This window comes from Mustela nivalis (assembly GCF_964662115.1).
Source record: "Mustela nivalis genome assembly, chromosome: 8".
Classification (NCBI taxonomy): Eukaryota; Metazoa; Chordata; class Mammalia; order Carnivora; family Mustelidae; genus Mustela; species Mustela nivalis.
The window spans coordinates 71,705,493-71,816,444 of NC_139027.1; the positions used below are offsets into that span (position 1 = coordinate 71,705,493).

General features: G+C 41.4%; 1 protein-coding gene across 4 annotated transcripts; it reads left to right on the plus strand.

Annotated features, from left to right (window-relative positions):
* The first annotated feature begins 56,123 nt into the window (after positions 1 to 56,123).
* LHCGR (luteinizing hormone/choriogonadotropin receptor) lies at positions 56,124 to 108,684 on the plus strand. Of its 4 annotated transcripts, none has more exons than XM_082746864.1 (11): positions 56,124 to 56,319; positions 73,840 to 73,911; positions 76,095 to 76,169; positions 79,068 to 79,142; positions 81,200 to 81,274; positions 81,363 to 81,440; positions 90,493 to 90,561; positions 95,522 to 95,596; positions 98,231 to 98,416; positions 102,093 to 102,173; positions 107,523 to 108,684. In XM_082746864.1, exons 1-11 carry the CDS (start codon positions 56,168 to 56,170, stop codon positions 108,661 to 108,663), a joined length of 2,079 nt encoding a protein of 692 aa, XP_082602990.1. In that variant the 5' UTR covers positions 56,124 to 56,167; the 3' UTR covers positions 108,664 to 108,684. The 4 variants fall into 4 exon arrangements, with proteins under 4 accessions (XP_082602990.1, XP_082602993.1, XP_082602992.1 ...); XM_082746867.1 differs by having other exon boundaries at positions 107,951 to 108,297; XM_082746866.1 differs by lacking the exon at positions 98,231 to 98,416.
* Positions 108,685 to 110,952: the final 2,268 nt, after the last annotated feature.

Below are 110,952 nucleotides of genomic sequence, written 5' to 3' on the forward strand. Positions count from 1 at the left end.
TGGAAACCATTCCAGTAACTCACTCAGATATCAAGATGCCATCAAGAGTCATCAGATTCTAAGTGACTCACTGGACCTCAGAGATCTCTTTAGAATATGCTCCACAGCAACCAGCAGGACCAATCAAAGCAACATACACATACAATTCTAAGACATGTGTCAGGATCTTACCTTCAAAGAGCTTCAGTTTATGTGGGGAAATAGAGCATGTGCATAGAAAAAAAAATACACAATGGTCTTTAGTAAGTACCAAATGAATGGAAGAGACACCAATGTCAGTAGCATTCAGGTAAGAAAAGAAGGAGTAGAGAGGCATTATCATAAGCCAGAGTGACTTACTACGGCTTGATGGAGGATTGGGGATTTCAGCTTGACCTTAAGCAATGATTCTTAATCTAAGATTGATGTTCTCTTAAGGGCTACATGAATGGAGCTTCAGAGGCCAATGAACTCTTTGGCTATGCACTTTTCTGGTATAAAGGATGGCCTTCAACAGATTCTCAAAGAGATGACTGAAAAGTTACAAGCCATTACCTTGCAAGAAATAGTTTAAGTAGTGAAAAGCAGCATTCTAAATAGGGGAACGAGTAAGCAAAGGCATGGCGAAGGCACGAACAAGCCACTTTCAAGTGGAATACGAGGAAGGCTAGTCAAGTGGTAGTACTGGTCCCATGTCCATCTAAAGCAATGTCAAGAGATGGAACTGGGAAAGGGCCTGACTATCAAGATTATGCTGTGGGCAGTGCTCAGGTGAATGACACAGTGACATTGGGTTTAGGATGATTAATTGACCCTCTGGGGCAGGATGAGGCAAAAGTTGGTGATCCTAAAGTCGGAGAGAGGAGGGATGAAGAGCGAGGAAATGAGTTGAACTGGTGATTGTAGCCGTGGAACAGATGAAAGGCGTTCTGGAGGCACTGAGATAAGAACTTATAAAATTTAATAAGTTTGGGATATGGGAGTAGAGAGGAGAGAACCAAGGATGACTCAAATCCCCAGGCCTGGATGCCTGGAAGAATAAAGGCTCATTTGTAGAAATAAGGAACAATGGATAGAAAGCTGGTCCAAGAGAATTATAAAGACTTTGATTTATGACAGGTCGGAATTTGAGGTGATGTCCTAAGAACAGTCAAAGAGACCCTTTATCAATGGCACTAGATATTTACATACCCAAAGGTAAGATTGGAACTGTCTTCCAGCCCAGTGTCCTCTATCCTAGATAACTGATATGGTCTGACTCCTTGGGGGGACTCTGCAATGTTAACCTGAGGCTGTATCATTTCTGCTTTTTATTTGCAATCTTTCCTAAAGCATTTTCTCCAGATGACGTTACCACTCTGTGATTAGGAGACAGGCAAGGACGTAAACATTCCAATAAGATAAAAGCAGCCCTGCTTTCCCAGTACTCTCACAGCACTCCAACTTCATTAGGCTCATGTTGTTTCATTAAACTCAATGCCATTTAAATTTTTATGTTCATTTCAAGGCTATTTGTTTTGACAAAGGATTTTAAGAAAACGCAGTAGGAATTTTCTAGGTTTTATTTAACTTTATAACCATCTAATTTACTCCCCAATAAAGGGATAACTAAGCATTCCTGTTATGCTGCTAAAAACCTCTTTGCATAATTTTGAAATACAAGATTCTGCAAGGAAGAAATTCACACCAGGGAAATGCTGACATGAGCTATCCAATGTTTGGTGCGGGGTTTAGGGACTCAACACTTCCTCTCTTCATTAGCACATACACATACTCTATAGGATCCAAAGACACTTCTTCTATTTATATATTGTTACTTTCCTATACAAGTAGGTCTCTGACCCTGCTACATACAGGATAGATGAAGCCCAGCAGGGAGTTTTCTGAAGCCCAGGGGTGCCAACAGACAGGACATAACAATGACTAATAAGGAACAGGGTGATTTATAGGGAGAGAAGAGGAATGTATGCATGTTATAGAATCATTCCTCATTTTCCCCAAGATGACTCTCTCTAATTGATTCAGATAGATCTCACTTTCCCCCTATGAATCAAGTCACTCCTCACCTCTTCATTTTGTATAAGGTTCCCCCTTGGTAGTAAGGACGTCCCTCTTATCTATTTAAATGCCTTTGGGCATATGAATATTTGGTGACTTAAATCCTGCCTCCTCCCTGAGTCTCTTCCTGTCTATTTCAGGCCTCTGGAACATTGTCTTCCCGAAATTAGACAACCAACAAACACTTTTGAGTACCTGCTAATTGCAGGCATGGGTGCCTATTGTATTTATTCCTTGCTTTCCCCTCTTGTTGGAGTGTCACTCTAATACAGGTGACTATTTCACTTCTTTACTATTTCTTACAGTGCCAAACCAATTCCTAGACACAGTATCAATCAGTGCCCATATGTTAAAACATGCCTGGTGTGTTTTAAAAAAATAAGACACAAAAACCCTTAGGAAAATCTAGAACTAGTTGTTGTTTCAGCACAATTAGAAAGAAATCTTAGAACAATGAAAATGTATATTTTTTAAAGATTTATTTATTTATTTGAGAAAGAGAGAGAGAAGGCAGCAGGGACAGAGGGAGAGGGAGAGAGAATCTCAAGCAGACTCTGAGCTGATAATGGAGTCTGATGCCCAGGACCCTGATCATAACCTAAGCTGAAGCCAAGAGTCAGACACTTAACTGACTGTACCACCCAGGTGCCCCAAATATATACATATGTATATGTATACGGGTATTCATATACAATGTATACATATATATATGTATATGTATACCCGTATACATATACATCTGTATAGGTATATATGTCTATATGTGTGTATATATACATATATATCTGTATACATATATATATACACTTACACATATATATACATATATATATATATATATATATATATTTTTTTTTTTTTTTTTTAAGGAGGAGAGAAAGAAAGAAAGAAAGGAAGGGAGGGAGGGAGGGAGGAATAAAGAGAAAAAAAGAAAATGAGCCCTACAAAAAAATGAGCCGCTGAAAGTGCTTCTAATACGATAAGATAAAGAATGTGTTGGATGGCTTTGTGAAGTATGAGAAGGGAGCAAAACTAATTTCCACTTGGATCTCACAGAGTTCCTAGTCCTGAGGCAGCTGTGTGGCTTAAACTGAGCTTGGCTGTACGTGGCCAACTCGTTCAGCTCATTTGTGGTTACAGCCAGTACGTGCCTCCAGAAATGGGCCTGAAATTCACATACTTTAAAGTTCTTGTCCAGTAAATGTCCCCAGAGGTCACCCTCTAAACACAAAGTTTGAACTCCCTGGGGGGGGGGGGGAATAGCATCATAAGCAAAAGAAAAAAGTCATTATCCTTAGAATAAAAAGCTATTTTGAAACAGGAGAGCTGCAGGTTGGTGTAGCCTCACATTTCGTTCTTTCCCTAATTATGTAGTCAGTGCCACTATGCTCTCTTCCCAGCACAGACAAGGGTCTCTTTTTTTACTTCATGGCTCCCCAGCAGCTTGTATTACCCTATAGGAAGCAATAAATACTTACCCATCTGAGCTGCTAGCTTCTCACACAAACATCTGGCAAGTTTTGTGAGCCTCTTAACTATTGAATTTCCATATCAAGCACATTTTCTATTTGAATGTTTTATTTATAATACTTTTGTGTAAATCCAAACCAACAGAATATACTCTGAAACAGAGATTTTAGCAAATAATAAAATTTTTAACATTTATAACTTTCATAGCATGGCTTTTATAACTCAGGGGAAAAGAAACAGGACAATTAAAAATATTGTCTATGGACTCAGAAGCAAGGGAAAAAAGAGCTTTTATTAAAGTAGCCACTGAAGAAACATGTCCTCAAACACATAATTTATCCTTCTCCCAAAACAGGGAGAAAAAGACATGAGTCTGTTCTTTAAATTAGAGGAATCTCTGTGATGTACTTGTAGAAAAGATTATCTTTGGTTTCAGTCCTAAGAAGCTACAGAAATTTACAGGATTGGTTGAAGACACTGAGGAAAATATTAATAACATATACTCATGTGGGCTTTAAAATTATATAGACCTGAAGTCAAATATCAGCTTCGTCAGGTGTTATAGGAAATAGTCCCATTTAATCCTAGCTGAATGACATATATGACAACTGGAAAGTTTCATAGCTTCTCCTGAGCTTCATCTGGACAATGAAGATAAAAATACCAACATCTCAATACTAGTTGGAGGATAAGACAACATCATATGTGACCCCTACTACAGTCTCTGGCTTTCTGGCCAGAGAGGAGAAGCTTAATTAATGTTGGGTTTTCCTCCCTAAACCTTTATACCCTTCCTTCCATCTTATAAATTCAAAGTGCTCAGAAATTAGAGGCTTCATTCATATTCATCCTAAAATAGCACTTATTAAAAGTATCCTTGAATGTAACTCTTCATGTCATAGTTTTTCCACCAATAAAGTAGAAATATTAACTACCCTACCTACTCAATAAGAGTGCTGTGACACCTTAGAAAAACACACAGGACTGAAAAGTGAGAAAGTGGAAAGCTCTGGGTTGACCTTCAGAAGACTAAATATTGAGCTATATGACCTTGGACAAGCCTCTTAGCACCACAGCCCTATGTTTAACATACAGATAATGATACCTGCTTTATTTATGTCATGAGGTTTTAATAAACCCTTTTTCTCCATTACTGATCTTGATTCTTATACCTGTGAAGCCAGAAAATGTTCGGCTCATTCTCACCCAGCTATTATTCAAACCTAGATTTTTCACATATCAGGAGTCAAAGTCTTGCCTTCCCCAATGCCAGGACACTGACATTGTGAAGTAGCATTATTTCAGAGGTAAATTCTTTGAAAGCAGAGACTACGCCTTTTTTCTTAAGGGCTGTAGTCTTACCTCAGCAAGGATCTATATTATACTTTATACAATCAAATGCCAATGTGCTTTTCAAATTAATTATAAATTTTTTTTCCAAAAGAGTACATGAACCTGCATAGTGGGGGAAGGGTCAGAGGGAGAGAATCTTCAAGCAGACTCCCCATAGAGCCTGACATGGGGCTTGACTGCACCACCCATGACATCATGACTTGAGCAAAAACTAAGAGTTGGACACTTAACCAACTGAGACATCCAGGCACCCCTCAAATTAATTTTAATGCATCCTCATTATATACAAAATTTTTCATCCAGAATTAAGAATGAATATTCATGCAATTTAATACACTGAGGCAGTACAATGTATTGGTTAAAGTATGACTTTTACACATTCAGAGAAACTTCTCTAGTAACAAACTATAGAAATGATCCCTGAAAGTATAGTCAAATGAAACAGCTAAATTCAAATCATAGTTCTTGCTACATGTATAACTTGGGGAAAGAGACCGCATCTCTCGAAGTATTGGTTTCTTCACATAGGAAAAACAAGACCTGCCTTCTAAAGTGGTCTAGAAATTAGATGAGATACCAAAATGCATGTAAAGAAGGAGACATTTCGTATCTTCGAATCTGTACAAGAAAGGGGTAGCAGCAGAGAGCACCACATGGAACATAAAAGCAAACAAGAAATTTGGGCAACCAGAGAGCTCTAGGGAAGTCCAAAATAACTGAGTGAAGAAGAGAGAGATTTAAAAGGTGCTGGGGAGGAAACCAAAGTTAAGTCTCGCATTTGGCATGCTCTCAGGGTTTCTAGTTTAGAGACAACCCGATGGGCAGGTCAAGAATAGGAAGGAACTACTCCACTGAGGTAGACTATTACTCCAAAACTTGTGGGTCTGCCTCCTTCCTCTTCCCTGTCTTTCTCCCTATACTCCCAATTCCTCACACTCTCCACTCCAGGCCCATTTAGTTCCTTAGCTAACATACTTATTTTCACTTTAACCAACACACACATATGATGTAGGAAATGGAGGCAGAATAAAAATTATTAAATTTCCTTACCCACTGACAAGCCCTTAAAACAGGCAGAGTGACATTCATCTAGGGACTCAACTGCCTCTACCTTAAGGCTTTGCTAAGGGCAAAGGGCAATCCTAGCCTGACGACCCCTACCCCCAACCAGGATCCTGTAAGTCTACTTTAACAATTCCTTTGGAAACTTTATCTCTAACCCTTCCAAGATAGTGTTGACAATCATTCCCAAGCATATGACCCACTGATATACATCTAAAGAGTCTCATGACAAAAGTTTTATTACTGGTAATGAACAACCTTTTCCCCAACAATAGCTAGCCCATCAAGGTCCTGGAAATCTTGCTTCCAAAATTCCTTAGAGACTTATGCCATCCCTGACCCTCTCCCAATTTACAAGTATATAATGGACCATTCCTCACATCCTCCCCCCACAGCAGCTCTTTCTGACCACAGGTCCTGTGCTCATGCTTTAATAAACCATCATTTTGTACCAAAGACGTCTCAAGAATTCTTTCTTGCCATCGGCTCTGAACTCTACGTCATTGAACTTTATCTATATTCTAAGACTTCACCACATACACACACACACACACAGACACACACTGTCTCATACATAGCATTGCACATACACAGAGACATAAACAGGCACACATACCCATACATCCTTTATTCCTCACCCCTTGCCCCCAAACAGTTCAAAGTCCCCACACCTGAGTTGTAAGAACTGATGATGTTAATGTTGGTAAAGTACAACTGATAGGGCTTCTGGTTAAACATGACAGATTGTACATGTGCATTTTTCTTCACTTTTCAATCCCTTTAAGTTGATGACAATACTTAAATGTGGATGCTGGAAAAAGTAGATGGGCAGTGGCAAATGATTTAGCAGACCAGAAAAGCTGAAACCTAAACTAATAGGCAAGCTAGTTGGTATGCAGACCTCAGAAAAACAGATGGAGTCACCCCGGCCCTCTAAGGACTCCTCCCCCACAGCAGAAAAAGAGAAAGCCTTGCCCAGCAGAGGATGGGGTAGGCAAGTGCACTAAATGCCAGGGGCTATATTCACTACACCTCAGTAAATGTGCTAAGTGGAAAAAGTAAAAAACAACAACAACAAAAAACCCTCTACCCCAAAAAAGGGGATTAAGTGGAAATTGGCATCCCCAAATGGTCAAGACACAACCCTACCCCTTCTAGAACTTTGACAGCCAATTGTATACATACCTCCTGGCAGAAAACACAGAGGATTACTCTGCAGAAACTGACCTGCCCAAGAATAAAGAACTACAGATGGTGACACTTGGGGGTCATCCAGTGAAATAGCTAAATTCCCATGGGATTACCCATCACTTGGTACAACTTCCCTTTCCTCATGCACATCTTCCAATCATCTCTTTAGCACTTTCCTCTTAAATAAAATGGAAAGCCATCATAGAGAAACCTCCACCATAAAAGAGAGATCAAAACAAACAAAAGAGGGGTGACTCTGCAAAAATCCCAGTGCATTCTTTCTCTCCCCTGCCTTGTCTTACCTTTTATTTTCCCTTCTCTCTCTCACTCACTCATTTTCTCTCTCCCTTTGCACTGAGGGAATCAATTGCCATGTTATGAGTAGGAGTCCTCCGGAAGGGTCCACAGGCAAGGAAATGACATATCCAGCAACAACCTGGAGAAGACCCACGGCCTGCCAACAGCCATGTGAATGCACTGAGAAGCAGACCCTCTCCCTGTCGAGCCCTGAGATGACTGACCCCAGCTGACACCTTGACTGCATTCTTGAAAAAGATTCTGAACCAGAAACACCTAGCTAAACATTGAGTTTGTTGTTCTAAGATGCTTGAGTTTGGAGTAATTTGTTACACAGCAATAGGTACCTAATATACCAATTTTTTAACAAATATCAGAACTTTTCTCTGTAAAACAAATTAAAATTAACGTAGGCCTCCTCCTTCCTCCTGCCAGATGGGCAGGAAATTGTCTCATTCACTAATATAACTATACCCACTTCTACTCCTCAAGGGTCTTGGCAAAGTCACAGGGTGTTCAGGACAGAATACTTGGGGAAGGACCTCTGATCCATGGCTCACAATGGTCACCATTGATGGATGCACTCATCGCTCAACTATGCATCGTCCTTAGAGAATAAGGAAACTCCGTATCTTTTCTGCTAAACTTCAGGTTGGACAATGGGATTTTTGCAGAGGCTGGAGCTGTGTACCCAGCACTTTAAGACCTGGCCTCCCTTCTGCAATCTTGTCAGCTCCCAACCAGGCCCCTCCTTGACCCCCATCCCTTCCCAGACTTCTGGGAATCTCCCTTCTCTTGACACTTCCACTCTTCTCCACAGCCCTCCACTCCCACATATATACACATATACTCAGCATAATTCCAGAGTTTAGGGGTTTTTTAAAAGCCTAGAAAATAGATGATCATCAACCTGCCACTGTAAAGAGGTCACACCATATCCTTCTGCAAATTCAGAAAAACATACAAAGAGTTCTCATTCCTTCAATGCTTCAACTGCCTCAAAAACAAAATATAAATTAATGTTTCAATAGGCACTTCCATGACAATTATTTTCCCCCAAATATTCATGAACATATTTTTGCCCCAAGAACTGTCATGCTCATTCTGGGGCTCTGAATACCTCCTCACAAACGACAGCCCACCCCCCCGGCTACTGTTCCCCCTGCCACATGCTATAAGAAGCTCGATACTGGGGGAACATGAAGCTTCAAAGCAGGAATGTTCTTCTAATCCTCTTCTCACTGTCACAGAACAGCCCAAGCAACCAGCCAAGCATCATGAGACAGGCATCATGAAGGCGTAACTGAAAAAAGCTGTTACTTCTCTTTGGAATTAAAGGAGAACAGAGAGGTCTTTCTTGACCCAAAATATCTTCTCAGTGCAACAATGACAGAAGTCCACCTTTAGAGCTTGGCTCATTTGGGTTGAAAGCACTATTCCTCGAAAGTTGAATTACCCATTGAGCTGCTTTCAGCCAGGAGCAGCTTCTGATGATTCATCTTATCAATTCTTTCCTAATGGGCAGTATTGAAGAAAGCATCTGGGTTCATATATGAGTGGAGAAGAACAAGAAAGAGATTTTTAACAGCGGCAGTGCAGGCATCTTGAACGTAAAACTCAAGGCAACCAAGGGAGAAAGATGAATGGGATAAAAGCCTCCCTTTCCCATCAATGTGATATGACTACTGGGGTTATAACAATATGTTCTCTTATGGTTATTCTATAAAGACCAACAAGAATAAAGACCACACCTGGAACTAGACATGGTCTCATGAAAGATCATTGTTGGTTTCCAGTACTAGGGGTACAGGCTAGTCCTCTAAGAAGAAAAAACAAGAGCTGAAAACATTATACATAAGGGTCTAGATACCTGGATAGGCATCACTGGGTAGTATGTATAAAGATGGTTCCCTCCCTATGAAGGGACACCAGGGACTGGGAATGAAAGATGCCAGGCTGGGTCTTTTCCTAAACATCCTGCAAGATAGGGGAATGGGAGAAGAATAGCTTGAGCTTAGAGAGATATATTATCTAGTTTCACACTGCTCTCTCTACAGTAGTTCTTGACCCTCAGCATGTGGTAGAGATCAAGTCAGTTGGGTGACTGCCAGAAATGCCCCTCTAGAAGGAGCTAAAATGCAACAAAGAGGAGACTATATTTTCTCAAGTTCCTCTCAATGAGAAAGCATATTGATTGATAAATTGCTTGGGATGGAAGGATGGGGAGATATCACTGAGGATGAGATCTTCCAAGGATAGTGAAACCAGTTAATTATCAAACTTTTGATCTGTTGAATGAATATCTGCATTAGTGGCTGAATTACTCAGGGATCAAAGAAAGGCTATGCTCTACTATCACAAGGCTTTCTGCTTTCAAACACAACACTTGAAAAGGATATCAGATTGAAAGAGCACTGTGCTACTACCCTGCACATAGAGTTAGCTGTGCTCCAGTTATGCTCATAAGATCTGCTTGAATATCTTGTCTTGTCTTGGCTCCACTACTAAGAAAACAGTAAAAGGACACTTGTAACTTTTTTTTTTTTAATTTTTTATTTACTCATTTGACAGTGAGAGAGAGAGATCCACAAGTAGGCAGAGCAGCAGACAGAGAGGCGGGGGTGGGGGGGCAGAGAGCCCAATGCGGGCTCGATCCCAGGACCCTGAGATCACAACCTGAGCCGAAAGCAGAGGCTTAACCCACTGAGCTACCCAGACACGCCTCTCTTTTGAGTGCAAGAGGAGATAAGAGAACACTGAAGATAGATAAAGATTATCTTGTTCCCAGATTTTTAGAGGACCCACCTTGGACATGGAATTACTGGCTAGAAATTGCTGTCATAATAAGCACTCTTAAAAATAATAAAGAACAAAAATCCCAATCTTCTCACCCTTTAACAGGTGAAATCATCTGTGTAGCAGCAATAGAATGAGGAGGAAACCTGAGGACTGGCTCAAGGTGTTTTTTGCCCCTCACCAATTGCTTGCACTCTCACTTTCTGCCTCCTCTACAGGCTTCATTACCAAAAGACATGAGATCTGAGATTCTGGGATAAAGCTCCTCTCCTTGTGTCCCCAAAGCAGAAAGTCTCCAAATAAAATGTCCAGGTCACAATAGCATACTTATGCTTCCAAAGTAGCCTGAGCCCATGCAAATCTTTCATTCTTTGGCTGCCATCTCTCTTATTCCTAACCTCATCCCTAGGCTAAAAATTACAACATTGTTAGAATGTAAAGGGTCTTTAAAGAACATAAAATTCAACATCCTTTTTCTATCCAAAAATCAAGTGAAACCTAGAGAAGAGAAGTGATTTGCTTAAGATTCCACAGTTGTTTACAGCAAATCACAGACCCTTCCGTGTGTTCACTTAAGAGAAACTGCTGCTCAAAACCTGGTTTCCATCTGTCCTGCCCTGATTTCACTCACTCTTAATTTAGATAGCTGTGGCCTCCAGCCACCTTCCCTTGAATATCTTGTCTTGTCTTGGCTCCTTCCCTGAAGAACCTGAAGGCTATCTTCCCTGAAGAACTTACTCAAGGTCACACTCTCTAAGACCACCTCGAAATTGTGCTGGTAAGAACCAAGGTAAACCTAGGTAATTCATCAACCACTTACTAACTTCCTAAATTTAAGCTTCTGAGGAGTTTTCATGTGACACCCTCATACAACTAGCAAAAGTACTTTTCCTTTGAAAGGTTAACACAAAGGGGAATAACAGCTCTCCTTCCTCAACCTGAGGGCATCACTGAAAGGCAGTATCAGAGTGAGTGGCCTGGATGTCTGCTTGGATAGGAAACTTCTACAGAGCAAGTTCATAGGCCTCTGAATCTATAACTTAAGGTCAACCAAGATATGAAATTCTACCCTCCATGCTTGATCTCTAGGTTTAAGACTTGTCCCTGTGAACATGCAAATATCCCTGTCAATGGTTCCACCCTGACAGAGCATCAGCAAATGGAGAATTAGAGTGCTTGGATGATGAAAAGGTAAGGAGGAGCAAAGAGTTAGGAAGCCTATCTCCAGGAAGGACAAGAAGAATAGGAGGAGGAAGAGGTCATCCAAAAGCTGACAGGGCAGAGACAAAGCAGACAACTCCAAGAAATAGGTTTGCCCTACTCATCTCTCACCACCCCACTTCTCTTTTAATGACCAGTTTTCCCTTTCTCCTTGGGTATTCCCAGTTCCCTTAAAGAGGCCAATCCTGTGATGCCTACAGTATTTCCAGTATTTCTCTTGCAAAAAAAGAAAAGCTGGATTGGCTCCACTGTGAGAAGAGATGTGGATTTGCTTCATTATCACCCCACTTTCACTCACTGAAGGACATCCGTGTCTCTGACTCACCTAGAGGGTGGGGGCTACTTCCCTTTCCTAGAAAAATAAGGGCACTCTTTTAAAACTTGTAGGCTTTAACATGCAACAGAGAAACCAAGAACAATAACTTTCTGTCTTCCCCCAACTTTGTTTTAAAAGAAATAGGATTCAAAAAAGCCTTTTTTTTTTTTCAATCACCTGGGTTTCATTTTTGACATAAATATTTTTGTTTTCTATTGTTCTTCCTGTTACACTTTTATTTTCTGTTTCTTGATAGACTACTATGAGTGAAATAAACCACGTAGTCTAAGGATAGAGTCCTCATAAGACTGCTCTCATTTCAGACTATAGTCACCAGTTTGGAAACCCCCAAGGCCACCTTCACTTCATACCAGTTGACTACAAATTCAAGGGATTCCTACAATCACTCTCAGGTTTGATAATTTGCTGGAATGAATCACAGAACTCAGGAAAGTGCTGTACTTAAGATTGCAGCTTTATTAGAGCAAAAGAATATAGATTAGAACCCACTAAAGGAAGAAAAACAGAGAATGAGATATGGGAAGTTTCCTGTCATCCTCAGGGCTGTCACTGATTTATGCAAATTCACACAGAGTATTGCCAAGCAGGGAAATTCATCCAAGCTTCAGTGTCCAGAGTTTTTAATTGAAGTTTCATTATATAGGCATGATTGATTGGATCATTATCCTCTTGGTTGCGCTCAATTTCTAGCCCCACTCTCTTCCTTGGAGGTCAAACTGAAGTTATCTGCCTCTAATCTCCAAACCTAATCACATGTTTGGTCTTTCTGGTATGGCCAAAAGCCTCTACCCTGAGTCATCTTCTCAGCACAAATTAGGGGTTCAACATGAATAGCAGACTCTCCTATCATTCTGGAAATTCCAAGGGTTTAGACGGCACCTCCCAGGAGCAGAGAAAAGACCAGATCTCTCTTTGCATAAATTTAATTCTCCCCCACATAATTTACATCCCCCTCAAAAAAATAGGTCTGGAATGTGTTAAAAGTCACTGATAGCCGGTGGAAAGCTCAATTGCATTAACACAGGATTCTGATAAATGTCAAACATCCACTGAAAAAGTAGATGGCTCCACTGCCTAAGTAGGGCTCTGGTAGGGGAAAATGACCTGCTTGATACTGGGCTTTTTAAAAAGAGAGTCAAACCTAATTCTTCAGCACTAAACCTCTCAGAATATCTGGGAAGGATGAGGGAGATGAAAAAGAGAAACTTCTCTGTTGTTACTTCGAAACCAAATGGTTGGTCTTAACTAAAAACTGACAAATGTCTCCCAAAATATTCAAGGATTTCCTCCTTTTTTCTGACAAAAGAAAAAAAAAGTAAAATATGAAAAATCAAACTGTGCCCCCCTTGCGCTGACACTCATGAGAGATGCCAAACGTGCATTGCCAGATCTTGGAAACTACAGGTTTCTAGCTTTGCCCTGTGCCTGGCCCACCCAGCACAACCTCTCCACCCCAGTCCTCTCCCTGTCTGATGGTCCCACAGAAGCATGTGAAAGTTCTTGTCATGACAGATATTCAGATTAGGCTCTTGTAAAGAATGGAGCAGCACTAAGAACTGCTACCGTGATTTCAAGAGCGTATTTTTTCTTGTTTGTTTTTGAAGAAAAGTAATGATCCCCCAATGCTGCTTTCCTAAACATATCTCCCTCCCTTCCTTGAGTTTTCCAAAAGTTCATTTCAACTACATTTCTATGATGCTCCTAGTACTCTGGAAGAGTTGGGATTCACTTAGTAAAGAAGATATGGTCCCTGCCCTCAGGGAGTTTCTAACCCAGCTCAAGAAATAATACTGACACGTACAAACCTTGTATCGAAAAAGTTAGATAACATAATGAGTAGTACCTTAGGAATTCAAGGTCCAGAAAAAATGATATTCAATTGATTCTGGATAATGGCTTCTCAAAGGATGTGAAATTTACATTAAGCTTTGAGAAATGACAGGATTCTTAGTCCATGAGGTGTGGGGGAGAGGAGGTATTCTAGAAAGATGAGCTAGTACAAGGGAGGGTATAGACGTGGGAAAGAGAAAAATTGGTTATCTGGGAAGGGTTTTGGAGGTATAGCCTGATTAAAAAAAGTATAAAGGGTTGTTGTCCCCAAGGACATTGAAGTCTATAGGTATTTTAACATTCAGATTAGAGATAGAGAAAAAGGATTTTTAACTAGTTGTCTCATTACTGAAATGCTCCTGCAAATGCTTAGGTGATAGAAAAACAATAAGCAAATATTTGAATAGGTATTTAAATAGAACTATATTCTGCCAGTCTATTATGGAAGAAAATTATTTTTTTAGAGAAACTATATTCCTTAATTATGTGTTATCTTTCTGCCCCCAAGTTCCTCCCGTGAAATACAATACTGGGTGAAATTCAAACACAAAACCAGGTATTCACAAGGCAAATAGCATTACAGGAAAAATAGCTCACAAGGAGAATTTTAATGCAACAAATGTCCTTCAAATTTCCTGTCACATTGAGTACAGGCCAACAACCCAAGCTAACGTTGTTTTGATGTCACAAGTCAGGGATGGCCAGAGATTACACTGGGTAGCAGAATGGGAATTCAAAGTAAAATATAAGATTGTATGATAAGATCGTAAGATTGCACAATGGCCCCAACATAGCCATATACATTTCAATAGAAATAAACCCAATTTTCAAATGTATAATGTAGAAGATATGGCTTGATAAGTAACAGTATAAATCAGGAGTCACAAATATAATGTGGTTACCCAAGGGAAGCAAAAGCAAACTTAGGCTGTGGTAACAGCAAGTCTGTGTCTAGAGCAGGTAAGGGATTGTCTGATCCATTCCTCACAGATACCATTACCTAGTGTCATCACATACTTTAAATGGGGTTCAGAGATCCAGAAGTGAGTACAAGAACAACCTATGAGAGTCAACCTGAAAAATAACATCCTAGGGAAAAGGAGACATAATGGTTGACTTCAAATAACTGAAAGGCTGTGCCAAGTAGAGGCATTAGACTGGTTCATACTGTGCAGTTCCTAAACTTTTCAAACCAGAAATCAGGACACATTACATAATGAAGAGATCTGTGAGAGGCATTCTAGAGCTGTGGTTTAAATACTGAAAGCTGAAAATTCCCAAGACCTTGTGATGTTGTACAAAGGCAGTGCATATTTGAAATTGGATATTATGTTCTAGAAAACCTCGGTCTCATAGCTGTAGAATTACAATGAATGAGTATAAATTCTAGGATGATCAATTCCAGCTCAATATGAAGGGAAAATTATTTATTTGTTTATTTATTTGTCTTTTGGTGGGTAGGGGTAGGAGGGAGAGAGGAAAAGGGAAAGAGAAAATCTTAAGTAGGCTCCAAGCCCAGTACAGGACTTAGTCTTACAATCCTGAGATTGTGACCTAAGCTGAAATCAAGAGTCAGATGCTTAACCAACTGAGTCACCAGGCACCTCTGAAAGAAAAATGTTTAACAGATTTACCCAAAGGTGAATATTCTACCATGGGAGGCATAGATTTTTGCAATAAATATTTATGGTGAACATGTTATGTAGCAATCATCACCCTGCTTTTAAGTCATCCAAGGTCTAGAGTAGAAGCCAAGCAAGGGAATGGGCAACTATTATATTCAGGGTGAAAAAATTGGGTAGTAGAGATAAGAAAAAGGTAGGGCAGAAGCCTGGGGAATGGAAGGTAGCAGGAGCAACACTTGAGTTTAATCTCGAGGTTTGGCTGTAGAATGGAGAATCAACTAGATTGTGATCACCCAGAAATCAGAGCTACAAGTAGAGAGGGCAATGCAGGAAAGATATGGCAGTGATCAGAGCTATGGAAGAAGTAGTGGGGATAAAGAAGAGTGTGTAGATTTAAGAATTTTTTTTTTTTTTTTAGATTTAAGAATTATTAAGGAAGTAGAATAAATAGGACTTGGATTGCTAGATAATAAAGAAGGGTATCAGTGATAGCTGGGTTTCCTTGTGAGTTGGTAGTACCATTTCCCAAGACAGAGAACAAGCAACAAGCAGTTTTACTGAAGATGAAGTCAATCCTGAACAGGCTGAATTTGAGAGTAGATATAAAACACAACCACATGCAGATATCATGCAGGCAGCCGAGTGTATGGTGTAGACTTCAAATCAAGAAAGGAGCTAGAATACTGCGCATCCCTCTCTCTTAGCTAAAATGAATGACTATTACTTCTTGAACAATGACAGATTTATTATCTCTCTAATCATCCCTATTCGTCAAGATATTCTATCATATAACTTCCATCACTTCCTGATAGCCTTTTATCTGGAGAAACTCCACTTCCTTAGACCATTCCTCAAGTCACCCAGCTGATATGCATATCCTATTTTAGATTCTTTCTAAGGCTCTCTTAGGGGGGCATCCAGTGGTTTCCCCAAGGTATGTGTTCCCCTTTACTGCAACTTATACAAGATGTGCTCCTGGTGTGTTCCTGGTGGTCTAGGCTGGACAGTATTGACATTTCCAAAAAGACATAAATTATATAGCCTTTCAACAAAACCCTTTGTGCCTCTGAGTCAGTCTGAGGCCTGGAAATATATGCTGTGTTTCCTCTATTAAATTTTCCCTTTTATTTCAAAAAAAGTGGGAAAATACTACTTACAAGTGTTAAATTATGCCATAATGCAAAACATGTCAAATGACTGGCAAAATGAATTTGTGAAATAAGTCTTCTTTATTGGAAACTCATATTGGTGGGTTAGGTCCACATATCTGACTGATAAATCTCCTTTCTGTATGAAAATTTTAAGTAACACTGTTCATCTATTATATGCTTAGAAATTGACTTATGATTAATCTGAGAATCTTCATAAGGTAAGTGACATTAATAAATAAAATTAGTGAATAAGAAGAAGGAGGAGGAGAAGGAGAAGAAAAGAAGGAGGAGGAAAGAAAGGAGCTAGAAAGGAAAGTTAAGAATATCCTGTCTTAGCCAGTTTGGGCTGCTGTAATAAACTGGGTGGTTTAAACAACAAAAACTTATTTCTCACAGTTCTCGATCACTATGATCAAGGTGCCAGCAGATTCTGTGTCTGATGAAAGTGTGATTATTGGTTTTCAGACAGCCATCTTCTTCTTTTGTCCTCAGAAGGCCTTTCCTTTGTATGTGCATGTGGACAAAGAAAGAGCTCTCATCTGTCATCCTATTTTTATAAGGGCATTTATCCCATCATGAGGCCCTACTCTCTAACCTAATCTAAGCTTAATTACCTCCCAAAGATTTAATTCCAAATGCCATCACTTTGGGGATTAGGATTTCAACGTACGATTTGGAGAAGACATAAACATTCAGTCCATAGCATATCTAATAAAACACAAATGAAAAAGACAAATCAAAGAAAAATAAGACATCTATGTCTATGTCTTATATCCCAAACTTGGAGTTATGAATAGAATAATAGAGAAAATACTTGGGGTGGGGGAACAGAATTGTCAAAGAAAAGAAAAAAGTACAAGAATATATAATATACATTATAGAAGGAAATGAGTTTCCCCATTAAAAAGTACAAAGACCCAATATAATGATGAAAAAAGATTCACATCAAGGACATAACTGTGAAACTTCAGAATCCAGAGGATGAAGAAAAGATCCAGGAAGAAAGAGCAAATGACATATGAAGAATTGAGAATAAGAATGGTATCAGACTTCTCAACAGCAATACTGTAAACTAGTTTGAACATATGTCAAAATAAACAGAAAAAATAATGCCCAATTTATAATTCTATACCTAGCGTAATTACGAATCAAGAGTAAATACAGAGATGTTTCTCTATAGTCAAGATCTTAAAAACTCTACCTCCTATGCACAGTTCTCAAAAAACTTCTAGAGAATAAGTTCCGGAAAAACAGAAATATAACTCTAAAACAAGAAAGAAGATGTGGTAGAAGCCATAGAACTGGGGACCCAGGGCAAGAGAGGTAAATAGAATCCCCAGCACGACAGGAGAATAAGTTCTATGACAAGAGCTGAGCAAGTTATTTTAGAGGGGCAACAAGTCCAAATGAAAGCAAAAAACTAAAAGGCTCTGAGAGGGAGGTTTCCAGAAGAAAATAAAACTTCTAGATCTTCTGACAGGTTTATGGTGAGGAAAATTGGATTGAGAGTCACTTTTACAGGGTTATTGGAGGATAAAAGAAAACTTAGCAAAAGATGGAAGAAGGCTAAGGAAAATTTTTTTTAAAAAGACAAAAAGAACTACAGGAAAACCAAAAGTTGAACAAGAAAGGAATGGCATTCATAACATAGTTCTTGGCTTAAAAACTGAACAATGTTAACATAGTTATCAATTATGAAAATCATGAATATGGATGGTATCAAATTATGGTAAAATTATATTGGAAACATATAGGGAGATGAAATATGTATGAGTGATGGATGATTATATTGGATATCTACTCCTGTGCAGCAAACCACCCCAACACTTAGCAAGTTAAAACAACTGCAATTTTATTTGCTTATAAGTCTATAGATAAACAATTTGGATCTAGCTCAAATGAGTAATTCTTCACTCATAACTGCTGCCATGTGGGGACTCAACCAGCACAGAATATTCCAGGATGGCTTCACACTCATATTTGAGGACCGGTGCTAGTTGGCTGCTGCTGGGGGGTGACCTTGGCTGGAACACCTCATCTGTGTTTCATGTGGTCTGTCATCCTTCCGTAGTTTAGATCAGGTTTGTTTTTTTGTTTGTTTGTTTTAACTGAAGAACCCCAGAGCAGTGTTCTGAAAGGGTGAAAGCAAAAGCACAAGGTGTCTTGAGATCTAGGCCTACAATTCCCACAGCATCAGTGCCAGCATGACTGTTGGTAAAAGTAAGTCATGTGGCCAGTCCAGACTCAAAGGGTAGGAAACAGATCCTACCTCTTGACAGGAGGAAATACAAAGGTACAATGCTAAGGGATATATAGACAGGGATTTGTTGTGCACATGTTTTCAAACATTCTCCTACAGTGGTATGGAAGAATTAAGTCTTCATATACTACAGTGGAAAATCCATATAATGTCTAATGTAGAAAAAATCAGCAAATTAGTATGTAATTTAGAAATGTGATAAACAGAACCAACAGCTGAAGAGTTTAAAGTGCTTGTCTTTGGAGAAAGGATCAGGGAGGAAGAGAGGCAGGACAGGAAACTGCTATTCTTGTTATAAGTTACATAATACTGTTCGACTTTGAAAACTACATCTATGTAATGACTTTAAAAAGCAAAGCAAAATTAAAAGTTTGGCAGTACGAGCAATTCCACTTCTAGATATACACCAAAAGAATTGAGGGCAGGAATGCAAACAAAGACACTGATGGTCACAGCAGCATAATTCACAATAGCCAAAGGTGAAACAACTCAAACATCCACCAACAGATGAATGGATAAACAAAATATTAAATATACATAAAATGGAATATTATTCAGCCTTTTAAAAAGCATTAAATTTTGACACATTGCTGTAAAACATGCGTGAAACCTGAAGATATTACACTAAGCAAAATAGCCAGATATAAGAGGACAAATATTGGGGCACCTGGATAGCTCAGTAGTTTAAGCATCTGCCTTCAGTTCAGGTCATGATCCCAGGCTCCTGGGATGGAGCCCTGCGCCCGGCTCTCTGCTCAGCGGAGAGTCTGCTTCTCCCTCTCCCTTTGCCCCTTCCCCCTGCTCATGCTATCATTCGCTCTTTCTGTCTCTCTCAAATGAATAATAAAAAAATCTTTTGAAAAGTTAAATAAAAATAAAAAAATAAAATAAAAGGGAAAATATTATATGATTGTACCTATGAGGTACCTAGAGACAGGAAGTAGAATAGTGATTAACAGGAAGTAGGGTATGGAAAAGGATAGAGAGTTAGTGTCTAATGAGTACAGAGATTCCGTTGAGGAAGATGAAAAAGTTCTGGAGAGGGAGAGTGGTGATGGTTTTTACAAATAAATACCGTTGAAAAAAAGATTGGCTAGGGAGGGCAAGAATGATAGTCAGCTGTTGAAAAGGGAGACACAATGTTTGGTTTCTTGTTTGCTTTCTCTCTTTCCTGTCCATTTTTTTAAGACTAGAGAGGACTTGAGCATACTTATGAGCTGAGTGAAAAGACCCAGTGTAGATTTGTGGTTTGATAAAGCTGAGGGGAGGATAATGGGTAGAGAAATGTGTCTACTAAAGAAGGAGATCTATGAGCCAGGCAATCGACCCTTGCCTGCACTGGATATGTTAAAGACAGTTTGGCTAAACCCTTGCTGATGTCACAGACCAGAATGGATGACTCCCTTCCATCCCTGAGGGCCTTACAAAATCATACATGTCTCAAAAATGCCTACAGAATAAATAATATAAACTGACAGGAGCATTTGCCAATCACTCATCATGTATGCAATCAATCTGCTTAGCAATCAAGTTAGAGGGAAGAGTATTCTTATACAGACTCCATGGTCAGAATACTGGTAATATGTTTTAACTGCAAACTTGACAGCACTTTTTTGTTGCTGTTTTTCGAAAGGGTGAAATATAAATATTTCCTCATCTTCCAAGATGGTTCGAAGAGCAAACTTTCTCACCATCAGGAAAGAAAAAGACCAACTTTGAAGGATTTGGGCTCTGGGCTTCTGGAGTCTATGGTGAATGAACAGCAGCATACTTGGTTTCGGGGTCAAGGAGGTAGAACAAGACAATAGAAAGAGGAGGACCTCTGAGAAAAATCAAAAAAGACCATTTTCCCCAAACTAAATAAAGGTCAGGCATTAGTGAATTTTGTTCCCCCCTCATGTCATTAGTCCACTACTTCTGCTCCCATCCACAATGGTATATAACCTCCAAGACAGGTGTGACACCCCCCCCCCCCATATAGTACAGGGGAGTGAAGAGAAAGCACCATGTTTATATTCAAGAGAGGAAAACTGAGCTTTCTGGAAACCTGGTCTGGGACAGAGGTGACAACCTGTTACCTAGGTTGAAATACTGAGCCCAAATAAAATAATCTCAATAAATGTTGATGTGCTATGTAAAATGTGATTTGCTGTTGATTTGAAGAAACAAAGGCAACTTTGGCATCTATAAAATTGAACTGTTTTTTCCGAACTTTTTTATTCTACTGTACTCTTTGTACCAGGTTTAAAACAAGATAGTAGGAAAAAATTTCCTCAAACTGGGACCCTTCTTCAAAGACATGAACCATATCATTTCATAAATAAAGAATAGTAGGAAAATAGTAGAAAAATGCCATAATTATTCTTATTTTTCAACCCCTTAACACTCACGGCACATTCATCTGTATTACTAATAGCAAATGTAATTGTAGATAGTGTGAAACAGAATAACTATTTATATGCCATGTTTCCAGTCTTTCTCTGTGGACACTGACCTACACCTCAAACGACCTTATATCTCTGGCTCTCCTAACCCAGAAATCTCAGGGGCAGCCGTGGCCTCTGACCTGAGCAGGGTCTGACCCTGGATCATTCTGAGAGGACTCAAGGTCTTGGAAATCTGTGTGTTTCCATGGCAACCAGTCACCACGATAGAGCCTGCCTCTTTGGAAGGCATTTTATAGCCCCTTTCTGGTGGAAGAGGAGAGAAAGGAGAGGGAAAGAGAAAGAGAAGTGGGGGAGAGAGATTGGGAGAAGAAGAGAAAAAGGATATGACACTAGGGAGGACATGAAAACCCATCAAATAGGAACTGACACAAAACAGCCTATGAAGTATATAAACATCTTTCACAGAAAGACTTTGGAGGACTGTTCTGTTATGATTATTTTCTTTTTCTTTCTCTATTCTCTCTTTTTCACCCTGAATTTCTCAGTACCCTGGTCTCAATATATTTTATCTCCATGGAAGTCCCTTTTGGAATTTCAATCAAGCAGCACTCTCAAGCTTTCTCCCTTTCCTTTTTAACATTTAATATATAAAAATGAGCAGGGGGTCAACCACAACTGGATGAAATCACTAATCATTACAGTGCTCAAACTGCAGCCCCCTGGTGTATGGAAAATTGCTTTTTACTGTGGCTGAATGTTGAAGGGTGCACCCAGAGCCTTACTACGAAAAGGGAGTACAAATATCATCATACCAAAATCTTGCCAGCAATTTTAGAAAATTCATGAGACTAGAATGGATCTTCAAAATGTTGTAGAAATAATACACACATATGCACACACATACCACATACACACACCACATACCTACCATATACACACACCACACAGACACCACACACATACGCATTAACTACACACCCACACACACCAGAGACACCACACACACACACACATACACACACACATACACACACCACACACACACACAGTCTGTCCTCTAAGCAGTTTTCCCTGTCACTTAACAACATCCACTCTCTCTCCTTTTTGATTTATTGAAAGTGACACAGCATTGTTCCAAAGTTCTTTAGTTTTTCATTTCCACAAGCAATTACTTCAAAAACTGTATAAAATTGCAATAAAACATTCCTCAATTCTTGAGAATCTGTTACATCTCTTCTAAGGGAAGGTCAGAGAATAGAATGGAAAACCATACTGGCATTCTCTTCAGAAAAGTCTGCTAAACAGCATGAGGTAAGTAACAGGCACCTCACAGGTTGTAACAGTTACTATTCTATTCACTTGTGTCCCTTTAAATTTCCAAAGAAACAGCGAGATATTTCTCAGCCTACTTATGTTTGGTTTTAACATAGAAATCTGAGGACATATGATTTAATGAAAAAAAGCAAATAATTTAGGACCAAATTAACCATCATGTTATACTCGATCCCTTCACTCCTCTCAGTCAAACAAAAGCATTGAATGTTTAAAAAAAAAAAAAAAAGGCAGAGCCAGTCCTGGGTGCCCCTGTCCCTCGCCCCAGCCTGCACACAGCCCGTGGCCCAGAATCTGTGACCCCCACGGTCCCTGTGAGCAAGCAGTGTGGTGGGAGACTGGGAAACAAGGATGAGAAAGTACAGGAAGGCAAATCCTTGCAGAGTCTGAGGAGAAAAGGAAACAGGAAGGGAAGGAGAAGGTGGGAGAGAGCTGGTAAAGGCGGAGGTGGGTGGAGAAAGAAAAAGATCAGAGTTTTTTAAAGGGAAGGAAGGGGGAAAGAGAGAGGAGAGAGGGAAGGAACAAAGGATGAAAGAGCAGGGAAGCAAATAATAGTACATGGAAACAGGAAGGAATGATCAGAGGAGAAATGGTAAAAGGAGGGCAGATGACATCAAATTTCTGACACATCCACACCTGCCAGTGAGACACTGCGCTCGGAGACACTGCGCTCAGGGGAAATGGTGGGCAGGGGAGCATTCTTTCTCTTCGTCCCTTTGAATACTTGAGCCAGAGCCCCTGAGGATGATCTGATGAATGAGTTGTGGCAGGACCTCATTGCGTCTTAATGATTTAGGATTTTCCTTTCACTTCCTGTGTGCCGTTTGGGATCTTTTATCTGCTTTATCTGTAGAGCCTAATGAATTCCTGCTAAGTCTTTATAGCAGTTGTCCCTTCCACTTAAATCTTCCCCTTGATCCTATTTACAGAGTTTACAGTTCAGAGTGTCGTGGGCTAAATTGTTTGTGTTTTTTACAACCATCACTAAACGCTGACTCTGGAAAGTGGTTCAGTCACTAGAAGGAGAATCTTTGGGTAAGGAGTAAATGGTGCCTGATGGATGGGTAGTGCTTCCTTTCTTCTTCCACCTGCTCCATCTGCTGGCCTGGGCGGAAAGATTCAGCACACACTGAGGGGGCTTCCCAAGACCTCCGTCTCCCTAAGCTTTGTAGGGTGGTCAGGAAATGGACTGGCCTCCTGGAAGCCTCAGTTTGTCCCAGCCTTGCTATGACTAAGCAGGTGAGCTTGAGCAAGTCATTTGAGCTTTTTGAACTGCGGTCTGTAAATTAGGATGAGAGTCTACCTCCCTCTTCTACACGAGAGTTGGGAAGGGAACCTAGTATAACTGGGGAATGATAAGAAGGGTGATACTAGATATTGAAGATAAGGAGGAAAAGGTAAGCTGGAGCCAGGTAAGAAAAGGCCTTGAATCTGTGCTGCTCAGTTCCTCACTGTAAAGTGGATAGCTAGTTCTTCTCTTCATCAACAGGCTGAGAGGCTCTTTAGCACTTTGGGTTAAAAAGTGCTACAAAATCCAGGATTGTGTCCCCGCTACAATCATCCATACCCTTCCTACAAACCCAGTCCTTCAAAATCTTATCTCCTGAGTTCTCCTAGCTCTGCATTTGTTCCTATCTCTGTTATGGCTAAGTAGTCCCAAGGAAAACTTTGACTCCTCACAGTGCTTCTCATCAGAAGATATTCTGAATCATTTATCATGAAGTTCGGGATCCTTAGAGAATGATGCTGAACACACCTCTACCAGATAGGTCTGCTACCAAAACACTGGACTATTAAGACAAAATAGCAACATTCTGGAAGACTACAGTATTTGGTGACCTACCTTGCCTGAGTCTGTTTCTTTATGTCCTTGCCTTCAGAGATGAGAGAGTTCTCAACTTTGGTAACCATTTTTATGCATTCCATCAAGAGTGAAATTTTCAGACAAGAAAGAGATCTCACTAATATTACTTAGATAATTCAAGTATCTTATCAGGTCTGTGTGTTCAGGTTCAAACCCACTAGGTAAAATTTCAGGAACATTGGGCCCCTAAAATTTTGTTGCTTAAATTTTAACTGCTTAAGTTAACAAAGTTTCTGGAATACAGGGGCCACAAAATTAATTAATTAATTAATTAACTAATCCATTGATATGGAATGAAGGTATGATTGATTGAGCTAAACACCTAGAGTAAAATGCAAATACCACAAAGAATAATAACTCTTCAAACATTCTTATTATCGTATATAATGCCTCATTGTGAAAGCAAATTTTTAAAGGGGAAAAAATGGAAAAGAAATTACAATTATGGAGTATGTACTATATGCTTAGTGCTATGATAGGCTTGTTACACATATATTTGTGTAGGATTAATACATTTACTCCTCCAATTACCCAGAAGGTCATCAATATAATGCCTATTTTACATTTGAGTGAGAATAAGAAAGGCTGAGTAAAGGGTAACAAGGAAGTACTAAAAAGGATCATGGGCTGCAGCCCAATCTTATATCACCCACAAAAATAACTCCAAGTAAATTAGAGACTTAAATATAAAAACTGAAACTGTAAAATAAAACTCCTGGAAAAAAAATAAGAAAAAAATCCTTGATATCATTCTCAGAATGATTTTTTGGATCTGACACAAAAGCACAAACAGCAAAGGCAAAAATAAATAAGTGGGACTACATCAAACTGAAAGCTTCTGTACAGCAAAAGAAGCAATCAACAAAATGAAAAGGCAAACTACTGAATGGGAGAAAAAAATTGCAAATCATATATCTGAAAAGGTATTAATATTCATAATATATGAGGAACTCATACAACTCATAGCAAATGATAATAATCTGCCTTAAAAATGGGCAAGGAGGGCACCTAGGTAGCTCAGTCAGTTAAGCATTTGCCTTTGACTCAGGTCATGATCCCAGGGTCCTGGGATCAAGTCCCAAGTTGGGCTCCCTGCTCAGCAGGGAGTCTGCTTCTCTCCCTCCTTTGTCCCTCCCTCCTGCTCCTGTTTGCTCTCCCTCTCTCTCTCAAATAAATAAATAAAACTCTTTTAAAAATATGGGCAAGGAACTGAATAGACATTTTTCCAAAGTACAAATGGCCAACAGGTATGTGACAAGATGTTCAACATCGCTATTTAGGAAATGCAAATTAAAACTACAGTGAGTTATCACATCACACCTGTTAAAACGGCTACTTTTTTTTAAGATTTTATTTATTTATTTGACAGACGGAGATCACAAGTAGGCAGAGAGGCAGGCAGAGAGAGAGTGGGGGGGGGGAAGGCTCCCCGCTGAGCAGAGAGCCTGACTCGGGACTCGATCCTTGGACCCTGGGAACATGACCCGAGCCAAAAACAAAGGCTTTAACGGACTGAGCCACCCAGGTGTCCCAAAATGGCTACTTTTTAAAAAAGAAACAAAAACACTAATTCAAAAAGATACCTACATTCTTATCTTCATACCAGCATTATTTATAACACCCAAGACAGGGCACCTGGGTGGCACAGTGGGTTGAGCCGCTGCCTTTGGCTCGGGTCATGATCTCAGGGTCCTGGAATCGAGTCCCGGTTAGCTCTCTGCTCAGCGGGGAGCCTGCTTCCCTCTCTCTCTCTCTCTGCCTGCCTCTCTGTCTACTTGTGATCTCTCTCTGTCAAATAAATAAATAAAATATTTTAAAAAATATATAATAGCCGGGCGGAGTTAAGATGGCGGAGAAGTAGCAGGCTGAGACTACTTCAGCTGGCCGGAGATCAGCTAGATAGCTTATCTAAAGATTGCAAACACCTGAAAATCCATCGGCAGATTGAAGAGAAGAAGAACAGCAATGCTGGAAACAGAAAAACAACCACTTTCTGAAAGGTAGGACTGGCGAAGAAGTGAATCCAAAGCAACGGGAAGATAGACCCCGGGGGGAGGGGCCGGCTCCCAGCAAGCGGCGGAGCAACCGCAGACAAAATTAGGACTTTTAAAAGTCTGTTCTGCTGATGGACATGGCTCCAGAGGCTAAACCTGGGCGAAGCCCACGCGGGGTCAGCGTGGTCTCAGGTCCCGCAGGGTCACAGAAGGATCGGGGGTGTCTGAGTGTCGCAGAGCTTGCGGGTATTGGAACGGGAAAGCCGGCTACAGAGACAGAGCCGACAGTAAGCTCGCAGCTCCGTGTTACCTTGAACCGGTCTCAGGCTCGGTGAGCTCGGAGCGCGGCCGGAGGTCAGGCACACGGGAGTAACTGGGCGCTGTTCTCTGAGGGCGCACTGAGGAGTGCGGCCCTGGGCTCTCGGCTCCTCCGGGCCGGAGACCAGGAGGCTGCCATTTGTATTCCCGTCCTCCGGAACTCTACGGAAAGCGCTCAGGGAACAAAAGCTCCTGAAAGCAAACCCGAACGGATTACTCACCCTGGCCCCGGTTAAGGGCGGTGCAATTCCGCCTGGGGCAAAGACACTTGAGAATCACTACAACAGGCCCCTCCCCCAGAAGATCAACAAGAAATCCAGCCGAGACCAAGTTCACCTACCAAGGAGTGCGGTTTCAATACCAAGGAGAGCAGCAGAATTCCAAAGGAGGAGAAAGCCAAGCACGGAACTCATGGCTTTTACCCTGTGATTTTTTTTAGTCTTGCAGTTAATTTGATTTTTTTTCTTTTTCATTTTTTTGTTTTTTTTTTTTTTTGCCTTCTGCTAAATTTTTTTTTAACTTTTACCTTTTTATTTTTTAACAATTTTTAACTAGTTTATCCAATATATATATTTTTTCTTTTTTATATTTTTCTTATTTGTTTTCTTTTTTTTTTTTAATTATTTTCTTTTCTTTTTTCTTTTTTTTTCTTTCTTCCTTTTTGAACCTCTTTATCCCCTTTCTCCCCCCTCACGATTTGGGATCTCTTCTAATTTGGTTAAAGCATATTTTCCTGGGGTTGTTGCCACCCTTTTAGTATTTTACTTGCTCCTTCATATACTCTTATCTGGACAAAATGACAAGACAGAAAAATTCAACACACAAAAAAAAAAGAACAAGAGGCAGTACCGAAGGCTAGCGACCTAATCAATACAGACATTGGTAATATGTCAGATCTAGAGTTCAGAATGACAATTCTCAAGGTTCTAGCTGGGCTCGAAAAAGGCATGAAAGATATTAGAGAAACCCTCTCGAGAGATATAAAAGCCCTTTCTGGAGAAATAAAAGAACTAAAATCTAACCAAGTGGAAATCAAAAAAGCTACTAATGAGGTGCAATCAAAAATGGAGGCTCTCACTGCTAGGATAAATGAGGCAGAAGAAAGAATTAGTGATATAGAAGACCAAATGACAGAGAATAAAAAAGCTGAGCAAAAGAGGGACAAACAGCTACTGGACCATGAGGGGAGAATTCAAGAGATAAGTGACACCATAAGACGAAACAACATTAGAATAATTGGGATTCCAGAAGAAGAAGAACGAGAGAGGGAAGCAGAAGGTATACTGGAGAGAATTATTGGGGAGAATTTCCCCAATATGGCAAAGGGAACAAGCATCAAAATTCAGGAGGTTCAGAGAATGCCCCTCAAAATCAATAAGAATAGGCCCACACCCCGTCACCTAATAGTAAAATGTACAAGTCTCAGTGACAAAGAGAAAATCCTGAAAGCAGCCCGGGAAAAGAAGTCTGTAACATACAATGGTGAAAATATTAGATTGGCAGCTGACTTATCCACAGAGACCTGGCAGGCCAGAAAGAGCTGGCATGATATTTTCAGAGCACTAAACGAGAAAAACATGCAGCCAAGAATACGATATCCAGCTAGGCTATCATTGAAAATAGAAGGAGAGATTAAAAGCTTCCAGGACAAACAAAAACTGAAAAAATTTGCAAACACCAAACCAGCTCTACAGGAAATATTGAAAGGGGTCCTCTAAGCAAAGAGAGAGCCTACAAGTGGTAGATCAGAAAGGAACAGAGACAATATACAGTAACAGTCACCTTACAGGCAATACAATGGCCCTAAATTCATATCTCTCAATAGTTACCCTGAATGTTAATGGGCTAAATGCCCCTGTCAAAAGACACAGGCTATCAGAATGGTTAAAAAAACAAAACCCATCTATATGTTGCCTCCAAGAAACTCATTTTAAGCCCAAAGACACCTCCAGATTTAAAGTGAGGGGGTGGAAAAGAATTTACCATGCTAATGGACATCAGAAGAAAGCAGGAGTGGCAATCCTTATATCAGATCAATTAGATTTTAAGCCAAAGACTATAATAAGAGATGAGGAAGGACACTATATCATACTCAAAGGGTCTGTCCAACAAGACGATTTAACAATTTTAAATATCTATTCCCCCAACGTGGGAGCAGCCAACTATATAAACCAATTAATAACAAAATCAAAGAAACACATCAACAATAATACAATAATAGTAGGGGACTTTAACACTCCCCTCACTGAAATGGACAGATCATCCAAGCAAAAGATCAGCAAGGAAATAAAGGCCTTAAATGACACACTGGACCAGATGGACATCACAGATATATTCAGAACATTTCATCCCAAAGCAACAGAATACACATTCTTCTCTAGTGTACATGGAACATTCTCCAGAATAGATCACATCCTCGGTCCTAAATCAGGACTCAACCGGTATCAATAGTTTGGGATCATTCCCTGCATATTTTCAGACCACAATGCTCTAAAGCTAGAACTCAACCACAAAAGGAAGTTTGAAAAGAACCCAAAAACATGGAGACTAAACAGCATCCTTCTAAAGAATGAATGGGTCAACCGGGAAATTAAAGAAGAATTGAAAAAAATCATGGAAACAAATGATAATGAAAATACAACAGTTCAAAATCTGTGGGACACAACAAAGGCAGTCCTGAGAGGAAAATATATAGCTGTACAAGCCTTTCTCAAGAAACAAGAAAGGTCTCAGGTATACAACCTAACCCTACACCTAAAGGAGCGGGAGAAAGAACAAGAAAGAAACCCTAAGCCAAGCAGGAGAAGAGAAATCATAAAGATCAGAGCAGAAATCAATGAAATAGAAACCAAAAAGACAATAGAGCAAATCAAGAAAACTAGGAGCTGGTTCTTTGAAAGAATTAATAAAATTGATAAACCCCTGGCCCGACTTATCAAAAAGAAAAGAGAAAGGACCCAAATAAATAAAATCATGAATGAAAGAGGAGAGATCACAACTACACCAAAGAAATACAAACTATTATAAGAACATACTATGAGCAACTCTACGCCAACAAATTTGACAATCTGGAAGAAATGGATGCATTCCTAGAAACATATAAATTACCACAACTGAACCAGGAAGAAATAGAAAGCCTGAACAGACCCATAACCAGTAAGGAGATTGAAACAGTCATTAAAAATTTCCAAACAAACAAAAGCCCAGGGCCAGATGGCTTCCCGGGGTATTCTACCAAACATTTAAAGAAGAACTAATTCCTATTCTCCTGAAACTGTTCCAAAAAATAGAAATGGAAGGAAAACTTCCAACCTCATTTTATGAGGCCAGCATCACCTTGATCCCAAAACCAGACAAGGTTCCCATCAAAAAAGAGAGCTGGAGACCAATATCCTTGATGAACACAGATGCAAAAATACTCAACAAAATACTAGCCAATAGGATTCAACAGTACATTAAAAGGATTATTCACCACGACCAAGTGGGATTTATTCCAGGGCTGCAAGGTTGGTTCAACATCCGCAAATCAGTCAATGTGATACAACACATCAATAAAAGAAAGAACAAGAACCATATGATACTCTCAATAGATGCTGAAAAAGCATTTGACAAAGTACAGCATCCCTTGCTGACCAAAACTCTTCAAAGTGTAGGGATAGAGGGCGCATACCTCAATATCATCAAAGCCATCTATGAAAAACCCACCGCAAATATCATTCTCAATGGAGAAAAACTGAAAGCTTTTCCGCTAAGGTCAGGAACACGGCAGGGATGTCCATTATCACCACTGCTATTCAACATAGTACTAGAGGTCCTAGCCTCAGCAATCAGACAGTAAAAGGAAATTAAAGGCATCCAAATCGGCAAAGAAGAAGTCAAATTATCACTCTTTGCAGATGATATGATACTATATGTGGAAAACCCAAAAGACTCCACTCCAAAACTGCTAGAACCTATACAGGAATTCAGTAAAGTGTCAGGATATAAAATCAATGCACAGAAATCAGTTGCATTTCTCTACACCAACAGCAAGACAGAAGAAAGAGAAATTAAGGAGTCAATCCCATTTACAATTGCACCCAAAACCATAAGATACCTAGGAATAAACCTAACCAAAGAGGCACAGAATCTATACTCAGAAAACTATAAAGTACTCATGAAAGAAATTGAGGAAGACACAAAGAAATGAAAAAATGTTCCATGCTCCTGGATTGGAAGAATAAATATTGTGAAAATGTCTATGCTACCTAAAGCAATCTACACATTTAATGCAATTCCTATCAAAGTACCATCCATCTTTTTCAAAGTAATGGAACAAATAATTCTAAAATTTATATGGAACCAGAAAAGACCTCGAATAGCCAAAGGGATATTGAAAAAGAAAGCCAACGTTGGTGGCATCACAATTCCGGACTTCAAGCTCTATTACAAAGCTGTCATCATCAAGACAGCATGGTACTGGCACAAAAACAGACACATAGATCAATGGAACAGAATAGAGAGCCCAGAAATAGACCCTCAACTCTACAGTCAACTAATCTTCAACAAAGCAGGAAAGAATTTCCAATGGAAAAAAGACAGCCTCTTCAATAAATGGTGCTGGGAAAATTGGTCAGCCACATGCAGAAAAATGAAATTGGACCATTTCCTTACACCACACACACAAATAGACTCAAAATGGATGAAGGACCTCAATGTGAGAAAGGAATCCATCAAAATCCTTGAGGAGAACACAGGCAGCAACCTCTTCGACCTCAGCCGCAGCAACATCTTCCTAGGAACAACGCCAAAGGCAAGGGAAGCAAGGGCAAAAATGAACTATTGGGATTTCATCAAGATCAAAAGCTTTTGCACAGCAAAGGAAACAGTTAACAAAATCAAAAGACACCTGACAGAATGGGAGAAGATATTTGCAAACGACATATCAGATAAAGGACTAGTGTCCAGAATCTATAAAGAACTTAGCAAACTCAACACCCAAAGAACAAATCATCTAATCAAGAAATGGGCAGAGGACATGAACAGACATTTCTGCAAAGAAGACATCCAGATGGCCAACAGACACATGAAAAAGTGCTCCGTATCACTCGGCATCAGGGAAATACAAATCAAAACCACAATGAGATATCACCTCACACCAGTTAGAATGGCTAAAATCAACAAGTCAGGAAATGACAAATGCTGGCGAGGATGCGGAGAAAGGGGAACCCTCCTACACTGTTGGTGGGAATGCAAGCTGGTGCAGTCACTCTGGAAAGCAGCATGGAGGTTCCTCAAAATGTTGAAAATAGAACTGCCCTATGACCCAGCAATTGCACTATTGGGTATTTACCCTAAAGATACAAACGTAGTGATCCAAAGGGGCACATGCACCCGAATGTTTATAGCAGCAATGTCCACAATAGCCAAACTATGGAAAGAACCTAGATGTCCATCAACAGATGAATGGATCAAGAAGATGTGTTATATATACACAATGGAATACTATGCAGCCATCAAAAGAAATGAAATTTTGCCATTTGCAACAACATGGATGGAACTAGAGCGTATCATGCTTAGTGAAATAAGTCAAGCAGAGAAAGACAACTATCATATGATCTCCCTAATATGAGGAAGTGGTGATGCAACATGGGGGCTTAAGTGGGTAGGAGAAGAATCAATGAAACAAGCTGGGATTGTGAGGGAGACAAACCATAAGTGACTCTTAATCTCACAAAACAAACTGAGGGTTGCTGGGGGGAGGGGGTTTGGGAGAAGGGGGTGGGATTATGGACATTGGGAAGGGTATGTGCTTTGGTGAGTGCTGTGAAGTGTGTAAACCTGGTGATTCACAGATCTGTACCCCTGGGGATAAAAATATATGTTTATAAAAAATTTAAAAATTAATAAAAATAAATAAATAAATAAATAATAAAATATATATATATAATAGCCAAGACATGGAAACAACCTAAGTGTCCTTCAAAAAATAAAAGAATAAAGAAATTGTGGTGTATATGTATGCAAAGAAATCTACTCAGCCATTAAAAATGAGGAAATCCTACCATTTGCAACAGCATGGATGGAGCTTGAAGGCATTATGCTAAGTGAAGTAAGTCATAAAGACAAAGACAAATAATGCATGATCTCACTTACATATGGAATCTAAGAAAAACTGAATTAATAGAAATAACGATTTGATTGGTGATGGCCAGGGGCTGAGGAAGGAATACTGGAGTCACCTGAGTACCTTCCAAGGCAGGAAAAAAAGAGGCAGTAGAAAGGGAACAGTTGAAGGTATAAGAAATAAAGGGCACTTGGCAGCTCTTTCTAAAAAAATCTACCAGATAACTGAAGAGGGAAGCTACCTTACATCACTTCAAATAGAATTTTACTTGCAAATATTTCATTTTCTGCACAAAATATATTTCTAAAACCTACGTATACCAACACTAAACAGTTTGATATCTTAGCTGGTGACAGAAGGGCAGCATGGCTCCAAATTAGGCAATCTTCTGTCAAGAGCCTTCCTGTCCTGCCAGGATCTACTATCTAACGTGTGAGTTTAATCTCACATGAAAGTGCAGGCCAGTAAGTAATGACTAATGGTGAGCTGATTCAAACGAGTCTTCACTGAGCCATTTCTATCAAGACTTGTCAGAATTTTTAAAAATATTTAATTTATTTATTTGATAGAGAGATATTGAGAGAGAGGGAGAGAGAGATTGGACAAGCAGGGAGGGGTACGGGGCACAAGTCGAGGCAGAGGGAGAAGCAGGCTCCCCAGTGTGCAAGGAGGGCAATGCAGGACTCGATCCCAGGACCCTGGGATCATGACCTGAGCTTAAGGCAAATGCCTGGGCAGATCCCCCCATTCCTATTTAGAGAGATAAAGACAAAATATACACGTGTTCCTATTCAAATATGGCCAAAAATTTAGTTGCTTTGACTTATTGTGGAACCACAGATTACTATCTTAAATATTTGGAGTTTCAATTTTCATTAATTTAAATCCAGTGTTTTCATTTGGACATTTACTTTTAATCAGCCCCTGCAATTGAGGCTGATTACCTTGAGTATTAATAATAAGAATCAACTTGCTAATGACTTCTTTTCCCTCTTAAATTGCAGGATTAAGCACAGCCATTTAATCATATTCATTAACTTTTTTTTTCTGCTGGAGAAACTAAATCAAATGCAAATGCAGGGGCTCATTTTTCCATGCACATCCACACAAACTTGTCAATAAATTTTTCTCTTCTTTTCTTGGTCTTTCACTTTTATCTCCAGGGTCAAATGCCACTTAACCATGCTCTCCAAAATGCACTGAATGCTATGTCAGATAATCATCAGGGAAAGTGAAGGCCTGGAACATTTGTACCATCATAATGACTGTTAATTATGGCAACAGCTGCTGTTGAACGTTCATGAGCCAACAATGTTTGCAAACTCCACATACATCTCAGATAAAATCTAAGAGGTAGGTACTCAAAGTATTTCCATTTGGCAGATAAGGAAATTGGGACTTAGAGAGGTTAAGTAAGTAGCAAATGGCAGAGCTCTTGTCTCTCTGATGGCAAAGATGATGCTCTTCATCACTTGATGCCTCCACTTGCCGTAGAACACTCACATTTCGTCACAAGATCCCTAGCTGTAAGCCATTCAGAAAGGAAATTTCCCAGGCCAGGAGGTGTCTTGGACTAAATTAAGTTGAGAAAGTGGTTGCCATTCTGAATCCATCCATAGTCAGTTGAGCACCAAGTGGGAAGGACAAACTCTGGGGCCGAGCAAGATTCTGACCATCAATAACCTGAGCCCTAGAAGAAGTAGGCTCCACCGTTTGGTCCTTGACTGAACCACAAACCCACCCAGTCCCAAAAGATAGCATTAGGAAATATTCATGGGTTTAAAAAGCCCTAATGGCTGAGAGCAGGGTATTGAGAGAAGTCCGGTATTTCTCTAGATGAGAGATTGCTATCACAATATACGGAAAGCTTACTAGGGGTTATCAGTCCAAGGTGAATGGTATATAAGCTCTGAAATAACACAGTTTCAGTTTCTACCTTTCCTTACCCATCAAGTGTTCCCCACCCCAGCCTGCCTCTTCTCCCTTCCACTCTGGCTCCTGCATAAGACACAGCTCTGTGCACCTGCCCATGGACCCCACTCATGAGCATCAGGCCATTTATGATTTCCCTGTTCCAATACCTTTGACTGCACCAGATCTAGCCCCACTAGCTCCACTTCTGATCCCCTGGACAAGACAGTCATTCATCTTACTGCCCCCTGTATCAGTTAACTTTGTACTATTGTCACAAAAATATGATAGATGAAGCAGTTTAAACAACAAACATTTATTTCTCACAGTTCTAGAAGCTGGGATTTCAAGATCAAGGCACTGTAGATTCAGTTTCAGGTGAGGGCCCACTACTGGGCTCGTAAACCATCATCTCCTGATGTCCACACATGACCAAAAAATGGTGAGAGAGATCTCTGTGGTCTACTTTATAAGGGCACTAATTCCTTATTCATTCATGAGGGCTCCACCTTCATGATCCAGTCACCTCCCAAATACCCCTAATACTATCGCACTGGGGGGTTAGGATTTCAACATGAAGGGGGAGCAGGGGACACAAATATTCAGTGCATAACACCATCAAAGGATACACAACTGTCAGATCCCAGTTTCTCTTGGGAGTGAATCCCAGGACAAGGCTTCACAAAATATTTAAATACAGTCACCTTTAGGCTGAGCCTAATTCAAAAGCAAAACCTCAAAAAGCAAAAGAAAACAGCAGCCAGGCTTTTCCACCATGTTTATGGTCTTAGTTAAAAATAAAGGGGTTTACAAACTTGGTTTAAGATCCATATTAATAGAATAAAGTATAAAAGCCACATGAGCATCTCAATAGATGTAGAAAAAGCATCTGACAAAATCCAGCACCTTTTCATGATAAAATGTATTACAAAGCAATCAAGATAGTGGTACTGGAAAAAGAGTAGATGTATAGACAATGGAACAGAAGTGAGAATCCAGAAATAAACTGTCAGCTTTATGGAAAATGATTTTTTTAAGATTTTATTTTTAAGTAATCTCCATGCCCAACATAGGGCTGAACCTCACCATCCCAAGATCAAGAGTCACATGCTTTACCAAGTTACCCCTAGTCAAATGATTTTATTTATTTATTTATTTATTTATTTTAAAGATTTTATTCTTTTATTTATTTGGCAGAGAGAGATAGAGAACACACAAACAGGGGAAGAGGCAGGCAGAGGGAAAGAGAGAAACAGGCTCCCAGTTGAGCAGGGATCCCAAAGCAACGGCTCAAGCCCAGGACCCTGGGATCATGACCTGAGCCGAAGGCAGACACTTAACTCACTGAGCCACCCAGGTGCCCCTGGTCAAATGATTTTAGGTAAGCATGCCAAGACAATTCAAAGGAGAAAGCATAGTCTTATAAGAAATAGTGCCAAGACAACTGGATATTCAAACTGGACTCCTACTTCATACCATCCACAAAAATTAACACAAAATGGATCATAAACCTAAATGTAGGACTTAATTTTAAAAGTCCCAGTAGAGAATATAGGAATAAATCATAATTATGGGTTATGTAATGATTTCTTAGGCTTTACACTAAAAACATAAGTAACAAAAGCAAATATAGATTGGACTTCATCAAAATTAAAACCTTGTGTTCATCAAATGATACCATCAAGAAAGTGAAATGACAACCCTGAGAATGACAGAAAATATTTACAAGAAATATATCTGACAAGATACTTGTATCTAGAAGACTTACAACTTATTGGTAAAAACACAACTCAATTTTAAATTGAGTAAATAATTTGAATAGACACCTCCCCAAAGAAGACATGGAAATAGCCAATAAGCACATAAAAAGACACTCAACATCCTCAGTCATTAGTGAAGTACAAATCAAAACCATAATGAGGTGCCACATCATATATATTAGAATAGCTATAATCCAAAAGAAGGAACAATAAAAAGTGTTGGTGAGGATGTGGAGAAACTGGAACTCTTACACACCATTGACAGGACTGTGAAATATTACACCCATGCTGGAAAATAGTTTGGCAAGTCCTCAAAAGGTTAAGCAGAGAATTACCATGTAACCCAGTAAGTCCCCTCCTAGGTATATGCCCAAAAGAAATAAAAACTAATGTCCACACAAAAACGTGTACACAATTGTTCATAACAGTGTTATTCATAATAGTCAAAAAGTGGAAACAACCCAATGTCCATCAAATGATAAACAGATAAACAAAATGTGATATATCCATATAACATAATATGATTTGGCAATAGAAAAAGAATAAAGTGGTGGTGCCTCAGTGACTCAGTCAGTTAAGCGTCCAACTCTTGGTTTCAGCTCCCATTGTGATCTCAGGGTCGTGAGATCTAGCCCGGCACTGGGCTTAGCCTTCAGTGTGGAGTTAGCTTGGAATTCTTTCTCCCACTCCCTTGGCCCCTCCCACCAGTACTCTCTCTCTCTCTCTTTCTCAAATAAAAATCTTTAAAAAAAGAACAAAGTGCTGTGACATGCTATGACATTGGAGGAACTTTGAAAACACTATGCTAAATGAGAGAAGACAAACACAGTGAAACCACATATTGTATGTTTCCACCCACATGCAAGGTCCAGATACGCAAATCCACAGAAATAGAAATTAAATTAGTGTCTGGACACAGGTCAGGACAGCGGTGGGAGGGAGCAAGAATAAAGAGTGACTGTCAACATGTATGGAGTTTCTTCTGGTAGTTGTTGAAATGTTCTAAAATTAGATTGTGATGATGGTTGTTTAAAAGTCTTTAATTTAAAAAAATGCAAAGGTGAGAATAGAAACCGAGGCAAAATGATTAATGACATGCTAAAATTTAGGTTTCTCCACCAGATTAAACACTAGGACCTAGGTAAAATATGCAAAAAGAAGTCCACCACTAACCTACTTTGTGTCTTTATGGGTGTGCCTATTTTGGCCACTTTATATAAATGGAATGATTCAACATAGGTCCTTCCGTGCCTGGTTTTTCTCATTTTGCACAGTGTTTCTGGGGCTCATGCCCTAGCAGGGTTTGGTACTTTGTTACTCTATATTGCTACATGATATTCCATTATATGGATATACCACATTCTGCATATCCACTCAACAGCTCATCAGAATTTGAGGTATTTCCACTTTTTAGCTAATAAGAATAGTTCGGCTCTGAATAGTCACGTACCAGTTGGACATTTTGGACATTTGAATCTCTCACCTGGCTGTGCTGCTGGGCAGCTGAATGGAAATGTAATAACAGGTCTCAGGCTCTCCTAACACTGCCTTTTTCAATCTGTACTTTTTCAAGGACATAGTTCACCATCCTTGCTGGTCTCTCTGCCCATAAGCTCTTTCCAACTCTATCTAGATCTCCACATATTTTGACTAAGTTTTACTTTTCTTGGCATCGATCTTCATGGTATTGATCCCATGCTTGAAAGCCTTGGCTATGGCCTTGCCACTGAAGGTGTGTCATCCTCACATGCCCAGCAGCCTCACTCCTCTTTATATCTTGTCCCGGCATCTGCACCAGAAGCCCCTGCCTCTTCGTACCACTTACTTCTACCTTCATCCAACTTCTGCCCACCAGGACTCTCCCAGCACATCTCTCTGCCATCTTATGCCAGCTCTTCATTCCTCCAGCAAACATGACTGAATTTCTGCTAAGTGCCTAGGCCAAATGCTAAGCATTGGAGACATTAGGAGATGCACTGGAAAAGATTCCTGGCCTTGCAGAGTCCATATCCAGGCCTGAGTGCTGCAGGGAAGGAGGGGGTTGGTTGGCAAGGGTGAAGAGACATGGGAATGCACAGTAAGGAAGCCATGTAGTTAAGCAGACACTGGTCTATTTGTCCAGTTCTACCAGTGACTCATCCAGGCTTTACAGAGGTTTTTGTTTTTTTGTTTTTCTCACTCCAGATGAAACTATTTGATAATTTTTTTCTTCTTTTTTGGTCCAGGGTTTTTATAACTAAAATTTTGAAAACTACTTTTTTTTTTTTTTTTCGCACAGAGAGGGCAAAGAAAGGGTTAGTAAGCCCCACTTGCCCCAAGCAGTGACCAAGGCCAGAGAGTGGGAGGCTCTTTCAGATTGCCCTGGACAGCCACATCTGCACCCTGTCAGGATTATCAAAATTGCCATGACAATGACCCAAGGGTTCTTCCTTGGATAAACCCTGTAAACATTCAGCTGATTTCAGCCAGACCCAACTGCCTGCCCTTGAGGTTTGCATGTTGTAAAAAGATGGGGGCGGCGGGACCTGAAGCAAGGGAGAACAGGCCAGCCAAGGCTGCTCAACCTTGAAATAATATTCAGCTTAAATATGAAGAAAGCTCACTTGACATCCCGCTTACCTTCCTTTAAAAATGTTGAGGTAGAACTGCAGGAAGTTCCAGGACAAACTTTAAGGGTTGCAAGGTCTCAGAACTTTTCCTCACTAGTGACAAGAGGAGGGTACACCTGTGAAAAACAAATGAATGTGCAGACTTTAATTCCCTAAGCGTTCTTAGTTAGATGACTTGGCCTTTGATAGATTGTGATGTCATTCCATTTAATCTTCAGAGTCTTGGCCTCTACTTTCGCAGCTCTCTGCTTCCCATCCTGGTCTCTGATTCAAACTGAAGATCAATTTCCCTTATGGTCCAGATGGACCCACTGAGGCCCTGAAAATAAGGAGACTAGATATTCATCAGTCAGAATATTGTATATGAAATGTCTTTGTCAGAAGAAGGTTGTACTAGATAACCTCTAACTCTGTCCCAACACAAAGGCTCCACAATTCTAAGACTTGCCCCAAAGGAACCCAACTATTTGGAGGCAAAGCCTGGACCAGAACCCAGACGTTTCCCCTGCCAGTCGAGAAGCCCCTGGAGGAAGAATCCCAGTTCATCTCTGCTCCCAGTTCATCGCCAGGTCCCGCCACCACCATCAATTTGGATTTTTCAGCCCAGCTCTTAAACGTCTTAAATCATGTAAACATTGTCTTTACAACTTTCACAGGGAGAGAAGGAGATGCATGGAGGGCTAAAGAAGGAATAGAACAAGACATGCAAAACTCCCTTTTTGCAACTGAGGTTTCCCTTAAAGGCTGAAAATGCAAACACATTTTGTAAACCAAGTTCCGCTTTGTAAAGAAGGGCAAATGCCCTGTAAATGGATTTTACTGTGCCTTCTTATAAAGGGGACAATCTTTGTTGTAAAATGAATGACCACTCCTTAATATCTTAATGTGGGATATTTTGATTGGTTTTGATTAATGTTCTATCTATGTTCTTGTGGTCATTTTATAGACAGTAAAACCAAATGCCAAAACAGAGTTATGTCTAATCCAAGAATATCCTGGAACAAATTCTGCACTAACATGACTCTCAAATCCCTTTGTCATCCACCCAGCCTCACAGCCTGGGTCTCTAAGGAACTTCATCTGATCTCTTCACCTTGCCTACATCAGAGCCCAGAGCTCCAAGCTGGCCATAACTTGAGATTTTTTTAAGCAAGGTTTTCAAACATCCTTGCTCTGTATACTGAAGAATAGGCTGGTGTCCCTGACATACAAAGCCACTCTGAGTTCCCCTAATCCACTAGCAATCCCCTGCCTGCTGGGTCTTATTGCTTAAAAGGAATATAAGCTCCTTGACACTGCCCTGGACAAGGGGTGTGTGTTTGAGAAGACAGGGGGAAAGGACAAGCAGAAAACATCCTTAAGCGCATTATCAACCTGTTTGATTTCTGCAAACTTCTCAAGTCGGCCTGACCCCCATGCCTGAAAGAGGGACCCGTGAGACCACAGTCTGGCAAAGCAGGACCCAGGTCTCCCTAGCAAGTGGTGAGATGCAGAAACAAACTGCTCCTTCTCTCAGAACAGCCAATCATGCAAACTCACCTTTACTGGAAAAAAAGCAGTTTTTAAAATGTTGTCAGATGCTGAAGATTATCTCTCGAAGGGTATTTACTTCCTCCAAGCTATTTGAGTCTTCTCTCTCCAACTAGGCTGAATGCTCTTGGAAGACTCAGGCAAAGCCCCATATGTCTATTCTTTCCCCCACAGTCTTGCTGATGTTTGGGATACAATTGCCATTCAGTACATTCATTAATTTATGGATGAGAACTTTTTAAGGGCTTATAGGCATTATGAATCTCAAGTCTACAAACTAAGGCATACCAAAAAAATATACATCTTCATTTTTATTAAATTAATTTCCATTTTGACTTCTCTTCCTCCTAGAATTCCAATTCCTTGCAAGAATTTCAATCTTGGGCATTACTGGGCTCTCTTTCCTCTTCAGGGTCTCTCCAGAATCCAGAAGACTTCCATGGTGCTCAGAAAATCTGGATAAGGGTCTCTGTCCTCCTGCCCATCGATGTTCACAGCTGACATCCCCATAGTCTCAGCCCACAGTGAACCTGCGAAGTCTGGTATCTCTCTGCTTCCATGACCAGCCTGAAGAAAAGGAATTTTTGCCATTGAGAGCAAGGGGAACTTGCTCAGGTCAGGCTCTCTAGGTTCGTCATTCGCTCTCCCCTGAAATCTTGCCATGGCTTTGGGCAAGGGGCTCTCCTATTACTGAGCCCAAGTTCTCACTGGGCTTTCTCACTGCCTCCCTGAAGTCCTGGGGTCTTGTTGGAGTCCCAGGAAATCACTCTCTCATGTCTCTTGTTGCCCTTACAGGCATTCCTCAGTCTCTTCAGTGGGGTCACCAAGGCCACCCAGAGCAATCTCTTCCCTGGTCCACAGTTAGGAAGGCAACTTGCTTCCTAAATGGAGGAGGCAGTCTTTTCCACTTTGGGGCAATGGAGCAAAGAACAGAAAAGATGATGTATGGAAAGAAAAGCAGAGAGACTTTGTATATGATTAGACTCTTTGGTTGCAAGTAATTGAAACTGACTTGAAAAAATATAGACAAAATAATAGTCTGTTGGGACAACAGAACATTGGATGATATCCTAGAACTGAAGAAAGATCTGAACGAGCAGTTCTCAAGAAGGACAGGAAAAGAACAGTTCCAAGAATTTCAGTCAGTATCTCACAGATGAAAGAAGAATGGCTCAGCTCCAGCTGCCACTGAAGACTAAACCGCCACGTGAGAGTCTGAGGGGCCCAACCCCAGTCATGTGCTTACCACCTCTTGGATAAGAGACTTGAAGGCCAAAGAGTATCAGATCAATAGATTAACCAAACACATTAAAGAGGGGACAGAGAGTTCCCCTAAAAGAAAAGCAGAGAGCTGCTGCCAAATGAAGGGAATACGAAGCTGGCAAGATAACCAGTGACCAACATAGAAGAGAGCCGTTCCAGGTAACAAGTCACCAGGAGCAGAGTATCCTGTGTGGAGGAGAGCAAAACATCCTCGCCCTAATAATGACATCTGATACTTAAAATAAACTTGCAATAACTGCAATACGAAAACCAAGAGCTGACTGAAGAAAAATAGTACGAATATTAATATGAGAAAATAATCACCCCATAGCAGACTGTGTGAGAAGTGGAAAGAATAGGTCACATCCTATAAGATCAGGCTATTTGGAAACAGTTGGACAAGAAAGCTACAGAACAGACCAAAAAGAGGATGATTTTCTTAAGAATAAATATTTTATCAGTTATCTTGAAAGGAGCAACTTGAGATTTATTCAAGAATACCACTCCAGGGGCACCTGGGTGGCTCAGTGGGTTAAGCCTCTGCCTTTGGCGCAGGTCATGATCTCAAGATCCTGGGCTCTCTGCTCAGCAGGGAGCCTGCTTCCTCCTCTCTCGCTGCCTGCCTCTCTGCCTACTTGTGATCTCTCTCTCTCTCTGTGTCAGAAAAATAAATAAAATCTTTAAAAAAAAAAAAGAATACCACTCCAAAAACATATGTCATGGCTGTGTAAAATTATGTAGGAAATTACATATAATTCTCAATTATATGTGACTGAAGCTATTGTCAACAAATTTCTCTATGGTCTTCACAAAGTCCCTAGTTAAAGAATACATCTTCTTATTACTAAATATTTATACCTTGACTGGATATCATTCCAAGGAAGATTCTGAGCACCAGAGTAGACAAAATCAGATAAGCTTTGGCACTTAGAGACTGTGTCTCAAGATTTATTTCTCTGTATGTGCACTGCATGTGCATAAGAACTGAAATGAAAAATTTTAAAAACAAAAATGCTATGTCAGGGCGGTATTTCTTAAACTAGGATCCTATACATCAGCTCTCTGAGATTATCTTGAGGAAAAAGAAAGAATGGAGTTCTGGGAATTAAAGGAAACAGAGCCTAGAAACTAGAAGTCTTGTATTAGGAGACCACAAAGGCAGTTCACCAGCTAGGTACTAAGGACCATGATAAAAAGTGATCATGAAAGGCGCCTGGGTGGCTCAGTTGGTTGGGCAACTGCCTTCAGCTCAGGTCATTATCCCAGAGTCCTGGGATCGAGTCCTGCATCGGGCTCCCTGCTCAGTGGCAAGCCTGCTTCTCCCTCTCCCTCTATCTGCTGCTCTGCCTACTTGTGCTGTCAAATAAATAAACAAAACCTTAAAAAAAAACCTGAGTATCAAAAAACATGACTACAACTGCCTGACAGATAAGTACACAGAAAGATACCCTATGACGGTAGAGATTCTCAAAATAAAAAGGGAATTTCTTTGAAAATAAAATTAAAAAAAAAAAAAAAGTAGGGGCGCCTGGGTGGCTCAGTGGTTTGGGCTGCTGCCTTCGGCTCGGATCATGATCTCAGGGTCCTGGGATCGAGCCCCGCATCGGGCTCCCTGCTCCGCAGGAAGCCTGCTTCCCTCTCTCTCTCTCTCTCTCTCTCTGCCTGCCTCTCTGCCTACTTGTGATCTCTGTCTGTCAAATAAATAAATAAAATCTTTAAAAATAAATAAATAAATAATAAATAAATAAATAAATAAAGTGACCATGAAGGCAAAACAGAAACAAAAAGCTATGTAACAGCTGGATGAGTGGTCATGACCCAGGGCCTATAGGTCGTACCCTTTTGTTCTCAACCACAAGCTTAGCTCTCCTTTCCAAGAATAACTCATTCAGCAATGGCATAGATAAATCTCAGAATTACAATGCCAACCAAAAGAAACCAGACAAAAAAAGAATATATGCGGTATGATTCCATTTATTTAAGGTTCTAGAACGTGCCAACTAATCTATAGCAATAGCAAATCTGTGATTGACTGGAGATGAGAGGGTGGGATGGGTGGAAAGCAGGCGTCTCAATTACAAAAGGATGGGGGACATTTTTGGTGGTGCTGGATATGTTCATTTTCTTGATTGTAGTGATGATTTCAAATGTGGTGATGTCAAACACATCAAAGTGTATACTTTAGATATGGTATTGTATATCCATGAGACCTTCATAAGTCTCTTTAAAAAAAGAGTATGTGAGCTTTAATCCATAATAGAATTTCTCAACCTCAGCACTCCTGACATTTTGGGCCAGACAATTCTTTGTTGGGGAAGCTATCGTATATCGCCGGATATTTGGCAGCATCCTTGGCCTCTACCCACTATTATGAGAACCAAAAATGATTCCAGGCATTGCCAAATGCCATCCTCTGCTGGGAAGGGAGGAAGGGGGAGAAACACCCCCAGCTGAGAAACACATGCCTCTAAGGATTCGGCAGGTTGCAAAGAGAGCAGAGGGCAGAGACCGACCCCAGGGATGCCATGCGGACCAAGCCATCAGTGCTGCTACTTACACAGGGCAGCAAGCTAGCCGGCAGGAGCAGGCAGGGCTGGAGGGCTGTGGGGCTCCCACCCAGAAAGCCAGAAGAGGCCAGAGTCAGTGCTGGAGACACAAAGAAGGTTCCCGACAATAGCAAAGACTCAAGAGAAAAGTGAGAAGGATGTAAATAATACCTTGAGCTTGTTTATATGGCCCCGAGTATTTTTATGCATATTATCTCATGGGTCTTTACTGGGCAAGGAAGAGAGGGGCGAATGTTGCTCTCCTCTTTTCCAGACCTAGAAGGAGCGTCTGTCCATCAGCCTCTGAGCTCCTAGGTAGCTGATCGCGGTGTTAGGGAAGGATGGTTAGAAAATCCCTCACCTCCTCAGAGCTGCCAGATTACAATTCTGAAGGGCTATGATGCAGGCTTCTGAATCCCCGATGCCCATCCAACAAGGAGCAGGTTGTAACAAGTCGGGTGAGTAATTTGGTTTAGAAAGTTTCAATTGCGGAAGCACTTCTGGGGTGAGTCTTGTCAGACATACTGTATGACAGGAGGATGTTGAAGAACGACCTTTTCAGGTGCTGAACAATAGTAGGAACTTGCTTCACGGGGATGACAGAAGCAGGAAGATAAATTGGAGGGCGGGGCCCAGCCCCTCCAGTGCTGTGGGTCTGCACCATCAGAGGAGAGAATTCAGAAGTGAATGGAAGTGGATGGAAGGTCATTTGAAGTGAGATTTTTAGATTCATCCTCAGCCCGTTTAGGAAGGGGCTAGATCTCAGTGCATCCAGTGACCCCCCCCCCCCGGTTTTCTTTTCCCTTCACAGATATTGAAACCTTTCCTTTAGAAAAACATAATCATTTAGACGCAGTGTGACAGTCATAATGCCTCTCCTTGAATAGAAGAAAGCATCAATCCCCAGAAGAACCGCAGAACTGTGCAGGAGAGAGAGATTTGGGGAAGAGGTGTTCATGAACCACATAGGCAATAACCACATATTTCATCCCTCCTGCAATCCCCAAAAAGGAGACTTTTTTTAAGTTGGTCCTCAGTGCAGGCTGACCACTGCAAGCAGATTTGTTCACATATTCATCACGCCAACATCCCAACTGGAACCTAGTTATCAGAATTTAATGACCATCCTTGTGTGTGTTTATGACGTGATAATATTTTGATGACCATGCTTTTATTTTTGGAGTGCCTTCCTCCTAGAGGTGCTCAAGGAATGTCCTATATGGGCTTTTTAATTTTTTAATTACATATCAACAGCTTTATGGTAAAATATAAGCAGAATCATCAAAAAAGAAAAATCCCAGCCCTTTTCACCATAAAACCTAAACTATTGTCAAGACAAAATGGTCTCTCCTTGCTTTACTGCTTTACTATTGTACAGATATAACTTCTCATAATTGCAAAGAATGTACCCATATTATTTTAAGGTTTCATTTTAGTTAACATTACAGAACCTAGATTTTTTTTTTGCATTCCTACCTCATTTACATATTTTTTAAAAGTCATGTGATATTCAGTTCATTCACATACCAGATCAATTAAACAAAATGCCGTGGTTTGGTCATTCACACTGTTTTCCATTGAGAGGGAAAAGTCCTAATGAGAATATTATAGTTACCTCCCAATATTTTGCCCATTCATTCATTATGCATTCATTCATTCATGAAGCAAGATGGAACAGAAAGATGGAAAAATTTTGAGTACTTGGCAGCATCTTATTGCTGTCTTATTGGCTCTGGGCTGCCTATCCCTTAAATCCCTGTTTATTTAAGCCACAGCAAAAATCAGCTAAAAGCAATCCTGATACACCACCGAGACCTCTCTTTATGTGCACACGTCCATTCTGCCCTCGTTCTCATCACTGCAGGAGAGGTCTCCCTCTTTCTGATGGAATCAGCCCTCCAGATGCATTCTAGATCCCATCCCCTCCCCCGCCTCCTCTTAGACCGGGTTCATAACGTCCTTTCTTATTTGTGTCCTCTATCTCTCCCTCCATTCCGGCTCTTTTTTATGTCGACTAAGAACCTGTTAGGATCTCCCTTCCATTTACCCAGCCTACTGCTAGAGTAACTTTCTCTTCCTCTTCTTTTTGCCACCTGACTTCTTGACAGACTGTTTTTCACCTCCTCATCCTCAGTCTCTTCCACGCTGGCTGTCACCCCCCAAAACTGTGCGACTCAACTGCTGACTTAATTAGGATCTAGTCAACTGACTTAATTAGGATCTAGTCAACGAGACCAAGTCACGTGATGAATATGTGAACAAATCTGCTTGCTAACCCTCTAGTTAGCAAGTCCCATAGCCTCTTCAGACCCTATCTTTCTCCAGATTTCTGCATATGGCTCTTCAGATCACCTTTTCTTTCTTCTTTAAACTTTCTTTAAAAGTATAAATATGTTACGTAGATTTTGGAGAGAATTATTTTAAATGATAGGAAAAAATTAACACAGAACCACACCCACCTTTTTCCTTTCCTTCCCTGGATGCCACTAAAATGTAGTAAAGATTTTTTTTTTTAATACACTCTCTCCGTTCTGCCCCCAAAATAGGAATCATCCAAAAGATAAAAGGAATGAGAGAAGAAATAGTTTGCAGCAGCGATGAGAATGCACAGGCCTCCGTCCATAGGAATATAGTTGACCAAGGGCCCCACTGCCCAGCTCTGAAACTGACATAAGATCCACAGATGACTTTAAGCCCAGGCGGTGCTTCTCCAGGGCTGCTATCAACTAATGACTCAGCACGGCATTCCCAGGAGACCTGGGACTCCTACACAGTCCCCTTTGCCTCAAGGGTTCCTGCCAGCCTTGCTGACTGGCCTCAGACTGCACTGTGCCCTAGGATGCTTCCACCAGCCTTCTTGCCTTCTTTCCCTCATTGTCATCTCGGAGTGACGCTCTCTCAGCCTCTCATGGCTCCCTCCCTGCTTTCTCTCACACAGGGGATTCACAAATAAAATCCCTGAGCATGTGGTATCATCTTGGAATCTGCCTCTTGGAAGACTGCAGGAGAAAGATTTCAACAAATACTCGGAAGATAACAAGCAGATGGAGGAGCAGTAGCTGATGTAAGCAGCGTGACCCCAAAGCCAAGCAGAAAGGAATGCTGATAAGCATTAAGCCAATTCCACTAGCAGATCTAGAAAGACTTAGGACTCGGAGACACAACTTACCACCAAAGTTGAGGGGTGGGGGTGGGGGTTCAATGTGGAGCTAAAAACAGCTCTGTTTGTGGAAAGTCTATATCCAGAGAAATTGGGCCACCAGTTCGTCTCCCTGACCCTGTTCACCCTCCACCAGCTAAACCATGCCAAACTCCTGACCCACAGAAACTGTGTAGTAACAGAAATGTGCTGTTTTAGGCTGCTCTGTTTGTGGTAATTTATTATACAGCAGTAGAGAATTAAAACAGATAGCTATAAAAGTCTATTATTTAGGAACAAAGCAAATGCCAGGGTTTTAGATGAGGGAGGAATATGAAAATGTATTTTTCAATGTCAGGTATAGATTTACATTTGGATAGTTTTAGCAGTTTCTGAAGCAAAAAAAAAAAAAAAATTGTTAAGTAAAATCTTAAACACATCTTAACGACTGTGGAGGTAGATGTTACTCCCTAAGATTGGCTGAAAGTGGGAAAGCCAGTCGGAGCAGAGTCTGAGGGGAAGGGGAAAGCCAGCAGTGAGAGGGGATATCTCTCTCTGGAGGCTGATATCAAGGGCAGAGGGTTACAGACGGCATCCTAAGCTCCATAAAGAGGCAAGGGTTGGAAGGAAGACTTGGAAACCAAACCAGCAAGGAGAGGTTTAGGATGTCCACAAGCTACCATGGCCACCTGAGGACCATGTAACTGCTCAGAACACCAACTGGTATCCAAGTCTTGCTTTAGACATCAGCAGGTATGCAGAGCATGGCCCCGATTTAGAGGTGCGGAACTCAGAAAGTGCGCCCGTTTTTCTCTTCTTACAAGAACATGTTTACGTTATTGGACTTACAGTGTAAATATTATTTTATAGTCTCACTTTTTTATTTGACCCATCCAACTTTCCTATGCCTGTAAATTAGTCAAATTATTGTAAGCTGCAGCATATTTAATTGATTGAGTGAATCATAATTTCTTTAAATCACTGTAATTCTGCATAATATTCAGGGTCTCTCATAGAAATACTCCTATGCTAAATATCTTCATTCTCACAGTATTTTTATTCTGTTCAAGTATCTTCTTTGGACAAATTCTGAGTTCCAGAATCCCTGGATTGAGGGGTATATTTGTACTTATGCTTGGGTCTAGATAGGAATCACCACCACGTTGCTTCCCAAAAGGCTTAAATCATTTTAAATGTGTGAGCGTATTTGTTTTATAATTATTTCTCTACCACTGGTTGTTTCCTTTAAGTGACTTTTCTTTTGGTTAATTTACTAGAAGTCAAGTCCTATGTAGGGTTTTCTTTAAATTTCCTACCTTTAATTTCAAAGAATAAACGTTTCCTTTGTGTTGACCTACCTATCCTTTGTCTTGTTGCTGGCAGGTCTGGTCTATTCCCTGCACTCTGCCTTCTGCCCGGCTGTCCTGGAACCTATCTGTTGGCTCCCTGATCCTTCCTCCTCCTCCCTGCAGTAGATATGAGAGGCTGTCCCCTTTCTCTTCCAACATTATCTCCCTGGATTTCTTCTGGAGCAGGATTTCTCCAAGGGTAGATTTGGGTCCCTTCTCAAAACGAAATCACTTGAGACACTTCTAAAATGTGATGACACCAAATGTACCGAAGCAGAATCTCTTAAAAGCTGTATGCCACCCCCCCCCCACCCTGAATCAGCTTCTTAGTCAATTTTCAAAAGTGATTCTAAGAGTTTGACAACCCCTGGGGCACCTGTTGGTTTCTGCTCGGGTTGTGTTCTCAGGGTCGTGAGTTCAAGTTTGGTATCAGGCTCTGTGCTCAGCATGGAGTCACCTTAAGATTCCCTCTCCCTCTCCTTCTGCCCCTCCACCACTGCTTGAAATAAATCTTTAAAAAAAAAAAAAAAAAAAGGTTTGACAACCAATGATAAATTTGATTCCCCCAATTTCATTTCCCCTCCCTCTGCACCAGCATGGTCAAGCTGCTTCCCAGATCCCTCCAGCCAGATGTCCCTCAAACCCCACATATCATCTTCCAGAGCTCCCCACCTTGCCCAGGCACTCTCAGTGCCCACTGATCCCTTCTGCTAAAATCTGTTCTTCCAGTCTGTCAACCACACGAGCACAGTTCAGTACTGACAGCTCTTTCCAAACTAGTCTTTGAAGGAGATTCTCTTTTTGATACAGGTCTTGCATGCCCTAGGGTAAAGATTGACCTCTCTGTCTGCATGCCGCATGATGTCCAGAAAGCATAATTCAATGTGACAGATATTTTCAGACAGATATTAGCAGCTGCAGCCTGACAAACCTGCATCTCTAATGGATCCCTACCAAGTCTCAATGGGCCAGAGAGCTCCCATACCAACCCCCACACCCTTGGGGCAGAATGACTGCAGGAAGGAATGAGAAGAGGACTGCTGCCTCCACTCACCACCAAATCCACACATTAGATCCATCAAAAGGTTAGTTCTGACTTCCAGTCAGTTGAAGGGGTCCTTTGTCAAAAAATTCAGGCACCTGAAAATTTGTGAATAAATCACACCTTTTCTCAAGGTGTATTCCCAAATCAATATTCTCAAAGTGTGTCCTGAAGAAATGTCTATCCTCTGCATACATTCTAGAGCCCTCCTAGAGATTCAGAGTGCATGTTAAAAGTTCTTTTTTTTTTTTTTTAAAGATTCTATTTATTTATTTGACAGACAGAGACCACAAGTAGGCAGAGAGGCTGGGGGGGGGGCAGTCCCCCACTGAGCAGAGAACCCGATGAGGGACTCGATCCCAGGACCCTGAGATCATGACCTGAGCCAAAGGCAGAGGCTTTAACACACTGAGCCACCCAGGTGCCCTGCATGTTAAAAGTTCTGAGAAAAAGGGGTACTTGGGTGGCTTAGTTGTTAAATGTCTGCCTTCAGCTCAGGTCATGATCCCAGGGTCCTGGGATCGAGCTCTGCATCAGGCTCCCTGCTCAGAGGGAAGCCTGCTTCTCCCTCTGCCACTCCCCCTGCTTGTGTTCCCTCTCTCACTCTGTCAAATAAATAAAATCTTTTTTTTTTTTAATTTTTAAAAAAAAAGTTCCAAGAAATCATCTGGTACTAAATTTTGTTTAACTTTTTTAACCCAACTTCCCCCAAATTTCTTCAGCTTTGACACCTTTTCCCTAAATACTGCCAGTTAGCATGGCAGGTGACCCATATCCTGTGGTCTACACTTAAATAGATTCTACATCCATTTTTTTAAAAATCAAATCCTGTTTCCTTGTTGATTTATTTCGTCACTTCAGAAAGTCTCCTCTCTTCCCTTCTGTTGGCTCTACCTAATATTTTAGCTTGAAATTTGATTTCTACACCAAGGTCACAAGTTTACTAGGAGGCCTTCTCTAAAATGGAAAGAAAATGCTTGGTGAATTATTTAGCAAAGTGCAATTTCTCTAAAAAGAAGAAGAATGTGGCTCTATGCCACTACTTCTTTGTTCACTCATTCATCATTCATTCATTTGTTCACTCACGGCCCCCACCAGTTTAGTCCCAGGAGCACCGAGATAAATACCGCCGATGCAAAGGAGAAAAATTCACCGTGTTTGCAATGAGTCCTGTAATGGTGGTAAGAACGTAAAAGCCCTATTTCTTTCCTGTCTGAGAGAGGGTGGGGGGAATAGTGGGTCAAAGGAAGGTCACAGACAGTAAAAATAGTAGAGGTTAGAAATTTTGGTGGTAAGTAAGAGAAACTCAACTCCAAGAAGCTAAATTAAACAAAAGAGGAAATGTTTTGGCTCAGTACTTGGGAAGTCCAAGGAAGGTGCTGGACTCAGGCTGTTTGCCCCATCAGTCTCTCACCTCTGTTTTTCCTCTCTGTAGCTTTAGTCACTGTCAGATGGGCTTTTTTTTCACGAGACAAGGATGGAAACCCCCAATTCATTCACATCTTCCAGCAACATCATGACCAGAAAGGCCAAGCCCCTTCTCTAGCTCTGTGTGTCAGTTTTAGAGAAGGAGTCTCAGGCCCCAGGAGGAAGGTCTCACCCTCCACTCCCAGACCCACTCCCAGGGTCAGGGCCCAGGTGCCCCTCTGAGCCTGCAGCTTCTAGCTAGTTCCTCCTAAGGCCACAGAAACCCCACAGCCGCGCTAGAAAGAGGCACAGCTGATCACATCTCTGATTTCACACCAAGTAGATAGTGAAACGGAGGACAAAATTTCTAAGCAAGCTACAAGAGGGGTTGCACAAAATAGTTCTGAGTGTAACTTGCAGGGGTCACCTTTTTTGTTTTGTTTTATTTTGTTCCAGGTGGCAAGGTGAGAAGCTCAGAGGGGTAACTATATTTTTCTTTCCTTACATATTTTTTCCCCTCTGCCCTACATTCACCTTTTCTTCTGAAGGAAAGGTAAAACTATTGCTTTCAAGAGGAACAAACATCTGTTACAGTACTAACAGGACATGTGTTTAAGAATCAGAAAAGCTTGCCTATTCTACTTGAAGTTGTTTTTTTTTTTTTTTAATTATTATTTTGCTGCTGACTTCCTCCAACTCCAATGCCTTAGAGTGACATCAAGTGCTATTGTGTTCTGATTTAAACAGGCATAAAGAAAAACAGGATTCCCCACTAAAAAAAAAAAAAAAGAAAGAAAGAAAGAAAAAGAAGATTCATAATCTTCTGAAATTGTTCACTCCCCCTCCTGAAAATTAAAATAAATAAACTTAAATTGACAAATTAAAATAAACTGCTATTTTAAAAAAATGTCTCAGCATTACAACCAATTGAGAAATTTTACACACACACACACTACTAGTACTTGTATGCCTGTGCTTACATACACACCAGGTTTCTTTAACAGTGCACCAAAATTCTTAGGCTTCATTCAGAGTCCTTAGTAAGGATTCCTTTTTTTTTTTTTTTAAGGTTTTATTTATTTATTTGACAGAGAGAGAGAGATCACAAGCAGGCAGGGGGGGGGGGGGGTGAAGCAGGCTCCCTGCTGAGCAGAGAGTCCGATGTGGGGCTTGATCCCAGGACCCTGGGATCATGACCTGAGCTGAAGGCAGAGGCTTAACCCGCTGAGCCACCCAGGCATCCCCTTAGTAAGGATTCTTGAGCCTTGTCTTCCAGAGGTAAATTTAATTCTAAAATTTCCATTTTAGTGTTTCACCAATTATGCTCTGTATACCTCATGAATCAGAATTACATGGAGAGCCTCTTAAAATGCAGACTCCTTAGGGGCAGCTGAGTGGCTCACTCGGTTAAGTGTCTGACTCCTGACTACAGCTCAAGTCATGATCTCATGGGTCATAGGATTGAGCCTGGCCTCTAGCTCCTTGCTCAGCGGGGAGTCTGCCTGATAGTCTCTCTCTCTCCCTCTGCCCCTCCACCACCACTACCCCCACTCGTGCTCCCTCTCTCTCTCTCTCTCTCAAATAAATAAATACATCTTTAAAAAATAAAATAAGATAAAATTCAGACTCCTGGTGGCACCTCTGTGGCTCAGTCAATTAAGCAACTGAATTTGGATTTTGCCTCAGGTCATGATTTCAGGGTTGTGAAACTGAGCTGGCTGTTGAGCTCCGCAATGAGTGTGAAATTTGCTTAAGTTTCTCTCTCTCCCTTCCTCTCCCTCTGCTCCACTAGCCCTTAAAAAATGCAGGCTCCTGGACCTCACTCCATACCAACTGAATCAGAATCTTTCTGCGGACGGTGTCCCAGGAGTCTTTGTCTTTAGAATTTCCCAAATGGTACTTTGCATCCTAAAATATAAGAAGCTTGCTCTAGAATTTGGGAGAGTTTTATTAGGATTTCTGAGTTCCGGTGTCAGATATTTCTGTATCTCTAAGGCAGGATAAACTTCTTGTGAATTCCATGAACTTTAGTTTGTCAGTAAAATATAATAGCAATCCCCATGGGTCACGCTCTTTTGAAGTTCTGTAACAAAAGTAACTATAAGCACAGTCATAGTACACAGAATTCCTTCAGATTTAAATATATCTCCTCTAAATGAGTCACATATTAATGAGTAGGATAAATTCCATTGTAACAAACTTTTGTGATTATAACAAACAATTCAATGTAATCTTGTTAAAACAGGTACATTGCAAGAACTGACATGATAATTAAAATCCAACTGAAATTAATCACAGATAGAAACATTTTATGAAAACTCTTTATGGTTGTGAGTATTCTCCTAAATGAACAGCTTACCCTCTTCATAGATAGGATTTTACTTTCAATACAAGACAAGCAATAAGAAGTCAATATATACAGTGTACACCACTAACACTGTCCACAAAGACATTGCATTTTAGAGCTAGAAGAGCCTTAGGGATTGTGAACTCGAACCTCTCCTCTTAGATGAAAAAAAACAAAGAGCAAGTCACGCTGTTGATAGAACAGAAAAAAAAAAAAAATCCAGATGCTCTGGTGGCCCAGCCCTTCTCCTACTGGAGTATAAATAGCCCCCAAAGATACCCAAACACAGAATCAAAAGGTTCTTCAAGTGAGAGCAACCACTCTTTTTACATAATAGATATGCTATGAAGGAAAAAGAAAAAGCCACATGAAATGTAAGATTTGAAATAAATACTACTCAACCACGTGAGTTATTCATTTCTTCTCATCTACAATTCAAGCTACATGGTAGAAAGATTTGAAAACCCCAGTGCTACTCCAACTTCCCTACCAAAACCTGACAAATTAAAAGAGGAGAGAATATGTGACCCCAAAGTAGTCAGGAGTAATTGATACTTGATACCCAGCCACACTGATCCGGTGTGGTGGAAAATAAATCAAGCAAGGCTGTTAAGCTCTTCTCAGATAATTTACTAAACATATGCTATGGGTCTGCACTTGGGTTTCACTTATTCTTTCTGTTCAATAGATATAGACTGAGCACCTACTAGGAGCTAGAAGCTATGACATGTTCAAACAAATATTAAGAGCAATAGAGGGGGATGGAAAACCAAAGCCATAATTACAGTGTGTTACCTTACAGACTACAGAATCAGGTTTCATGGGCACAAACTCAGCTAGGTTGTGTCAGAGACAGTGTTATAGTGAAAATGACACTGAGCTGAGTCTTCAAGGAAAACCAGGAGTTTAACTAATGGGATATGGGAAAGGAAGAAAAAATCATTCCAGATCAAGGAATAGCATATACAGAGGTATGAAAGGTTAAGGAGATCAAATAAGCACTTGGAGAGAGGGATCCAAAAAAGAAAGTATTAAAGACATAAGCTTTGTTTTTCATGCTATCTAGCACAATGTGGGGAAAGCCAATTTTTTTTTTTAATTATAATTTTTAAAAATCTACCTTCCTTGGGCAAAAACTCACAAGTGACTACATACTGGTGACTGAGCCAGTCTGACCTTGAGAGGTCATTTCAAATAAGAAAGAAAGAAATCTGTTCTTTCACTTTCTGTCTGTAGAGTCTTAGACAACTTCCAGGCTCTTGAAGTTCACCTCTTCCAGCAAGACTTCCAGGATTTCCACTGTCCAAACAGAGTCATTGTAAAGGGGGAAGGAAATGTGTTTTAATGATGAAATTGAATAGAGGAAATTATGCATTCCCGTAGTTATCTATAAAATTGCCTTGTTTCTAAATCCTTCATACGCAGATCATACAATAATTTTTTGCACTGGTAAGATAAAGTGGGTGATGATGTCAGTTCAAACAGGTTTCCACCACTTAAGAACTGTGTGACTTGGGGGAAGTCACATAACCTCTCTGGATATCATTTCTGGTGTTGCAACAAACACCCAGCAAATTTGTTGTGAAGTTTAGACATGACTGGAGGGAGGGCACCTGTCACAGGGTCTAGCCTGTAATGGGCCTCTCCTTGGAGCAGTTGCTGTACATCACCATAGCCCTTTCATTCATTCAACAAATCTTTTTTAGAAAGTTCACACATGGGGTGCCTGGGTGGCTCAGTCAGTTAAGCATCTACCTTCCACTCAGGTCATGACCTGGGGTCCTGGGATCCAGGCCCATGTGCGGCTCCTTCCTCAGAGGAAAATCTGTTTCTCCCTCTCCTTCTGCCTGCCACCCACCCCACTCGTGCTCTTTTCCAAATAAACATGTAAATGTTTCTTCTCTCCCTCTGTCCCACCCCACTGTGCTCGCCCTGTCTCGCTCTCTCAAATAAATAAATAAGATCTTTAAAGAGATAGAGAGAGACTTAACAGGAAGCCAGAAATAGAAAAACAAATCTGAACTGGATTTTGCTCTCTAGGACATTACAGTACATAGTGGAGAAAGAGAACAGACACAAATAGCTATACTGTAAGGGAAAAAGTGGTCACTACCAAGAAAAATACAGAGAAATTACTTGGGAAGTTGAGAGGACAGAGATTACTTGTGGGGAGGGAGTTGGTGGGACAGAAGGAAAGAAGAATTTGGGGCTGAGAACCAAGGAGAGGAAAAGCATCTGAGCGGGGCAGAGTATCCGTCTGCTCCTCTCACAGATGAAATAAGAGAAGTTCCTGGAAGGGACAAACCTCACTCAACTTCACACTCAAGTTACCGCAGAGCCTGGGTGAGAATTCAGAACTCCCTACTCCTTGTCCAAAGCATTCTCCAGGACCACCCTCTCCTTCCTGTAACTAGAGGACAGGGCCGGCCAGGGAGAGCTGCAGAAGGGAGGAGGTGGTGGGGTCGCTGGCCGCTCCCCCAGATCGAGGCAGAACAGACTCCGCAGCCGAGGCCGGGCGGGCGCGGGAGAGGGGGTGGGCAGAGCGAGGGGCGGGGAGAGGGGCGCGGGCGGCCCTCCGGAGCTGGCCAGGGCACCCGGCCCGCCGCCAAAGCCCGCGCTCAGGCTCGCCTGCCATGGAGCGGCGGTTGCCCGCGCTGCGGCCGCTGCTGGCGCTGCTGTTGCTGCTGCGGCGGGCGCTTCCCGGGGCGCACTGCCCGGAGCCCTGCAGCTGCCCGCCCGACGGCGCCCTGCGCTGCCCCGGCCCGCGGGCCGGCCTCACCGGACTGTGAGTACGCGGCGCCCCGCCCCGGCACCCTCGCTCGCTCCGGGCCACCTCGTCTCCCTACTCTTTGGCCCTCTTTACCTGGAAGCTTGGAGAAAAAGGCTTCGTCCTATCAAATTCCACCTTTTAAAGTGGTGAGAAGGCAAAGCTTGGGGACTGTCTTTGCCAACCAGTGCCACGCCTTGGGTGGGAGCCCTATCACTGCGCACCCTGCAGCCTCTGGTGGCCCCAGACCCGCAATTTCCCGATTTCCCGGTTGGGGCTGCGGCAAGGGGCATGGAATTGCCCAGAAGCCACGGAGGGGGAAGGCCAGCTCCCTGCAGCTGCTGGAAGGGGATCGGTTGTGATGCTTCTCAACAGCAGCTGTCTATGTCTTTGACCCTTGCGCCAGCCAGCTTGGTGAAGGTTACCTTGACCCCTGGCACCCTGAGCTCCTCTAGGCATGTGGTGGCGTGCCCTATGGCAAGGGGTGACCTAGTCACTCAACTCGGGATTGTTGGCTGGCCGCATTTCCCAACCAGTGCTGATGTGGGCCTTAGTAAGTTTACAAGCCACTGCTTTGCCCCTTCCCAGATGCACTTGCATCTCTATCTGGTTGTCTGATCAAGGTGTGCCTTGTGTCACACCTCCCACACACCACCCAGGCCTCCCCTTTACAAAGGCGATTAAAAGAATTGCACACATCAGCAAGCAGGTGGAGGAAGTTGTTTCCTGAAGCGATGGGTTGAAGAGACCAGGGGCCTTTAGTGCTAGTGTATCAGTATCACCTGGTCTCCCTTCTTTGATTTAGAAAAAGGTACCACACAAAGGGGCTCCTGGGGGGCTCAGTCAGTTGAGCATCTGCCTTAGGCCCAGGTCATGATCGCAGGGCCCTGGGATCCAGCCTTGCATTGGGCTCCCTGTTGGGGGGATGGGGTCTGCTTCTCCCTCTCCCTCTGCCCCTCCCCCCAGCTTGTTCACTCGCTCTCCCTCTCTCTAGTGAATAAATAAAATCTTTAACAAAAAAAAAGAAAAGAAAAATGTACCACACATCATATGATTCTATTTACATGCAATGTCCACATAGAAAGCAGAGCAGTAGCTGCCAGGTAGAAGGGCAGGCCCAGGGACTGCTAATGGCCGGGGCTTCTAGGGGTAACAAAAATTACTTAACATTCTATTATAATGTAATTGTAACGTAAAAAACATTGCACTGTACACATTAAATAGGTGAATATTATGGCATATGAATTATATCTCAATAAAGTTGTTCAAAGAAAGAAGAAAGACAAGAACTATAAAAGTATCCAAAAGACGCTAGGCTGGAGGAGACTGGTGTTATAATTCTAACCATTGGCTGCAATGAATTTCCATTCTTGGGGAGGAAAGAGGCAATCCCCCACCATTTCTTTGGGCCCCAGCAGTCTGTCAAGAGTCCACTCCATGAAGGGAATTCCCCCTCTCTCCTGAGGAGCTGAGCCTCTCCCCTGAAGAAGTTAGTGGCCTTCATGGGGTGCCTGGGTGGCTCAGTCAGTTAAGCATCCCATTCTTAATATCAGCTCAAGGTATGATCTCAGGGTGGAGAAAACCAGGCCCACATCGGCTCCAGAACTGAGTGTGAAGCCAGCTTAAGATTCTCTCTCTTGGGGCGCCTGGGGGTCTCAGTGGGTTAAAGCCTCTGCCTTCGGCTCAGGTCATGATCCCAGGGTCCTGGGATTGAGCCCCACATCGGGCTCTCTGCTGAACGGGGAGCCTGCTTCCTCCTCTCTCTCTCTCTCTCTTTTTGCCTGCCTCTCTGCCTACTTGTGATCTGTCTGTCAAATAAATAAATAAAATCTTTAAAAAAAAAAAGATTCTCTCTTTCCCTTGACACCTCGTGGCTCAGTCAGTTAAGTGTCTGCCTTCAGCTTAGGTCATGATCCCAGGGTCCTGGGATTGAATCCCACATCGGGCTCCCTGCTCAGTGGGAAGTCTGCTGCTCCCCTTGCTTGTGCTCTCTCCCTCTTTCCCTCTTTCTGTTTTTCTCTCTCTCTGTCTCTGACAAATACATAAATAAAATCTTCTAAAAAGTGCTCACTTCAGCAGCACATATACTAAAATTTAAAAAAAAAAAAAAAGATTCTCTCTGTCCCTCTGCCCACTCCTCCCCCCCAAGAGTGCTCTCTTAAATAAATAAATACATAAATAAATAAAAATAAAGTTAGTGGCCCTCAGAAAATGTTTGCAGTTGAGAGATACACTTTAAAGACTGAGGGGTTTATATTCATTAGCTTCCATTAATTATCTGTCAGCTCAATTCCCTGAAGGTGAGGACTATGCTGATAGAATTGGTTTCAATCAATCCACAAATTTATGGAAACTGCCTTCTAAGTCCCAGCCCTTGTCCTTCCCTGACAAACCTCCCATCTTGCTCTTATGAATGATTGTGCCAATAACAGCGTTTCTCATTCCGCCAGCACTTATCATACAGACATCAAGAAACTGAGGTTCAAAGAGATGGACTAACCTGACCAAGGTCCCCTTTTGCTATTGAGTACCAAAGACTGTTAACTGTGTTTTTATATTTGCTTGTCTTTGTAAGAAAGTTACATTTTCCTAAACTCACACACATACACACATACACACACACACACACGCACTATGGAAAATATGCAGGATTGAGAAAAGGTTTTGTTCATTTTTGTCTTCAAAGAGCAGTAAGAAGGAAGACACGGAGGACAGACCGAAGATAGGAGGGCTGGGAGAGAACGTATTTGATGGAGTAAGATCTCTGTGAGGGTGGGAATGTCAGTTTCAGATCACAGGGGAAGGGTTAATCTTAGAGAGGGGGGATGCTCCTGAGTCCTGGGGGATGGATAAATGTGTAACTTCGCATTGAGGCAGAAGACAGGAAAAGTGAACAGCTTCATCCTGAAGTCCTCTTTCCTTGGCAATGAGTGAATGAAATGGGAGACAGTAATTACAAGATAGGGAAAAAACGCTATGTATAACAAATTATCAGGAGCTTAGCAGAAGAAAGCTGAAATCATGAATAAGGCACCCAGAAGAAGAGCGAGGTCTTACAAGAAGTCATGCACAGGGTCGGACTCTGCAGAAAGAAGGGGAGCACTCTTGTTTCTGGTGGTTGGAGGAGCTAGGTATTACTGCACAGCATTTTGGAATTCATCATTGGCCCCTCAGTAGATGCTAGTTTGTATTTTAATCTTCTAGGCCTTGGAATTCTGCCTTGTAAGACTTCCACCTATAAGTCCACTATTTGGTTTAAAAAGGGGAAATAAAGATACATGGATTATAATTGTCATGGACAAGCCACTGTTTGCAAATTTTGAAAATGGCACTATTCAATCATTCATATTTTTCTATCTCTTTCATGTTTTATTAAAAACTTAAATATTTAAAATAAAAAATGTGATACAAAGAATAGCCTCCCACATGTTCATTCATTCTAATTGGGGGGAGGGAAATAAAAGGAAAAAATGATTTAAAACATTTCCTTTTCCTTTTCTTATTAGTCTCAGACATCTGGAAGGAAAGGGAAAAAATTTTTTTTCACCTTGCCCATGGTTATATTAAGATCTTTGTCTCTATGACAACAGAAAGGTTGGTCTTCTTGATATGGAAACAGCTTCTGAAAAATCTGTTAGTTAGAAAATGCTAATAATAATAATGGCAATTTATTTTTTGCATGTCGTGCCTACTGAACAGACATTAAACCTTAAACTTTATTATAAGAAATAATCCAAAGACTTTGGAAGGATAAAATGTGCTGTATCTATCAATCTAATATTACAAGAAGATGTTAGGCTCCTGACATCTTTCCTGAATGTTTCTCCTTCTCAAAGCTTCAATAAAAATCAGGGTCCAGAACAGTGTTCAATGCTGTAGAGGGATATACAGGTGGAGAGCACGGTCCTAGTCCCTTGAGGAGCCCACAATCTAGATAGAAACACACACAAGAGAGTTATGTGGTCAAAGAGAGAAGTAACAAGGGTCTAGGAATTCAGAGAACAAAGCAATTACTATGGACTGAAATCTCCAAGGAAAGGCTTCACAGATGAAGGATTGTGGGGCTGAACCTTGAAGGAGAGAAAGGAAGAAGAGTCCCAGTGGAAGAACCACAGGTTAGACTAGATTCAGATTCCTTGCTGAGAAGCAAAGAATAAAGTTGGATGGATTCGAGCTTCTTAAGCTTCTCCTAGGCCCTTTGGGGAATATTTTTAAAGAAAAATACAAAATCATCAGAAATACATTATCCAGAGCATTGTGCAAAAAGAAAAAAAATCCCAATATATAGTCCTTAACTAATAAATATTCAATCAGTCATTCTTGAACAACTGATTACAATGATTTTTAAGTAAAAATCATGACTTGGAGTCATGTTTCCTTGAAGCTTTCCCCAACGTCTCCTCCCTCCCATACAAGCATCCTTTGATACTCTGTACTAATCTATATCTTTGCACATACCCTGCCATAATGTAACCTTTTATTCAAAATAAGCCTCTTCTGGGAGATCAGGGTTTCCCAACTTCAGCACAACTGACATTTGGAGCCAAACAATCATTTGTGAGGGAGGGTTGTTTTGTATACTATAGGATGTTTAGCAGCTTCCCTGGCCTCCACCCATTAGATGCCAGTAGCACTGCCCTCCTGAATTATGACAAATCAAAATGGCTCTAGACATTTACCCAAATGCCCCCATGGGAGGCAAGATTCACCCCTACCTCTGGTTTTGAATCACTGTGCTAAAGTGAGAACCACAACCACTTGAAGAGATCCTAGTCAACTTAAGAATCCCAGAATTTTATGGGTATTATGATTCACATTCAGCACATATTCACATGTTTCTTCAGCTACTGTGATTACCAAACTGAGTAGACAGCTGAAGGAACAATGAACCAATGTACACACAAACAAAAATGTATATTAGTTAGCATGTACTGCATCTCAATGTCATTTTAAAAATCTCCATCATAGAGGATGAGGAGGTGAGGAGGTGATATGGGTAGTGGAGGGAGTTCTTTGTGTTATATCAATGCCTAGTTTCCAGATTTTGCAGACCCCCCCCCCCAGTGTATCCTTTGAATGGGCATAGTAAATGTATCCACTTCAAAGAAGCAAAACTAGAAGCTTACCCATATGAATATATCCCATCCAAATTGCTTTGATTTTTGTTATTTGTTTAACTAACTTATTAGAGAAAAATCAGTCTTCAACCCAGGATCCATTAAAACCAACCAAAGCAATCCCCTAGGAGCCCAGATTGAGACCAATGGGCTCCCAGTCAAGGGTACGAGGTAGGAGTTTACAAAACATGGAGAAGCATACCAAGTTCTTGCAAGTACAACAGCTTGGCCCTGCCCTCAGCTTCCACGGCAGCTGGGCCTGACCAAAAAAAAAAAAAAAAAAAAAAAAACACACACACACACAAACACAAACAAACAAACAAACAAAAACTCAATTCATAAAGTTTGTATCTCAGCTCCCAACACCACCACTCCCACACACCCAAAAAAAGCAAAAGCCCAAAGTAGAGGTTATCTTGAACCTCAGTTCTGACTCAAGTCTCCCAATGACACCTTCAAGGCAATTCTTAAACCTGGCTGTGCCTATGAACAGACTCCTTGGGGGAAACTTTGCAAGGACCAAATTTTATTAGTTTAAAAATCATCCTTCTGGGGACAGTAAATGATGACCCCTACCAGGACACTAAAAAAACAAACAACAGAGTTCCCAAAATCTCAGTGCAAGTGTAGAGCCCAAAATGGTTCATACACCAATTCCTTTGGCATCAGACCCAGCATCCTCCTTGGAGAGCAATAATTCTTTGTGTTTTCTCTTGCCCTATTCTTTTTTATTTCAAAAGCAGTAAGTCAGATTAATTCAGGGCTCCAGTTCTGCTCCTTCACCCCCTCTATCTTCTTCCCAAGCCTCTCAGTTTGGCTTCTTTTCATGTCTTGAAATGAGGCACAAAAGCTTTTCTTCCAAAATGTAATCTGCCAGAGTGGCTTCATCAGATGGTGTCTTGGCCATGGGTAACTATAATCTTACCCATGGAACCTTGAAGTCAGGTGAATAGTGGTGGTAGAGAGACCCTGCTGTTCATTTCCAGACCCAAGGGGGCTGGCTCCGTGGAAGCATATGTATTCTGCTCTGGCAGCTCCCCTTGGCATGCAAAAAATCTTATTTAATGCAGATTTTAGCAAATTTCTCACCAGCTATTTTTTTAAAGAGGAGAATTAAAATAATCCCACCCACCAAGCAGGTGGGCTTTCTGACTTGGTGGGCAGCTTCTAACAGCTTCTCTCCATGGGCTTCATTTCCCCCCAGCTTCTGCCTCACAGGGAGAGGACACCCCCTCCCAGTCAGCAAACAACTCACAGCTGCACTCTGTGTGGTCCTGAACAACAGCTTAATGCCACCTGAGCCAAACCCAGAACAGTCCAATTTATAAGTAAAACTCAGCTTTCAGAATGAAGGGGGCCTCCCCCCACCCCGCTGCTATGACATTTGTCCTTGACTCTGACGAAATGAGGTGGCTCCTGGGTTCCTAATTCCACCTCAGAAGCAGCAGCAGACAGGATTTCTGAGCCCACAGGGGTAGGGTTGATCTGGTATGACAAGGTAGGGCCCACTGCAGCCTTCCGATTATCTGAACTGATCAACAGGATAAAGACCAGGCTGGCCGGAGTTCTAGCATGAGGTCTCCTTCCCTTAATTTGCACTATGGGTTCCGGCTAGCGATAAAACCTCTGTGCTGTCTATAAAAGGGGCGAGATGGTTCCTGCCCCTAAGCGGAGCTGACTGTGGTGAAGATAAATGAGCTGGCAGAGCCAAAAGTACCGGGAAATAAAGGTTCCACCTAACTACAACGTGTGATTGTAACGATCTGATGGTACAGAGAAGACTACAGACCCACAGCTGGTGAATGAGGTTGAACAGAAAATACACATCGTCCAAGGGGCAAGCCTGGTGGAATAGTTTTGTTCCTGGGAGGTGTTAATTAGAGAAAATGACCCCCGAGGTCTTCTCAACCGGGAAGGTGAATAAGTTAGAATCTCAAAATAGCAGAGCTCATTATTGCCTGGAGTCTGATATGCTAGTCTTCTCAGCCCAGGCTGAGCTGCCTTTGAAACATGCCTCCTAACACCTGATTAGAACCTGTTTTCTACTGTACAACAGGATTAGTCCTATGTATCCAGCTAGAGCATCTGACCTATTCTGGGTCCTTTCTTTTCTCCATTCCCCATCCCAAGGCTCCAGCTGACACGCAGAAGATCTGCTGACCGTCTGGGAATTACATACTGAAGTGTATAAGACAACATGCAGAATCCATAGACACTGCCCCTGCCCTCCAAGAGCTTCTAGTCTTCAGCCATAGGAGAGAGAGGTCTAGTTCTAAGATGACTGCAGAGAAAAGCAGGAGGTGAGGAAGCTTATAAACCAAGTCTGGTAGGAGTTCAGAATAGGGGGTCATGGCTTCTAGTCTGAGTAAGGAAGAAACTTCAGTGGAGGCATGGCTTGAGCTGTAGTTCTCGGAGTCTCTTTCTCTATGGGGACAGCCAGACCAGTGCGGTTATCCCAGAAGCCTGGTCCTGCTCTCTGACATGGGCTTAGAGAAGCCAATGGCGAATCACTGTCCAGAGCCCTCTGCTCTCTCACTGACCACCACACACACCCCCTGCTATGAGTCCTCAATGGAATGGAGGCTTACTTCCCCCAGAAACAGAGGCAGAGTTCCGGTTAAGGCTTTTCTTATTTGTAAGCACCGGAAATCAGCTCTGACCAACTGAATCATCAGAGGTTAACCCAACAGAAGAACAAGGAGGAAGGCAAAGGATATGCAGGATCCCAAGAGCATTTGGCATTTTAGCAGCAAGAGGTCAGTTCCCATTCCTCTAGATTCCACCTTTACAATGAATCAGCTCCACAGTCCTAGCACAAGTTTGAAATTCCCAAGAGAGAGAATCTGCCTGGGCAAGAACAAAGGAGCAACAGTCAACGAGATGCTCCACCCAGATGCAACCAGCAATGAGGCGCTTCTACAGAAGGGGCATTTTTGAGCAAGATAACGACACAAATTGGGATCCACCAAAGCTGAGGAGCTGGTAAAGAGTGAAGGCACTCATGCCAGTAATTTCAGGCACTTCATTTTTTTTTTTTTTAAGATTTTATTTATTTATTTGGGAAGGCGAGAGAGAGAGAGAGAGAGAGAGAGAAATGAGCAGGATGAGGGTATAGGGAGAAGCAGACTCCCCACTGAGCAGGGAGTAGGATGCTGGACTCCATCCCAGGACCCTGGGATCATGACCTGACCCGAAGGCAGACACTTAACTGCCTGAGCCTCATTTCAGGCACTTTAAATCTATCCTCAAATTAATTAAAAGTATGTGGTATATCAGCTGCAACCAGATTTTACAGGCTTATTTTAAAAAAATGAAAAAGAAAAGAAAAGTTTTTAAGTGTCTGGAACAGGAGCCTGTAATGAAAGAGTTTCCTGAAGCATACCTTCAGTGTCACTGTCCTGACAACATAATATTCTCGGCTTCTAAAAAATACTTTTGAGAAATGATTACAGATGATGCAGACATTCCCTGGGGAGAATTCAACATGTAATTTTATTTACCAGAGTTATTCTTGTCATGTTATATTATTGCTAGAAGAATTCAGTTTAAGGGGTAAAGATTGGGTTATTTGGCTTTGTGTCTATAGAAAACTTTAAATGGGTTTTGAGGTAAGGGCTTAGATGTGTTTACCATTCTCCTCGGAGGCTTTATATCTTTAATTTAGTTGTTGCACAAATGACTTGGAAAATCTATTATCCAGGGAATCTTCTTGAAAATTTTGGTTCACACTATAATTCATAAGCTCCTCATAGCTTCTTGGGTGCTCCAGAAAGTCTGTCTTAGAGGAGTCACCCAAATTACACTTCGCCATGGGAGGGTTCCAACTGACTAAACTTTTTAAAATCAGTGAGCAAATGAGAGCTCTGCAGAGTGGTTCTCTAGGGTTGTAACATTTAATGGAAAATTGTTCTGTATCATTTTTTAAGAAATACCTGATCCCAAAAGAAAGTTACCACGTGGGAATATTTACCCTCCCACTCAGTTGTCCTATCTATTATCAGCAGAGAGTTGAGTCAGGGAAAAGTCAAAGATATTTTATAGATTAAAGAGTGACCCATGACAAATAGAAGAGTCCATTCCAATGTACTGAACCCACCAGCCCCTCACCCCCACTAATCCCCTACCCTTGACAAGGAAGTTAGAGTCGTTGCTAGAAGTTATTGCATTAGCTTGAATCCTTTGCAGTAAGCAGCTGTGGAGTAAAAGTACTCACTGTGCTCTTATCTTGTGCTAGATGTTATATTAGTACTATATAAATGTTCCCTTATTTAATCTCAAAAATCACTGGGGTAGTTAGTATCATCATTATCTTATGAGTGAAGCTGTGATTTGAATGCAAGTAGTCTGGATCCAGAGTCTAGTCTTCACTGCCCCATGAGACTGCTTCCAGAGAGAAAGCACATGCCATTGGTAATGACAGCATATTCTGGAAAGTACAGAGCCTCTAAGAGAGACCTTTAACCAAGGGTAGAAGCTGACCCACAGAGAAGGGTGGATGTGCCAGATGGTGGAGACAGTGTGAATAGAGGCAGAAAAGAGAGAGGCAAGTTCAGGAACCACAATAGGGTGATTTGTCCGCAGTGGCACGGTCCAGCAAAAATATAACGTCAGTCACAGGTGTGATCTTCATTTTCTAATAGCCAAGTTTAAAGAGCTTTTAAAAAGTGAAATCAATTTCAGTGCAATAGTTCATTTAATCTCCATGTATAAAATATTATTTTAACATGTAATCAGTACAAAAGCTATTCATGAGATACTTTATATTCTTTTTCTTTGAGTCTTTAACAGCTTCCAAATTTCCAGTGTATATGGTACACTTTCAGTGCATCTCAATTCAGATCTGCTGTGTTTCAAGGGCTTAATGGACACATGTGGCTGGTGGCTGCCTGACTGGACAGCGCAAGTTGAGTGTGTGGGTTATTTGAGCAATAGTGGGTGACAGGACTGGCAAATGAAGTTTAAACCTTTATTTGAAGGGCATGAATACAGGGCTAAGACATGCGTAGATAGTAGGCAGGCCAAGAGAAGATAACTGAGTATGATAGTAACATGGTGGGAGTTACCAGGAAGATCAATCAAGACCTGTTAGGGGAAACCCAGTGTGGGGTGAGGGGAAGCCAGGTCAGGGACTAGTCAGAGTGGAGAAAAGAATGCCCAAGAAATTTGGCAGTGGGAAAGGAATAAAGGAGCTGGAAGCAAGAAACCCTTGTGAAGGCAGGGTCCTGCAGAGAATGGGTGTTCAGTGGTGGAACAGAGGAAACATTCATATGGGGTATGAATGGGGTACCTGGTAAATTCTCAAATTAATAGTACAGAGAGGGGAAAAAATACTGAGTAGTCATTCTTGCTGAGGAGGGTAGGAGAGAGAAAGACAACCCATTCTGGTAGGCTCATGGAGGAAGAGTAATTTAAGCAGCATCTTCAAAGTTGAAGAATGTGAACACATGCCCTCCAGAAGTTGATGGTTCTGTCAGAAGACTATGTTTTCACCAGAGAAGCAGAGGATTGTTTAGCAGAGTCTATCAACAAAACCCCTAGAGGAACAGTGCTGGTGTGCTTTGATTAGTGAAAGACACAGCACTGGACTGGGAACAAAGTGACCTATGTTCTAGTCCAGATCTGCCACAGAATTGCCACATGGTTTCAGGGAAATCATTTTGCTTTTCCTAGCTGAAGATTTCTTTGTCTATAAAGTGAGGGCTTGAACCAAATTACTGGCCAGCAGCGCTTTCTTCTGATTCCTTGAGCCTAATACAGAAAGTGTTTAAAAGAGTCGTCAGTCAAAACCACCTCGATGTATTTTTAAGGAGCATTCCAAATTTCCAGATGTAAAACTGAACAAATTGCTTGTCCATCTATACTGACTTCATATTTCAGGTAATATTGACATCTCAGCTCCCTCTAGGTAAATGTTGAAGACAAGAGGCCAATAAATGAAGACATAGCCAGTAATGAAGTTACCAAGTGGATCGATACATTTGAAAACTAAATGATTTAAAATCATTTAGAAAGGGGGAAACTTTTATTTCATTCCAAGATGAAAGCAAGTTTATTATAATTACCCAGCAGCTTTGAAAAGAACACAGACATTCTTAAGTCTCTGTTGAATTTAGATCAAGGTCTTATGTAATAAATACAAAAACATTAACATTCTTTTAAATAAGGTAATGCTTCCGCCTCCTATTTCAATTAGTTCATTAGGCAAAAAGCTTTGAGATATCTTTTTTCCTCCTTCTGATCTGGTAGCATTTTAAAATTCAGGAACTATAGCTCTAGCAATAAACTAATTGTCTGTGAAAGACGGATGGATGTTTGTAGCTTTCGTAAATCGATAATATAGATGGCTTTTCTAGATAATTAGAAGGAAGTGAATAAAAATATTTCATTTCTGCTATGCTGGGCAGAAGGACAGGTAAAGGCTCTGACAGGATACCTAGGACTCCACCCAGTCTTTGGGGACTCCGTTTGGTGCAAGACATTTTCCCAGGCTCTCACCTTCTTCTGGCCCTGCTTAGCCCCCAGGCTTCAGAAGGTGATCCTGCCTTGGAAACCCTGATGCAATCCAAGCTTTTAAAGACCAAGGGGAGGAGGGGAACCTACAGTTGTCATTGACTTCATGTGAAATCTGTCTTTTAAAGGAGACAGTGTATCCATTGGAACTGTATTTTCCATTCACCTAGGGAGTTTGCTATTTAAAGGAACTGTCCTTAGAATTATTTTGTAGGACAAAGAACCCTTTGATAATGCAAATGGATCCCAACTGATAGGGTTTTATAAGCAAGGATTTCTAAATCCTGGATTTCACTGAGGGGGGAACACAGTCCTCCTGACTCTGAAATTCATCAGCTAACATTATGTTGAGTGTTCCTTAACAAGCCAGTGAGCTGGGCAAACTGGTTCCTTCCAAGGTCATCTGTGTTTTTAAACCCTGAAGAAAAAAGTAAGAAGGGTTCAAGCCCTACCTCATGAGTATTCAGGAGACCTTAGGAACAATTAGGAGGACCTGATAATATGGCATCCTTTTCAGGGTGATTGAGTTTATATAAATGCTATTTGCTTATCTGTAAATTGTCCCCTGGTGCTGAGTTCTGACACAAAATGCACTGGTGGCTTGGCAATTGGGGTTGGCTGGGAAGGTGTCCAGGTCAAAGAGTGCATGGGAAGGAGCTCTGAAGGTGGGATGGCCCTTCTGACTAGTCCGACCTTGAGGCAAAGGGGTCTGGCCCTCACCCTACATTGACCAGTCATCGGATGCATGCTGCCCAGGAGAGAAGAGGTGATCTTGGATGAGGTAGCAATCTTAGGCTGAGGGTAATTCCAGGGAAACAACCATTTAGGAGCTTCCTCTGTCCCCCTTCCCACCCTCTGGGCGAATGAGTGCCTCAGTCCAGTAGGGTGATTTTGGCAGCCAACCACAACATCCTCTCTAGGAACTAACCCAACCTGTACCGGGTCGCCCCACAAAGAGTCTCTGTCTATGCCAGGGGGCCCAGATTGAAAGTCAGAACCCAGCAATGAGAGCTACAATGATGAACCTAACCAGATAGCAGTTAGGAACTCTTCTGAGATCAGAATATGGTGACTGAGGAGAAGGGTGAGAGGGGCTCCACTCCTAGGTGGACTCTGGGGAGACCAGGCAGGCTATAGGATAAGGACTCAAGGCAAAAACAAGCACCAACATGGTGTCAGGGGAAGCAAGTATAATTCAAGACATCTCAGGTGTACTCCTGCCTTCCAAATATTGTTAAGTTTAGTGTAAACAATGTAGCAAGGCACAGGACTCCACCAGAGAAATGACCAATCACAGGATGCCAGAACTAGAGTGAGTGTTTAGTTTCAACCTACATCAACTTTAGCCCATAACTGGAAAGACTGGAGAATTCCAGACAGGATTTATGAAAAAATGGACTTTGATGAAATTAAGGCAGACTCTGTCATCCTACCTAAGTATTTGCTTCAACATCTGTAGCACAGGCACTTGGGCAAAGTGGGATTTGGCTCTAATCCAAGTATCGCCTATGGTGTATCATCCATTCATTTAAAAATCAAAGTGTCATATAGGAAGAAGGAAAGGAAAGAAAAGGAAAGGAAAAGGAAAAGGCTGTGAAATGTAATAAAAATAAGTAGCTGGGCTGCCCCCCACCATGCACTTCCTGAAACATCTCATGGACTATTTAGGAGGCAGACGGAACTCTTGACCCTACAAGTTCAGCCTTACATTTGCCCAGTAGCCTGGCTCTTTACTACCATCTGAGCTGCCTAGTTTAGGACTGTCACATTCCTTGTCTGAGACAGAAAAGGCTCTGCCCCTCTTTTATTTGTCTTTGCTTTACGCACTGCTTTCATTTCCTTTCTTGACCCTGGACAGTGGAGCTGCTGAACTGCCCTTGCCCTTGATCCTTTGTCCCCAGTTCTCCTTGGCTGCTGCTCTACAGCAAATGATATTGACTAGGCTTTTCCACAGAAGTTCCTGAAGTTCACAAAACTCTTGGACTACACATAGGCCTAATTTCAAAACCAGAAAAGAAGAAAAGAAGGAAGGGGAGAGGGAAGGAAAGCAGGGGAGGACTCAATACATCAAAACAGAACTTTTATTCTTTTTCTTTTTTTGTCTCTCAGATACAGAGGGTTAGGTTGATCACACTTCTTCATGCAAGCAACATCATCACTGGTCCATTCAAAGTCACTCTGCTTTCAGTTATTCATTTCATCCCCTCTCTCACTTCCTTTCAACTTGCCATAAGCAAGGATCCTAATATCTGCTGAGCTATTTTCTCTTAAAATAGCTAATGTTTTGTATGTGTATACTTTTTAATTCGGCAAGTAGGATTTTATGTCATGAATTTCTTACTTGTTGCTCTCAGTACCATGATTCTAAGATCCACACAGGCTGTTCTGTGTGCCTTTAGACTCTTGCTTCTAGCTGCTGACCTATGACTTAGGTACGTGCTGCCCACACTACCATTGTCCCACTCAGTAATGGACGCTCAGTTTGCATCCTACCCCCTGCTGCCACAGTGCCATGAAGGACATCCTTAAACTGGTTCCCTTAAGTATCACTGTCAGAATTTCTCTGGGATGTATACCGGAGAAGAATCACAGGGCTATTATGGAGACAGTTGTTCACATTGCTAAAAGTTTCTGGCCTCACAAAAGCACCCATCAGAGAAGGAGCACCTTCAAAGGCAGTACATTCAAATGGTTTTTGGAACGTCTGCTCAGAAACTGCTACCAACTGAAGATGAATCAGGAAGGCAGACGTGACATCTCTAAAATAAAAATGTAAGTCAGTGGGAAAAACAGCTTTGGAGTCATAGAACCACATTCTGCCCCTCACTTCACGAGAACACATCTAGTGGCAAAAGCTTAGTACACCTGCCTCACCCACCTGTCTCCCCATTCTCAGGCCCCCAGGCCTCATCCTTGCCCCAACCACATCCACAAAGTTACCTGCTGGTTGCTCAGTGCTTCCTTAATGGTAGGAACTTTATTTTTATTCTCATTACGGCTGCCTTTCCTGATCAGCAGCATCAACATCAACTACAAAATTTCATCGTGCACTAGGGCGGTCCTGTAGTCTCTGGGGACAGCCAGTGCGTGATCTACAGCTTCTCTCACTTCTGTCCAACCTTTGCTCCTCATCTCTCATCCCTCCATCAATCAAAGCTCTGGCAACTTCCCTGGTCAAACCTGAGCCAAACTGCTCTCCTGGGAGCCACACTGTGCTCCCTTTCTGAGGAGGAGGCTGCTTGCTGAGAGGCTCCAGCTTCTGGGTTCCATTTGCATGAATAAACAGCTCTGAAGGGTTCGTTTTAAGCTTTTATGTAAACACTCTCCAAAATATGTTCTGTACTGCATTATCCCCAGCAATAAAGATTCTGGAATCAGAATTTGGCTGTCAGTTTTATTGATGTGGCATGGGGTACAGTAGAATACAGCTTTCTCTTCTGGAAATTTATTGACTTGGCAGTGTAGAGAGCAATAAAACTGTGTTTTTAATCAGTAAGCCAAGCGGACATGATTCCAGAAGAAATATAGGAAGCAAACATGCTATCGTAAGAAGATTTCTCCCCCTGCTGTCCCTGTTCTTCTTGGATGCCTTGTTAAATAAGTTTGGGTATTGAACAATGTGTTTGGTGGGACTGTCTTCAGGAATAAAGTCAGAGGATCAAGTTTGGATTACTTCTTCTAAGTTGTACCATCTCTAAGACACTATTGAGTAAAAGCATCTCTGAAATGAAATTTCTCTGCATTAGTCCCTAGAGAAGAACTATGGGTAAGATGCTCTGTAGGAGAAATTGAGAGAGTGCAGCATTTCTCTTATCAAGAGAAATAAGATTACAATGCCTGTTCCTCCACCTTGCTCACTGACAGAGAGCGGGTTACCTGTATAGACCTGAAGGAAATGAAATCACCATCTCTTAAGAGATATCTGCATCCCATGTTCATTCCAGTAGTAACAGCCAAGATATATAGAAACAACCAAAGGTTGAATTAATCAATTATTAATGAATTCATGAATTCATTAATTATTATTCATAAAATTAATGAATACATTTTTTAAATGTGGTAAATACACACACACACACACACACACACACACAGAGGGCTATTTTTCAGCCATAAAAAAGAAGCCATTTATGATAGCATAGACACATCTGGAAGGCTTTATGCCAAGTGAACTAAGCCAAACAGAAAAAGACAAATACTGTATGTTATCACTTATATGTGGAATCTAAAAACAACAACAGCCAGTTTCCTACAAACAGAAGAGAATCATGGTTGCCAGGGGCTGCAGAGGGGGGAAAATGAGGAGCTATAGATCAAAGGGCACAAACTTTGAGTTATAAGACTATGTTCTGAGGATCTAATGAAAGTAGATTTTAAATGTCCTCACCCTCTCCCAAAAAGAGTTAACTATGTGAGGTGACAGATATGTTAATTTTCTTAATCTTGGTAATGATTCCACAATGTATGTGTATGTCAAGTCACCACACTGTACACTTTAAGTATATACAATTATATTTGTCGTTATTCCTCAGTTAAGTTTGTGGTGGGGAGAGAAAGAGAGTGGGTAAAGAGTCACATACTTTGACCCAATATCACACCATAGAAAGAACATCTGGGCTCAGTCCACTTGGTCATGCTACTTTGTTCAGGCTACTGAGTCTCGATCTACTTCCTCTGCTATCAAAGGGAAATACCCACCTTACACCATTGTTGAGTGGATAAAATAAGGTTATAGGTGGGTGTGCACAACTCACATAGCACCTTATACCAGTAGCAAGTCCCTTCTGAGACCGTAAGACATCTCCCTGATTCAAATACACTTCTGATGCAGGAGGTGTTCTTTCCGGCAACCACGACAGTCCGCTTGACAGCATCTCCCACCTCTACTTTCTTATTCCTGATACTCACTTCCCACCTGAAATGTCCTTGTTCACTCCCACACCTCTGCCAGTGCTTGGTCCAAAACCCTGAACCACTGTATATGCTTGATGCTGACTGAACATTCACCCCTCTTTGCAGATGCTTTCATCTGAGATGTCTTAACTCCAGCAGGCACACATCATCCTACCCTGCTTTTGCTATCGCTGAGGAATTGCTCTTTTCTCAACTTTTATGTAATGCGTAACTTTTGTCTCAATTCAAGAACACTCGGATTGTTCCTCTGAATACATGTGAGTGACTGAACGGAATGCCCTGTAGATGTTCCCTCAAAATGGCATGAGATGCCTATGTGATTGAGCTATCATAGCAGTCCCATGGTCTGGAGGGGAGGATGCTGAAAGGGGCTGTCTGGGGAAGATGGTATAGATCAAAACAGAAACATGTTCCTAGTTCCTAGAATCTTCCCTTCTCTGCCTGCCTGGTTTCCAATTGTATTTTCACCAGTCACTTCTCTACTTTTCTCAAGACAGTTTATTTTCCATCTTCCCAGCCAGGACTATGGGGCCATCTTCGAACGATTTTATCAGCTCTTTACTTGGTGCCCAAGCCCTGTTCTTTGCATGGCTTATCTTGATTAATCCTCATAACCACCCTGTGAAGGAGGAATTATTATTCTTTTAATAGATGAAGAAACCAAAATAGAGGGCTTACATAACATCCTCAGGATCAACTGGCCAGGTAATGGGAGAATGGAGATTTGAACCCAGGTGTGTCTGAGCCCAAAGTTTGGGATCTTACTTACAAAATAACATACTCTTCGATAAAGACCAAAAGTGAGTCTTGGCACATCTCTTTATCGATATGTTGGAATTCTACATCTGAATCCAGTCGTTGGAACTCTGGAGTTACATGTAGTTAAGCACACATGCACACATGCAACCTATACACACACACACACGTTTTATTCATGAACTTAAAAGGTACCCAGTCTTAAATATTAAACTCTTGGCTTTCCTTTCTTCTTTTCTAGATCACTCAACTATCTCCCTATCAAACTAATCCCATCTCAAGCTTTCAGAGGGCTTAATGAGGTCATAAAAATGTAAGTAAGATACTGTGTATCAAAAGACATTCGTAATTGGAATAATAAAATTTTTGTAAGAGAAAACATAGTTGAAAAGGGATAATTTTTCTAGGAGAGGAACTGTGTTAAAGAAACCCCAGTATTGTTATCTTTATAATACAAATAATATCTAGGGACCTCTGAAGAAAAGTATGATTTTCAAGAGTCATTAAATTCCAGATAATTAACCTTGCTTCAATGAACTGAATGCATTTTGATAAGTGATGATAAACTTCTCAAGTAGAGAAGAAAATAGATTCTAATCATAAAAATTCTCCTTCTGCTACAGCAGTTATTCCCTTGTGTCACATTTTTAGATAACACCCACACAGAAGAAAATGTGTTGGAGGTTTATTGTGCATCAGAAGATAATCTTTATATCTAAAATATAATAAGTATATGACAAAAACACAGTATTTATAGCTGTATTGATAAAAGGCCTTCATCAAAAGTGTAAAGCAACCCGATAATACAGCATGATCTCACATTTCTGTCAGATGTCACTTCAATCCTTTCTCCCGGTCTCAGCCTCTAGGGCACAAGACAGCATACATGAGAGAGAACTTTCTCAGGAGTCTGGTTTTTCAGCATCCTCCTAATGTCAGCCCATGTGAAAGGACCTCAAAGGCCATTTAGTTCCTAGAGAGCATCTCTGATCTTAACAATCCATGGGGCTTTCGAAGCCAGTTTACATCACTAAAGATGCTGCATCATCAATCCTGGCTCCTTGGGGAAATCTCTGACTGCTCTTTAGGGTATTAGCAAGCAATGAGGATATTAAAAATAATTCCCCAAGAATTACAGAATGTCAGTTTCCTTTAACCTAACCCTTACTCTTCTGCTCTCAAGTTTAAATGCTGAGTTTTGACAACTTTTAATGCGTTAGACCTCCTCATGAGAAAAGCAGCCACAGCTAAAGAAACAAACCATTAGGTACAAATAAAATGAATCAGTCCAGGAACAATCCATTACCGTGTTGTTCATAAAAGACATTAACTGCCTTAGGCTCAGCCTTTCTGTGGACTAAAGCTCTCGAGTCTGAAGGCTTCAGCGAACGTTAACCTTAGAAACACTCAAATGTACAATTTGTAAATTTGAGATTTTTTTTTCTCAGCTGGCAGCAAATGGTAGCTTATGTTGGGATTTTAGGGTAACATTGACATTCCCTGCATGCCTGGGATGGTATATGGCAAGCCTAGCTCCTTTACGTTTGTGTCTTTTTAAAAAATCCATTCAGGGATGCCTGGGATGCTCTGTTGGTTGGGCTCCCAACTCCTGGTTTTGGCTCAGGTTGCGATCTCAGGATTGTGAGATCAAGCTTCACATAGGGCTCTATGCTCAGCATGGAGTCTGCTTGGGATTCTCTGCCTCTCCCTCTGCCCTGCCTGCCATTCATTCTCACTCTCTAAAATAAGTAAGTACATAAAATCTTAAAAAAAAAAAAAAGATTCCGTTCATTAATCCACCCATCCGTTCATTCATACTCTATTCACCATGCAATATGAAGTCAGCACAGTTTCTGAAGCGGACAGGACATACTCCTTGTCCTCCATTTGGTAAAAGGAAAAAAGTCAAAGAAACAGACAGTTACAATCCAAAAATGATACTACATTCTGAAATTACCACCTTGCAATTGCCTCAGAGAAGAATTAGGGGAAAAGGAAAAAGAGTTATGAAACAATGAATTGCAACCCAAATTAAAACCTCACTAGAGTGACGGAGCTGAGAATTCGGACATCCTGGTCCTTGTCCTGAACCTGCCTATAAGCATTTTTTGCCTCTCTGGAAAGTTTCTGTTTCCAAAGCTGTCATAGAAGGGAATCTGATTAGATTTTCTCAAAAGACCTGTCTACTTCTAACAATCTGGAGCTCTGAGTCATACATAAACAAGAAAAAAGCCCTGTCACATAAAGAGGGGCTACTGAAACCTGCATTTCAACTGCACCTGGGTTATAGATGCCCGTCAATGCTCCTAAAGGGAGATGATAGCACTTTATGGCGTGAGGACAATGGGAGGCATCCCTGTTCTTTTTTAATAGGACACACTGGAGCCCCAGTTGTTGGGTCACACACACAGGTTATTATGATGCATGCATGGTCATTTCTTTTACGTTTCTTTCTTCCTTTCTTTCTTTCTTTTTTTTTTTTTTTCTCTCCCCTAGTGAAATCTCTCAAAGTGATTCTCTGGAAAAGATAGAAGCTAATGCCTTTGACAACCTCTTCAATTTGTCTGAAATGTAAGCATCAGTTAACAGATAGTTTATTGCTGTACACTATTATCCTTGCTGGCTGGAACCCACTCAGTATTTGTATCCAAGCATCCACTGCTAGGAATCCAAGAGGAAAAGACCACAGCAATTACTAGGTCTGGGCAGGCACTAATTTCTCTCACTGCAGTGGCCTGAAGGTTGCCATGGTGACAACTGCTTCTCCCTGGGAGCTGTATAAACTCTGAAACATCACAACACAAAGTTGGAAATTAAAATTGACATTGTGGAGTCCTGCCGACTAGGTCTTACCTTATGGAAGGGAGGGTATGAAGTACCTGGGATAGCGGGGAAATTTGAAAAGGAGCTTAGAGATCATGAATTAGTTCTTTGAGCACTGTTTGGGCATCTTCATTTATTTAGTAAATGATTCCTAGAAATCCATGTAAAACCTGTATTGGACATGTGTGTGCTGTTTGCTATTGTAATGTTTTAGAGTTGATATTTAAAAACAGTTCTTTCCAAATTATTATTTTCCTCCAATATACAAAAAAGATGGGTGAATGGCTCAAATCAGTTTTCAGGTGATGAACTGATGATCCAAAGAGGGTAACTGACTTGCCTGATGTCACACAGCAAGTTGGTGTTAGAGTTGGGGCCAGGAATTGGGTCATGTGACTCCCAAACCAGGCTTCTTACTGCTGCCTTATTTGACTCAAATCTGAACTTCTAAAAAATGTCACCTGCATAGGACTTTTGAAAGTTAAGAGAAGGGGAAGGATATTAGCAATAAACGTTTTCCACGCACTTAATGTCTGGCATTTATTTCCTTGAGGTTGTGTTAATCCTCACAGTTCCCCTGCGAAGTGGGGTCATTATCCCTGTTGTTCAAGGGAAGGAATGGAGGCTCAGAGAGGTCAGTAACTCTACCAGTGTGGCACAATGGCAGGGCTGAGATTCAACCCTGGCCTGTCTTTCTTCAAAGCTCATGCGTTTCCCACCACACCACAAGGCCTCCCTATAAATGGTCCAATTAGCAATTATCTAAAGAGAATAACTGATAAGAATGTGAGTACCTGCCACGTGTCCAACCAAGGGTCAAGTGCTGCTGGAATACAGAGGATAAAAAATAAACCTTCCCCAGGAGATGACAATATACTCAGGGAGGTGAGAATACCTCATCAACTGATTATGGGGAAATCCAAAATAATGGATATTCAAATGCAGATTTATAGTCTGGACTTGGCTATGAAGTAGAATTTGTGGGGAGGGGGTAGGGAATGAAGGGTAGAAGTGGTCATCACCATTATAAATGACAGTACCATCCTAGACCAAGAAACCTACCTGTCATAATAAAGCACAGCTTATACTGAGAACCACCAGAATAGCTTAAGATAAATAAATTTCTCATGATGCAACAGAAAGAAAAATAAAATGCTCTAAGGGAAAGTTTATGGACTTTCCAAGGGAAGGCCCTGAGACTAGGATGTTAGGTCCATACAGGCTGTATGGACCTAACATACAGCTGTAGCCCCAGTACCTAAACAATGCCTAACACACATAGGTACTTAATAAATGTTTGTCGAGTGAGGGAATGTATGGATGAGTAGTTTAAATCAGACCCCAAAAGCTCTTTAAAAGTTCCTTCCACTCTACCTACATAATACTTTATATGATCCACAATGGCTTGACTAAGTTGTTGTAAAAATAATTACAGTGAAACATCACTCACCTCCAAAGAATCCAAAGGACATAAAAGATGGAAATAGGTACCAATGGTGGGTAACTCTAGTAAGGGGGGGATGAACACTAGACTCGGAGTCTGTAGAACTGAGTTCACTTCCAAGTTGTGCTACTTCATAGCTGTGTGACTAGAGATAAATCATTCAACATCCTTGCTTCATCAACTATACTAATAATTATTAACACTGGTTAAATCCCTACTGTGAACCAGAAACACACATTTACTTCTCAAAAAGTACCCTATGAAGAAACAGAGCTTTAAATGATACATCCAAGGTCATACAATTACTAAAACCAAATTGACTCCAGAACCCCTCCAAACAACCAACACACTGTAGAACAAGAGTAATCATCATTTCTTCAGGTGGTTGTGGCATAGGTAAGAGAGTCAAAGGCATCTACTGACCTTGAATCCAGAGTAGACAGGCAACTATGGCTACTTCTCAAAGGGTCAAAGTCACTGGAGAAGTAGGGAGAAGGGCCATTACACCACTGTGGAGTTACGGCTATACTTTTATACTTTACAAAGCCCTCCTTACATTATCTCTAGCTATTCTATTACTCATTACATACCAACCTATGAGGGAGGAAGAGAGCATATTATTATTCTAATTTTATAGAAGGTCACACTAGCTCAGGGAAGTTAGGAAGCTGTGCATCATCACACAACAAATTATCTATAACAATGAGCATAAAATTCCCCTAAACCCAAGCCCTTGGTCTGATCCAAAGACTGAGTGCCTGTCTGGATCATTGGTCAGTGGGGCTGCCAGCCCAGTCTGAAGAAGACCAGTTTGCCTATAAGGGAGAGTAGCCAGTCTGCTCATCTGACCTGGGAGTGGACTCTCCCATCACCGCCAGTGTGCAGGCTCATGGTGGGGTAGGATCCACTTGGTCAGGGGTCCTGGAAGTTGGTGCTGTGTCACTGAGTAGGGGTGGAACAGACTCCCAGCTATGATGTTTATACCTGCCTCAGAAAGAGGTTGAGAGCAGAGCTTCCTGGCAAGAGCCAAGTGGCTCCCACCATGCAGTTTTCATTCCCCAGGCTCTCAGAAGCTCCTCTCAAGCATACAGAAGTCACTTGATTTTTATTGATGCCATTTCTAGGCAGCATCTTCTGACAACTATGGTCTTGTACATTCCAAACAATACATATTTCTTAAACTGCTCCTTCTCTTTTTACAGACTGATCCAGAACACAAAAAACCTGCTGTACATCGAGGCTGGAGCATTTAGAAATCTCCCCCGGTTAAAATACCTGTGAGAATTTTTCCTTTTGAGCAACTGGGGAGAGAAATTGGGTATCTGATGAAAATCAAAAACAGTTCAAATGTTGGGAAGAATTTTTTAACTATATACTTAGCATTATTTGCACGTCTGTCTTCAGCCTTCTGATTAAAATTTAATCAGCATTTCTTGTCAGCTACCAGGCTGGGTGCCCTCAGAATCCATGTAACTGGCTCCCAACATTTTCGCTCTCCAAAAAGCACACGAAAAGAATATCACCCCCTTTGCAAAGATTTTCAAAACTGACAGTGGGAATGGGGAGGCAGGGTCATGACACTTGAAAAAAAGTAAATTGGAATCTCTAAGGTGAGGTGGTGATGCAGACAGAGCACAGGTGAAAGTAGAAGAGGCAATTCTGATTGGACACCCATGCCTGGTTAAGAATTACTGATGCAAAAACAAAAAAAGAATTACTGATGCCTTCATCTCATTTGTTCCTTTATGCATTAAGTGAAAACTTTGTAAGTACTACCTTGAGGTAGGCACTGTGCCATATAAACTAAATCACTGCTTTCTATTTCCCATTAAATCTTATTAAGTCTATAGTTAGAATTCTAAATTGAGTACCCATGGTAACCCAGCAGATTCATTGCCTTGCCAGCAAAACCAAAATTCCTGAAACTTGACACAATCTATAAACTGATCACTATGGATCTTCTCATAGGTCGAGCCGTCACTTATTCACGCAGAAAAAATTAACTCCCTCTAACACAGACATCCTCTCTTCTTCCTGAGAAATTAAATTTCATAAAATATCCAGAGTGGAAGTACACAACTCCCACCACCTAAAAAAAAAAAAAAGGGAGAGGGACCGGAGGACATCTCTCTGGGTCTGGTATTCATGTCACCTGTACAGCCTTGCCCTGGGGCCTCCTACAGGAGCTGCTGCTGGCCCAAGCCTAGCCCCTTCAGCACCTCTAACTCTGAATGGCTCCTAGCCCAGGTATTCTGCTTTTCCAGGCCTCCGAGGCTGTGCAGGACATATAAGCATCTGCAGTGTAAACCACTTTAGAAAAACATAAGAAAAAAAGAAAGAAAGAAAAAGAAAGACATAATGCCAGAACCAAATTTGATCACTGCAGTTCAAGAATCACTGTCTCCGTAAAATAACATGTTTGCCCCCCCAAACAAGTGATAGTTCCTCAATCCCAGTACATATTGCTAAGTTACAATGCCATCATCAGCCACAGAGAGGGCAAGGATTCAGCGCCATCTGGGGTTACAGGTAAGAAGGAGCCTCAGAAAGAACCAAAGGACAAACCTGGCTTCCTTCCATCGTCACTGGATTTCAAGGAAGTTTGTATCAGTTTCTGCAGTCCTGCATAGGTGAATTTAAAACTCAAGGAAATCCAGATGCCTGGACTAAAGGAGTCTCATTCTTGTGTATAAAATAACTTTCAGTTTAACCTATCACTGAAGCTTCTCTCTTCTTTGAAGCTTAAATAACAGGTGGGAGGAAGAAGAGACCTGAGTAGCTCCAATAACCAAAAGCATGTACAGTGATTTCAGTAAGTTATAAGGAATAACTTCCTGAACCACAAGGCAGCTAAAGAAAGAAAGATTTTTAATAATGAAGGACATGGATTTCTCATATGGAGGTTAATACTCCTAAAGGGTTTGAGTTAAAATCTATTCCAAAGTAGAGGGATGCTTTCTAGAACTATCAAGAGCAAATTACCAAAAAGGAACAGGATAGAATACAACAGAAAAATGCAATTGATACAATAGGAAAAGACAGGCTGGAAACATAAATATAAAGGACAAAGACCTGAGAGTTTAGTCCCAGCCCCTGGCTCTTTAAACAGGCGTCTTTAGAGCAACTTCTCCCATAGTGTTAGGGGCTTTAAAATTCTACCAATCTTCAACAGCTGAAAGTGCTACCAATAAAGCCAAACTCAATATATTTTTTAATGTGAAGATAGTCTTTTCAAAATGCCTTTCTACTGCATTTATCTTTATGCCTTAAAAACAATCACTTTTACACTTTTACTCACTCTCTGCCCACATCCCCACCCTGCCCCAAATCACAGGAGCATCTGTAACACAGGCATCCGAAAGCTTCCAGATGTTACGAAGATCTTCTCCTCTGAATTTAATTTCATTCTGTAAGTACCAGGCTGATTGCTATGCGTAACAGTTTCCTATTTGCAGCTAAAATTTGGAAAGTAAATATTTCTCATTTTATTCCTCCAGGGAAATTTGTGATAACTTACACATAACCACCATACCAGGAAATGCTTTTCAAGGGATGAGTAACGAATCCATAACACTGTGAGTAAACTCCCAGATTCATGTTCTGCCATTCAGGCTCCTGCTATTCTCACTTCTAGCTTGAGATGAGCTCTTTCTCATCTTTTTACCATGTTCTTCATTCACTGGTAACGTTCTTTATGACCAAAAATGCTAACGGTGAGAGCAGTTGTTCAGGATTGCGGCTTGGTCATGTGTTCACACAACTACCAACCGAAGCATTCTGCTTAAAATTAAACAGACAGACCCTGCAGATTGAAAGTGACCAAATTTCCAACTAAGGAAATTGTTCACTGCATCAGTGGAACGCTTTGAAGCTGGGAAGAGACAGCCAGAAGGGAAATGGCTGCCCTGGTTCAAAGAGTACAGAAATTTCAAGTTTCAAATGAAAAGTTTGGAAAGATAGTCTCTAAGTAGGTAGGACAGTTGATGGATAGAGCCTGCATTCACTGGTTTACTCTCTCTCTCTCTCTCTGACTTTTTACTTTGCTTCTGAAGAGCGCCATCTATACCCATTCCCTACATCCCCTAATACCTGAAAATAGTGTCTTTTTATTTGACAGTCCTTCATCAGGTTACCAGGTTCACAGATCCTACCCCTTTTATGCTCTTTCCTAAGGCCTTGCTGTTGAAAGTGTGGTCCATAGACCAGCATCTACTGCATCTTCTAAGAGCTGGTTAGATATGCAGACCCTCAGGACTCAGATCTACTGACTTGAAATCTACAAGTTCCCAAGTGATTCATATGCACATGAAGTTCACAGGGCAGTGTACTAAGATAACCCGACCCATTCTCTTCACTGTTCTTCTGCCTGACTTCCTTCCCTCTGGGGTCCCTGCTGTCTGCACATGGGGAACCCGCCTTTGCCCCGCCATTCGGAAGGAATGTTCTGGGCACCATGTCTCACTTATATCCAAAATCCAGTGACCCATACCCAATTCTCTTCCTCACATCCATCTCCCTCTCACTCTTTTGCTTTGGTTACAGCCAAGGCAGGGTTATAATGAGTCAATAAATGAGCTTGTCCTTAAAGAAAGAGAGAGCATGCACTGGATGACCCCAAATGAGGAGGTAGTTGTAAAGCAAGAGAAGAGACCGTATGAGAGGACTTTTTTTTTTTATATCATGGATTTTAAACATAGGTATCAATGTACATTGCATTTGAATAATACTTTTTACTTTGTGTAGGTATTATTTCACACATTTAATTGTCATGTTACAAAGCTATTGCCCATGCAGACCCAGCTCAGAGTATTGCAATCAAGGGAATACAGAGCAACAACCAAATTAAACATTTCTTTTTCAAGATAATGTCTTTACTTGCAGCTCTTAAACACAAGGAAAGAAACAGGAGATCCTAGAAAATCTTCTCTGCCCCTCTACTTCCCTCACACACTAAAGCTCCTCCAGCTCTGTTTTATAAAGTATTTCCAACTTGTCGTTGCATGTATCTAGAACTACTCATTTATCACATCCCCTGTCAGAGACAGAGCAGACTGCATCGGGAGGTACCACATACCTTAGGATTGGGGTCTTCCTCTGGCTCTAGTGAGAACACAGAAGACATATGATCTATGTCTTTAAGGAGCTCAGAATCTCAATTATGAGGAAATGGAGAAGTTATGGGGGCAAACATGAAACAATGAAAGAATAATACAAACCAGTAGATATTCACTGTTAGAGTTTGTGTGATGCAGAAATGAGAAGTCTTGGAGAAGTCCTCTTGGGCTGGAGAGTCAGAGAAGGCTGCATGGTAGAGCTGAGACTTGACTTAGACCTTGTACTATCAGTAACATTGTATGGGCAAATCTGATAATAGCAGTAATATTTATACAGCACTTAGTAAATACCTGCACTGTTTTTAAGTACTTTTAAAAACTTGTTTACATATCACAGCAACCCTATGAGGTAGGGACTATCAGCTCCATTTTTAGAAAAGGAAACCAAGGCCCTACAAGTTTAAATAATTTGCCCAGGGTCAAGATTTTAGACTCCATCAGCTCCAGAATCACAGTCTTAACCGTTATGTGGTACCACCTACCAAGAGAAGGGGAGCAAGTAGTCTAAGTGAAGGGACATCATGAGCAAAAGCATGGCTGTGGGAAAGAACACAATGGGATATGTCTTACTTATGGGTGAGTACACACCCAGCTTAAGAAACAGGAAATAGGTTTAAATAAATATGGCAGGGTGTAGGGGACATTGGATTGCTGAGTCCTGAATGCTGGGTGAAGGATTAAAAGCTTAGAAGTAACTCTGACAAAATTATTAAGAAGAAACCACCCAATAGAGCAACCTTTATTCAAAGATCACAAATATCCAATACTTCCTTGGATTTTGACCTGAATCTAAAAATAATCAGGACCCAAACGGTACTCATCCCAGGTAAATGTACAGCCATATGAATGAAGTAGAAATGGTATGAATGAAAGGATTGTGGAGAACAATCAATAAGAAAACAAATGTTGGGATGACCTACAGAGTTCTGTGAGCTCCCAAGATTGGACCACCTCACCAAACTCAAGGAACAACCAAAATTCCTTTCACACATCGCATTTTAGCATATGCACATGAGAGCTGCACAGTATTTTTATTATTGGGCCATTAACTTATGTTAGTTATGATTTCAAGAAGAATAGTGCCTACCAGCAGGGCATAATTGCCCCACCTCTGAAGTTAATGAGGAATGTAGATTCATCTCTCCTAGTGGGCCCAGGGGGCATTGTACTTCCATCCCCCTCCTCACTCTCAGCCCTTCATCTGGAAGGAGAGTGATTAGTCATTTGCTTGGCACTTGTTCTCAGCTGAATGGGCCCTTCTGTAAGTGAAGGATCCTGTGGAGCACCGTGTTGGAAAAAGGGTATTACACTTAAAGAGGAAAGCCTTATTTTCTCAGCTATAAAGTTCAACTCCCTAATTAGAAAATAATGAAAGCAGGCCTTCTCTCTTCATTATTAGTAGTATTTGAGATTTTGCTATTTGTGGAACCTTTCCTGCTCTCCCCCCACCCCAAATCTTTACCAACTGTGAGCTCATTTAATGAAAACAAAATACTTCACTTGATGCTAGAGAAGCTCAGTGGGGTTAATGCTAAAACTATGCATTATACTCTTATGTCCCTTTATAGCCACTTTGGCTTTTCATTAAATCTCCTCAAGAGGCCACCTGGAAATGTACCCCCTGAGTGAGCAGGATTTGGCTGTACCACCTTTAAAATATTCTAGATGACTTGTCATACCAGTCTCAAAAAAGAGACAACTTTGATTCACGTCTGAACTCCACAAAGAAAAGTAAAGGTCATGGCAACTAATTCTCAGAGAAAGAATGCCTGGCAAAGGACGGCAAGATTCCTGGCTCCCCTGTGATGAGCCACACTAAAGAGACTGCTGGGTGTTGAAACAGAAAGCCTGAGTTCTAGTCCTGGACCTGTGTCTAATGACCCTCAGTCAAGTTACACCATCCAGACATGGCTCTGTCTCTATGTATACAATGGGATTATTAATACCTCCTTGTGCAAATTCAATCACATCATGTCAACTACACAGCACCACCATGATTAAAAGCTCATATTCAGCAAGCCAGTTGTTATTAGATCATCCTGAAAACATCATGTCTTGTTATCTCTTTTTAAATATGTTTTATTCTAAAATTTTCAGTGGGCAAGTAGAGTTGCTTTCCATTTTTCTTTCCAGTAACAGCCCTATTCATCTTACCTAGATTTATCGACTATTAGCAGTTTGCAACACCCACCCCATCTCTATATATGTAAATATATACAATACATTTCCTTTTGGCCAAACCATCCAAAAGAAGTTTACAGATATTATGACACTTCATACCTCAAATACTTCAGATGTATCTCCCCAAAACAGAGACACTGTACATAACTACACCATTATACACCCCCCCCAAAAAACCCATGACTTTAATAACATTGTCTAGACTACAGTCTGCATTCCAATGAAAATATCTTTTATAGAATTTTTTTCAACTCAGAATCCAATCAAAATTTTATGCATTGCACTTTCACTATTATGTCCCTTAGTCCTCCCAACCTCACCTCTTACCCCAACTACTAAGATCTTCTCCCCCACTTTCCTTTGTTCTCTATGACACCGATTTCTTGAAGAAGCCCAGGTCAGTTGTTTGGATTCATCTGACTATATTGTCAGGATTAGATTCAGGACAACATTGCTGTAAGAACATTGCAAAGGGCATGTTGTGTCCCTCCCAGTGCATCAAACCTGAAGGCACAGAATGCCATGAAGTATGACTGCCTGACATCTTCATTGTAAGGGCATATTTTTCCCTTTGTCACTAATAATAAACCATAGTGGGACACGGTGAGTTGGTACAACTAGCCCATTGGCCAACATTTCATCTAATGGTTCCATTTGGTTTTTATGCAGGTAGTTACAAAGCAGAAGTTTTAAATTTCATCATTTTTCTATACTTATTACCAGCGCTCTGCTGTTAAAAAAAAAAAAAAAAAAAAAGAATCCTCTCCTTCTCTCTCGATCTCTTTTTTAAATATCACTACAGAAGTAGATTTTTCAAAAATTTTATTGAATGTATTATAATCCATTGCTGTCATCATTCTTTTGGATGCCTGTCATCTTTTTGTTATTACCTATGGTGAAATCATATAAGATGACATGAACTTGGCTGAGAGAAACAAAACAACTCAGGGCTGCTGAAAGGAACGAGGTATGCCCACATCAGAGAGGGGATTCCCGTGCATTGAGACTGTGAGCCCCACAGAAATAGGGGAATTCTGATGAACATTCAAAACTAAGGTCATGGTAGCACATAGAGATCAGCCTGGTGACAGTGACTGGTCACGAGTTATCCATACAACCATGGCCAGGGTGTGCACTCAAGAGGGGTCTTCACATACTTCATACATAGGATATTAAAAAATATCCTGAAAAAAATACCACAGGAAGAAGAAAGTGATGAATTTAGGATCCCTGTTCTTTAGGTAGGTATTGGTATAATCATTTGATAAATATTTGCTTACAGATATATCACCATAGGGCATATTCTCTAAAATAGAAACCCTGAGGCCATTCTTTGAGACCCTGCAGATCTGCAGAAACAAATTAAACTTTTTTCTTTAAAATTGTCCAAAAATTAGGTGGTTACAAGATCCAAAAGGGAACCACAGCAGACCATCTAATACTGTCAGTATAAACCCAGAAATGCTTTTAAAGCCCCAGGAATATTTGGAGTTTCTTTCATGGTGGCCTTCAGAGTGAGAGTATCATCTGTGATTAAGTTCTAAAGCCTGAACTTTATTTTGAATAAAAAGGTGACATTCTCTGGTTTTGAATCACAATTACTGACATTTGAATAGAGAACATAGACAATGCTTTAAAATAAGGTGCAGCTATTGTAATACAGGAGAGGGGGGAAATTTCTGTGCTTGTGACAGCATCCTCAAGGCAAAGAAAGCCATCCTCATTTAATTCTGACACCATGATGTTTTGGGGGGAAAAAAGTTATCTTAAATCAGATGTTTTAAGGGGCATTTGAAAGCATGGAGTGAGCATGACAGCAGGAGGCCTCCCACTCACATTTGTAAGTTCTCCAAAGGAAGCCACTTGTTTTAATCAAAACAAAGCAACACATTCTATTGTGTACAACTGGTAAGAAAAGCTGAAGAAAAGCAGCTGAAAAGGAAACAGTGAGCCCATTCTTTAGAAAGTCAAGACAAGCAGGACCCAGACTATTTGAAAAAAAAAAAAAAAAAACCTAAAAAATGTCCCAGTACAAGCATGTTCAATGATACTTACACAGACCAAAGATGTTTGAGGGCCTATGGAAAGTGAGTACATGTGAGGCAGCCCAGGCCATCGAACTGACCTGCTCCACCAAGAACAGGAAGCCCCCCTACCCCAGCGGACCACAGTTCAGTTAAAAGGACTGCTGCATTTCATGGAAATCCTGTCCAGAGCATGGCAAGGGAAACCCCTTTCCCTCTATTCTGGTCAGAGAGACAGAGCTGCTACTTCTACTATTACTACTACTACTAATAATGGCAACACATTAAGCATTTACGGTGTTGCAGGACTTATTTCTAAGTGCTTAACATATGTTTAGCATCTTAATCACCCAACAGCCTTCTGAGGTCAGTACTATTGTTATCATCCCTATTTTTAGATTAGGAAATTAAGACACAAAGAGGTTAAGTAACAGCCTGAAGTAATTCAGTGAATAAGTAGTGAGCAGCTGCATTGAAGATTTAACCACAAAGCTGCACTTAGAGCAATGGCATTGTAAGACCCATTGGGACGGGGGAAAGTATAAAATCCTAATGTGCATCAAAACTGGGATCAGGACGGCATGTAAGGATGATGGGGCATGGGCATCCAGACAGCTGCTGGCAGCTTTGCTTTGCTCAAAACAGAGTAGGAGCTACTCTATCTTAATTCACTATACATGTAGCTCCATCACTTACAATGTTCTGTGCAGCAGACCATCAGCTCTGCATATGGAAGCAATGAAAGCTATATCATCCAATGCTGTACCCTAGGGCAAAGGGCCCCACAGCGGCATGCCTACGTTCACTAGGAGGGCTTATTATGAAAGTACATATCCCTGAACACCACTATCACATTCTGACACTGTAGCTTTGCAGGGCACCTGTTTACGGGGTCTGAGTCTGCATTTCCAGCAAGCAGCTCCAGTTGATTCTGAGTCAGTGGATGAAGGGGAATGTTTTAACAAACACTGGCCGAGACTCTAAGAAATCCACTTTCAAAGAAGTTCAGAGAAAAGTCCAATACTATTTCTTCATCTACAGGAGATTGTTATAAAGGAATTCAAGCCCCCAAATGATAAGGGACTGCCAAAGAATCATAGTCTAAGTGTAAAATTAAAAAAAGAATTCTTTCTTTGTGCTACTAAGGAGGCAAGAAGGTTGTGCGTAACTACACAAGACAAGGGAGATAACCCAAGTAACTTTACCCTCAAATCCTAGAAAACTACTGAAAAATGGCACCCCAGAATCCATTACAGAATATAGGTAAGGGCTCACAGGTGAAGTTGTAAATTCAAAATTCTAGAAGAAAGCACAGAAGAGCAGGAGAAGCCAGAGTAGCCTGTTCCTCACATGGAAGGGCAAGGCTGGGCTCCTGCCAGGTAGCAAGCATCATGAGAGACCCTGGGGTTTTACAAAATGAGGTTGCTCTGAACTCAAATTAATAAGGAGGCTTTATAAATTATTTTGTAATCTTCACTTTCTGAATGCCAGTGTTCAAATATCATGCTTCAACCCTGAGTCCTCCTTAGACTTATTTATATGCTGGTTTGTCTCAGGTGTGCTGACCGTCCCCCCCAACACACACTACACACACACACACACACACACACACGCAGCCATACACCACAAGACGTACTTCCAATGCTTATTTTATTTAACAGAGGCTAGAGAATGATTGTAGACAATAGCCATGGGGAACAGGAACAGCTGGGGAAGTCTAAACTGGGTGTCTAAACTGTTTCTTAAGTCCCAGACACCAGCCCATTCCTCCGTGGCCATGCCACTATCAGCAATTCTGTAATGGGAAGCTAGGGTCTTGCCAGATGGTAGAGCTTAATTTTATGTTATACCATAGCCCTTTCTCACTTGAATATTGCATCCTGGTTCTTGAAGAACTTACACAAGTACTTCTAAGACTGTGACTTTCAAACTTGCTTGGTTGACTGTGATTTATAGTAAGAAATTCATCTTACATATACCTATTTGTTCATCCAATTCACTTAACATATATTTACTGTAATCCTCCCAAGCACCAGGCACTTGGATGCAGGGGATTCTGTAAGAAACGGAACAGTCTGAAATCCTTGATCTCTTGAAGCTTACATTCTGCAGGGGAAGGCAGGTAACAAACAAGTATGATAGGGCAGATGCTGATAAAGCCACCGAGGAAACCCAAATCCATGAGCGGGGGCATGGGAATGTGGAATGCTGAGGGAAGTGAGTTTAAATGGGCAGCCAGCAAAGGCCACACTCAGAACATGACATCAAGTACGGCCCTGCAGGAGGAGGAAGCAGGGCCATGTGGATCTCTCAAGGAAGAAAAGTGAAAATAACCAGTGAAACTGATATGCTGGAAGTAGCCCAAGACAAAGTGTTCTGTTCTACTTCTGCCTATGGTGGGCTTTAGACAAGTCACTTTCCTTTCTGAGCCTCTTCCTTTCTTTATAAAATGAAGGTGTGCCACTTGATCCTCCCCAAGCTCATTCCTGGCTCCAACATTTCCCAACATCTGTCCTGAGGAGCAGAACATGTCTTATTCTAGGCAGGTGTGTGTGTGTGTGTGTATGTGTATATATATATTTATGTACATGACATAGAAAAATAGTAGAACAAAATTCCATAAATAGTACTACCCTAATTACAGGCAATACACTCCAATATTTTCCATTTTGTCCTATTCTGTTCTATTTCATTTTGCTAAATGGTGACTGCACCCAACTAAACTGCTTTAACTATCCACTAATTAGTCTTAAAGAACCATTTACAGGCTTTGAAATCTTCTTGGTTATGGAACCAAATACGGCATCAGCAAAAACACATACTCATCCAAGGAAAAGAAGAGCTAACTCAGGCCTGGGGCCTTCCTCTGCCCCCCAACTTTAAAGCTGCCCAGAAAGCCCAAAAGCCCAAAGGCATGGAGAAGCAGAGGCAAGACTTGAGTGTCAGTCAGATGGCTCTGGTCACTAACTCTGCTTCTACCCCTACGTTCTTTAACCTTGAGCAAACTACACAACAACACTGAGACTTAGATTTCTGATCAGTATAATGGAAATGATGAGGTTTATGTCACAAAATACATGTAGAATGACTGATCAAGTATCTGGCACTTATTAACACTAAACAAACAAACTGGTGATGATGCCATGGGTGAAAGTGAAGCCAAATGAGAGCAGGGGGGGGGGAAGCTCCATCTCACCAGCTCCTTAGAATGCCAGTGATTATCTTAGTAATAAGTGTCACAGAAGGAAGAATGTGTGATTCCAAAATGTGCTTCTTTCGCTGCTAAATCCTCTCTCCTCTCACTTCAGCAAACTGTATGGAAATGGGTTTGAAGAAATACAAAGTCATGCCTTCAACGGGACAACGCTGATTTCCCTGTAAGTATGTGCTTATTTCCCCAGCTCATGAATAAAAATGAAATATTACTCTAGCTACCAGATCACATTCAATCTTCAGCAACTAACTCAGGACAAAAATAAACTTTCAAGTGGCTAGTCCTCAGTGTTTCACTCATGTTACTAGGCAACTGGCTGGCTAGAAACCCCAGAGCACCCTGATTTCAAAGATAGATGCAGCCTGGAGACATTAAAGTTGACAGTTTGTTAAAATATTCAACACCCTACTTTAGTCTCATCTCTCAGCCTCACTCTCTAGCCCCCTCACTCAGGTTGATTGTCTGTTAGAAGCAGCACGATTTCAGTGAAGAAATTCTTCCCCCAGCCACACTGCAGAGAAATCAGGTAACCCCAGTTACCAGCTTAATCAGCCACAACAAGCCCACTCGCAGTCCCATCCCCCTATTGCTAGGGGGGTTATAGAGTGCATTTTTCACAGGGTGAGGGGGGGCCTTGTACTTTCACCATGTCCTACCCCAGTCCCCAGTGTTCATAGCCTTTAACTCAAGGAGAGCATCCCTACCAACTGCTTCCTTCATTGTTGCGCAACTCTCTTTCCTTCTACGACTCCATTTCTAAAAGAATGGCTCATTCATTAAACCTGCTGGGCTGGGGCCGTTGGAACCATAACAGGTATAGAGTGAGATGACAATCACCCTACAGTTGAGTATAATAAAAACTAAGAGTGCCTGAAAAGCTCAACTGAAGCCAAAATTAAGGAAAACAAATGAAGAGGCTTTTATAATAAATTGTGTAAACGACAGCCTATACCAAGGCTTCTCAGACTTTAAGACACAGAATAACATGGAGACTATTAAAACACAGATTCCCAGGCCCCAGCCCCAGAGACTTTGCTTCAGTGAGTCTACGGTAGGGCTTGAAAATTTGTAATTATAACAAACTCCCAGGAGACGCTGATGCTGCCAGTCTCAAGGTGAGTAGCATAAGCCTATACAATATACCATTTAACTATACATATTAAACCAAAGACTCCATTACATCAGTATAATGCTACAGAGCTCTGTGTCAAAGAGAACAGATCTGGGAGTCACTGATTGGACTTCAAACTCCAATGCCAACATTTGTCAGCTTACCTTGAGCAAGTTATTTAACCTATCCCAGCCACAGTGTTCTCGGCCATAAAATAGAGCCACTAATGGGCTTGTTTTCAGGATAATCCCCCCAAAATGAAAAGGTCAGTTTTGAATCCTCAGTACTTACTTATTACCTTGCACATTTCATTAACTACAAATTAATGAATGAATGATAAATAAGATTATATTTTTATGATCTTAGCCTGAGTCTGGCACATACCACATGCATGAGAAATGGTACCTTCCTATCATGGAATAGATTTTCCTTTATTTTCTTGTTGACTTAAATTTAACGAAAAGTTCACTCTAGCCAACTGTTTCTGCCAAAATCAAATCGTATCCTCTCCTGGCACGGCACTTGCAGATGCCTCATACACTCAACAAGGGTTTGCCAAGCATCAGCTGTGTTTGAAGGAACATACTAGATCAGGGGTGGAAATGAAGATGAATAAGCCCTGGTGTTTGCCCCATGGGAGCATACAGCCTAGAAAGAAGCATTGCCAAATGGTATATAAACTGTAGTAACTAAAACAGAAGGCAAAGCATGACGCCTCCCCTGAGAGAAGTAAAGCCCCCTGGGATTTCAAAGGCAGAAGAGAACATAATTAGAGAAAGCCTCATGAGAGATGTGAACTTTGAGCTGGGTCTAAGTCAGACAGGCAAAGAGAGAGGGAAAATGCATTCCAAGCAGAGGACAATAAAGAGAATGGCCCAGAGGAAGAAGCATGTGTTCACAGAACAGCACACTGTACCTTTCAGAAAGTTCTAGGTGTGATTTAGGGACAAAGCAGGAACGGCCTCAGGTGCCACAGTAAAGAATCTGGACTCTCTTCTGTAGAAAAGGAGAAGCTGTTGAAAGTTCTGGGATGCCAAGTGTGAGGGGCACTTAAAGAAGGTTCATCTGTTAGCAGAAAGGACAGAAGTTGGGGGTGAGGGGTGTAGGGCTAGAGACAGACACCGGCTCTCTGAATAGAGGGGGTGACTGAAGGTCTTTGTGGCTGAAGTCACCTGGATGATGGGGGAACTAAGAGAACTGAATATGAAATTGGGGGACAACAAGAGAGGAGGAGAGCCAGAGCAAAAGCAAACAGAGTGGGAGGGACACCAGCAGAGGACATCTTTGGGAGGTCAGGGACAACAGGACTTTGGGACAGAGGACCTTGGTCAGCAGTGTCCCAGCTGCTTCAATGATGCCAAAGTGGGTGTGAACTTCAAAAAGTCTAACCAGTCAAGATTCTATATCTTCCACACCTCACTGTTACAGGAAAGAGGGCACCAAGAACACAAATCAGTTTGCCAAGAATACAAATCAATTTCATTCATTTATTCATTCAATAAACATTTATTAAGAATTGCTGATATATTAGGCACCATGTTAGGAGCTGGGTCTGAGATGGCAGAGTGGAAAGAGTCTCTGCCCTCGTGAATTTTCTCTTCTAGCAGAAGACAGAGACAAAAAGACAAGTAAATAAATGAAGTCGTTGCAGATAAGGATATATCCTAAAAAGGAAATAACCCATTACTGAGATCTGCGAGTGAACAGGGGTTGCCTGACTTTAGGTTAAGTGCCCAGGGATAGCCTCGCCATGGACATGAAATTTGGGCTGAGCCTAGAGGATTACAGAGAGTCCACCATGGCAATAGTGAGGGGAAGTACGTCACAGGAAGAGGAAGCAGGATGTGCAAAGAAAAGAAGTTGTAAGCTCCAGGAACTGACAGGACGCCAGAGCGGCTGGAGGGTCATCAGCAAGGGAAACAGGTATGAGACAAACCTGGAGATGGAACAAAAAAGCAAATCATGCAGAACTCAGGGGCAGTGGAAAAATCTAAATTCTTTTCTACAGGCAAGGAGGCCCACTGAAGGACTGAGGCAGGGAAGGGGAGGTGGGTTTTAAAACCGCCAAGCAAAAGTTTCACACTATACATTCAACCCAGCTTCTGACACCTTCCTCATAAACGGGCCTGTCCAAAGTTGTTCAGAATGATCATACCAACGCCCTACAAAGTTCTCGAACTTCCTATTTACTAAGGCAAGACAGGGTGGAGAGAAGCAGCACCAGAAGTTTGCCCTCAGACACCTCCAGGGTTCTAAAAGTCAGTCCCTACCATTCCCAAAGCGCCCCACTTATGAACATTTTGGGTGGAGTTTGGGAGTTCTCCCACTGTGCTTCAAGAGGTTATCCTGCCTGTGCTTCTCATACCTGGGGGCTTATGTCACTTGGGAGCATGAAAGTGACCCCCAGGAAAATGTGGTAGATGGATTTATTTTTAACTGAGTTACATAATGCAGAGTTATCAGTACACAGAAAAATCTGAGTTTTAATAAAACATGTGAAATGCTCTGTCATGAAACTTGAACAATTAATTTGACCTGGCTGACATGAGGATTATTTGCTCCCAGAGCCCTGTATCAATGATTTATGACCATAACAGAACATAATTAAAACAAACCAAATTAGCAAGAAGAGCCATGGAGGTTCAGAAAGGAAATTTTCTTTTGATTTAGATTTTAAACAGCAATTGACTCTGACAACCTCATCTCTTTGAAAGTGGAAATACACCCAGGGGATGGAACTGTATGAGACTGACGGGTGCCTTCTGATGGAAGGGCTGAGGGTTTCTAAGGAAAACGCTTAGTAGAAGCATGTGGAAAACAGCCACCCAGGGAGCAAGATGCAGGGGGTTTTGCCATTTTGAAATGGCAGGTGTGATGTGGAGACATGCAGAAAGACAATGAAGAAGCTGTAGAGCTATGAGGTGAGCCAGGATGCCTAAGCATCTGCAGGGGAGGGAACAGCGGGTGTCAGTCTATCTGTTTTGCTATGTAACACTGTAACGGTGGTGCCAAAGAATCATGTCCCCGTGCTTGAAATCACCACACCAGGCATGTTCCAGAATGCTCTTTGAGGCACCACCCTTCTCTTATAGAAAGAAAGAGCTTAAAAGAAGGCTGGTAAGCCTGAGCCTAGGGACTCCTCTCCCAGCTTGCTGATCCACCCATCCAGACATGGGCCTGGTCTTGGAGACACCGGCATCCAGGCCCAGACAGGAGGCTGCTGGGTAGAGCCAGGCTGAGCTAGCTGTTCCTGAGCAGTTCACCCCGAGCTGCTTGGAGCTCAAGGGAAGGGAAGCTGCAGAGAGCTCCTATGGAGCAGCATTTGGTTGTGCCATAGCCTGAATGGCAGCGGCCCTCTACCCTTTTGCTTCCACAGCATGCATACACAATGGCAATCATATACCCAGCATAAGACCCTATGTGGGGTGTGCAAGGTGTGGGGCAATTTTCTACACAGGTTGTCCCTCCTCCCCTTTCCTACCCACAGAGAATGCATATCTGAGAGAAAAAGAGTACAGTTCACAGGATGAAAGGGGTATTGTTGAGTGGACCCTACTTCTTTTCAGGTAAAGCATTTACAAACTTCAGTATCTGACTCTTAGCCAACTCTGAGACGTTCAAGGTCAGGGTGGCTGAGCATAGAACACACAGCGGGCCACCTCTCTACCCTTCAGCCTTAAACCCTGGAGCAGTGTTCTCATCCTTGCGCACCTTTGTGGCTGCCAACTTTCCTAACTCCAGGCCAGAAGGGGGTGAGTGCTTTAAGCTGCAGGACAACACATTCTACGGAGCGAGGGGGACACTGCAGGGGAAAGGTGGGGCAGGACACGCACTCCAGCAACAGGACAATTTGCCCCGCACCAGCATGTCTTTTTCCACTTTCCCTATGGTCCCCCTTTCCCTCCAGCACTGAGCACCACTCAGGCAGGCTACTCCAACCGTGTGTCTGTGCAGCTGTGACCAGTGACATGTGCAAGTGCACGCTCCACTAAGGACACTTTCTTCCTCACAGGGAGCTCAAGGAAAATGCACACCTAGAGAAGATGCACAATGGAGCCTTCCGGGGAGCCACAGGACCTAGTATCTTGTGAGTACAGCAGTGCTGCCTTCCCTCCCCACCTAGGCTTGCTGAGGGTGACCAGCCACCCCGTCCCCAGTCTGGTTTGTGGAGATTCAGCCTCCATCTGTGAAAGGGCTGCCATTAACCAATAAGGCAAATTGGGAGGGCTTATATGACACAAACTGTCTCCATTCTAGAGCCAGAAGTCTGAACCCGAGATGGCAGTAGTCTCATTCCTCCTGAGGGCTGTGAAGGCGGGCTCTGTTCCAGGCCTCCCTCCTGGCTCCTGGGTGTGCGTTCCGGTTGTGACAGCATAACTCTCGACTTCACATGGCTCTCTCTGTGTGGATCTGCCTGTCTCTGAACTACCCTCTTTTTATAAGGATGCCAGCCATACTGGATCTAGATCCATCCTAATGACCTCATTTTATCATGATTACCTCTGTGAAAACCTCGTGTCCAAATAAGGTCACATTCTGAGGTACTGAGGGCTGAGGACTTCCACATTTGAATTTGAGAAAGACAATTCAACCTATAACACCAAGTATGCCTCACGTGCTGGCAGAGGGTGGGTGGCTGTCAACCTGGCATTCACTCTGGACATGCAAAGGCCACAGATCTGACTTGCCCCTGACATTTGTCTGGACAGAGCTGAGCTGCTATATCAGGCTCCCTGAGGGTGCAAGCTGTAGACCCACTCTACTTCCAACCCCACCACAATTAACTTCTGGCTATATCTAGTTCCCAGCCCCCAATCTTATCAACCAACACCCCAACTATCTCTAGTTCCCAGCCCCCACTACTATCAACCCCCACTGACTGTGTCTAGTTGCCAGCCCCCAGAGCTGACATCTCTTCCTGTCTCTTATTTTCCAGCCCCCGTTCCTGTCAACCTCCAATTCCATTTAGTTTCTACCCCCACCACTGTCAACCCAGAACTGTGTCTAGTCCTAGCCCCCACCACTGTCAACCCAGAACTGTGTCTAGTCCTAGCCCCCACCACTGTCAACCCTTGGCTTCTTCTACTCCCCAGCTCCTCCCAGTATCCATTTTGACTCCACTTCTCAATTTCTGCAACCATCAACCCCTGACTCTGTTTACTTCCTAATGTCTACCACTAAAACTCCTCACCTTCTCAACTTCCTAACTTCTGCTGCTCTCAGTCCTGACTCACTCTCTACTCTCCATTCAACCTCATGACCTTTGCGTCTACTACCTCATGACTTCTGCCCACTATTTTCTCTGTTGTGTCTCAGCTTCTGCTCCCCTACGCCACGGGTCTGTATGTCTCCTATTCAGAGACATATTCACCAGACTCACAATCATCCAGGTTGGAGAGACTCTGAAGTCTGGCTCTTAGAGCAAGCCAGCTACTGACCCAGCCATGGGACAGCCAGCCAAAGAGAGTGGCCTCTGGGTTAAAGTATATGATGAAGTTAGTATGGTCCGAGACATCCTTCCTGATAGTTTTTGCCTAAAGAGCTGCTTGGTCCACTTGCTTAGAAATGACTGTGAGCAATAAAGATACCTGTACTGTCTTGTCCAGAACAGTCAGACCACACCCAGTCTTATTTCACAAGCAGCTGTTCTCATTACACTCTTAGGGAGTAAGAGGTGTCTAGAAGTGTTCCTTCCACCCACAACCCAAAAATATATCCCCCACTGGTCTTCCACTGAGACTGATGTCCTAATGTACATAATGAGACACTGCCTTTCCTAGAGTCCTAATTTAAAGTCCTAAATATCCTAATTTAAAATCCTAAACGTTAAAATCCTAAAATAGCCCCCAGCAAAACACATACACACATACAGAAAAAAAATCCACCTGCAAAGAGCTGTGTGCTCTATCCCTAACATATCCAGGAGAACTCCATAAAGCAGGGTAGGAATATGGGTTATCTCATTCAACAGGGACACAAAAGCAGCAGGAGTCTGAAGCCCTTGAGGTAAATTCTGCTGTCTTGATTATTCCACCAATGGCCTACACTAGCCATTGCTCTGTTTTTTTAAGTTCATCTGTCTATCAGTCATCTCTTTATCTCCTTCCATGTGCTGGGCACTAAGCACTGGGACAATTTACTGAAGGGGACTACACTGCTGGAAAGTTTCATGGGACATCAGCAGCAACCACTTAGGAGATGGGCAGTATTTTATTAAATTCTCCACTGACTCGTCTTCCTCCTTACTTTGAACTTGTTTGGATTTTTCTTGAACATTGCCTCAAGATTAGAAAAACCAACGAGTTTGGGACCTTGTGTACAAAACTGAAGCTTTACATACAGTTCTGTTTGCTTGGCCATGTGCTTGCTTGCACTGGACTGATGAATCCAGTTTGCCTTTAGAAAATGTACTGTTTACCTCCCAGGTAGATGACAGCTTATACCTATAAGGAGTTACACTCAACCTTGAAAGGAATAACAGGGTGAATATGAGGGAAAAAACACAGCATGTTTTTTTTTTTTCCTCTGTGTGTGTGTGTGTGTGTGTTTTTTTTTTAATTTAGATCTTAATGAGAGTGACTGAATGGAGAATTAGGGGAAAGACGAGATGGAGAAAAGATTCCTCAGAACCTAGAACAATACTGTTGAGAGGAGGTTTCAGCCCATGAATCAGATGTATAAAATATATAAACAAAAAGGCTTACTACATTCTATTTTTCAGGGATATTTCTTCCACCAAATTGCAAGCTTTGCCTAGCTACGGGCTGGAGTCCATCCAGACACTCATTGCCACATCATCCTATTCTCTAAAAAAACTGCCATCAAGGGAAAAATTTGCCAACCTCCTGGATGCCACACTGACTTACTCGAGCCACTGCTGTGCTTTTAGAAATTTGCCAACAAAAGAGTAAGTAAAAAACAAAAGGTAGAGCCTGCCAAGATGTGGCAGAAGCAGATTTCAAAATAGTCAACTGGTCAACAGCTTCCTGCCTCTTCACTGCCTGCTCTAGATCAGCTCCAGAGCCATGGGGTCACTTTCAGAGAGACAAGAAGAAAATGAGCCATCCTGTTTCCTCCCGAAAACTAATTCCAAATAGTTGATTCACCCTGCAGCTATCAGACCTTTGTAGCCTATTCTGGGCTAACTGAGTTATAACCTTAAATTAGGCTGTAATTGCAGTTGCAAAATGGAGTACAAAACTAGCATCTTAAAGATTAGCTCTAATCCTTATCAGAGAGCATCATTTTTAAAGAAGGAGGGAAGTAGGCTCAAGAGAGTAAATTTTACCTAACATCTTAATCTTTAATAAAAAAAAAAAAATGGACACAAACTCTACAGAAGACTTTTTTTTAAAGCTATTTCTCTCCCAGCAAGAAGATCATCTTTCATTTCAGAACAGAATTCTAGCTCCCTAAGGAGTAGCTTAGTGTCAGAACAAAAAGGACATGAACTCCTGGCTGGTTTGTGTCCAGTGGGGGCATCTTACCGATTCCACTGATACACTACAATCCAGAAAGTAAGGACAGCATGTGCAGGATTTCATTCTTTCCTTAAAGATTATTTTTCAGACTTCTTTTTGAGATACATACTATTACTTTTTTTACATCGCAAACCAGTACACATCACCTAGGTAACAATATATTTTTACATGTGTATCATGGGATACACACATTATTTTTCTTGTCCATTTTACTCTATTTTATTTCACGTGTGTTCTGTTTTCAATACTAGTCTTGACGCACTCTTTTGTTTTCATGATGCACTAAGGGGATACAACTCACAGCTGGGAAAACATATGCCCTGAAGGGTTATTATGCCGGTTAAGTGGCTCAGTTGGTTAAGCAGCTGCCTTTGGCTCAGGTCATGATCCCAGCATCCTGAGATCAAGTCCCACATCGGGCTCCTTGCTCCACAGGGAGCCTGCTTCTCCCTCTGACTCTGCTTGCCACTCTGTCTGCCTGTGCTCGCTCTCATTCTCTCTCTCACAGAAAAATAAATAAATAAAATCTTTAAAAAAAAAAAAAGAAGAAGATATTCTCAATTAATTAGATGAAGTGCTCAAAGAGTGATGCTAAGATGCTGCTGTCTTTATTTGGAATCAACCTACTTATAATGAGTCAACCAACAAGTATTATCGTACATCTACTTTGTGCCTTGCAGAGGTGCAGGAAGCGCTATCTGAAGTTTTGAGGTAAAAAGACAAAACACTAAGAAGACAAAGCACTCAGAGAGCCATGCACCATTAGCTGAGCTTCAAAGAATGTTAATTGAACACTTACCATTTCCAAACTGTGCAAAAATCTGAAGATACAAAGATAACTAAGAGTTCATCCCACCCTCCAAGAATCACAAACAGCTATATGGGGGCAGCACACAAGAGACCAATGTTTAAGTACAATACAGCAAAGGTAATGGTAGAGCTAAGAACAGAATAGAATGTTCTGGGAGCCCTGAAGAAGAGTTTCTAAGCAGCAACAGGACTTACAGAAGGCTTCCTAAAGGAGTGACTTCTGCTGAGCTTTAGAGAAGGGGTAAGAGTTGGCTAGGCAAGTGTGGATAAAACCATGCCAAGAAGACAAAGTAGCTCATGTGAAGGCACAAAGGCAAGAGACAGAAGATGGAAGTCCTTTGGAAAAACTGGAGCAAGAAGTCTTAAGGGTACGCAGAGGAAACAGGGAGAGATGGGCTGTGATGGGCTCTGGGTGTCAGGCCAAGTTGTTCAGAGGATGGGGAACCACTAAAGAACTTAAAGCAAAATTACTCAGATTTGCTTTTGTAAAATAACACTGTGGAGGATGGCTTAGAGGTGAGCAAAGCTGGTAAGAGACCAAATTGAATAACAATACAGACACTGGTTTACAGTAAAGCTGATTCTGGACACCTCAACTTTGAAGGCAAAGGGGTCACATCCCTTCTGAAATTACTGGCATGTAAAAACAGTAGTTCAGGGGCTTTTTATTCCAGTAAATGAAAAAGACTGCCTCTGGGTGAAAAAAAGGAGGACAGGCTTATGCAGGTGTAGACCAGTATCAAAGTAAGATGGGAATATAGTCACACAGAGGGTGCCTTGCTTGGAATTACAAGCTTTAACTGACTCCCCCTGTCTCCATAAAGCTTGAAACCTTGGATGTTATTGAGGCCAGAGAGCCTGAACTGGGCCAGGGGAATATTGAAGCAAACTCTGAGCCACTCCTCTGCCCTGCAGCTGCTGGGCCTGGGTAACAAACACAGCTGCCTAGGCAGATGGCCCCAAAGACTTCCTTGGTATCTATGATTAAAATTGCAAAAAAGAGTAGATGGAACCCAATGTTATGAGCTGAAGGCAAAGAACAACCGCATTTCCTGTTAACTATAGGGCGGTTCATGCATAGTATCTCTAAGTGTCAGACATGGAGCCAGCATCAAACACACACACACACACACACACACACACACACGCCCACGCATGCATGCACACATACTTTGATCCAAATTTGAGGACTTATAAGCCTGACCCAAAATAACAAGATGATTAATTTTTGAAAGTGGGTCCCATAGGTCAAATAGTTCCTCTATATTATCCACCTTTATATACAAAGTTTATATACAGAGTTATTTGTATAAGGAATTTATATACAAAGTTATTTGCACAAGGAATTATCTTGTTAATATTGGAGAATATATAGAAATTTCTAGTCTTTTTTTTTTTTTTAAGATTTTATTTATTTGACAGAGATCACAAGTAGGCAGAGAGAGAGAGAAAGGAGGAAGCAGGCTCCCTGCTAAGCAGAGAGCCTGATGTGGGACTCGATCCCAGGACCCTGAGATCATGACCTGAGCCGAAGGCAGCGGCTTAACCCACTGAGCCACCCAGGCACCCCTAGAAATTTCTAGTCTTAATTGCCTCGTATCTCCTTTCTCCTTGGGAAGGTTGAGTTTCTCACCACCTTTTCTCTTTCCTTCTATTTCTTCATCCAGTTTTCTTTTGTGCCTCCCTTTCGTCTTATCTTAGGAATATAAGTACAGGTCTCTTTTAATATCTTGAGACTTCTCACCTTTCCATTAGGCTAAACTTCTTGGAACAATGGAGGAGTAGGGAACACCTACACATATTTCTCCACATAAGGAAAAAGGGCAGAAAATTCACATCATAATGTCAAGTCCAGTATCTTCAAATCCTTACAAAACAGATTTCCCAGTTAGGATTTGAAGCCATGAATCCTGAATGGTTATTTGTTCATCAAGAGCAATGTGGTGAGGAGACTGGTAAGGAGCAAACCCTAATATACCACAAAGGTAGTTTTTAATAAGCAGTGAAAAACCCATGATTCAACATGATGGATTTAAGCTTTTTCATCTCTAAAGCCCACACAAAACATTTAGCATTCAGGAGCATTTTATCTAAGCTGGAAGCACTCTAATGACAATTCTGAAGCCTTTACTCTCTCCCCAGGAAATGTTTCAGTTAGGACAATGGTGCAGAACATGAAATATAATAGGTAAAGAATTTGGATGAACAAAGCATAAATAGACATGATCATGTTTAGTTTAAAGACCAAAAGCTCAACTGCTTTTTTTTTTTTTTAAACCTCTTTTCTTTCAGGCAGAATTTTTCATTTTCCATTTTTGAAAACTTTTCCAAACAATGTGAAAGCACAGCAAGGAGACCAAATAATGAAACGCTGTAAGTATTTGCATGCAAAGAAACTCAGGAAGCAATGTCTCGTTCTATGTGCATCTTATTTTCAGTGCCAATGGTTTTCTTCTGATAAAAGTCTTCACTGGGTGGGGGGGGGGCGGTTTGCAAAGCATTTTTTAGTAGATTTAAGATGGGAATTTTTCCTTTGCAAATGGCATCCAGTTGATCAGACATCTCTTTTACCTCATTAAAAAAAAAAAAAAAAAGCTCTTTAAAAAATGTATATACATGTTCATTCTACAGCTAAATGCTCCTCGGAAATTAAAATTTTATTTGCAGTTATCCTGAGGTCACTAAGGGCTTGTTTAAATGACAGCTTCATTAGCAATTTTCACTAGTCAGTGGTCAAAAAGATTAACTGATTGCAGATACAGCTTCTAGAAGTAGCCACTTCCCTTTAAAAAGACCTAGGCCACCTTGACCACTATGCTCTGGAGCTTAAAATTATTCAACCTCAATGCTATCACTAACATACACTGATTTTTTTAACATTTTTCCTGGCTGCCTTGACATTTCACATACGTTCAGATATAAAAGAGCATGTCTCAAAAGATAATCCCAGTGTCCCTATGCCACATTTACTACGATTTATCTTATTATTCTCCCATGTGTCCTTCAGGCTACAAAACCAGATGCCCTTCTAAGACACCTTGCCATTCTCCATTCTCTCTTCGTCTTTTTTTCCTTTTCTCTTTTTTTTCTCCCCATCGCAGCAGGGTGGTATGATGGAAGGACCCTGGGTATCGGGGCTTCTCAGAGTTGGACATGAATCCTTGGCAGTGATGTTCCTGTAACACTGGCTATCCCTGGACAATACTTACCTTTTTTTTAGACATTTTTCCTCATCTGTAAGGGGCAGCAGGAATATCATTTGGCTTTCAGAACCATGAGAGTGAAGAGAGTTGTTAAAGAATCTAACAGCATCTGGGGTACATTAGAAATCTCATACTCTGTATCCTTCTTTTCTCTTTCATTTAGGCTGACCCCAACTATATTCCAGTATTCCTTTTCCTCATCATTCCTGCTCCTCTTGATATTCTGTCAGTCACCTTCCCTGTTACTCTTTTGTAACCTATGGCTTTTTACCTCATCAACAGGAAACACTTTTGGCTATTGCCAACGATAGCATCAAGGGGTAGTTTGTGGGGACAGGAGACTTTAGCCCACTCTCAATAATCCTCATCAACCCTGCTACAAGCCTTCCCAAATAAGGCTACAATCTTGAGTTTGCTATGCTAACACTGGTTTAAAACAAATCCCCTAATTTCCAGCATCCCCAAAGCTATGTGAAATTAGCACATAATCTAGCTAAAAAGAATGTGCTCCCCGTGAAATCCCCTTCCCCTCTTCCCACTACCTTGCTATTCCTAAATCCCTGGAGTTTAGAAATTCTACAGCTCACCTACTCTCACCAAAATATCAGTGTCCTTGCTGCTACAGCTGGCCCCATCGTTCTCCTGCAGTCCCTATCTTTCCACCTGTCTTTGTTCATTGTGGTTGAAGTGGCCTCTCCTTCCTCTGACTCAGTGTTGTAGGCCTATAGTCCATTCATATCCTTCTGTACTAAAGACAGGTCCCTGCTGGGTTTTGTCAATAGCATGCTGCTGCCCTCAAGAGCCATCCCAAGACACAAATGTAAGTAGCAGCAGGTCTAAAGACAAATCATGAAGGAGAAAAACTGCTAGACATATGCTCAGTAGGGCAAAAAAAAAAAAAAAAAAAAAGAAAGGGCAAAGGACCAGAGAAGTGAGAGAGGGAACATGTTTGACCTCTTATTGACACAAATTTATTCAGAAGTCATGGCAGAATTTTTAGAAGCTTTGAATTAGTGTTTCTGGTGTTGTATTATTAGTAGCAGCTGAAATGTTTTTTTTTTAAGATTATATTTATTAATTTGAGAGAGAGAGAAAGAGAGAGAGCATGAGCACAGTGTAAAGGCAGAAGGAAAAGGAGAAGCAGACTCCCCGCAGAGCAGGGGACCACCTGCAGGGCTGGATCCCAGGATTCTGGGATCCTGACCTGAACCAAAGGCAGATGCTTAACTAACTGAACCACCCAAGTGCCCTCGAAGAAAAAGTTTTGTTTTGTTTTTGTTTTTTTAAAGATTTTATTTATTTATTTGACAGACAGAGATGACAAGCAGGCAGAGAGGCAGGCAGAGATAGGGAGGGGGAAGCAGGCTCCCCACTGAGCAGAGAACCCCATGCAGGGCTGGATCCCAGGACCCTGAGATCATGACCTGAGCCGAAGACAGAGGCTTAATCCACTGAGCCCCGCAGGTGCCCCTGAAGTAGTTTTGATAAGGGGAAAGGAGCAAGGGAAATTAAGGTAGCAATAGTTGGAAAGTTTCCATCTGGCTTGATAAAGGCTATTATTTCGTAGGAATCATCTAGGAAGCTTATTTAAAACACAGATTCCTGGGCTCTGTCCCTCAAGAATTTGATTCAGGGTTTCAAGTAAAGCCAGGAACCTGTATTTTAACAAACACCCTGGTGATTCTGATGGAAATAGTCCAAGGACTCCACTTTGAAAAGCACTGATGACTGAGAGCCAGTGAAGTAGAGGAAAGGACCCTGCACTATGAATATGAAGACCTAGCACTGCCACTACAGCCTAGTGCTGGGGGACCTTAGGCTAATCACCCACCTCCTTTAATCTTGGATTCCTCACCAGTAAAAAGAGGGGTTCAGTGAGAGGGTCTTTAAGAAGCTTTTAATGCAAAGAAATAGCCTATTTTCTTTAATTGTTCTTTATAACTACCACATCCCTTCAAAGATTATTAAAAAAAAAAAAAAAAAAAAAAAACCAACAACAGGTAATTCTATTAATGGGCATGAGATGAGGACAAACAAATGTACCTGTATTTAGTAATAAAACAGGGGAGGTTCCTGTGCAACCTTCTATGCAGAGCAGCAATCCTTCACAAGTTCCAAAATGGTTTCTAAGAATTTCTAGCACCATTTTGAAATCCCAGATCATAGATTTCTTTTTAATTCCTTTTTTAATCTGTGTTATTTCCCTTCAGTATTTGTATCGTTCAAATATATCCTTTCATCTACTCACCGAATTAGGTTCACACTTCCTTTTTTGGAACATGAGAAGCTAAGTTTTTTTGGTTTTGTTTTTGTTTTTTTAAGATTTTATTTATTTATTTGACAGAGAGAGATCACAAGTAGGCAGAGAGGCAGGCAGAGAGAGAGAGGAGGAAGCAGGCTCCCTGCTGAGAAGAGAGCCCTATGCGGGACTCTATCCCAGCACCCTGAGATCATGACCTGAGCCGAAGGCAGCGGCTTAACCAACTGAGTCACCCAGGCGCCCCGAGAAGCTAAGTTTTAAGAGCAGAGAAAAATACTCTTTGAATGGATGAGGAACCCTAAGGTAAAATACATATTAGTGATGGCTCTGACAGGAAAATTATGGCCATTTCTCCAGCTCCCAAGATTATATAAGCAGACTGAGCTAAGAGAAAATGTGTTGAGCCTACATGCAGGTACTGTACACACTCGTTGTCCCCTGTACTCTTTCACTTCCTTTCAGAGCCAGGATCACCCTGGTTTACTCATTCCACAAGCATTGACTGAATGGATACTCTGAGCCAAAACTGTGTTAGGCACCAAAAGTTCAGAAATAAGTAATAAGTAAATAAGTAAGACCTAGTAATAAGTAATAAGAAATAAGTAAGTAATAAGTAATAAGTCAGTAATAAGTAATAAGAAATAAGTCAGTAACAAGTAATAAGAAATGAGTAATAAGTAATAAGTCAGTAATAAGTAATAAGAAATAAGTAAGACCTAGTAACCCCTGCCTTCAAAGCTATTAAAGAATAGCTTCACAGATTATTAAATCATCACACAACAGCAGTGCAGTTTGATGATTACAATAGTCCTTAAGTGCAGCTATGGCAGGGAGAAGGGGTGGTAAACTCCCTGGAGGTGTAGAATCAAGAAAGGCTTCATAGAGGAGGTTACCTTTAAGGATGAGGACGCACTCACCAAAAAGATGAGGAGAAGAAGGGAAAAAGAAACAGCACAAAGACAGAGGAATGAAAGAGTAGATTCTGAGAGCCCCAAGTCATTTCATGTAACTGAAAGGAAAGATGCACAAGGGATCTACAAGAGATAATTGTAAGAATCCCTAACAGTCACTGAGCACTTAATATGTATCAGGCATTATTCTAAACATTCTATAAGTGTTAATGGAGTTAATCTTTAGCACAGCCCTAATGAGGGGAAGTAGGATTGGTAGATCTGTTTGGCAAATGAAGAGCTTGAGGCACTGAGATGGTAACTCTCCCCCCCAGATTTACACAGTTTGTAAAGACTGGAACCCAGTCAGTCTGGCTCCTGAGCCCATGCTCTCAATTGTGCAGCGCTACTGCTTCTGGAGAAGGAGGCAGAACCCAGATCATTTAGGACTTGGTGGCCATCACAAGGAGTCTGGATTTTATCCCATAGCCAATGAGAACCTAGTAAAAGTTTGAAAAGATTTGTATATAAAAGACCATTCCAGAAGGAAGGTACAGATGGGCGGGGAAGGGGCTAGAATTGGGGAAGGATATTGGGGGGAAACTAATGTAACTGTCCTGTAAGAGAGGATGAAAACCTGAACTCAATTAGTAGCAGTAGGTTTGGGAGGAAGGGTAAGGCAGAAGTGGGGCTGTTCCTTCACTAGAGATGGAGTTCCTCTTCAATCTACTTTCTGAATTTGACTCATATCCCTAAGGAGTATCTATTGTCCCTACTTCCCCAAGAGAGACATTTCTCCCTATTGTCCATGTCTATATTTATTTTCTGCTAGGTTCCTGGTAGTCCATTCCTTCTTTCCACTTCTCAGAGGGCTTTTTGTTTAGTTTGAAACCACTGTGCAAGCTAGTCTACCTGCGGCTGACCACCTTTAGCAGGGAGAGCCTTCCAATCCCATTTGTGTTCTACCACAGACACTCGGCTTGATATCAGTTTGGTTGGCAAGTAAATGGAATAAATACCTAAGAAAATGCCAAGAAAGGATTCTTTTAGACATAGCAAGCATTTACCGTGTCTCTAAAATTGTGTCTCTAATACTGTGTCTCTAAATCATCCTCTGTAAACAGCTTCTTTAACTCTTTGCATCTATGACATATATATGTATAAATTGCTTTTCATTCCCTTAAGGAAGTCCTATATCAATTCAGAGTTGTCAGATACAAATAAACCTAAGAATGAGGCTGTTGTGGCTTTGTTTCCTTTTGTTTCATAGGATTTAAAAAGCGCTAAGGAGGATCCTTCCATTTCTTTAATATACATTATCATAGAATATCTCTTGAGTTTACACTGAGACAAAATATTCTTCTTACAGTTATTCTGCCATCTTTGCTGAGAGTGAACTGAGTGACTGGGATTATGACTATGGTTTCTGCTCACCCAAGACACTCCGATGTGCTCCTGAACCAGATGCTTTTAATCCCTGTGAAGATATTATGGGCTATGACTTCCTTAGGGTCCTGATTTGGCTGATTAATATCTTGGCCATCATGGGAAATGTGACTGTTCTCTTTGTTCTCCTGACTAGTCGCTATAAAATGACAGTGCCCCGTTTTCTCATGTGCAATCTATCTTTTGCAGATTTTTGCATGGGGTTCTATCTGCTGCTCATTGCTTCAGTTGATTCCCAAACCAAAGGCCAGTATTATAACCATGCCATAGACTGGCAGACCGGGAGTGGGTGTAGTGCAGCTGGCTTTTTCACTGTATTTTCAAGTGAGCTTTCTGTCTACACCCTCACAGTTATCACACTAGAAAGATGGCACACCATCACCTATGCTCTTCAGCTGGACCAAAAGCTACGTTTAAGACATGCCATACCGATCATGCTTGGAGGATGGCTCTTTTCTACTCTAATTGCCACATTGCCCCTTGTGGGTGTCAGCAATTACATGAAGGTCAGCATTTGCCTCCCCATGGATGTGGAAACCACTCTCTCCCAAGTCTACATATTAACCATTCTGATACTCAATGTGGTGGCCTTCACCATCATCTGTGCTTGCTACATTAAAATTTATTTTGCAGTTCAAAATCCAGAGCTGATGGCTAACAACAAAGATACGAAGATTGCCAAGAAAATGGCAGTCCTCATCTTCACTGATTTCACTTGCATGGCACCAATCTCTTTTTTTGCCATCTCAGCTGCCTTCAAAGTGCCCCTTATCACAGTAACCAACTCTAAAGTTTTACTGGTTCTTTTTTATCCTGTCAATTCTTGTGCCAATCCATTTCTGTATGCGATTTTCACAAAGGCATTCCAAAGGGATTTCTTTCTGTTGCTGAGCAAATTTGGCTGCTGTAAACGTCGGGTTGAACTATATAGAAGGAAGGATTTTGTGGCTTATACCTCCAAGTGCAAAAATGGCTTCACTGGATCAAATAAGCCTTCTCAGTCCACCCTGAAGTTGTCTCCATTGCAGTGTCAATATGCAACTGTCCCAGACAAGACTTGCTAATAAAGAGTGTTAACTGTTTTATCAGTAACCACATTATCGTGTAGTGCTTAAAAATGTAAAAAATGATCTGTACTAGTAATTTTAACAAAGAGTTGGTTTCAGGAAATTATTTATTCGTAGGCACACTGGGAAAAAAGGAGATAATCTACCTAATTCAAAGTGTTGTCCATGATTGCCAGTATAAAAATTATTTGTCATTGGAACATGATGACATAAAATACAGATGTTGAGATAGTTCAGAAACATTTCTAGCAATTTTGACAGAGTAACTTAATGTCTTTGGAATCTAAAATTTTTTAAATGAGGTGGTATTTTACATATCTTTTGGTATTCTTTTCATCGCATCTTTGTAGTGATTTTTATTGCATTTTATAAAAATATTAGTCTACAACAGATTTGAAATTTAAAATAACTGGTCCTTTTCCTCAGATAGCTTGAAAACACCCTCCAGGAATGCACTGTCCAATCTGGTAGCCACTAGCCATATGCAGCTAAGTAAAAATTTAAATTAAAATGAAAATGTAGTTCTCCCATAAAACTTCTAGAAGAAAATACAGGCTGTAATTTATTTGACATCAGCCTTAGCAACATTTTTCTTTCTAGATAGTCTCCTCAGGCAAGGAAGGCAAAAGCAAAAGTAAACTATTGGGACTGTACCAAAATAAAAAGATTTTGTACAGCTAAGGAAACTATCAACAAAACAAAAAGGCAACCAACCTGGTAAACAGGAGAAGATATATGCAAATGACATATCTGATAAGGCATTAATATCCAAATATACATAAAGAACTCATACAACTCAACACCAAAAAATCAAATAATCTGATTTTAAAATGGGCAAAGATGGGGCTGTTCCTTCTCTAGAGATGGAGTCCTTCTTCAATCCACTCTCAGAATAGACATTTTTTCAAAGAAGAACTACTAATGGCCAACAGACACGTGAAAAGATGTTCAACATCACTCATCATCAGGAAAATGCAAATGAAAACCACAGAGATACCACCTTATGCCTGAGAGAATGGCAGAACTCAAAAAGACAAAAAATAACAAGTCTTGATAAGGATGTATAGAAAAGGGAACACTTATACAGAGTTGGTAGGAATGGAAATTAGCACAGTCACTATAGAAAACAGTATGGAGTTTCCTCAAAAAAATCAAAATAGAAATATTATACAACCCAATAATTCCACTTCTGGCTATTTATCCAGTATGACCCATATGTTTACTGCAGCATTACTTACAAGAGCCAAGATATGGGAAGCAACCCAAGGGTCCATAGACAGAGGAATGGATAAAGAAAATTTGGAAAATACACACACACACACACACACACACACACATACACACAGAAACACTACTCATCCATAAAAGAAAAGTGAAATCTTGCCATTCATGAATGGATTGACCTAGAGGGTATAAGTGAAATAGGTCAGACAAAAAAAGAAATACTATATGATTTCACTTACATGTAGAACCTAAACACCAAAACAAACAAAAGAAACTTTCTCATAAATATAAAGTACAAATTGGTTGTTGCCAGAGGGGAGAAGAGTGGGAGGACAAACAAAACAGGTAAAGAGGATTAAAAGGTACAAATTTCCAGTTATAAAATAAATATGTCACAGGGATGAAAAGTACAACATAGAGAATATAGTCAATAATATTGTAATAACTTTGTATGGTGACAGATGGTAACTACACTCATTGTGGTAAGCATTTTGCAATATACATAATTGTCAATCACTGTTTTACGCTTGAAACTAATAATAGTATTATAGGGTCAACTATACTTCAATTATAAATTTAAAATTATTTAAAAATATTAAAATACTCTGTGTGATACTACAATGGTGGATACATATACTTATCCAAATCCAAAGAATGCACACCAAGAGTGAGCTCTTACATAAACTACAGACTCGGAGGGGTCAATGTAGGTTCATCAGTCATAGTGTATGTGCCACCCTAGTAGGGGATATTGATAATGGGGGAGACTGTGTCTGGTGTGACAGGGGGAGCAGGCATATGGGAAATCTCTGTACCTTCCACTTAATCTTGCTATGAACCTCAAACTACTTTGACAAAGTCTATTAAAATTAAAAATTTTGAAAGCAAAAAAAATTAGTAATTAAAAAATAAAGCAAGTTGAAGACATCAGTATTCATCAGCCTTAAACACTTCTAGCATGCTTTTCACTAACCAAGGCTCCATATCTTACATTTGATGTATGACTTACATGGATAAGTAAAATAAACAAATACTAAGCACACCATTTTAGTAAGTTTTGAG

Bases quoted from the DNA above. Each gene is read 5' to 3' on its own strand.
- LHCGR (XM_082746864.1), top strand. From the start codon at position 56,168: ATGGAGCGGCGGTTGCCCGCGCTGCGGCCGCTGCTGGCGCTGCTGTTG. The intron at 73,912-76,094 runs GTAAGTAAGATA...TCTCTCCCCTAG, and splicing joins CTTAATGAGGTCATAAAAAT to TGAAATCTCTCAAAGTGATT. The intron at 76,170-79,067 runs GTAAGCATCAGT...CTCTTTTTACAG, and splicing joins CTCTTCAATTTGTCTGAAAT to ACTGATCCAGAACACAAAAA.